Genomic DNA, 118,629 nt, shown 5'->3' with positions numbered 1-118,629 from the left:
GACTGTTACATGTAAAAGATTTGTCAACTTAGAACAACTGGTAAAATTATGTCAATATGGTTTTCCAACAATTTCTAGTTTTTTACGGAATTTGCAAACTTACATTTAAATATGTGCTTATAACTTGTACATATTTAATATTTATTCGGAGAGTTTGAAGAACTATAACTTTAAGGCTACTTTTGATTTTTAAGGTTTTTTACGAGTCAAACAACTTTCAAATAAGACTTTAAACTTTTTAAATTTAAGTAGATGTGGTGTATTTATATATACAACATCTACTGTTTATTTATCTGGATAGAGAAAACATTTAAGTCTGTCGGAAATAAAATATTTAGAATTAACATACGTACATTAACGTACGTTTTTAAAGGCCTAATTGTAAACACAAGATTTCATTAAATATGTAATAATGCCTCCGCCCTTGCGGTCTCATATATTATTGTACATAATTCTACAAATAAAAAGCTTACATATCAAAATAGTCAATGTTAGGTGGTTCTATAGAAAGTAGTTATAATTAATATGTAATTTTTGACAAAGTTGAACCGATATTAATTTGACCACCTGGTGGTTATGTTTATATAGTATCCGGTGAAAAATATTGCACATTGACCTTTGGAAAGAGACAATCGGCTAATTTCGGCTTTTTTAATTTCGCACACTACTTATGTGACCTTTTGTCAGTCACGCGACAGAGATAACGCTCTATGAAGCCGAAATTAGCCGTTTGTCTCTTACCTAAGGCCGACGTGCAATATTTATCGCCAGGTACTGTTCATTCTTGACAACAAGCAATTATCTGGCAATGTCTTGTCTGTTTACTTATTTAGAAGTCCATTAATCTGGGCCGAGCTTATGTGTATTGCTACTAGTAGCTCATATTTTAAAGTAAATGTGTATGACAAAAGTAAACAAAAATAATACAGAAAAGTAATTTAACATTTTGTTTAATAATATCATGAAAAGTTGCAAAGAAAACATATCAACACATCAGTAGTGTGAAATGATAAGACGTATCGTAATTTAAAAAAATATATAGCTAAATCTTTCCTTATCTGCTTTTGCCCCCGTCGCAGAAACAAAAAAATTTTGTTTCTAGTATAATATAGAATATATTCAAAAATAGATTTATTTAATTTATTATAAACGTATGCTCCTAACAAACAAATACAAAATAATATGAATTTCTTTAATATATCGACATACACATATACATCACTCTATGTTGCTGCCCGTCTCTGATTGGTTGGCGTCGATATACTTTCTACAGTATCGCCAACTTAATAAATCAATAAAATTGGCGTCGTCATTTCATACCATATTTATTTTTTTAAGGCAAATTATTTAAAATAACATTGAAATTGTATTTATAAAATAGTATTTCTGTTACCAGTCATAAGATTACTAGAAATAAAAATGTATTAACTACGTAAATTCTTTTGATAAGTCCAGGTGTGGTGAAGCCGTAATGTTGGTAGTGGCAGCCGGCCGGCATTGAGCGTATATGGGTGGGGTAGCAATACGCGCTATGTATAATAAAATACAGAGCCATGATTGGAATTCATGCTTGTATTAATCGAAATTAATTCTTTTCTTCATACTTTTTGTAGCTTAATAATTTTAAAAGGTTTTCTTTCTTTCTTAATTAATTATAACATTAACACGAAACTAGTCATTTTTAATGAAAAATACACATATATATATTTCAATTCATAATAATAAAATGGCTACCAACAATGTAATCAATATTATATGACAGAGTACTTATATTTAGACTAAACGAAACTTCCAGCTATGAACGAAAGATTATCTTCAACCCAAAGTGCAATGTATATTTCGAGGAAATCAAAAACCATTTAAAACTATACACGGCTAGGAAAGTGTATTCCCAAATGGAAACGACACATTCTTCGTAATAAAACGACATTAACTGAAAATATTAAAATTTATTAGGATATGACTTCGACCTAAAGGCAGCCTACTTAGTTTTTAAGAGAACAACTTAACAGTAGAACAAAGATGGAGAGAAAATCTAAATTAATCTAATCTAGTTATAATTGAACAAAACAAACATACATAAACTACTCGATTTCGTTTGAGGAATTTCGTTGAAGGAGTACAGTTGTGAAATAGATTAACTTACCCAATGATTTGAAGTGAAGATTGTCACATAAAAAAAAACATGTGTGCCTGTCTCGGTTATAAAAATATTTAAAATATAGAATATAATTTCTCATTTTAAATAATTATGCATAAGTTTTATGAGATTAAAATTATTTAAGCCCGAATAGAAAAATTAATTGAAGTCATTGCTTCGTCGTAAGGTAAATTGCAAGCTTTTTAATAATACTCTTGTCTTTTTAGTTTAGACAATGACAGATATTGAATATTTACAGTAAAACGACATAATTTTACAAATTGCTACAATTCGCGATTCGACTATTTCGAACGAAATTCCAATGAGAGATTCCATCTTTGATATAACGGTTATTCTGAATTGTTCGGTATAAACATAGCTGTTTTTAACTGTCTTATATCACGTTTACTAATGGTGGGTTTCTAAGTGTCCGTCTGAACACCATTGTATCTTTATTCCTATTGTTAAAGTAATGGTTTATTATTATGAATAGTGTTTATATCTTAAAGTCGCAAAGTCGCGAATGAATGTGTACTGTATTTTGTATTACAAAAAAAAAATGCAATATTGTAAAATGCTCCAAAAATCAGAAAAAAATTTATGAGGCGTTCTCTGTGTTTTTTGTGTCTGCTTTTAGGACGATTGTATAATGAACTAATATGATTATAATTTATTAATGTGTATTTTTTTAAAATGGCTGCCGCGGACATTGTACCCTTAAATATAGAAAAGTTGTAGCAGCACACCATTTGTAGGTAAGCAACTTCTGTTAAGATTATCACATTTAAATGTTATAATAAAATTTTAATTTTCTTATAGAATGTACAACATTCAATCTATATATTTTTTTAGGTTATGAGGATATTTACTAGCTCTTTTGAAGTATAGGAAAGTAGTTTACAACTTGAATTTTTAAATGCTCATCGTGTGTTTTGAAAGGAATTTTTTGTTACAACTATACCATGGAAACATCTGTGGACGGGTGTGCGCGCGAACGAATTTGTACCAGATATTAGGGTCTTGTTTCATAATATGTATATATTGTTTATTGCTGTAGTGATATTACTAAAATGATACATTTAGTTAAAATATTTTTAGTAATGGCAGCTTACTCATCTTGTAACATTTCGTGACTAGCCTGTGCTAGTTAGAGATATTTATAGTTACATTTAACTGTATTTAATCGCATTTGTTCGTTTGCCCTGTGCGTGCGGGCCGAGTACTCGCTGTGGGCCATTTTGTAGCTGTAGTTTCGGAGGCCCTGCCGATCAATACGGGATTCGACAGTGGGTAAGTATGGAGGCGAACTTTTCATTTTGTTTTTCATAACCTTGTTTTTATTTCTAATCTTTGTTTTCATATAAGGAATCGTTCAATGTATGTTAATGATATTACAAGCAATGTTCCACATGGTTACTACCTAGTCTAGACATAAATTCTGTTATTGGCTGTTTACATACATTTTAAAAAAACATTAATTTGAATTTCGAACATTAGCTTCTACGATTTAAAATATACTTCTTTCCCGCCATTATCGTACGTGTTTTGTTTTGAAAATGGAGTTGGGTGCTAAAGATATTAGGATTGCAGTAATTGCTCTGTACAAAGTAGGCAAGGAGCCAGCCGACATTTTTGATACATTGAAAAAGCTATGGATTAGCCGAACGTTTGTGTATCGTGCTATCAAAAGGTACACTGAAACCCGCTGTTGATGACCGTGAGTGATTCTGCCGACCGCGGTCTATTCGAACAAGCAGCCAAGAGGGCCGAACCTTGGACTGCTACTGATTGGCTAACAATATTACTACTTCAGAAAATGTTAGCACTGAGAGAAGAAATTCTGGAAGAAACTCTGGAAACTCTTCAATGTAATATGATTGGAGGTTTTTGAACCCTATAGTTTACGAGCAATATGCAACAATATGCGACCAATGCGTCTTGAGTTATTTAGCCACATCGCCTACAGACAACCAGATAATTTCGACTGCTGGTTATAGAGAAAGTAGACACTAAAAGACCATGTGGAGGATCACCTACCCGCTGGTCGGATCAAATCAATGATTGGACTCTCCATTAGTTCTGCCCTGAGATATGCAGAAAAAAAATATTATAGAAAGAGCTTATCATTGATTCCGTCAAGGCGTTTTAAAATGATCTTCATAAACGAAGAGACTATTGGAAAGAAGAAGGTTCACGAGTTGATCTCGCTGTTCAGGGCGTCATGATTTTGAATGGTTCCAATGTCCAAGTAGTCAGGTATGGGCTATAATGAAATGAAATATTAAATAAATAATTCTTTAAAAAATGTCTTAATTATTTTTTTTTTGCTGCGAGAGACGAAGAGATCCGAATTGATAGGTTGACTTAATGATGATGAATCTTCTTTCATCAAATGAAGTTTCTATTTTTTTAGAGGCGATTAGTGTAAATCCTCTTTTGAGGTAGAAACTCGAGGGCTCCCTGGGAAGCCTTCGCCCGGGCCGCTTCAAGGTACTGTTTTACCAGATTGGAAGACCGCAAAGTTCTAGATCTTTCTGTAACTGTTTTTATCAAAAGCACGTTCACATATGATTATTTATATTCAAGGAATAATGTACAGTGCTGACCGTGTTTGAGCTTATGTCATCCGATGTTCATACGCGTACAAGGTAAATGAATAATTACATATGATTACTTGTGTAAAGTAATAGCAGTTACAATAATGTTCAATTAACAAACTCGTTTGCGATATCGGGTCCATATTGCAGCAATTATTTTAAATTATAAACCATTAATTTAAGGCATTCATCCATACCACCTACATCTCTTTTTTCTATTGATTCAGTACAGCCAGTAGTTATTGTCCTCTATATATATGTATATATATGTCCTATATATATAATAACAGGCAAGAATAAGTTAATGTTACATATTTCAGAGTGACCTCTTATACAGGGTGACTGGTAATATGGGTTATCTGCTGACAATTAATGTTAAAAATTAAGGGTGAGTTAATTGAAGTAAAGAAGTCATTACACTTTACCCATGCTTCCATTGATCAACTAACTTAAACCTAGGAATGGGGAAGTTGAAATTGTAAATTAAGTGTATCAAAGAATGTGGCGAAGGAAGAGAGGCGAAGCGAGTAAGAATTGAGAATGAAAGAAGATAGGAAAAGAAGATGCGATGAATGAAAGAGGATGTAGCAACAGAAATTGTGGAGGATGAGATAAAAGAACAAAAATGAAATAGTAACAATGAAAAAAAGCAGAGATATTGAAGCTGGAACAGAGGATGGGTTGATTTGAGATTGCTTTGCGTGAAAATGAGCAAAGATCTTCACTGAATAATACAAAAATAAACGGTGTGCCTGTTACATCGTCCGAAGACAAATTATATATATTCTTTGTTATTAGCAAAAAAAAGTAATTTGTGAAGTCGCAATAGATCAAATCATTTTTATTGCTAGAGTTCCTGAATGTAACGATGAGGATAACAAGTATATCATTGTGTCTTTCCATAGCAGATATTTACTTAATGACTTCGTATCTGCCGCTAAGGAGGTCAAAACATTGTCGACCTCCGACCAAGGTTTTTGTGGCTGTAGAATATATGTTAATGAATGAATGATAATGAAACGGATGACAAACAGTTGCTGAATAGGACTAAAAATTTTTATCATAGAAAAAGGTTTGTAATTTATCTGGATAAAAAATTTTGTTTTTCTGGAGCGGGCTAACTCTGGTTTTGTTGATTTCTTTATTAGATGCAATGTGTGTTACCAAAGAATACTTACGGCTCCGGAATGTAGTCTTTCACTCTGAACCCTGTGAGGTTCAGAAAGTAAGCTGACAGTCGCTTAACGGCTCACGTAGTGGAGGAATATGTTTGGAATTTCTTTTCGAGATCGCATCAGAAATAAGGACATTCTTAGACATACGAAAGTAACCGACATAGTTAAATTGGCAAGTAGTAGTGGGCAGGGGTTATATTGCGCTCAGAACAGATGATCGCTGAGGTTTTAAGTTTCCATTGATAAGACGTGGGTGACGAACTTAAGGTCGTTGGAAAAACCTGCATGTAGCTTCCAATAGGCCTTATTGAAAATCTATGACTAAGGCCAGTTCTACAAATACAGTAAATAATAGGGTATTCATTTTCGAACTAAAGATACTCAGTTCGTATTGGAAACAATTCCGCTGGTTATCTTATTCTTTAATGAACTAACTATATTCAGTCTGATGGTGATAAGTGTTCTTTTGCATTTGATGTGTTTGAAGTTGTGCTGCTAGCTGATTTAGGCTTTCTACAGCTTTATCGAAATTGAGTCCTTGGAAACAGGAGGTCCACGAACTAAATATTTGCACTGAGTGATCGTATCCCAGTTACAAATAAAAGCACGCAAGAGGGGGGACTATACTCGTGTAGGTGTATAGTGTAGTGAATGAAGTTACCTGTAAGTTATGCGAAACGAGGAATTCGACCTGACCGCCCTCGCTTGAACGCGGGATAATCAATGTTCTAGCAAAACTGCGCCGTCAGATTGGTCATCTACCTACTGTAAGCCATTTTTACAAAAAAACCTCCTATATAGTAGGACAAATAGGCGTTTCAATATCATTAACATTGACGTCATTTCAAGCAATATGTATGTATTATCAATATATGATAATGTCGATACAACGGCCGCTGGATAAGAGATATGAACAATCGTACGTGCACTATTGCACATTATGCTTTACCTGGAAAGGTAGATACTCCACCAACGTCCTCGAGTAGCGACTTCGAGCCAGCAGACGCGGCGTGGGTAGGCCCCCACTAGATGGATCGAGGACTTAGTCAAGGTCGTGGGAGGTCGCTGGATACAGGCAGCGCGTTTGCCTTGTGGGCGTTTACAGGGTGACATGATGATAGCACTGTTTCCTTTATATGCTGCTAATCACTAACATGTCGTCATCATCTTTGTTAGTTTAAATTATGGATTACCATTCGTAAATATTCAAACTACTTAGATGAAATACAGGGAACGTATTAAAAACATTAACAAAATTAATTATTTATTCTTTTTTACAACAGAAAAAATAGGAGAATGGAACTTTTACGAACTATCATTAGGATTATTTAGGATTTGATCAGGTAGGGATAGGAATGTAGTCGGCGAAGGTAGTTCCTATTAGTAATACGTATATCCAACAGTAAATGATCTATGTCCGAATAATAATGATGATGGTGACGCAGTAATAGATACTGCAAGAAAGAGTCTTGATTATCAAGCGTCACGGAAACAGAAGAAGAAAATTTTAAAGATAATTCCGCAGATAGGTAGATTTTGATGAAACAGGAAAAGAAAATGTACCAGGATGACACTAAATAGGTGAAAATACAACAGCATAGACAAGCATCTGTCAAAAGTATAAAAAGACCAAAATAATTATTAGATCTGTGTTATATCATAAATATTGTTAATTTTATACACGCTATATAAGCAGGCGCATCAGAATTTTGAATTGTTACAATGTTAAATTGTACCATTTTAATTCATCTGCTTCTGGTGTGCTTTACTAGATTTTATTTCAAAAACTTTTTTTAAAAAAAGATATAAAATGACAACAAAATTAGGACTAAATAAATGCAATAAAATAATTATGAGATACTTTTTAAGACAAGTGAAGAATGACTCACTAAAAAAGGAAAATCCTAATTTCGCTGATAAAAGATAACCTATATTTAGTTTAAATAAAGAATAACATCTTTAACTTCAGACTGATATGACGTTTGTGTAAATATTACAGAAGAAATAAAAATTAAAAAGAAACAGTGAATCAAAAAATTTATTTATGGTAGAACTGTAACTATATATTTCATTTTATATTACCGTTATTTATATTATGAATAGATTTTATAACATAAACAAGATTCATTCAGTTCAGTCAATAATTATTTCTACAAGGAATTGGCCTCCCCAAAGATCGTCACGATTAGCGGTCTTGCTATGCCCGTAATCAGATACTTTCCGCGGCCTTGACCACGTCTTTCGGCCTCTTCACCTCTTGAGAACCTTTTGGCCCAAACCGCCGTCAGTTGCACATGTGTACCGTCCATGTCACTTCAACTCTCCGAGCCGCGTCGGTAAATTTGGTACTTATGTGAATCTTTTTATTTATGGTTTTATCTCGCAGTGAAGCTCCGAGCATGGTCCTCACACAATAACAAACACACTGGTCAAATACCTGCGTCTTCCGATATTGTGGTATTTTATATATACAATGGTATTTACTATAGAATAAACGCAATTAAATAAATACTCTGTGGACAGTTGTGTAAATATGCTTTAAAGCCTCCTCTATAGTTAGCGATCACGGGTCTGCGGTCCTAAAGTCCGCATTTTCCCGGGCGTGTCTCACACCGCATCGGCGCCTGGGCGATGCTGTATCGCTCGATTTATCCGGGTCACTCGACGTTTTTTATGAAACGTGTAGGTAGATTGAAAGTGGACAGTTGGCCAAAACTGGCGGGTTGTTTACTCTGTCGCAATCAACATATGCGACACGGCAGATGTGAATTGCATTGAATTCGCGACTCATTGTAAATAAATTGGGACAATTTTATTTGTACTTAAACCTTGCATAAAGTCAGACTTCTTATAAATCGGAAACGATATTGATTTCTTAATTTTAAGCCGTTATTACCAATAAATAAAATTAAATCCTCATTACTTCTGCGTCATCAACAACAATTAAATAGTTCATTTCAATCGTAGGGCGTATATTGTGGGAAATAGACAATATATATTATTTATATCTATATTTCCAAAAGAACCGGTTGGAAGCAAGAACATCTTCTTCCACTTTGGTTACGCTACACCTGGCGATCCGTGGTCTCTACTCCAGAACGTTAAGACAATCGGTTCTCTGCGCCATGTGGCCTTCGCACTGTCTCTTCAATTTGCCAACTTGGGTTATTTCGGTTACATTCACAGCCATCTGCATTGTCCGCTAAGAAATTACCAAGCAGTTGGATCACTGACTTTATAATATATAATAAACTTTGACAAATTCTGTTGTAATGTTTTGCCCAATGAGCTAAATCAAAAGCCGAGTACTGTAACATAATAAGCAGGCAAAAAAATGCTTCTGCTATTAATGGGATATTGTGAGGTATTTTGTGGAAGGAAGAAAGTATATTTAGCCATTTCCACACATGCAGTGGTAGTCGTGTGATGGTAGTCAGTGATTTAACGGTGGCAGTTGTGTAATTCGCATTGTTTGCCGCATGCGCATTTATCAGCGGGCTGGCGGGCGGTGCACTTTGTTGCACGACTTCCACTGCATGTGCGGAAGTGGCTAAATGTTAGTCCTTTTTTACTTGGGTTCTAGTGTCTCGAGTTAAATCCAGTCTGGCCAAGCTGATCTAAATTGGCGACATGAGCAATAAAAACAAGATGTACTTAGTTTTAGTTTTGACTTATTACATCACAGTTTTTTTTTTCATTTCAGTGCACTCTTCTTTATTTTGCCTGGATCTTTAACAGCTATACTTAAGTTAACACTGTGGTGCATGGCGACTAAATAGACTATTAAGAAATAAAAAAAACTAAAACACTTGCTCTACTACTAAATAATATACTTATAACAAATCCTTTGAATCTTTTACATCTGTTATCATCTCTTTGTATACTCAATTAGTTTTTAAAGTAATGTATCTCTATATTTTTATAAGTACACACCTTACAAAGGAGAAATAAATTATTAGTTACACAGATAAACACTTTATAAACTCGCAGGAATGTATTATTAACCCAGAAACAGGATATATTACAAATGAGCTGTAAATCTTCTGACACTGTAAATGGGTCGACAGAGTCGTTACCCCAGAGTAAGGAAGTTATAAATGGTTGTTACATCATTGTCTAATCTTATGTCATGCGGACGCCATCTTGATAAGGTGAGATGGAGGGTATATTTAGAAATAACAGGTGCAAATTATTATGTGATCAAGTTTGTACAAATGCTTATAGAAGTAGAGAGAAATTTGGAGATCCGCAGAAGAATCAAGGTGATAAACGTAGCTCGGATAGTTGTTCGTCTGAAATGGCAGTGGTCGGTAGCATATCGCAAAAGATTCTCGAGTAGCGACCACGAATTGGTAGACGCGGCACCGAAGTCAAGGTCGCGGTAATTCGATGGAAGCGGGCAGCGTAAGACTGGTCAACATATTTAATGGGATCAGGCGTTTGTCTCTTTGTTTGTATGTCTCTGTGTTTGGCACTAGTCGGTGTAACATAACTCCTGAAGATGCCCCGTGGAGGGGTGAAACACGTGTTAAGTGATTTGACGGTTGCAGTAGTGAAGTTCGCATTATTTGCCGCATACGCATTTATCAACGGGCTGGCGGGCGGTGCACTTTGTTGCACGACTACCACTGCATGTGCGGAAGTGGCTAAATATTGGTCTTTTTTCTTACTTAGACTGGTCAACATTTCGATCTTTAAACCTATGCCTTGCAGTAGACTTATAGATAAATATAATTATTTCTTTACTATGACATGCATTTAAATTTGATGTAGAAGTGAGAATGTAACACTTAACTCAATGTCAGTAATTTTTCGTGTCTTACACGTTCACAGAGTAGTATTGAATTAATTAAAAGTGGATTATTGTTAATACCTTTCAGAAATGTGCCGCGTGATTGCATGTTACATACTTTTCTAATCTAAGTTATTTAACTATAACTTAGACTAAGTTAAGTTTTCACGCGACGTTTCGCTTTTGCCCTTTGCGAGCAATGTTTTTATTATCCTTAACAATATTATTATCTATAATCTGTTCTTATAACATCATGCAATGTTATAAAATTCATATTGTACAATTTTTAATTAATATTATGATTTAATATTTATTTATTTATATAATTTTCAGCTGTAAAATATGAACAAATGTAACATCAAGTATTTGGCAATTTATGTTTTTCTTTTTTGGCGCCATCTTACTACAAAATTTAATTTCTTATATAACTTTATTTTAATAATAAAGATAGTCACCCATGGAGTACAAAATGTGCAGCGTTCTAGAAATTATAATTACAATTACAAATGAAATTATAATTACAATATTTCTCGATTTACGACCAATGTTCGTTACCAGTGACGACTTAGGCTGTTGAAACTTGGTCTCCGACTCTGTGGTCTTCTGGTTAGCTTTCAATCGCTCCACGACTCAGGAAACTCAAGGAGACCGAATCAGGAAATCAGGAATGGCCAAACCAGTAGAGTGGTAAGTTGTAGTGGGAGTGGGCAGGCCACATAGCGTGCAAAACGGACAGCCGCTAGAGCCTTAAGTTGGGGATTACGGTCCAGAAAATGCAGTATAGTACACCCACAAGGTTCATAGACGATCTTTTTAAGGCCCTCGAAAGAAGCGAAATGTGGGCCGCTTTCAACCGGTCTTGTTAAAATCTAGGATGGAAGACTATGTCCAGCCGTGGACGTCTTATGGATGAATTGATGATGGTAATGAAATATTACGTAATCATATATTCAGATCAAAACACGCATCAAATAAACTCCGAAAGCCGTTGGGTTCAAAAGGTTCTTGAATAGTTACTTTGGGACATTCTTTTTAGTAGTTGACTTTTTATAGCTGAAATGAGGGTGCTTATTACGTATGTTGTTTGTTTAAGATTTTAGTATTAATTTAAATAAATAATAGTATTATGAATTTAAATATTTACTTCATAATGTATAGATATAGATATGTTTTGTACGTAAAAGGCGTTTATTTTTTATGTTTTATACCTGTCGACATTTTATCACTTATCTAAAAATGTCGATCAAAAATATCTCTGCATAATATTTCGCTCTGTTTTCACAACGTTTGTTTAGAGGTGAACGTACTGTATCTAAAATCAACATATTAATGCATTTGACACAAAAAAACTAGTCACGCATGTTGTTATTAATAAATTTGTCAAACCGTACGAATTTTTGTTTTTACAAATCTTTATATTTATTTCATCATATGCCATATGATCACGAATCAGAAAAAAAGAGATCTGAAGATCTAAGGTCACCGTTGTAGCTTGAAGAATTGCTTGTGTAAAGTGGCAGCGGGCGGGGTACGTCACTCGTGCAACCGACAGCCGTTGGTGGTCGTGGCCGACCGGAAGGTGCTCGAGTGGCGATCACGAGAAGGTAGACGCGTCGCGGGTAGGCCTTCCACCAGATGGACCGACGATATAGTTAAGACCAGTCATCGTGGCGACCAGTCAGCAGCCAACATGATGATCATGATAATAATGAAGTGTAGAACTACATTCCAAAGCGATGAAAAAGTTAAACAGCGGCTTAACCGAGGTTCCCAAGAGAGAACTCTAGTTAGGTTACAAAAAGCGAGATGAAATCCAAGTGTCAGCAATGCTAAAAATTGCAAAATTGTAATACACGAAAAAATTTAAGCCTATCGCGTGGAGCGCCAAGTTCAGCTGGACACAATCTTGACACGTTCACGAGGCTCGGGGGGTTCTTCGAATATCTCCACAGATTTAAACTCAAGAGGAGCCTCTCGTGTATCTGTGACCCGGAAGTGGACCAGACCACGGTGCACCTGGTCATCTGCTCACCCATGGTCGAAAAATTGAGATACGATTGCCAGATAGAGATAGCACTAAGAGGGGAGCAATCGCTATAGCCTTTCTAATGGTTGAGGACGAGCGTCGGCCCGTTGTTTTGAGATATGCTAAGAAGATAGTCAAAGACGTTATTGACATACAACGGAAAAGTTTAAGTAAAATAAGATAACATGAGCATTAAATAAACCCAAGAAAATTGACTTAAGATTTGAATTGTTTAACAAAATAATAGTTATTAAAATGAGATTTAAAAGACAAAACATGCAAAAAAATAAGACTAAAAATGTATAACGGAACAAAACTAGTTAAACATTGTAATCTGTCATAACTCATGAGATGTGGTGAAGAACGAGAGGTGATGAAAGAAAGCAATGTATTGAAAGTAAAATAAAGGTATCATTTGTGAAAAATAAGGAAGGAAAGAAATATAAAAAATTAAATAGGTTTTTTTTTTCAAATAAAGTCTCTGTCCAATCTAAAATAGTGAAACAACGGGTCCCAAAAACGGACCTAAAAATATTAGAAAATCGCTTTGGCTTGTAAATAAAACTGGCTGCACCGGACCGATAGATAGTTCTACAAAATAACAAATCTAAATATAATCTAAATAACATTTAGATTGGATGTTTAAAAATAAATCGAAATCAATCAATTTTTTTATTCATTACACAGCAATGTAACCCTATTGTATATGGAAATAAATAATTTAGACGTTTACAAATATCTACACATAAACAAAATATTTTAGAAGATATTGAGAATAAATAAATATTTAATAAATTGTTAATTATAGAAAAATTACCTACTATTTTTTTAAGATAAATTTAAGGACAATAAATACATACATAGGATCAGTGGTAACGGACTGAGATAGCGACGCGGGTTCCATTCCTGTGATACGATACAATCTTATAACCACCTACAAAAATAATGTATACTAAGAATTTATTTTAAGCTGAGGATAAAACTGATGGATAATGATAGCAGAAAAGATGAGCAGTGATAGCCGATCGGTAGAGGACTGAGATTTGCGATAGTAGGTCGCGTGTTCGATTTTCGGTACTGAGTATTATAATTCACATTTTGTAAATTTATTATAAGGATTGCTGCTCTGCTCACAAAAAAAGTTTTTAGACGATATCTAGCAGGACATCAGGTAACATAATACCACATTGTGATCGCCAACCTGCCTGGTAAGCGTGGCGATTATGGTATATCCCCTATAGATATCTTTGGGGGAGGCATAAGTCATGCAGTGGACTTTTATGTGCTGAAACGTCGATGTAGTTAGTCGGGGTTATTGTGCATTTTTTGGTTGTCAGTAATAGAAACAAAGCATTTATAACAATTATTTGTGCTGTATTTTTTAAATTGATTTATAATAGTTAATAATATTAAGAATTATGTTGGCAATCTTTAATAAATAAAATAAAATACGCAATATAATATAAAGTTAAATGACAGTGACTACAGATTAACACGCGTTGATAACTATTGTTGTTAGATGCGTAGGCGAGGCGGTCTTAGGAAAGTGTCGTTCTCAATTTATTGAAGGTTCTTCCTCAATGCCGACCAGATGCTACAATAATTTTGATTGACGTCTATTATATTAAAAGAAATCACTGCTGATTGGTGCTAGCTGCCTTTTTATGCTGCACGTTGTGTGGGCAAAGTTATGATCCAAGATCGAAAATTATTACTTGTTATATCTTTTTTTTAATAGCAGAGATTATTATTTTTAGATTTATATGTATTAATATTATATTTACGCATAAAAAATTATAAAAATTGGAGACATTTTTCTTTGTTCCCCATCTTCACATCAGCCATCGCCAGGATGATCGGTCTTTGTGCTACCCGCATCTAGCAACATCGTGCGACTTTTACCATGTCGGTCCTAGTGATGTACCTTCGCCATGACTGCCGGCTCGTGGTAACCACTCAAGGCTACTGTCGGGGTTTATTTCGTTAGATGCGTCTTTTAATCCGAAGATATGATTATGTAAAAAATCATCGTCATCATCATTTTAGTCGTGAGACGTCCACGGCTGGAAATAAGCTACCCCCAGATATGCCCAGCGTCTTCCGATGACTTTAGCACGGTTACCTGTCCACCTTGTGGGTAGAACAAGTATGCTGGGCCTGTTGCACTCTAAAATTAAAAAAGAAATTGTTTTTTTTTCAATTTAGTTTCATAATTAAGGTCTTTTACTTATAAAATGAAATGAATAGTTTAAATAATATTACAATAATTCTGCCCATAACATCCATGGTTTTTTTTTACTGAAGGACACAACTATGGTCCCTTTGTAATAATCATAAAAGTTTTAAGGATGAGAATAAACAATACCTTTTGTTTAGTTCCACGGCTTACTTTTGACAGTACGGTACTATAAAGAGTACTGTATAATATCCGTTACTTGTATAATTTATTGACTTAATTGTCACATACATAGTTTAAGCTCTTACGGATTTTTTTAATTTTTCATGATTATAATTTTGAGAAAGAAAAGTAAAATTATTCGTTAAAATTTCTTTTTAAATATTCTCCATTTGTATTATCTTTATAAATATTCTTAAAACGAATTTAAGATATGTTTAACAGTTAAATAACAAAGTTAAGCAAACGTTTATTTCAAGTCGACATTTTAAATAGTGTTTTACATTTGTCAAACATGAATTAAATATTACTACTTGACTTTGTAGATTAACATAACCTTGAAAAATTCTTAGCAAAAATAATAACCTGAATCATATTTTTTCACACATTTTTTTTTTAATTTACATCATAATTAACACATTGTGTTATAATATGGGAATATAACGGCATCGAAAATAATATTAAATTAACGTTTTGTTTAGTTTTTATTTTATAAATGCAAAGAGTAAGTATATATTTAAATAGTTACTTTGAAAAACAAATATGTGCTGTTATGTTAGCCGCCAAAAAGAGACCGCCATTTTGAAATTATGCACGAACAAATGACAGCGCTCCTCGTGATCCAAATAGTCGAAACACGCGTATGACATAAGCGTTTGTTTACGAGAATTGAGAACCTGACATCACCCGGTTATCATACAACCAATTTGTTTTGACCCTCTCCGGCCTCTCTTCTATTGGCAATTTACAACTCACAATAGAGTTATTGTGCGTGCACGGAGGTCATTTATAACTGGTTGTTAATAGTAAGTGCATTTCTATATATAGATACAAGGTAAGCAATGTTTCTTGTCCATGGTCGACGTATGGTCAAATGTTAGACTAAATATGTAATTGTAGCATAATATATACCATATATTCGGGCTTCATTGGCATAGTCGCTCAACGATCAATGGAGTGGGCTATGCTCAGGATATCTTTATGACGACAAACGCCAACGACATAGTTTTCTGACCGGCTCTTCTCAGCAGATCAGCATTAAGAGCCGATAACTTACTTTTTATAATGCCAAAATAATTGACTTTTTCGAATAGCCTGTAAAGGCCAGATAAAGATATTTTGAATTTGAATAGCTCAGCGGATTGGTAAGGTGATAAATGTTTGCTGGAGCCTAAAGGTTCTGAAGTAGATACTACAGGCCATAAAACCCAGCGTAGGATGTCTACCAATAAGGTGTACAGACGACTTTGTTAGGATCGTCGGAAGATATATATATATATATATATATATATATATATATATATATATATATATAGAAGAGGCCAATTTCCAGCTGTGTTAGGCTGAAATGATGACATAATATAACTTTGATATATTTCATGAAGACGTTATGTTATATTTAAAACATTGGGAATGCACAATTAGCAATCACAAGTAATAGTATGCAATCACATAGTAACCATTTTTTAAGAAAATTTATAAACGAATTTAGTAAACAAGTCATAATTAAGTAGATATCTTAATACGTAAAAAAACTATATAGCAATGTCAGTTTTACAAATGTTATGAATTAGATAGTTAAATATAATATAACCTCAATATGTTTTAATTGTAAATTTTCAATTTCACACGAACAAGTTTTACCTTAGTTGTTATCTCTCATGATTGCGACGAAAACGAAATGTTTTTTGTTTTAAAACGTTGATAACCAAGGTTGTTTAAATACAATAGTTGCTACCTACGTTTTGAATTAAGTGAAAACACTTTTGATTATTGTCGACAGTTTTGAGGTTATGTTTGTGCATTTATTTGTACATGCTTTTTGTTTCTTGTTAAAAAAATATATCGGAGCTGGTGTATAAATCAAAGACATGTTTGTTTTTAATAAATAAAATTCTTTATTAAATTATTAACGAAAAGAGTGTGACTGGAATCGTATAATTGCATTTAGAGCACCACGATTGGGATCGTATTAAAAGGAATTTTGCCGCGAGGTGACTATTTATGTCCTGGCAACATATTTTTTGGAAATAAAATCCCATTTTCGCTTTGCGACATATAAAATAACACCGTACACACTCTTCCCAAACAACTTTGCTTTCATTAAATTATTGGTCAAAACAATTATAATACATAATAAAACTTCCGTTATTGAAGCCGACATCTACCGTTTGGCGATCTACGTCAAAACGTTATAAATAAAGGTCTAGTTTAGATCAGCCTTTAAAAAATTCAGATCTAGCTCTCAAAGGGGCTGTGGAATCACGAGGAATGTATCATCGAATACAAACGCTATCAATTTAATTTAAAATATAGTAAAACGGTTTTAGTTAAATTGTGCATCTGTTAATAGTTATAAAGCGGATTCCGAACAGAACTTAGCGGCCGGTTGCTCTGTAACGCGCGCGGCGAGGTCTACATGTTCTGTGTTTAGTGCTCATCCACTTCCTGCTCCTGCTCCTCGTCGAACTCGGCGTCCTCGTCGGCGGTGGCCTCCTGGTACTGCTGGTACTCGGACACCAAGTCATTCATGTTGCTCTCGGCTTCGGTGAATTCCATCTCATCCATGCCCTCTCCAGTGTACCAGTGCAAGAAGGCCTTGCGCCTGAACATAGCGGTGAACTGCTCCGAGATGCGCTTGAACAGTTCCTGGATAGCGGTGGAGTTGCCAATGAAGGTGGCCGCCATCTTGAGGCCTCTGGGCGGGATGTCGCACACGGCTGTCTTTACGTTGTTGGGGATCCATTCCACGAAGTAGGACGAGTTCTTGTTCTGGATGTTGAGCATCTGTTCGTCGACCTCCTTCATGGACATGCGGCCACGGAAGATGGCGGCGACGGTGAGGTAGCGGCCGTGGCGCGGGTCGCAGGCAGCCATCATGTTCTTGGCGTCGAACATCTGCTGCGTGAGCTCTGGCACGGTGAGAGCGCGGTACTGTCTGCTGCCTCGTGATGTGAGAGGAGCGAAACCAGGCATGAAGAAGTGGAGACGAGGGAACGGAACCATATTGACAGCCAGTTTACGGAGGTCAGCGTTCAGCTGACCGGGGAACCTGAGGCAAGTAGTGACGCCGGACATGGTGAGAGATACCAAATGGTTTAGGTCACCGTAGGTGGGTGTGGATAATTTCAATGTGCGGAAACAGATGTCGTATAAGGCTTCATTATCGATACAGTAGGTTTCGTCTGTGTTTTCTACGAGCTGGTGGACCGAGAGAGTGGCGTTGTATGGTTCTACTACTGTGTCTGACACTTTGGGTGAGGGTACGACTGAGTATGTGTTCATGATCCTGTCGGGGTATTCTTCTCTGATTTTCGAGATGAGAAGTGTTCCCATTCCAGAGCCAGTGCCGCCGCCGAGTGAGTGTGTGAGTTGGAAGCCTTGAAGACAATCGCAAGATTCGGATTCTTTTCGTACTACATCCAGGACAGAGTCTACGAGTTCGGCGCCTTCGGTGTAGTGTCCCTTGGCCCAGTTATTGCCAGCGCCGGACTGACCGAACACAAAGTTGTCGGGGCGGAAAATCTGTCCGAAGGGTCCGGAGCGCACCGAGTCCATGGTGCCGGGCTCCAGGTCCACTAGGATGGCGCGAGGCACGTACTTGCCGCCGGAGGCCTCGTTGTAGTAAACGTTGATGCGCTCCAACTGCAGGTCCGAGTCGCCATGGTAGGCGCCGGTGGGGTCGATGCCATGCTCGTCCGAGATTATCTCCCAGAACTGCAAAAAAGTTTTATTGTTAATTTTCACTTTCGAAATATTCAAATACAAGAAAGTCAAGAAAGCTCATTACTTTCTCGTTGTATACAAAGGTTGCTTTCAAAGTATTTCAAGGAAATTCATGTCATATTCTGTTTACAAAGCGATTCTTGTTTCGTAGTATTATCCATCACTGTATATATTACGTATACAAAGTGGAAGATCTGAAACGGATACGCAATGAACCGAAGAAAGCCCAATGAACCGTTAAAGACAGATGGGATGTATATTTAACAGCTTGAGAGAAACGCAAGGCGCGCACTGTTGCCTTGGAGACGGGCGACGCCCACGTAAGTACACTCACATACGCCGCAATGTATACCTACTTAGCATAAAAGTTCACGGTTCGTCGCAAACATCAAGACATCGACCATATGGTCAGTTATTCGAATGCCGTTTCGATTTACATGATAAAAATCGATGCTAATTGCGATAATCGATCTCAAAAAAACTCGATACGTGACAACATTGACTGGTTTACGTAATAAATATAAAACACTCGAGCCTTCGAACGTTTGCGAGCTAGCGTTCGGAGCATTAAAATTCATTTGGTACTCATGGAGCGACGGCATGATGTCATCCTTCTGTAGGCGAGTTGCGTGGGTACAGTCGCCTTATACGACTAAATGACTAATATAGTCTTGCGCTTTTAGTTCAGGGTTTCGTTATATAAAATTTTATAATTCGATCGTACAGCTGACATGATTGAGTACTCAAAATGTACAACGTAATGATTTTAATAAAGAAAAGTGAAAGGCGTTGGTGGCGAGAAAGGTGACTTTCTTAGTAACTAGATGAAACTCAGACATGAAAGTCGCGTGAGAAACATCATTGACAATGGATCAGGTGAAACCATAGATTATCTTGTAACCTATGGTTTCACTTGCTTCAATAGGCACGTATGCACTTTGGACTCTATGTTTGTTTATCATTAAAAATAGAAATAACTTATATATTAGAGTCGTTCATGTTTTACTGTAAAATATATCTAGTATGGATATGAAAATATTACGTTTTAAAATGAAATAAGTTCATTATGCGTATGTGGATTGCAGATTCCACGAGTTAGAGAAGGCAGGACACATAGCCTACATACATCTAGTTCCCTGGATTAAGATGCTGCTGAGCTCTTTCATAGCTTACGCGGAGATTCCATGGAGTGACCAGGTTCTAGGGCTCCCACGAAGGGAATGCTATGTAATACTGCGTTGTAAATTCATAATTGATTATTGTAAACGTATCTCGTAAATAGCTGAATATTAAAAAATTATTGCAAAAGTCATAGCAAAAACTGATGGATGCTGGGGCATTATGAATCTGGAGTGGTGACCACGAACCGGCCAAGGCATCGTAGGACTTCCGTGTACAAGGTGTACAGGGTTCTTGTTAATGTCGTTGGATGACCTTTAATACAGACCGCCTCCAACTGGTCCTATTGGATAAAATATAGAGGACAAAGATCATCACGATTATATATAAATGGACCATATGGGCATAATTAGTTATAATTCAGAAGTATACGGGCTAATACTTCAGATCCGGTATGCATTTCTGAACAGTTCTTTAAATAAGACACTCTTGAAAGTTCCACTTAGCTGTGTGGTATGGTTGTTAATTATATCCGACGGACGACGACCGGCAGTTCAATGACCTTTCTAATCTATCCCTTTACTCGGTTTCTATCGGTTCAAAACGATAACAAAAACGTTATGATGTCAAACAAAATATTAGTCAAACATTAAATTCGCGGGTAAAATCAACAGAGTATAACATGGGGTCACCGGTTTTTATTGTTTCGACGGCAATCATACGGTGAAATTGGCCATGTCAACTTTCAGTTCGCTGTCCTCTAAAATTGTATTTTATAGTAAAACGAAGTTGCGTAATCGTCTGAAAAAAGACAACATATCACGGAATTCTCAATAAATGCATTTTGCATCTCTCTCGAACATTCCAATGCTGTTAGACATGTGAGTCACGTTTTGAGGGTCTTTGCAGTGATTTGCATACCTACCTATTATGTTTCCTACATACGAGACGCTTTACTGTTACCATGTTCTTTATTCAAAACATTAACTATTAATACTACATTAAATTATATTAGTCTTTATAACGTGTTAATTGTATTCGTAAAACAATATAACTTTATATGGATCTCATAAACTGGAACGATGAATCGTAAAGATAATAAAAGCGTAATTAAATCTTTTCAGATCTGTATCTCGTCAATAGACCGGACGATAGAAACTGCATGTAATTTCTCCACAAGGTCTGATGGGAAAGTCGATAATTATTCAGCTTCTAGAACTGGGGCGAAGTCGTTTCGGAGAGAAAACTTCAATACTCGACTTGCTTGAAACGTGAATACTTGACAATATAAATTCGCCATTAAAACGTTTTTCAAATAGTTTAGAGTAACTAGTCGGTTATTTTAATAATATTATACATAGATTAAGTAAAAAAATATATCGCATCATTTTTCTATAATTAGAAATGATGTCATATGTAATCGAGTTGGTTTGTTTTTATCAGCAAGGCGTGGAAATCAAGGGACGGCCGGCCCTATGTCACGCGACCGTTGCCTTTCGGCGCGGACGTGAATAAAAAAATATTCGACTTCTATTTTTAAATTTTGGACGACTTTATGCAACAGTGAAGTGGGATTCATATTTAATTTTTTTATAGTAATAATGTACATATATACCGATATGTTACGAATGTATATGTACATATTAGTAAATGTATGTGGAGTATATACTTACTTTAGCTCCAATCTGGTTGCCACATTGGCCGGCTTGTATGTGCACGATTTCCCTCATTTTCGCTTTGTAATATTAAGTTTAATATTCTCTAAATCACTAGACGCGCGTCTCTCTGCGCTCCGTTCGTAGCTCTGTCCGCTCGGCCTCTGCGGTGGGGTGTTTTGATGTCTCCGGCACCTTCGCACGGAGGCAGCTTCGCGATCCCTGATTGGTCGATCTGCTGCCAACTTCGCGGCATTACGAATGCGGCTTATCACACTAAAATGGAGAGATTTCAGTTCCTTTATATGGATATGTGTTACTACTGCATTATTATTTTTATCCCCGCCTTTAATGCGGTTTGCAGATTTTTTTTCTGTACTGTGTTTTTAGCTGCGTTTCATCATTTCAACTCTAGGACATCCACTACTGGATATATGGCTCCAATATACAAGGTTATGGATGTGAATGTATAGGTCATTTGCTGCTAATTAATATGCCAGTCCGCGGTCATCGGAAGACGCTGGTCATAGGTTCTCTTCCGTCTTTTTGAAAATTTACGGGGGAGGACTGTGGATGTCACAAAGTCCACAGTGATCATTCCCCAAAAATATCAAAGTATATGTATTATATCATCCCGATCGTTTCTTAATTACTGAAAATCATGACGGTCTTAAGGATTTCACATAATCGACGATGAACTGTTTTCATGTCATCCTTTTACCATTTCTGACATCTTCAGCGTAGTAGTAATAGGAAGTCCAGTTATTGACTTGAGTTAATGAGACTAGCGGATAGGTGGTCTTCCACATAGTTTTTACCGTCCAATAGTTTTCGAAGTTATCTCTTGTGATGTTGAAAAAATTACTTAAATCTTTTTGGTTATATGTTTATTGTGAAGAATCTAGTTTTGATCTTGAGGTGCATTTTAATTAATATTAAAAATACTAAAATAACAAAGTTATGTGATACAAGCTAACCATAATTAATTATCTATGCATTAATTAACTCATATTTTTTCCACATTAGATCTTGTATGCACTTTGCCTTATTTATTTATTTATTTGATATAGGCACGCAAACAGTAACACCTAATACATGGTTTAGATTAGTTTCATTTATCATAATACAAAATTATACAAGTTTGCCTAATGTAGGCGTGTTCGGCCCTGACCATAATTATGCTAACACATATCTAAACGTTAATAACTAAATAAAAGAGAAAGCAGTTTGTAAATCTCACATAACAACAATAAACAAAACACTAGTAATCTATTATAATAGACATATCTTCTTTTACTTCTTTTCAGACATGCACGCCAACTGCAAGGGTCTTCCCCGAAGGTCATAACAATGCCTGGTCTTGTGCTGCCCGCTTCCAGCGACTTCCTGCGACCTTCACTATGTCATCGGTCCACCTGGTGGGAGGCTTACACACGCCGCTAATAAGCATAGACCATTTTGTTCCAGCGATATTATAGAAAAAAAAAAGAAAAGCAAATGAATTACGAGAATTGTTTAAACAGTCTATCCCTAAAAGCACTTTCAGTTTCCAAAAATGTCCAACTCAGTCAGAGCCGTCAATAATTAGAGAAAAATGCTAGTCTTGGGCATTTAAACGCTACAACTTGCAAAATAAAATAAATTCATATCCCTGCCAAATAAGACCGCTAAAGTTAACCTGACGAGCATAGTTGAACCACATACACCATACACCGGTTTACTCTAAACATAAATAAAAAATTGACGCCTATAGTGGGTGGAGGTGAGTTACCACCTGAGCTGCTGTCAAAAGCAGGATCGAGGTGGCATACATATGTACAAAGACAATTTACAATGTCAAATCAAATGAAATATCATTGACGGCGTTCGAAATAAAATCGACGTTCAAATTTGAAATCGAACGCTCAAGCATGATTTAACACGTGAAGCTACTGGATTGTTTTTCGTTACCTTTTTCACCTTTAGACTTTCCGAATCCAGTAATAGTAGCCTGATGACGGCAACAGATTAATTCTAAATTGGACTCCCTCTGACAAATTTAAGTAGAAATGATACATACTGAGACATTCAAGCTATGGTCCTCCTTGGGGGCCTTTGCGCCAACTCTAAGTGAACTTAGAAGTTCGACTTACCATGTTTTGAAAAATCTATGTAGACGACTCTGGCCTAGGTACTCGAGGAAGCGATCAACTTAGTATCATTGAAAAATCAACCGGCCTCATAGGAATTGAGGTCGTGTCATGGGTAGCCAACTCTCTATCATTCTAGATACGTTGCAGGAGTTTCTTTCGTAACTTCTTTTAGCGGAAAAGCTTTTCGTAGTAATGTTAGCCGGGTTAGAGCCGCTCTAGGTTGCCGAGGTCCCTTTGAATGGGCCCCTGAGACTAGTGGTCCGTCTAAGCTAATTAACAGCTTTGACCTTAAACGACCCGAGCCAATGCTCACCAAGGAACCCTCGAACTTCGATACCTATACAGAGATGTTATGCAAAGTGACCTCTGCGTTTTGACCTCTCGAATCCGCAGTGTATGACGGGTGAAAAATAATTGAGACTAGTTTCTAAAACTCAGGTTTTGATTAGGCACTTATACCTCTGGACAATGGAGCCACAAGCTGCTTCCTGTTCATCCTTGTGACGTAAAAATATTGACAAATCTACCGCATCTAGTTACGTAATCCAGGATGTTAAGGCGCCGTAGATCTAGGGCGAGCTATGCAGTTTCCGCATTGCAGCTGTTCTCTAATAGATTGCGGTTCCAAAAGAGTTGAATTTTTTTATGTTTCTGCTATCAATAAGGATTGTTAGTTTGTTGAGTTGTATATTCATATAATTTTCTCTTGACTCTCGCGAGCGACTTGCGACTCTTTGGATGTGAAGCTGCAGCTCTTTAACTTGGTTAATAAAATTTGTTTATTATTATTTACGCCACCCTCACCGAATAGAGTCTGAAAATGCAACTCTCCAGGAGAAACGAAAAATATTGGTATAGCTCAAAAATTGAAACACTTAAAATTTTCTTTCTTTTTTTGTAAGCTAATTCTTAGCATGCCGTATAGTAGTAAAGTTTTTACTTATACAGTATAATCTTTTGTATACTTCTTTGTACTTAACCTTGTTTACTTAGAGTAAAAAATGGGCTATCTCCGCCTTTCTCAGCCAAAAAATTATGGAAAAAATTGACAAGGTGTATTGTAACTCGTTGATTGATAATATTAAAAACCCCCCATAAAACAGATAATAATAGAGCGGCAACAGAAAATATTATAAAAATGATTAATTTCAGAATAGTTTATACTAAGTTCTATATGTATATAGTAAGTTCTTTAATAATTGATGTGAGTTTTTGTTTACAAAAATTCGCCTTTTATGAATTGTGTCTGGAGTTACAATTGTCGATCGTTTTTTTTTGGCGATGAATAAATTAATATATATAAATATATATAAATTAGGCGTTCTCTTACATGAATACAAGAGTACTCTAATAATAATAAGAAACCCCCCACTATGATCATCATCTGCAAGCTCAACGGGATATAGACAGAGTTCCGCTCGGGATTTACGAGATAGAAATCCGAAGACAAACGAAAGTACATAGTCTAACGGATTCGCAAGTTGAAATAGCAGTATGGTGGCCACATAGTACACAAAACTGATGATCGCTGCGTTCTTAAGATTCTGAAGTTTAGACTACAAATCAGCAAGCGCAGTGTAACACCCAAGAGATGGACAGACCGCCTTGTTAAGGTAGTCGAAATACGCTAAGACGCTTCTAACCAGTTCTAGAGAATTTTTTTTGATGAGTCCTCTGTCTAGATGTAGACATTTTATAGCTGAAATTATGATAATAGTGATTTTGTTAAAACTATTTTCATTCTTTAAAAATATAAAAATTATAAATCACGAAAGCTCTGACAAAGGTACCGTTATAGGCAAGGCGAGTCTCGAGTTTAAGATTAAAAAGATAACCTAGAGATATCTTTTCGTAATAAACGTCAATCATTAATAACAATGCTAATAAAACAAATTATATTTGTCATTAATTTCAACCAAGTTTGATGACAATTAATTGAGTTATTTAAATAAATATTTCCGAGTAATAAAATTGTCTTTTAATTGTCTTTTACCCCTTATTGTACCAGTCACTATAGTTCTAAATGGCCTTCCCCCTGACCCTTCAAAATATTTCTCACAGATGTTGAATCCAACTACAAATTTTCATACAGATAGGTATTCAAAAGAATTTCCTGTAATTAATTCAAAATTGCACCAAATTATTTAAGTAACTATAAGGATCTTTGGTGGCGACCAAAAGCCGGTAGACACATCCTCGGTTAGCCCTAATGGGAAGGTGGGCTCAAATTATCGCAGCAATTGGAATTCAAAATTCTTTTACTCAACATACGTTGCTGTACATCTCATATTGCCATCAAGACCTGAGAAGAAAAGATGATGCTTACACAGCAAGGCTACTAGGTACTATTAATATTTTTTTTTTAAATAAAACAAAATTACATCTATTTTATAACCATTCAATAGCCCAGTGGCACTCCTAGGGCGTATTATATGCTAAGTAGTCTAACTTTTAACACACAAATGTTCTTTCACATTTTTTTTAAATCTGGCAATGAAAGGTTTCTCGGAATATTACCTAGAATTGACTTAGATCAAATTTTCCGTTAGCCAGGCGCACGGAAAAAATCGCCTAATGTAATTCCTCTAAATATCGTATAGTCCGAATCAAAATGTTTGTTTGGGGCAACATGTTCTATTTTCGCAACTGATTTGAACAAAGTAAGTTTTCCTTATTTTTTGAGCGGGTATTATGCGAGCCCTTATCCAGCAATATACCGCCATCTTGACCACGTCGTCGGTTATGGTGGCTTACCCATACCGCATCTTGTCTTTGATTGAAGTTGTCACTCGAGGACCTTCTGGCCCCAATGGCAAGGTTTGCACGGGCGATGTACCTCACCCACTGCCACTTCAGACCATCAATTCTGGTAACTACGTCAGTGACTTTGGTTCTTCTGCCGATCTCCTTATTTTTGACATAATCTCGCAGCGAAACTCCGAGTTTAGTATTCTCCAATAGTCCTTCGTTGACCTTGAGCTTTCTTATAAGGCCCATCATTAACAACCATATGTCATAGCTAGTAACAAACAGTGGTCAAAGACCTTCTTCTTCGGACTTTGCGGTATTTTGGACAAGAACAAGTTTCAGAGCTTCTTGAACGTTGCCCTTCCGAGTTTGATTTGGCGAGTGATCTTCTTGTACTTAGACTTATCTATTTGCACGGTTTGTCCTAGGTATAAATAATAGACTACAACTTCGTGCGTAGCACCTCCGATAACTACTTTAGTATTTGCAATGATAAAATGAAACAGTTTAACCCTAAAAACAATGATCATTAAAACTAACCAAAAAAACAACACGCCTGACTACGAAAAAAATTCTACTGATTATATAGAAATCTCTTTAAAATGCGACTAGTAAATACTAATAATGAAAGTACTTATGTTAAAAAAATGCGTCACCATGTTATATTAAAAATATTATCATCATCACCAGTGCAAGGTCTTCACCAAAGATCGCAACGACTTTAAAAAATATACATTTTTACCACGACAGTAAACAATAACTAAATCATTTTAATCTATACGTCCGTTTTGTTTATCTAAATTTATTCAAATGACGCCATTTTGCGCGCGCTTTTTTGACATTTGTTTTTTTTCTCATATCTCACACGGATATTGATTGCGTACAGATAAAGGTAATCATTACTGGTATGTATTACTCAGGTGTTTACTTAAAACGATATTATAAACATGTTATTTTTAATATCAATTAGTGATAACTGACATATATTTTATTTTACAGATAAAAACCTTTTTATAGAAATAGTTTTAGACAATTTGATTTTTAATAACAATATTTAGGAGAAAAATCATCGTCATCGATTTATGATGTAAATAAACATTTTATTGATGGACTTAATTCTTAAAATGATTATGTTTTAATTCATTCTCATAGTCTCAGTCAATAAAACCTTTGAGTGCTTACCAACCTATTTTCACATTTAAATAATAAAATTAAATAAAAAAAATAGTAAAATAAAATTGATAAATGAATCTTATATCTCCAGAACTACTAATAAAACATATATATCGTATCTCTTGGGCTTTATTTATTGTAAGATTTTTGAGTTATTCCTAATATTATCTCTAGAAACGTGTTATATACAGGGCAGTTGGTTCTAGGCGTAGTTTTGATCATTTGTCAGCAAAAGAGATAGACGTTCAATTAATCAAACCACGTATAAAGTGATCACTCTGAAATATGTCATATTAATTTATTTTTTTTCTTTTGAAATGCGACAGTACAAAGTCCGTAAGAGCAACTTGTAGATAGAAAAAAAGATGTCAAACATAAACAGATAGTAAAAAATTATTAATTATAATACGTAGTTATCGGAATTCTAAAAACGCTTTTGCTATATTATCATAATGTTACTAATTATTTCAGAAACATGATTTTAGGATATGCGTACGAAATAATTAATTAGCAACATGCAGCAATTGAAGCTAATTGTTGTGAATTAATTCGTTTCTTGAGCTTGTCGTTGGAGAACGCAAAGAAAGCCTTGAAAAACGCTAACAGCTTTTATTCCTAATTCCAATCACCTGTTTAAATAGCTTAAAAAATGACATGCCAAGCAAATTTCCGATACTGTGTCAAACATCTTATTATGCCCTTAAAATGCTCTTTACACAAGTGTTGCCTAAAAGCAGCTTGCATTGAAAAACAAAAGATTTCAGCTCGTAAATATTGATGGTGTATGAGTCAGAAGTTCGTCGTGGTCGGCAAGCGTCGGCACAGCTGTAGATCAAAATGATTCAATGGGGTAAATATCTTCAAATGAATTTTAACTTTACACCTTTAAAATACAGTTGTAATTTAATTAACAACACTACAATACTAGCCTATTATGGAAATGTTACTCATCGCAAGTAGATGTGTTGCCAGTTAATGGTCTCCTAATACCAGAACGGATAACCGTAATTATTTTTACGATTAACTTTGTTGTATTACAGATTATATCGCTAAGCATTGTTTTTTTTTCGTTATTATTTATCTGTTTAAGATGATTAAAACAGATTATTTCTCTAGTAGACATTTAGATTTTTAAACAAAATCATTTTTCTGTAAAACATCCATTGCCAAAGGCACATTACGATAGGACTAGTAGGAAAGGGCCTGCATCTAGCGTGTGCCTTTGGTCTTAAGATTGTATGTCCTACTTTCGGATGGATATCCTATTCTGCGCTTGCTGCTCCTTGGTTTTAAAGCAACATTGGCTACATACTATAGCCAAAGTTGTTTTTTTTAAATAAAGATAAAATACGTTTAGTCAACATAGAAACTTTTATCAGACTCTTATTGATCGTTAACTAATTATGTATTCATTTTTTAATTCATTTTATTTTTGACTCTACTCTGCTTCGCAAGGTTATAGTTGTGAAGCAGCAGGAAGAAACTCCACAAGAACAAATCTATTAAATAAGATTAACACAAATTTATATATATATATATATATATATATACATCACTGACAAGGGTTCTTATCATTTAAATATTCGTTTATTGAATAATACGTTTTTCCGTCAGTTTCAATAATGTTCCATTGGCAACTATGTGGGGAGATGAACTTCGAACGAAGTCATTGGAGGATGTTAAATGATAGAAGTTAATATCCAGCTGTGGATATCAGGTGCCTGAAATGATAATGATGTCTATGATTTGAGTTTTAATCTACGAATGTGTGGACCTTTTTTTTGTTTACGTGGATGATATGCCTGCGCGTACTCGCCCTTGCAGATGCGTGAATGGGTTTTGTCGAAAGCCTGATTCTCAGCCACCTATGCTTAATCTCCGGGTTATATGATCTCTCTTTCTCATCCCTAGTAAAGGCGCTCTAACGAGACTAATAGACTCCCATGATTCTACGTCACTCGACGCCAAAAGATGGAGTACCAGTGGCGTACCTAGAACTTTTGCCGCCCGGGGCGATCTACAGTTTGCCGCCCTTTCTATTATATGTCAATCAAATAGTGGTTTTTGATAAAAAAAATATTGATATATCACTTCAAAGTAATCATATAAACTTTTCAAAAGAAATGACATTTATAAACTGACATCAAAAAATTTTAGTTAGGAAAAATTGCCGAACAAAGTCGTAAAGATCCTTTTACGAATTCAACAAATTTTAATGAATACAATAAAATAAAATTATTATCTTGTCCTTGAATTAGAATCCAAAATTTACACTAAAATGCTTTTATATACACCGAGGAATAATATTCGAAATCATAAAGTTAATCATAATTTATATAAATCAAAAATTAAACTTATAATAATCATATATTATTCAAGAAAGAAAATAAATTTGAAATGAAAAAGTTGCTTTTTACAACTATGAGTAAATATAAAAAATGCCGCCCCAAGGGAAGTGCCGCCCGGTGCGGACCGCACCCACCGCCCCCCCCTAGGTACGCCACTGTGGAGTACCCATTATAGACCCGTCCAACTGTCTGCGGCGAGTTTGGTTAGTTAATAAGTAATTTGTTAAATCGTTCTGTAGTTATAGCGTTACTAAAAGGAAATAAAAACACATTTCTAAATATAACCATTCTTTTAACACAACAAGGAAAAGTAAGCTTGTAACACGAAGATTTCGTTGACATAAAGTTTATATATCATTCTTTTTGAGACTATATTAAAATCCATTGAGTTATTTTAAATTTATCCGCGGTAAAATTAAAAGCTTATGTTAAAGCAAGATTGATAAATAAAGCATATTATCGTATTTAATATTATATAGGAGATAAACATACTCGGAATTAGTTTCATGCTGATTTACACGTGTCATAATAAGAAAAATAATTTAAATTCGCATTTGGAGAGTAACTATCGAGTTTTATGCCTGGTTCCTCTCGTTGCAATCAACATTCTTATCGGCAGTAGTCTATGTATAAAGAAAAAAGAAATATTTGTTACATTGTTTCGTTATATATAAATAGACGGATCAGATCCAACCATATTTAATACCACAATAGCAGAAGCAATAATTAGTAACATAGCGCGGCACAAACTTTCCAAAACGGATCACATTCCTCAGTAGTGGGGATTTCGACACAAGGAGGAGAAAATATATAAATTGGTATACCTTGGTTGTGTTAAGAATTATATTTCCCATTATCATGCTTCGTGTTTCGTTACTGGCAACACCAAGGTTTATTTCTGAATAAGAAGATGTTGTGAGAAATGACTGCGACGAGTGTTCCAAGTAGAAGTGTGGGTCAGTCAAGATAAAGTTATTTTTGTTTAACTGAATTCAAATGAACAACGCTTAAGGAGGATAATACTGAAATTTCTTATTAAATTTAGTATGCTTACTATCCACAAACATACCCACATATCAAACATCCACAGTTTGTTTTCGACGATGCCCTAACACCTTAGCCTAATTGCACGAAGGAACTCCAAAAATCTAGAAAAGTTTATAGTTCTCGAGAATGTAGAAGGTAACACGCCTACAGAACCATCACCTAGTGGTGATACCAACTGGACTAACACAGTTACAAAATCGTACGTGTTGCTTGTGTGCTCGCTTCCTCCATAAAACTTTTTGAAAAGAGAAAATCCTGGGGAAAACTGGTAGCAGAGACTGATATAATTGAATAAAGAAGTGGCCTTCAGTTATGAGAAATTGAATAAGAAGAAAAAAATATTCGTCTACGCCTTCGCTGGAATCTTCGGATTCTATCTTTATTATTGGAAACGATGAGATTCACAGAAGAACCAAAGTCACCAACGTATCTCGAAGAATTAGTCATCTGAAATGGCAGTGGAAGATGCACGTCGCTCGTGCAGCCAACTATCGTTGAGGCCGAGAGGTTCTCTAGTGGCGACCACGAGCCGATTAACGCGGCGTTGGTATGCCCCCCACTAAGTGGGATCATCTTTGGGGGAATCCTATGCCTTTCAGTGGTCGCTCAACGGCTGACATAAATAATTGAATACAGGTCTCTCAATTTAGGCCTCATAGCTCATCATAGCACAAGCCAAGACGATGGTTATGCCCAGAATTTCCGTAAGAAATCAAATTAGAAATGAGGAGGTCCGTAGATAAAAAAAAGTAACTGTCATAGCCTCACAGACACCACGTACCAGCAAGCGTAGCGAAGGTCATCCACCCATAAGGTGAATAGATGATTTTGTTAAGGTTGTCAGAAAACGTCGAATGCAGTCTGATGCAGATCGATCCTAAAGGAATTCCATGAAAGAGGCTCTGTGGACCCCTTACGTTTACAATGATGTTCTTTCCTTAACAACCATTTCCGCTTTCTGACACGCCCGTTATGTTCATGATCGTTACAGAATCTTAAATTAGGAATTCTCAAGCATGCAATTAATTTCTTAGAAGTTTCACTACCTATCACTATACTATAGTTCTGTTTATCAACGGATATACGGATAAATTGTATTTTATCTGGGTAGTTTAATGATATAATAGATATTATATATTAGTACGCTGTATTATGGCTATATCACTTTAATATGTATGTACATCGGATTTACAACTCCTTATATAAAAATTAATAAATTGGCAACAATTCTTTAGCTTTATTTTTAACTGTAAGTCGGATAATGGTTACCGCAATGCATGAATAACTTCTCGATTACCTCACAATACCGCCATATTGTTTCGTAATATTTAAATGTAATGGCGGCAAAAAGTCGCCCCCGGTTGGCGCCTTTTTCGGTGTCGCATACAATAGCGGCAATGGTAATGTACACATACAGCCACAGGTTCCGTATAGTTTTAATTGTTTTATTATTAACTACATTGTCTTACAGATTTTGTTCTGACAAAAATTATTGGTCTGTCACAGTTCCATAGGAAAAACTTATTTCATAAAACGTATTTTGTAATATATTTTATGCAATTATTTTAATAATATTAATAGTATTTGATTACTTTACACTATATAGTTTATAAAGTTATTAAGAAAAATAAGTAAGTAAAACTTTAATAATGATGTGATTAACGACGTTGTATGGAAAAAGGATTGTTTTTACCAATTTCCCAACAATTTAGTAATTTTTTGTACACGTAAAATTTAAACACCTGATTATGAAAGATCGTCGTCGTCGTTTCACCTCATAGCCACTGCCAGGTATAGATCTCCCACAAAAATATTTATGGTGGAATATATCATAATCGCCACTTGCAATACATCGCCTTGGCAGTCGGTTTGGCAGTGTGGTATTATGGTACGCAAAGGTCGCTGCTGCCATTCCTCTAAAAACTTATTTGTGAGCAATGGCAATCATATAATTATTGCACAAAGTGTGAATTATATAGGACTGAATCGAACCTGTAACCTATGATCGCAAGTCTCACTCCTCTACCGCTAGGCTACTACTTCTTTTTTCGCTCTACGCAAAATATCGAAACGTAAATATTGAATGTTCATCAACTATTATTTACTAACTTTTTTTTTAAATTTGATACATAATTTTCGATTTTTATTTTTAATAAATTTGTTTTTTAATCTTTTACAGTTACTAACACTTAAAGATCATTTATTTTAGGTGTCTCTTTAGATTTAAGATATAAATTATTTTGTATCGTTTTTACAAAGTTAACTTATATCTCTAGTACCTGTATTTCTTGTGTACATTTTTCTTTCCATGAGAAACATTCTCGACCCTCAACAAAAATTTAAAAAAAAAACGAAATAGGTCGAGCCGTTCTTCGTTTAGCAACAAATTCAACATTTTTTTAAATAGCTCAAATATAGTAATACAGTTTTGATTATTATAACATTCCAAATTTGACTTCTTCAATAATGTACCTACCTCCACGTAGTCGTAATTTTTTAAATCGGTTTGGGGTTACCGAGAGGGTTACACCGGATATGGATTTGTAAACTTTGGGGCTCCGCCACCCACCGCTTGTAACAGGCACTACCAGTTGTCCAGTCAGCTGTTTACCAGGTAATTGTTAATTCAAAAAAAAATGTTACATATATCGTGGTATGAATAAGAATCTTTTTCTTTTTTCGTACATAAAAAGATAAGTAAAGAAAGCTTAGTTGTTTTGCAATTTTCTTGTTGGTGTGCTGTAAAATTAATCACCATTTTCACTTTTTCAGCTAAATGTCGACCGCAGCTGGACCTGGCCTCTTCAATAAATAGATAAACACCAAATTAATTAAATAAAATTATTTTTAGTGTTTATTTTTAAGTTCCATCTTGTATTGCGATATGCGAGCAGTGGAGATCGACCACAAATATACACAAAACTGGGTCCCTCAGTTAAAATCAGGGCTGTAGTACGGGTGAAGCTATACTTCAGTATATATCTGAGTAAGGATTCCCACTGTTGGTAACCTTATAACATCTTGCCAGTATTAAACTTATAAATTATAAGACTGAGATGTAGTGCCTCAGTTCGGGCCTTTCCTTATGGGGATTTTCTTACGAGATCGAATCAGGAATTAGGATATCTGTAGACAATCGAATGTAACCGACATAGCCCAGCGGATTGAAAAGTTGAAAAGGAAATAGGCAGGCTATATAACGTGCAGGATAAATCACCAACAAGTATAGCATAGGAAGTCCACCCATAAGGTAGGCAGAAGGAATTTAAGATCATCGCAAGACGCTGAATTCAGGACGTTTCAAACAGGTCCTATTGAAAATCTATGGTAGAGGTCAAAGTCAATCTGTGGACTTCTTGCGGGTAAAACGATAAACTAAAATGATAAAGAGCAAAGAAGAAAGGAAAGAAGTGCAAAGAACTCGTCATCAAGTTTTAAGACGAAAAAATTTTAATTAATAAACGATTTCTTTTTATTAATTCTGATTTGTATCACAAGGGTGTTTTTTGGGTTAGAAAGTTTGCTGCAATTTTATATGGATCTTTCTTTTTCCAGCCCAGTCTCGACAGCATTTTATTTTACATATTTTTTTCCAATTGGTAAATACGGTTAAAATTTATATGTATAGAAATATAATATATGACTATATACATTAACTTTTATGTATCAATTACACAATTATTTCTATATTTTTATTTGAATTCGCTGCCAAAGCGCTACAGACCGTTAAATGCTTTGAGGTTTAAGACCAGGTCCAGGTGGTGGTCTCATCAAAAAATTCTGTCAGTAGATATTTTGTTGAGAAGGCCCGGTAAAGGAAGAGTAACTCATTTAAACCATACTCAAACCATTTGTATAATTTGTTAGTCGAATCATTGACTAGGTAATAATTTGAAATCAGAGGTTCCCAGACTTTTTTTATATAGACCACTTTCAAAATTTAACTGGTTCCAATGGACCCCTGCAACCACATTTCTGCTATACTTCCAAAACTTACAAGTAATATGAAAGTATTTACAAATAACAGTCGCTGAGCTTCTGAAAACATTGACAGGAGAGGTCAAGACAACATTTTAGTTCTTCACTAACGAAAGCAAATAAATTTTCGTAGACCCGTTAATAGTTGCGATCCCTAATTTTTTGAGACACGCAAACATAGATCCCCTCACGTTTCTCAAGGACTCCTGGGGATACTTTGGGAATTAAGACTTTCATGGTAATGACATATTAAAAACATTTATACTGATAAAACGATTTCAAATATAAGTTATATCTTAAATAAAAATTACACCAACCGACATATCAATTTTATACACATGCATTCGAATAACTCTTGACATAAATTAAACATTTAATAAATTCAATGACGTTTCAAACTTTTTTAATACATTTGTCAAAAACATTCACGTCAATTATATACATAAAAAATATTTCTGTAATAAAATTAATCCGATACATACTTAGTTATCAATTACAATATAATTTTGTCTATGTTACCGTTTTACTTTTTTTAAATTACGCGAATCTCTTTGTAAATGTAATCTTAAAGATAAAAAAAATGTTTGCCCAAAACGGAAAGGCCTTAAGTGCTTTAAGGGTAAACTTTTCGATTCGAAAGAGACAAAGCAAGTTTGCCGCAGCGTACACGAACGTTCATGCGAATATAGTTACTAAAACAGTATAAATAAAGAACATAATTTCATTCAGATAAGCAGTTTTCACTGACAAACCTTGTACGCCGCCTGTCTGTGCAAGCTACCGCATAAGGCGAAGAAATCAGAGGTATTAAGGTTACAGCCGTTCTCAGAAATCTTTAAACGTATAACCTAGTGTGCCTAAATAAGAATGTAAATGTTCGGTTGTTTTCAATCGAATATAAAAAAGTAATACGTTTTGTGTACATATATTTATTTATATTATAATCCAGAGGCCATTTGAGCTGGTAGTTTGTCGTGATTGGTTCTCCCGCTAGGGGGAACACAGAAGTAGCCTAGTCAGGGCCGTGGAAGTCGCTGATCTTTCATGGGAGGCCTAAACCTTGCAGCAGGCGTTTATCAGTAGACAAGACGATAACCATATTGATAGAAATTAGTATCTTGAATTCTCCTTTAATGATAGCTTTCAACTTAGTTATGAGAGTTATGAGAGTTTCGAGCGATCCCTGATCTTAGAAAAGGTCACACCCAAACTCAGACGGGTATTTTTTGTAGTCACTTCCACACACACATTACACATTTTTTCACACATTTTGTCCACATACACATTTTTAGATATACAACTACTACTCAAAACAAAACATACTATATATTACACGGGTTTGTATTGTATTATATTGTATTAGTGGAACCGGAAAGTAATGTCGCTATCTTAATTTAAATTCACACGATCACATTTTTAACAAATTTTTATTTCTTATCAACAATATATTCACCTTTGATATCAAGAACCTTTTCCCATCTAGTATACATCGTCTTCCAAGAGCTGTCAAATGACAAACAAATATCGTTATGCACAGAAACGACTTTACTTTCCCGTCCCCATAATATTTTTCTTTAATATAATGACAGGAGGGTTCTCTGATCGGAGAAGAGACATATTTATTTGTATTTATGGTTACCTACCCGATTGCAATATTATCTAATAACACTCAGGGCGATTGTTTGTAGGTACAAAAGTTTTAACTCCAATCACTTTGTATAAAGTGATCACTTTGATGCTCTATTGGAATACGACAATACAAAGTCTTCAGGAATAGATTGTAAATAATGATTCGAATTATGAAAACGCTTTTTGTTACTATATTATCATTACATCATTTAATTATTTCTGACAATAATGATTTTTGGGTGCGTGTAATATACATTAGAAAGCAAATTGGCTTGGATACACACCTTTAAAACATTTACAAACACCATATATATATACTGTATAGCAGGTATTGTCGATCGATATAAGTAAATGACATTTGCACTTTAGTAACGGATATCAAAATACAAACAATCTTTACATCGATTTCAACGTGCGTTCAACTTAGATTGCTTTTGCTTCAATTGAAGTCGTCACTATCCATTGTACTTATAAGAATTGTAATATAGTATATTAAGTGTATATATGCTATATTAAGTTGAAATGTCTGTGGACATAGCGTGCAGAACAGATGGAGAGAAATCACGGATCGGCAAGCGAAGCCTAGGATGACCACTCAAGGGGGATCTTACTGTGTCGTCGGAAAAAGCTAGATGCTGCTGATTACAATGAATATCATCGAAAATCTTCTTGGAAGCCTTATATCTGGTTATAGATATCCCACGTCTGCAATACGATGATGGAAAGAAACTAGAAGATTAGACTGACTCGGCGTCCTCTTAGTCCGGTGAACTAGCAGTATGTAGCAGCCGAGTCTATCGAAGGAGCCATCAAGCTTCGCTTCGAAACTGCAAAACGTAAGACACACTGTACTTTCGAATCCGACGACTTCACTTCAGAACCTTAGGGCCCCAGCGGCCATCTGTTTTAGTCTGCAGTTGCAGCACTTCAGATACTTCTCACATGTGTGGAATCCCAATTACAAATTTTTATATTGAACCTTTTAAAAGTATTCTAAAGTAGTTCATATGATTTATTCAATATCGCACAATGACATACATTTCAATTTATTTAAGACGCTATATACATTTTTTATGGCCCCCGCTATTGGAGGCCTCTCGTACCCCTAATTTGTTGGGATCAGGGTCTTTGTTTTTCAAATTTTAATTTTTATTCTTCCCTCACTTTCATTCCTCTCAATTTCTTTTATTCTTACCTTTTTTTCTTCTCAATATCTTTCATTTTGTTCTTTCATTCCTTCTTGCTTTCATCGCCTTCCTTCCATCAACTTATTATTCTCAGGTGGCTAGGTACATTTCTTTTATTCTTTATTTTATTACTTATCCTATTTTTTATATCACAGTTTTGTTTTTTTTGGGTATGACTTTTTTAATACAATACTACTTTCTACTACTATACCATACTATCTCGAGTCGGTAGACACAAGGTGGGTTGGCTTCCCACTAGGTGGACTTGCTTAATCTGGTGGGCTACATCGGTTACTTTTGTTCGTCTACTGGATTTCCTCGTTGAAGATTCAACGTCTTAGATCATAATCTTCATTTTAGCCATAGGACATATGCTGATAGACAGGCATTCACCACAGAGCGTCTAGCGTCTCGTGACATTAACAAACACATCCTTCCACATTTGTGTCTATACAAAATAACATAATCTCGTTATTGCTAATAATTATGTTATACGAACGTCGTAATAAGTTCAGTGCGGTTCGTTTACCTACCCCGACAGGGTGCGGCGGTGACGTCACCGTCCTGGGGGGAACCGATCAATTGCCCGACCCCACCTAACGCCCCAGTTTATAAGGATTCCCAAAAGTACCGAAATTTTGGCCGCGTGGTTATAATGTGTAAGATATCTATATCATACTCGTTAACTAGCTTTGTACATAGTCTAGCCATTAATTAGTTCTACTACAAAGAAAATATCCGATAATCACTAAAAAAATTATTATATCTTTTATATGTGATTATATAGAGTGAAAAAGATATATTAACGTACTAAACTAGCTATTCGAAGTGTCCACCCTTAGTTTTAACGCACGCTTTTAAACGGTCGCGTCATTCGGTAGATTTACGAACGGTTTCCATTGGAAACTTGGTCACTGCTGTCTCCGAAGATTTCTCGAGCTAATCTTTGGGTGACGCTTAGAGCAGGCCATGTCTAGCACAGTCCACAATTGTTCAAAGGGTTTAAGTCCGGACGAAAGCCAATCATCAGCCTTTATGAAGTCTAAAACATTTTGCTCAAGCCAAATTTGGGTAGGGCGCGCATTATGACCCGGGCTGAATACTGTTGAAATGTCTACACTTCGTATTTAAATAAGGTGTTGTTGAGAGGTTTAACTACCGCTTAACACGGTATCTTAATACACTTTTTGCTGAAGTTTTCATTCCTTTTTTGCAAAAATGGAGTTTTGAAACTGCTTGGTAGGAGACACCCCACCAAACCATGATGTATGCTGGATAATGGCCTCGCTGAACTTTGGCCACTACTTCAGAAGCTTCTTTAGAGCTCTGTATATACACTCGATCATTTTGTTTGTTGTAGTGTTCCTGTAGTAAAAATTATTTCATCGTTCATCGTTTTCATCTAAATAACAGCTGTTTTGATCTTTCGACTCTCTTTTGTTTCAGTGCCTGATTTAAGATATGTCCTGTATAATTCCGGTAAGCCACTAGACCTAAGTTTTGTTTGATAATACGAGAAAGTACCCTCGGTGGGATTCTCACTTCTATGGAAAGGATTTTCTGCTTCCTTGTGGGATTTCGACGAATTCTGGCGTTGACTGCATTAACGGCCTGGTTTGTTCGAATAGATAGGTCGGCCGGATCTCTCACAGTCATCAACAGACATGGTTTCAATAAACCTTTGGATGGTACGATACACAAACATTCGGCTAATCCCTAGCTATCAAAGTATCAAAATGTCGGGTGGCTCCTTACCTACTTTGTACAGTTCAATTACTGCAATCCTATTTTCTTTATTGCCCCGCTCTATTTTCAAAACAAATTATTTCTAAACAAAAAACGTACAATAATGCCGGGAAACATGTCTATTTTTATCGTGGAAGCTTATGTTCGAAATTCAAATTATTATTTTTTAAAATTTATATAAGCAACCAGTAACAGAATTTATGGCCAGACTAGGTATATTAACTGCTAATCATTAATTTATTATAATGCTTGTATTGCCTTCAGAAATATAACCATTGACTTGAAATCTTATCTGTATAAAGATGATTACTTATAAGCTTTAAAACAGTGAATGTATAGTTCAATTAATGTAAGGTATACCTTATCCGAAAATCAATGGTTCCAGTAATAACGCAATAATGATATAGTAACAAAAAAGCGTTTTAAAATTCGGTTTACTATATATATGTATTAATAATTATTAATATCTGATCCTGAAGACTTTATTTGTCTGAAGTTATTGACTCATTCCAATAGAAAAAAATTAATTAATGTAACGTATTACATTGACACTGTAAACAAGATGTTTGAAAATAAGTTAAAAGGCTTTAAAGATTTTTCGCCTAGATCCAAATAACCTGTATATATAAAAAAATCATTCATGTTTATTTTCATTATGCCATAAATTGATAACGACTTTACAGATTTTGTACCCTTTTTTTTTACGTTTTTTTTAATACGTTATTTAAGATAATAAAATAACCATCAGTTTTTACTTATATACTTTATTTTAGGCTCAAGTGACTAGACTTATCAGTACACCGGACAGTACAGTCTTCGAGGTATCCTAATTCAGTAAAAATATTTGTTTGACGTCCCCATACTGAGGCTCCTTAAGAAATCTCACGTACTAACTCAAAAAGAAATATCATATCAGCATTAAGACCTTCACTGCTGTACATAGGTCACTCTAGAACATTTTAAAAAGGACTACATGCCGACAGCAACACATAGGCCTGATGAATAGTATTACGTTAGTATCCAGCGACTACTCGCGAATTAATTTAAATAATTAAATTATTTTTTTAGTAGGATTTTTGAGAATCTAAAAACCTTTCTAACCTAATTCTAACACTCTTTGTGTCAGCACAAACACGAGTGCTCGTGTTCTCGTGGCAACGGCACTCAGAAATTTGCTCACTTTGTTATTCGTAGCTAGTGTGACCAAGCTTTCATTTTATATCGGATTTCCAACTAATACATAAGTAATTATAAGAAACTGTCAATCGTTGTCATCATCATTTTAGCAATAATAGAACTAGTTTCTTCACATATATTCTCATTCAAAGTGGGACAGGGACTGTAAATTTACAATATATTCTTCTTCTTCTCAGCTGATAGTCGCCCTCTGAAGGCACATACCCCCCCCCCCCCCAAAAAAGATAACCACAACAATAAATAAAAAGTAAACTCTACAATATACATATTTCATTCGTATAATAATCATTTACATACGATCGCCACAATTCTCAAACTATTACAAATACAGTACAACATTGAGTCTTAATTTTTGTTTTATGTCTGTCCATTTTGAATCGATTAATTTTTATACTTTTTGTACCACTTGGGCGGTCTGCTTTCAACGTCTTTCGACGATATAATGTAATTACTATTATTCTAAAAATTTTAATCTGAAGATTCTCTAGTGCAGGGAAATAATAAAATAACAAACATTTTTTAAATGTATTCTTATGAAAAAAACTGGTAATGATGTGTTGATGATTGAAAAATGACCCTACATGGTCATTGTTTGGATCATCGCCAGTTTTTTTGATTATTTAACAGTTTATTTTTTCCTGACCTGTTCTTGGTTACCCTAATAACTCTTTAGTGGTATACGGAGAGGTTCTTTTCATGTTTGCTTAGTTTACAAACTTGGTTGAAGGCTTACATTCAATAGAACGTCGAGACGAAAATGTTTTGGTTGAATAATTAGTATTTACGTCATTACGTCATAACATTAAATCAACATAAGTTTTGTACGTCATTTGTTATTATATTTAATACTCACACAAAGTTTAAGGATAAATTATTTTTCTTACATATTTACTTCATTTAAAATAAACGAAAAAAGTTGATTTATTTAATCATTAATAATAAATAATCATTTGGCAGAGTGAACGAAAGTTCACGAAAAGAACGAAAAGTTCGTTTAATAAGGAATGATATAATTTGTAATAAAAATGTCAAGAAAAATGCAACGAAAATTAGTAAATACTACAAGCAAAACTTTTTCAAACAAATAATGTTTTTATTGTAATTCTTATTTATTATTAGGCAGAATCAACGCATCTGCTTTTGTCAAAAATTGTACTATTAAACATGCAAATGTCATAAAAACGCGGCAAAAATTGAGAACTAAGCATTATAATGTACAAGACGGTTGGTTATTGGTACAAAAGGTTTAAAAGGTTTACAGTTTTTGCTGTCATTTAATGTATTGTCATTTAATGCATTGAACAAATTTTAATAAAGTAAGAAAAAATTTGTTCAAAATTCAAATTACTACACATTAAAATTAATTGTTGTTTATTATCTTTCCCAGCAGACTGTACTGACAGAAGTTATTGGCTTGTCGCATTCTAATAATAAAAAAAAAACAAAATAAGTGACATAGGGAAATAGGCGTAAAAGCTTTAAAGGAGGAATTTAAAAACAATCACCTTGTATTTAAACATAGCGTTATTAATATGAACGAAATTGCATTAAAATGAATGACTTTAATACGACATATTTGGTGTATGTTTGAACCAGTTGGTGTCTGCCAAAGTTAATATTGAGTTTGTAGGCGTGGTGAGTCAGGCGTGTAGGTGCCGATTTGCCCAGCGGAGTCATCTTGGTGGGCTTGAAAGGCGCTCAAGGCGAACTGAGTTATGAATGGAGGCCTATATCGCCTGATTTGGTCATCGCGATTCTGACGTGATGTTAAATAACTTTGTATTAGTGCATATGTTTATACAGCCATTTAATTATTAATTGCATCATGCTATAGAGAAAGAAGATTTCATGTCTCATTAATAAACAAAGATTTATAGTACAAGCTTACTTCCGTAATATATGCAATTAAAAACATCGACAAATGTCATATTTAGAATTTGACATAACACGTTTGGTCTAGGAAATTTATATATTAGTTTTATGTTTTACGAGTTACTAATATGGGAGTAACATTGCTGTTCTCCATACAATTTTTGAAAAGAATTAGAAGACTAAACGAACAGTTCCTTAGTGTAATTAATACAATAACAGCTAGATAATCTGTTAAAGAAAAATTTTGTGAACAAATTATATATCGGTTTATGTACATAAAAATATCAAACTATTCTTTATTGCTCGAACTACAAATGTGCACGTTATGCTATTCCATGTGTTTCATACCTATCTAATTATAATAATACCATAGGTACTACAGTAATAATTATAGTGTTATTTTTCTGGTACAGCCCAGTAGTAAAGAATTTGCGCGTAGGTCGCGGGTTCGATTACCAGAATATATTCTTATACAATTCAAACTTTGTGAATTAGTTTTGTGCATTAATTGCCACTGCTCACATATAAGTTTTCAAAGCATAGGCATCAGCGTCCTTTTCGTACAATAATACCACGCGATCGCCAACCCGCTTACTAAACGTGGCGATTATGGTATATCCATTCCATAGATATCTTTAGGTGAGATCAATGCCTCGCTGAGGCCGTCTATATGCTGAAGCGAGGTGGTATTGTCTAAATAATTTTTTACAAAGTCCTTGTTTCGTTATTTTGATTTCATCCTTTTTTAAAATACTATTTTATTTGCAGTAAACTTGTATATTCTTGTATGAAAAGTTGCAAAAATTTTGTTTTCCCCGTAGCGATATAAATCATGTACGTAATAACCGGCGCTGATAATATGTCGATTCTTATTAGGTGAAATAAAACAAAATTAAATATATCTCTAGATTTATTACAATTTAACGTGGTCGGAAAAGACCTTGTGTCGTTTATTTACCAATTATACAATCACTGGAGTCAACTATCACCATCCATTTTGTTTTGCGGCGTGGGTTGGTGCACAGACTATATACGGCATAGAGCAGGCGGGGTCATAGATAATTAATTATTTACGTTATTTTTGATAGCGGAAAAGCGTACAAAATTATCATTGTGGGAGAGTTTTAATAGAAATCTCTCTGTAATCGGCTGAAGCTTAAGTCTCATTGTTATTTTGTTCACTAGTGGTCACTTTAAATGATCCTTTGCGGATGAAAATAAGAAGAAATAAAGAATTTATTCGTGTCAAGAGCAAAGATCAGCTCATTTCTGGTAAGGATTTTTAGTGAGGTAGAGGGAGTCTAGTTGATGAAGGTGAACATTAATTCAATTGCAAACAAACCTGCAAAACGAGTCATCAGCCCCAAGCATCTTACACAGCCTACTCTTCCTATAATCTTTTGAATCTGGCATACATATAGTAATAAATAAGATAAAAATAAATAATTAAATTATCTAGTACGGGTACTGACCTTTAAAAATAAAATGTAGTCCTGTGCAATTAATAATATTTTAAAAGATAAAGATGAAATCGGTAATGTCCTTCACACGTTGTGGCCAAGGGGATAAAGATTCAATTAGAAAGATCATGTATATATATAAAAATTAAAAATTGAAAAAAAAAAAGTATAACAACCTCTGTACTGTACTAATCTATTATACGTAGGCGTACATCGTCGGCAATTTTGCCTACTGCCGAAAAACGACAATGTTTCCCCCGGGGCAGTTAAAATAAGTCGTATACAGACCGAACGCAAGTTTCCTTTGCCCCGAAAGCCATAAAAGTCACTTATTACTGTCGTATATCTTAATTTACGTCTCTGTATGCTATCTGATCTAATCGGTGATCCACGGTTATATTATCTGTGTTCTGCGAATAGATGTCGCTTCAAAGGCAGAATTAAAATTATGTACTTGAGCCCACTGTATTTTCTGTGATAGAACAAAAAAACATGCATGTCACAGTAGGGAAGATATTTCGTGTAAGTTGTTACAATTTTGGTTTAAGATTCAGACGTTTTTGACACTTCTAAAGTGACAGATAAAATATGACCTTATCCTTTTTTATTTAATCTGTCAAATTGTTTAAGGTACATAGATGTAATAGGAATTAAAACAAATATTACAAAAAATAAAATATGTAAACACTAATTATATTATCGTAAGAAATACAAGAGAACTTCTTTCTTGAAGTTTTAAATATGTTTTGCTTATTAGGAGTGCATTACAGGCTACTATTAATTATAAATTTAAACTTTTCACCGAAATTTATCATCTGTCTATAAGTCCAATCCATTTTAGTCACAGTCTCTGAAAACATGGAGGCTGCTTCGAAAATTGTATTGTCAATCTACCGCAGAAAAAAGATCAGGGGGAATAAGCCACACCGAAATAACACTTAACCCGTACACAGAAGACCGAAGTTATATTTCACCAACAGGCAGAAGACCGAAATAATATTTAGCCGATAGACATAACACCGAAATATCATATGGCCTGCAAACACAAGATTAAATTACCTTTGGTATTTAGAAAAATACATTAGAACACATTTAATTTCACAGTGACTAGTTGCGGGTATGCTTTCGAATAAACGGTTAATTACCAATTACTCTAATAATTCACTGCATTTATACTGCAAAAGAATTGCTGTTGATTTCATTCGTAGCGTATCAAGTAATTTTATTTTTTTAAATTGAAATATTAACCAGGGACAGGCCGAAATGTATCAAATTATCCACTACCATGATATTATGATTAATTCATGAACGATCAGACAGTATATGACAGGATAAAAGAACACTTGAATTATAAATATTATGTCAGAGAATAGCGTAGACGAAATCAATTCCGCTGAGCCAGATTCTGTAGGACACTTCGGGTTTCCATGGCAACCGCCTCACTCGATCCCATGCCATTACTCTAAAAGAAAGAGATGGCGTCAGCCGTCTCCCATAAGTGCGTCTCGTTCAATCGCACTTAACGATCGCACCGGAGCCCGAGAGACTTGGAGCTCCGCCCCCGGACTAGCTCAAAGCCTGGATCTAGGTATGCGGTATCGCTGTTAACAGGTCGGTTCCACTGATCAACGATTTCCTAGTTTAATCTACGGTTTATTTGGCAAAAGTCGTTTGAATGTCATTTAACCTCATTTATTTATAGATTGCTTTTCTCTACGAAACGTTAAATATATACTGTGACCAGTTGCAGTGTGAGATTGTAACATTTAGATAACTGCTTTTTACTAAATATACTATGTATACTACATAAACATGAATATATATACGGTACATATACCAAAATTACATTCTCTCTGTCTGTTTATTCCAGCTAATCTCTGAAATGGCTCGACCGAATTTAACTGAACTTATACTGGAAGGTAGATGATGTAATAAGTAACTTAGGCTACTTTTATTTAAGAAATATTCTTAAACGAAAAAAAAAATGATATTTTTTTGTTACATTCCACGCGAACGACGTCACGGGCACAGCTAGTATATATGTAAAGTGGTGAATTTATAACTCATATATCAGCAAAGTTAAAGCCTTTAGACCTATTTCCAATCTCACTGTACTATATAAAGTGATCACTCTGAAATATGTTGTGTTACATTATTTTATTTTTTCTATTGAATTGTGTCAGGCTAATAATTTACAAACAGGCGGTAAAAAGTCAGCTGATACAGATAGTAAACAACAATTATTTGTTATGTGTAGAATCCCAAATTCGAATTTTTAAAACTCTTTTTCTAACTTATTAACATTACGGTAATTATTCTTTTTAAAACAATTAATTTTTGGATAGGCTGTGCTATAAATTAAATTATAGCAAAAGTTACTTACATTCACATCTTTGAAGCTTTTACAATTCCGTATATGTACTGTGTACAAGACTTCATAGATTGGTAAAGTCAATGACCTTTGCCCTATAGCAACTGATATTAAAATGAAAGTAAACCATATTTATTTCGATATCAACTTTCGTTACATTCTATTTATCGGTACAGTTAAATAAAAAATGTCACATTATTAATAAAATGTTGCGTGGTACGAAATGGAAAACTTATTTACAATATTAGTTTATTAACATTACTTTATATTATATAATACATAAGTGATTTAATTTATTGATTTTGAAGTTATCTGGATCCATACGAAAAACCGGAAATAAACTTTTGGATTGTTGCAAAGCACTAAATGCAGGCCGCTTACCATCGGTCTTATTGGAAAGACCCATGGGTCTTCAGAGATAGGTAGATTTTGAGATTTAGCACCTCCACAGCTGGACTTATCCTGTAGAGGTGCTAAATCTGAAATATTCACAAATTAAATAAATAATTACATGAATATGAGTTAAAACAATTACGATTTAGAGCCTTCCCCTATTTTTAAGGTTTCCTGCTCAAAAATATTATATATATATATATATATATATATATATATATATACGACAAGGCAATTACTTTTGATAATAAAAAGTTACGAGTAGAGACTACGATGCAGTTGACACAGTGTTTATTGGCCCCAACTGACGACATAGTCTAGGTCGCGGGAAGTCGTTGGATGCAGGCAGCGTAAGACCGGTTACCGTGGCGACCTTTGGGAAAGGCCTAGGCCTTGTAAAAACGTCTTTTGATTGACTAGATGGCGATGACAAGTTTTACGTATTATAAATACCAAACACCCAAAAACACAAACGGAATGTTAAACTACGATTAAGACTTTCGTGAGTCAGCCCTCTGGGTATAGTCCGTATCGATCCGGGAACGTTGACCCGACTCACCCATCCTACCTTCTACCTACATCATAAAAGTTGGATTGAATTTCAAAAGAAGCTTTTTCATATTATTTCGTCTGGTAAAATTGAAATGGATTTAAAATGTATGATGTTTTTCGTGATAAATTTTCGTGAAACAACAAATATGAAAATGGGAAAGTCCATATTATATCATCTCAAATCGATGGAAAATGTAATTGATATTATTTATTTATTGTGTTCACACATAGTGACTCAAAACCGGAAGGAGTGGAAGCATTTGGAGAGGACCTTAGCCGACAGGCAAACAGACCTAAAAAAACATGATATTATGGGTTTTAATTTTAGTTATTTAGCTCGAGAAATATTACTTTATGAAAGACCTGAATAAAGGACTTTATTATTATTATTATTTATATTTATTTATGTCTTACGAAAAGCACACCAGAGCCAGATGTTGATGAGAAGCAATTTGTACAATACTCATTATATTTATCATATACAACAGTAAATAAGTTAAAAAGTGGGTCTAAATTAATTGCAATATTTTATTTATTTAAACACTTCTCATATAATGTTTAGGCGAACTTAATACCGAACGTATTTTCTTGGCATTAGACGGTGCAGAGATAAATTAACACTGGTGGAATGATTGAATGGAAATAATATCTCTTTGAATAAACCCAGATTTTGTATATTTATAATAATTATATTGACAAGAACATCTCCACCAAGACAAAAAATGAATAAGTAATCCCCTTCATCACGTCTTAACTTGAGAACAATCTTAACGATTTTATTCAATGCTAAATAATTTTGTAAATTAAAAACGTACTCAAGAAAATATGATGACACTTGAATTTTTACGCATTTGACAGTTCACTTTGAACTTCGCCCTTTGGACAGTTTGCGCGCTGCAAACTTATATCGTTATAGAATAGCTCTATCGGTCAATATTTAGCGATCACTACATTTATTAATTCATTTCTCATTTAATTATTAAATTTAAATTCCATTAGAATACGAAATGCCAATAACTTCTAGCAGTACAAAGTTACACAGATAGAGGGCCAGATGATGTCTTTTATTTTTTTTACTAGTAGTTGTAAAGAAAAAATGTGAAATCAAAAACATGGATTATTATAAAGAAAAATGTAAAAATGATGGTACCAAAAATATCCAATTAATAAATCCAATATTAAATTTAAAAATATAGTAACAACAGATATAGATACAATATATTTTGCTTATAGGTTAAATACTTAAATAAACTTCCGTTTTAGGTTATAAAAAAGACGACAAGATTAGCCTCAGATACATCAGATAAATAAAGGATTGTCCTTAATGTTCAAATAAGCGGAAACAGATCTTTAATATGCTTTAAGATCATTTTTTAATTTAGTTTATAATACCTATCAATTGTGTGGGTACCTTATAACATAAAAATAAACGGCGGCCATATTTCACCCGATTGTCTATGCCCAATCGCCCATGGCGCCGCCCTGAGACAAGCCGCATTTATTTTTTTTAAAACAACGACATAGATTACATCATGCCACTTAAAACCATTCGGTTGTAAAGTATTAAGGTATTGTTGATTCTCTAAAAAAAGGTGCGTATTTATGATCCTGCGATACATCCAGAGCAAGCGATTTTAAACTGTATTTTGAAAAATCGATATAATGTAGCGTACTTTATTTCGGGCAGATCTAACCCGGCCGCATCCGGGGAGTTCGAACAGATATGTCCATAGACAATTGACAGGTTATTAAACGTAAGCTCTGTCAAACTTCGTATTCAACATCATCGTGTCAGACGCCCACTGCAAGGCATATGCCTCCTCCAAAGATCGCCATAATCGCCGGTCTTGCGCTGCCCGCTATCTTGGCTATGTCTTTGGTCAACCTAGTGGAAGGCCTACCCACGCCGCGTCTACCGGCTTCTGATCGCCCCTCGAGAAGTTTTCGCTCCAACGACCGTCGATTGGAAGAGCGATGTGCCCCGGGCACTCCCACTACAGACGAGCAATTTAGCCCTTTAAAATGATCGCAGCATTGTCGATCGCATAGTTCATGCGAGTAGATCATATAATTATAATTGAATAATTGCTTCGCTACAATCAACCAATTACATTGTTTTAGTTGCATTGTTCTTCTACGACAGGTTAAATGAAGGGAAAAACAAACGTGTCCTCAATACGTTAAAACAACTAACACATCTGAATCTATTTTATTACTACAATTTGGACTGTTAAGTGTAATAGTTTTGAAAAGATAAATTTATAGATCATTCGTCATAGAAAAATCTTACATACTTTTTCCACTCTAATCAACATGTGTAAAGTCAAAACTGTGATTTTTTTTATTTGAATGCGATAGACCAATAAATTCTGACAGTAGATTTTAGGTTATCATTACTTTGTTTATTATTTCTGAATCCAATGATTTTTTTATTGATACTACATTAACTGACAGCAAATGCTATAAATTTAACTAATCACTTTATATGGGTTAATATAATGTTAAAAAGATAAAAAACGCGAATGTTTTCATACAAATTTACGTAGATTATAATTTAGATTTTTTTTCTTAATTTTCTAATTCATACAAATAAATTTCCGCTTTTTTTCTACCAGCATATAAATACATGTATTGTACATAAGCCAAACAGCCAGCGGAGGACAGGTGGTATTAGAATATAATGAGTATTAAAACGTCGCGCATTTAATATTTCGCCTGAACTTCGCTTGTTGGTAAGTTTCCTTGGGGATTTGAATTGATTATTCATTGCTAGCAAGACAACCTCTTTCGGGCCAGTTGGAGTAATTTTTTTTATGAAACAATTTTTTTGCGCATGACTTTCATTTAACTCACAGGTATATTTCGTGAAAAAAAAAATTATAAACGTTACATATTTTTTTTTAAATAGCTATATTAAAGTTATTTTCACGTTTATCAATAAAATAGTTAAATAATAGATCTAACTATTAAAATTTTATTGCTCTTTTTGCGTAACGTGTACGAAAAAAATGGTTAGTTGTCTCTTCAGTTACTTGTATAGTACCTAAGGACTGAGGAACAGTTACTGGCCTCAGCAAAGAGAAATAAAAAATCCTTTGCCTTAAGTGGACGCTCCCTAGCAGTCGGTTGACCATGTTCTTTTAAGCTAGACTATTTTTTTTGGGGAGCCACAAGAAAAGCGAGAGGCCGTGTCGCATGGAGACAACGCAACATTCAAAGGATAGTACTAATCACATTTATTATTTACTAGAGTACCTCATCTAGGTAGTAATCACATGAAAAGCTATAATTAATACATAAAGAAACAATAATCACAAAATAAAGTAATAATAAACAATGATTGCACAATTTAAAAATAAATTCGTATACACGCAAGCACGCGACTTCGCGCCAAAACATTCGATACAGATAAAAAATTCAATGACATACGGCAACGTTTCGTATTTGTTATGAAAACTTTTATGCTTTCCTTTCTTTTTAACTTGCTTTCTGTTTATATTTCAAGCTAGTGTTTTTAGTTGCGTGTTTAGATATAATTCAGAAAACATGCAACGTTACAAACGATGGAAAACGGTGTTTTAGGGTCATTAGCGAAGTTTTTTAAATAAAATCGTGCACAAAAAACCTAGTTCTAAAGTTGACACAAAATTTCGTAATAATGTATAATTATAAAAATATTTTAATGACATGCTATAATTTTAAAGCAATTATGATTATTTAAAACACTGGGTGCTGATTCTTAATTAACTGTTGGCGCTGTTTAATTTTTATCTTTCCGGCTTTATTTAGGTTTTTTAAGATTGACTGCGCACTTTTTAAAGGAACGTCTAAAAGACTTTTATATTTTTTCAAAACAGGTTTGAGGGTTAATTAATGCTAAAATCTACAGTACAATCTACCAATTAAGGATAATTGGTCCAACTTAGCTCAAATTGTTTACAATTTGTTATTGTTATTAAATTTAATAACAAAAGGTCTATTACAACATTTTTGCTCTTTATGTTTTTGAGATATTTACTGATAGTAGTCTTCTGCAATAAGAGATGGTTTTGGCATCATTGCGCCAATACCGTGTATTTATATATGTGAAAACATTAATGGAATGCTTTAATATATAACTATTACTCAACTATCAAAAATCAAGTATCAGAAATAAAAAATAGCGTGTCAAAATTCGCATTACTATAAATATAATAATATATTAAAATAATTATTGTTCACTACTTGCTTTACAAACTTTGTACTGCCAGAAGTTATTGGCTTGTCGGATTCTAACTTAATACAGGAAATTGATTTAAAAGCTTTTTGTTAACAAATGACCTATTATTCACACCTGTATAGTTTTTACATGATATGTAACTAATCAACTTGTATATGGTTTAATGAGAAATACTGTCTCATATTGTTAACTGTATTGATAAGGCACTTTTATGTTTTTATTTACATAAAACTAAAAACATTATACCAGTTATATCACAATGATAAATTCTTCTAATATCAGGTTTTAATCTACGATATGACTGACGATCGAGTTTGTAACCCATTTCAGTTGTTTAGTAATAAAACTGCTATTTAGTTAAATCACCTAGATGAAAACACACTGCACAAACAAAGTTACATAAAGTGCCAAAAAAGTTAAAATGTTTGGTTGCAGCTGTGAATGGTCCTCGGCATTGAAACCAGTAATAAAATAAAGATATTGTGATCATTGTTTCATTTTACTGTTGATATTATGATCACAAAACAATTTATAAAGTGAATAGAATTTTTGTAATGTTTTTATGAAAGTATTATAGAAATTTTGAAAAGCCATCTGCTTCTGGACTGACATGCAGACAGACAGTACAGAAATTAAAAAAAAATAAACACCTATGATGAAGCTTTTAATAAAATATCAGTTTAAAAAAAAAACAATTTAGCAGTTCATTTGTGAAGGTATTTTTAGTGATGTAATAATTAATGCTTTAAATATTAAGAAAGGCAAGCCTCTTTGTAAGAAATAAGCTTTTAGTAAAATATTTTAGCAAAGAATACTTTTGGATCTTAATAAAACAGCTTATACTCAAAATAGAGATTTATTTTGGCAGTTGTGCCTACGCGTCGGCGATGGTAACCTCCACCTCGACACCAGGCTCAATGTTGATGGATGTGATCTGCTTCACAATCTCTGAGGGTGAGTGCAGGTCAATCACCCTCTTGTGGATTCTCATCTGGAAACGGTCCCAGGTTTTGGAACCTTCACCGCAAGGAGTCTTACGGGTGGTGATACGGAGGACCTTGGTTGGCATGCGGACTGGGCCCTGCAATCAAGTGACATATAATAAATAAATTGATTAAGTTTTTAATTACTTACTAAAAATTAATAGAAATTTGTGTAATAGATATCACCATTGTATATAATAAGTCATTTGACATCATCAGAACAACATTACTTTAACCTGTTATTATTTTGCAATTAGCTCGATCAAAAGAATTATTATATGAAGTGTGGATAAAGGTGATACTAAAAAGCTAGGAATTTTGTCGCAATCCTATGAGCAGTGTGTGGTATACATTGACACACACACTGCACTTTGAACTGCGATTCTGTTGCGCCTAACAGTGAACACAGCACTACGGACATGCTATGTCTTCATCAAGGCGCAAATTAATTGCATCAGTAAATTTTTAATTATCTCATATCTCTTAAATTAGTAGAATTGTTACTTTTTCTAAGAATTTAACTGTTATCTAAGCCCCCTGAATTTAGTAACTCTTATAGACAACTGTACACAGTTTACCAATGAAATTACATGTTATGTTCATGGGTCATCCGGTCACTAATTAAAGTTTATTGAACAAATACTTATAAAAAGACCTATTAAAAAGCTACTAACTTTTCTCTACATATAAACATTTGTTTTATGATACACCCAACCAGGCATGGGCCTTCTCAATGGATTTCTTAAGACTGGTAGAAAGTGACTTGTTCTTGTTTCTGACAAATTTAACAGACATCTTTTTCTGCACTTACCTGTCACTGCATATATTAACATTTGCATGATTTAATTGAATCCAGTCTATGATGATTATTGAATTTATTTAATCAGTTAACCAGATGTAATAGTCAAAATATGGAAATATTTCAGCTATTACATCTGATATACTAACTTTTGTGTTTTACAAATACCAAGTTTTGCAATAAAAATATATGATTAACATAATTCTTTGTAAATAAATATTCTATTATAAGGATAAACATAAAATTATTTATTTATTTAGCTACAATACCTTGACACGCAGCTTTTGCTTCTTGGCGCCATTGATGAGGTCAGCACAGACCTTCTCCAATGAGCGCACATTGCGGGAAGTTAGTGTGATGCGGATGCGATGAATGGGTGAAATCTCTGCCTGGGGCTTCTCAATGTCCTTGCCTGACACGACAGCGGCTGCCTGAAAGAACATGAAACATACATTCATTTACTCAATTTTGATGCATGTAAAAATTATTACCTACTGAACATACACAAAACACATGTGTAAATGGTTTACCTTTTCATGTACCAGATCAAAAATTTTCGTTGCATTTTTTTAAAATGTTTATAGCCTTGAGGGTTACGGTATAAAGACTACCTAAATATTATCCATAGATTAGAAATTTATGCAATATTCACAAATGAAATACTATTTTTTCAACATACAATATATTAAAATCCATTGACGTCAAGTTCACTCCACCACTTGTTCGAATGATAAATGTTTCAGACTTTAAAAGAACAGGTGTATGATATTATACTGGACTATACTTTGGTTTAAAGTAATCTAAAATTGCATATTTAATAATCTAGAAGTGAACTCATCTTTAGGTGTGTTATATTCAACAAAGTGTAATAATTCTTACTCAGAAAGTTTTCTGAACATAATCTGTTATCCTACTGTAAAAGCGTATACATAGAAAGATATAAGAACTCGCTGAAGTAGTTTTAATCGAAGGAATCATAATAACGATTAGTTGGCTGCATGGTTAAGTTATACAAATATGTTATTTATGTTTTTAAAGCTTATATACACCTACACAAACAAATAACACTATATTTTAAAACAACTGCATGATATTTTGTTTCTAGTAAATGTTAGGCACACGTGCTAACCTAACCTAAAAAAAATTGTTGATTATTGTTAAAAGCACCATTATGGATACTTAAAATAAACAAAAGAATTATAACGCTTACCATTTTGTTGCGGTTTCCCGGTCGAGTTAAACAATTTCAGAGTTAAAAAATTGCTCAGCGCTGAACCGGAGTACTGCTTGACTTCTCACGTCATAGAGAAAGAATTTCCCTCGTTCCAAGTACAAACAGGTTTCTTTGTCTATGAACGAATGTAGATTAAAATAATTGGAAATTCTTACCTTTATATCATCGATTAAATTCGCCAACATATAAACGGATAAATCTAATTTATAATGAAATTTAACTTGACATAATTTTTAAAATTTATCAGTCAAATATATTATTTTAATTACATACATCATTGTTACCTTTTCGATTGACTACATGAATAAAAATATGTTGAAAATCGCTCTATTTAATTTTATATTGACAATATATTATTATGAGGGTATTACATTACAGTACTGTATTAAAGCGAATAGAGATTATGCTAGAATTTTAACTTATGTGAGTGATAACGACTAAGCGTGCGTTTACATGAGAGTACAAGATGTACTTGACTTAAATCAAATTTAATTGATGTTTCATCGCCCAAATAAAAAATAAACTACCTATAACTAAATTAAACTCAACCAAATATTTTAAGAAATAAAGTTTACGATTTTTTTAGAGGACTGATGAAACGTAAGCAGTTAAAGGAACTAGACTTCACCCAATCGATTCCATTGAGCCAATAGAGACAGATGGTTATGTTCTAAAATATAAGCAATAACATTTAAATAAACGTGTTTCATAAATTTTTATTTTCAATTAAATGCCATGAAGCATATCAAATATCATTTTGCCTGTAACTAATAATAAATCAGGTAATCAAAAAAATATATTATGTTAAAAAATTGTTTCTTAAGCAACATTTCACAAAATTTTCATGTGTCTTTCAAAGGCCTTTCAATAATAATATTTTTACTTGCTAACTACAGTGCGCTTGAAAGAGCGTTGTAAAGAGTCCCTCCTGCGGTGTAGTATTTGTTAATTATAGAAAATCTATCTTTCGTTTCGACTTCTATCTATTATTTAAAATAAAAAAACTAAAGAATTGGAATGATTTAATGATAATTAAAATATACTATAGAACCTAATAAGAGAACCTTATTACATAAATCGATAACAATACTTTATTGTTCAAATTATACCATACATTTTTCTATAGAAGAAATTTAAAATCAAAGATAAAGAATCTGCTTCAAAGAATTTTCTAAAGAACCAAAAATCTAGACATTGTTGAGCAAAAGATTTTTCACTTGCTTGTCGAATTTTCTGAAAAGAAAAAAAATGTTTTAAAACGAAATAGTTTAAAAAGGTGTTGAATTTAGACATTTTTTCAATAACAAAAGCTATTAAATTCTTTAGAAAGACATTTCATTGAGTGACCGTGTGAAAAGGCTCTAGTTAGAGCTGTCGCTAGAATTCCGATTAAAAGGTGCCCAAGAGATTCAAACCCAGAACCGATTGGGCTCAATAATCGATTTTTATGAATTAATTTATGAATATATTAAATATAGTATTAAAAACAATGTCTTGTTGCTGTTAGCTTACGATGAAGTAATCTGGTCCCCGGGCAAGTGGAACGGATTGCAGATAGCATCAGCATACAGAGCGTGAAGTCGCCGCAATGCTGTCCTCACTTCAGCGTCCCTGATGTTGCTTCCGCTTGGTGATGTGGAACTTGTCACAAGAACAAGTTTAATCCTTGTATTCGTTACATATCCATAGCTGAAATAAAAATTATTGTTTATGGTCAAATCACAGCTTGCATCGTGTATTTCGCAGGTTTCGTGGGATATTACGAATACCTTACCAACTTATTTTGTTACGTAATAACCGGTATGTAACTTAATATATTGTAGGACACACTGTAGTAGATAAAAACAATTATATGTACATCGAATGTTTTTTAAGATTGTGTATGATTTTTCTATTTAATATCTCAAAGTTATAAACTTTCAATCGATAGCTTGATAAAGTTAATATTTCTAGCTTACTTAAAGCAATGTACATACATAACATTAATTTTATTATATTGATCATTAAAAATATGAGTTTGGAATTTGACGTCAACACCGATTAAACAATACTTACATTTTATGAGTATCAGTTGAATAGAGTAATCCGAGATACAAATCCCTTAAATCAGTACGAGAGGAGTTTGCTGCAGAATTTGCGGTGGAGTTGGTAGTAGTTGCCAAACGCTCCTCCAAGGCGTCTAGGGCTGTATGCACCAACCACTGTCGAGAGAGTTCATTGTCCGTATTGGTATCACTGCCCACTCCTCCGATATACAACGGAGAATTCTGAAACATGGCAACAAATCAATAGTTGTCACTGGTTAATAATAAAAATGACGTGTAAGTATACATATCATGTTAATGTTTGCTGTTTTCTTGTCAATTGTTTAGTAATGGTTACAGCTTATTTATTAATTTCAAAGACGTTTAATAAAGCGACTGTTTGATGGTGAGATATAGTGCCAAAATATGTAGAATAAACTCACATCTTTCCCGATAACAGCGACGCAAACAGCCATCGTGGAAGGGCGGCGGAAGTGTTATGGTTCTGCCAACATGATCAACGTTTGTTTGTGGCGGGATATCTTAAATAATACAGACGTCTGACGTCCAGATGAATTTATCAAATTAAATATAATAACCGAGTGTAACGATCATTAGATAAGTACAGTATTTTAAAGACAATAATGGCGGAGAATGGGGAAGGCGATTTATTATACGAAATCGACGAAACTGGACAAAGGGTGTTGGTCAGATCGAAGGAGTCGATTCAGAGAGCCTATTTACGCTTCACGAATCGAACCACGCGTCCTATAGACGTATGGTGGCGAGACTTTGAAGGGGCAAAGCGCCACTACGTGCGGCTGGAAGCGGGAACATATTTCGATATAAATACATTTATAACTCATCCGTGGGAGTTCACAGATGTTACGACCAAGGAACGGTATGTTATAAACAATAAACCTATTTACCGAGCGCCGGCGAATGTCGGCGGGATGATGTATAGAACAAACTGGAATATAACTATAAGTGTTAGGTCCCTTCGTAGAACTGTGCTCCTATTTCTAGCTCTACAGTTATCAGACGCAATAGAAGTGGAGTCTCTCGGGCTCCCTAGGGTTCTCGCTGACGAGTTGGAGGATTTAATAGAGGTGTTTCACCATGAACCCCCTCTTCGCTTGAGTACTTGACAACAGGTTATCTTTCTATTCCTGACCTTTGTTATGGTTATTTTCTACTTTATACTATTCATAGCATTTTTTTACTTTGCAGATTTCTCTCCTATATACTCCATGTTTAGTTTTTAACATTTTATATTTGTTTATTACTGTGATAGCTGTAATTCGTAATTGAATTTTCCTTATATTTTACCATTTATTAGAATTTTAAGTACATTGTTATAACCATACTTATCTAAAATTGATTTAACAAAAGTTATTTCTGAACTATTTAGTGTTTTACTTTGTAACATCATTTATTCTTTTCATAGTAATTAAAATGTGATAGGTTCAAGTAGTTACATTAATCTTGATTAAGACAGAGAGAGAGCACTGGAATGTTTAAAATTTAACATATCTATCAAGGCCAAATGTATTTTTAATTGTTGACTGTATGAACTTTTTAATCACATTTAATGGGTAATGCTAACGGAACTTGGTTATCAGTTTGACCATTTGCAACATGTATATGTAATTAGGGACACATAGATATCATATGTTGAAATTTTCTGTATAATATATAAATGTAACCAATTTTTGTTAATTTATTTTCAATAAATATTTTGTGCTATACATCATTATTGTACACTGCCAATGTCTTATTTATTTAGAAAATAACATCAGAATCAGATGCATTAAAATGGTACAAGTATGTATTATTACAATTGAAAATTATGAATCACCTTCTTATTGCGTAAGTTGTGTTAGTACTAGGGAATATAATTAAATTTACTGTCAATTCACCCTGTGGGTGCAAAATTCATTGTATTTTAGGGAAAGCGGGCTATGTATGTTGCTAGGGGCTGATGACTTGTGTTGCAAGATTATCAGCAATTGCATTGGCATTCACCTTAAACCAACCAGGCTCCCTTATTAACCAGATATCAATTAATCCACCTAATGCTGCTTTAGAAGCTTATTCCAGAAATAATTTGACTTCTGTTCTTGACTGGCCTAAATTCCTCTGTTATAGAGAGATCTATCTGTAACATATATAAATCACTATGATTTCATTCATAGTTATTTGTTTGATTAGGTTATAATCTACACAACCATGGTGAATGAGTATTACAGTATCTCAATAATTAAAGAAAGATGTGTGTAGTAAGTACACTTGAAAAATTTGGAAAGATGTGCAATTAATATATTTTTTAAAAATACAGTAAATCTTCACCATATTTGTGACATTGAGCATTGTACCCAGGTCTTACCCATTTTGACATGTTATTAGAAAACTAAAGGTGAATGATATACTTTCTATTCATGTATATGTACACCAAAATATTTTTTTTACAAATATTTCTACATATTTTTTAAGATAGTTTATTTTCTATGATATGTTGTTTTTATTTGTTTCATAAAAACATTCAGCAAAAGGTCATAAATTTATTAAATTGTCATGCAGGTTGATCAGTCCATAGAAACATGCCCTGTCATACAAGTGCTCAGAGAAGTACTAGTTTAATGGATCTAATGAGGACTTCTTTTTAGGCTTCGGAACATAAATTATCTCACAATATGTCAGCCTCTACTTTGTGTGCTTGTTATGACTGCTCTTGAATATTTTTTATTGTCATTTTTATTTCATCTTTGTCTGGTGTTATATAAGTTTATGATGTAACTGATTATTTTTTATATACCAAAGGGCATTTGTAGGTATATATTAATTCATTTTATATTCATTTACTTAATAATATTTTAATAATCACATGTTAGTATAGATGTTTAGTTTAGGAATATGTGCCATATTAGATAATTATTAATGATAGACTATATTTATACTTAGTAATAAGTATATCTAGCTGCACAATAAGGCTTATTAAAGTGTTTAGTCATGGGGACATACAGCTGTGATAGTGTATGGCTGAAGGTCACCATGTTTGTCAACGATATATCTTATGGAAAAATATGTTGTCGCTATGATATGTCGTCTTATATATATAGTGTATAAGATATTTCACTAGTTAAGTATTTTATGGTTATAGTTGAATAAAAAATATTTTTTTTGTACAAAATCATGTTTAAGCATACCTATGTTCCTTGCACAGAGTAAATATCTCTTCTTTTAAATACACTAAAGTGTTTTTTAAGTTTTAAATACAATACAAGTAATCTTGGCATAGTGAGACTCAATAATTTAAGAAATATGCGTCTACACGTGATTACTTTTTTAAAAGACGCACAATTAATATTTTTTTATAATCTAAAAATTTGTCATCTGGAAGAACGAGTTTCTGTTTTATTTATTTATTTAATAATAAAAGATAAAGCTAGAACAAATAACATAACGGAATAAAAACATGAGAAATTTTAACTCATAGGGGAGAGGAAACGAAGTTAAGATGTCGGTATAAATAATATGTAGTTTTAATTAATCGGTATATTTAAAAAAACAATTAACGATGATTTGTCAATTTGAACAGGGAATCAAAATTTTCCAATAAATACAAAATAATTAATTTTTCCTTAATAATATAATTTTAACACTTGTTTCCACGGCTTTTATAAATATATTTTAATTACAAGTTAAGTAAAAATCAATCTAAAATACGCAAGTTGTAGGTTAAATAGGAAAAATCGTAGCAGAGGTATCGAACGCATCTTCACTATGCAAAAGACCGATATATACTTACATTTTGCTTCAATGTAAATGTATTCTTAGCTTGTTAACATTTACCAATGTGATGGGTTCTGCATTTTCTGGCACTTACACAGTTTAGCAAATATAGTATACAGGTGATTGGTTATAGATATTATAAACTGTTAAAGGGCATGAATATGAAGTTCATTTGTCAGCAAATACTACAATTTCCAATCACTCAATGTTACAATAATTTATTAAATATTTGGGGACAAGTTATTAAACAACAATTAATTTTAATATGCAGTAAATGGAATTTCTTACTTTAATATCATAACATTATTTTTACTTTAGAAACCATTGAATTTTGGAGAGGGTAGACAATACGTCACATATAATCAGTTGACAGCTATACATTCACCATTTTAAAGCTCTTACACCTATAAATAATCACTCTGTATTAGTATCATTTGCTTTTTGAGAGTTAATCAATGTATTAAATTTATAATAATTTATTTTGTACATAGACACACTTCAATTTCAGATATTTATACCTTAAGTATGTATCTTGACTGTAAAACTAACATTGTAAATTAATAAATTGTAAAGAAATTAGTAACAGATTAATTTTTGTAATATGTTGTGTGCTGTTATTTATTTCATAAATTGGGTATTGTAAGACATAAAACAAGCTATAATTTCTTGACTTATTTTTCTAGACAGTTTTTTTTACATAGATGTTTTAAATACTGAACCAAACACTGAATTTTATGTAAATGTGCACATTAAAGATTCTAGAGTGAAGGAGAACCATGATCCGCCAAACGTTGTGTGTACCGTAGGGTACCTTTTACCAACAGTGGGGGACTTATGTCTTTGTTAAGGTCCAAAATACAATGCCTTAGAGCAGAGTAGGACCGTAACTCAGAAGGTGAAGATAACGAACCAACGATAACATTATCTAGTTCCCAATGGGTCCAGTTGGTTATCTAGGGAGGATGTCTATGTCTAACATTGAAACACCTATGGCTGAAATAATGATCTAATTATTTTATTATTATAGTTAAAACAATGCATAGATCTTTGAAAATATTAGCAGAATTACAGACGAAACTTTGTTTTAATATATTTTAAATGTTTATATATATCCAAAACTGCTTTAGTCGAGGGTAGATATAGTTTAAGTGTACATATAGTCTAGAAATTAGCACAGATCAAGTGATATGTTTGTATTCACATTTTGGCAGTGATAAAATCGCTGGTGATTGCTTGGGATAGTCAGATAGACCTATGTGGTGCTAACATAATGCCTAGAAAGAAACCGTAGGAGGTATTTAAGGCAACTAAATGTACAAATGTCTATAACAATAATGTTTTGCATTGAAATATATAAATCATTTTAGTTTGGAGTTTTATTGTAATTAGTACCTAAACATATCATCACGTGTGGAATGGATTCAACGTAACGTTGATCTCCACAGCGACCTCAACCTATCAACGGTCCAGAAATTCTTCCGGGCCTGCTCAAGGAAATACTTTTATACAGCCTCGATACCTAAAATCGTGATCCGTTCGCTACGGGGGTTTTGGGTACTATACTATAATTCCCCCTTCTTTCTCCAAGACTTAAAAAGGCGTCTTAAGAACGTCCTAACTGATCCCATCTGTTTCAACAACCCACTTATCACACCACATCTTCCTCTGGCACTCGGAACACTACATGCGCAGACCTCATGACAACTCCACCTGTGACATCATTTAAACGAAATAGAATATGATGGACTAAAGTCTAGCATCAGACAGTTCACAAACCACTGTACTTCCTGGAACAGCCGCCTGCCTCCGCGCAGCGAGGGCGAGCCGAGGCAGGACCCGTATATCACCTTTGTTAGCAGAGTACTCCTTGCTTTCATCTTACATGTTACACTTACACTATATATTCACGCGTGTACAGCTTACCTTCGTGTTAAGGTCTACGTTTATTTATCGAAATCGGGATGTTTTCATTTTATTAAGTTCATGGACCCATCTGCTCCGCGAACTCAATTCTGCTGAAGCTACAAAAACCTCTGGGCAAGCAGTATTAACATCAACAGGTGCAATATGATATTATTGGCACCTTATGTTCTCTAAAACGATGAGGTTAAAAAGAATCAACCATGTTAGCTACTGGGACTTTCGAAATAAAATATTGAAGAAAACCTTCCTAGGTCTAGTAGTCATTGATTTACGTAAATTTTTGACATGGATTGCTCTATCCGTCATACGCCTGAAGCATACAGGTAATTTGGAATACTAGCTATGATATGTCCTGAAAAACGAAGGATGCCCTACTTTGGATATTGTTTCTCTAAATATCATGCCAAAATTGATTACGAAGTAAATAAAATTGCAGGGCATGGTAGTATTATAATAAAAATATAACGGTGGGGTATAAAAAAATAATTTATTATAAAAAAATTAAGTATAGAAAAAATCACATGTTTCACTGAGTAAGTTGCTCATTCGGGCGTTGTCTTCATTTGCTTGTGGATGTCGGCCACCAGAGCCAGGGCTCCTCCGGGGATGAACCGTATGAAGTTGTCTCCTGTCAGAGGTCCAAGAGCGTAGATACCTTTGGGCGCGTTGAGTAGCTCGTGGGTGCTTTTGTCGATGGCCACTGGGTTGGATCTGCCGTCTACAGGTTTGTTTGGATCAACTCCGAAGCCCAGCCCACCTGTGTATGGGTTCACTGGCTGGCACTGGCAGACTTTGTCCTCCAACCCTGTATATGGAGTCATTTCGCATTTGCACTCCTCCATACAAGCTTCAGTTTTCCCCCCCATCTCTGTATAGTTGAGATACCTGGACTTGCAGCTCTGTATGCTCTGCCCGAGCACCGACTTGAAGTAATGCCAGTGGTTCTTAAAGAAGCACTTCCTCTCGTTCTCAATCTTTCTCTTCTCGTTACATTTGATGCAGTCTTTTTTAACGTCAATATCGCTCAGGCTAAAGTTAGTCTGGAGGAAGAACAGGTCGGGTCTGGAGCCGATTAAGACCACAATTAGAGAAACCTCGACCTCAATGGTTTCGTTTGTGACTAGATTTAAGAGTTTGACTCTTTTGAGGCAGTATTTGTTGTCTTTGATCTTTTCGTCGCTTTGGAGTGGCGTGACGTCGATGACCACGTGGTCGGGATACGGCGTGTAGTTGGAGTGATTACCCGTTGGGCCGTCGAGCATCATCTTATAGACCTGCGCAAATCAATATATTAAAATGGCGACATCAACTACTGGTTACTTTGTTAAGTTGTCCCGGTTGTTTGTGAATGTGGGTACACTAATAAATAAAGATAGGATAGTTATACATTATACCAGGATTCTTAAAAGTAACTCTGGCGGGCAGCCTGTGAAAAAATCTAAATATAGAATAGGAGTGAATTGCAAATTGTGGGTTCTCCTCGCATTAAGAACATCTTGAAAAAAATTTGTAACCACCTCAATCGCTCAACGGGTTATGGAGTGGGCTATGGTATTTCTCTATGAGATAGAATCAGGAATGAGGGATCCGTAGACGAACGAAAATAACAGACACAGCACAGTGGATTGGTAAGTTTAAGTGACAATGGGTCTCATAACACATAGAACCCATGGCTGCTGGGGCTTTAAGGTCATGGAGTGGAGACCACGAACCGGAAAACGCTGCGTAGGACTTCCGTCCAGGAGGTGGATAGACGACTTTGTGAATATTATCGGAAGACGATGGATACTGGCCGCTTACAACTGGTCCTATTGGAAATCTATGGGGAAAGGCTGAAATGATGATGATGAAAGAAGTTCAGAGTGGATTACGAGGAAAAATAAAATGAAGGTATAGGGTACCTGCCAATAGTCCGGGTAGGCGATTGGAGGCAAGCGAGAGAGAGCTGCAGGAGGCTCTCGATGGACGTGCAGGACGCGGCGACGAGCTCGCAGTGCCCTGACTGCGTCTGCCGCACTTAGACCAGAACCCACCACCAGCGCTGGCGATGACCCATTCGCCACTTCTGTGAGATGACATCAGTAGTCAATCAACTACACTAGTCCTTTAACGACTTCTATATCTCTAGCAAGATGCAATTGGTACGGTGCCATTTATTCTTACTTCTTTACGGTCTAGAGTTATGAACATTACATTACATTTAAAGTCATCATCCATTTAGTATAATTTTAATTTGTATATTTAACTAAGTTTTAAATGGCATGGAGGCAGTTAGTATGTGTGTTAAAGATTACCACACTTTATTTCACGTTATCAACGGATTTCTTCGTAATAACTAATGTTCAAGAGAAAATAAAAATGTATGTGTCGAGTCTTTATATTTGTTTGTATACTGACCAGCAGGTAGGTGGTGTAGCGCGGCCAGGTCCTGCAGTGCGTGGGACGCCAACCGGGCCGGTGGTGCGTTGGGTACATCGGCGGCACCACACGCTACCACCACACGCCCACAAACGTACCGCACGCAGCGTGCCTCGCGTGCATCATACCTACACATAAATTTAAATTTGAACAAAATTTGATAACTGGAAAAGTGAATGAATGGTGACCACAAAGCCGCAGCTCCATGCGCTGGTCGGATTGGATCCGAACCACTCTCGATACCACAGCAGCTGTAGCAAATCAAAAACATTCCAAAAAGGGTCCTGACGATCAGTAACGAGGGATACGACGCATAGAGAAGGTGCACCCGCATCCAGCCTTTTTCGACCTTATGGGTGAAGGTCCTTTAACAGTTGCCAGTCTGTTGTGTCCATGCTAAAACCGTCAGGACCCAACAGCTGTTTTACATACTAAGTGGTCTGCCCACTGCCACTTTAACTTGCCAATTAATGCGCACACACACATATGTATATATATATACCTGGACATGGGTATATATATACATATCCCAGAAATTTCCAAAAGAACTGATTAGAAGAGCCCAGCACCCAGCATTTTGCAATGAACTTAACAAGTTTGTCTGTTCATCAAGTGGACGTCTTTCGCTGAAAAATCTCGAGTATAGCCCTCATATTCATCCCAACAATGGGATCCATTTAAAATCAATCATAACTCTAGCGTATCCTTATATTTTCCTAAATATTGTGATGTATCGTTGTCAGTCTTACCCGGACACACAAAAGGCGGCGGCCCGGGGACAGCTGGGGCTGCTGCAGGGAGGGCCTATAGTCCTGGCGCTTCGGGTTACACTGGTCACAATTACGCCAGATCTGAAGAATCTCTGGAAGTCAGAACTTTTATTACCACATTGAATATATTATTTTTGTTTAATAATGATAGTATAGCAGTAATTTAAAAAAAAAAGGAATTAGCGATGACATATTTACTGACATCACTAGATATTTTCTGGCAAGTATTTAGTTATTATGGATCTACCTTATATTAATCATTTAATAATGGAAAGAAAGAGAGTGTATTTACGCCAAGGACACATAATGGTTTTTTTTCACAGACAGCTGTCCATCTTCCAGTGGTAGTTTGAATATAACCTGATGATGTATCTCACCTGCAAGTTGCAGACCCGCACGTACCGCCTGCAGTACTGTGCGAGTGCTCTAGCCGTGAGGCGCGCGTGAGGGTTTTGTGGTGATTGTGGTGCATGCGCTGACCGGTGCGGTGGCAATGCCAACCACCCCGCTGGTGAAAGCGTCCTCAGGGACGGAGGAAACGTGTTCCACGATCCTCCGGGCGGTCCCCGGCCAAGCACCACGTGTTCTACCTAAAACGTTTGAAATTAAACTTATATACCATTTATCGTTACTTCAGCTATAGAATGTCTTAATACTAAATTAACTACCTTTATACTAGATATTAAGGAAAACTAATTATAATTAAAGATTCGTTGATTTGTTTTACATATTTCGTATTTTGATACAGGAATTCAAGTATGTTGAAACGCTGTTACTTTCGACGGCGCCGATAGATGGCGCTAATAGTCTATTGTATCGCGCTATCGTTTGTCGTCAGGTAGCCGCAAAAATGGCACCGCTTGGCTGAATCGAGGGTTGAACGAGAAAGAATGTATAACTAGTAACTTAAGAACTTCGTATCGATGAAGTTATAATTGAGCCGCTTAGGAACGTCGTTCGAAAAAACATACAATAAGTAAACATAATGAAATATATTTAAAAGTTTATAATATGTCTTCTTTTTGAAGTCCATAATTATTAACGTAAGTAGTACAATTATTTATCAACTTTGGTAATTAGTGACAAAAATGTATACACGAATTTTCTTTTTTTAAAATTTTTATGAATTTTTGAAATTGAGTGTTCTCAAAAATAACAAGTATATATATTGTTTCAGCCACTAGTTTCAATCTGGATAGTAAGTACTAATAATCTTAGTCAACTACCAGCAGAATACTACAACATAAGATTGAGGGCAGAGTGATATTTTTGGTGTCATAAAATAATGAAGGTACCTGTTTCTCGACGTCGTATTTCCATTCCACCAGTGAGTCTGCATGGAGTCCAAGGTCAGCACAAGGCCGCAGCAGGTTATCCATCTGCAAACATATCAATATCATCGTTTCAGCCATAACATGTCCACAGCTGGACGCAGTTCTCCAACAGATTTCCAATAGGACTGATTGGAAGCGGGTTGCAACTAGCGCTTTCTGACAAACATGAAGTTGTCTATCCGTCTTATGAGTGGTCCTGCGCTGTGCTTGCCAGTATATGGTCTCCGCTCCAGAACCTTGAGACGCAAGCGACCATCTGTTCCGCATGGTAAGTATCTTGCCCTCTTCCACCTTAACTTAGCAATCAGTTGGGCCATGTATGTTACTTTCTAGGGTTTAAGGATCTCCTTATCAAGTCACGACTTAACTTGTGTTTTTAAGTCTGATTGTTGCTGACCGGCCACGAGTAAACTCGTGATGGGTTTTATTTTTGCATCACTGTGTTAATCTCTGTTAACAACTATACAGTGCAGTTGTTCGTTAGTATAATACAAGCTGTTTCTCTCGCTCAAAAGAACCGCAAAATTTTTGTTGTAAAAGAATCTTTCAATAAATTATACGCGGAGCTTTATCTGATTGTCCGAATGACTATCAATCAAATTGTGATAACTGTGAAAATGATACTGCATTAGAAGAGAGCGCCTCTGATATTAGGCCACCGAAGTATCAAAAAAGAAATATTATAGCAACTGATAATAACGACGATTTGAAAGAAGAGTGGAACGAACATGATATTACACCAAACTTACAAAATTACTTAAATATTCCTGATGCAACTATTAAACTTGGTAATGCTCCTGCTATAAGTAGGGTAACGGTAGGCTTTAGTTTTTAATTTAGTCGTTATAGAGACCACAATAATAATACGGAAGATCTTTAAAGATTCTGAATAAAGCGGAAAAATTAAAAAACTTGACTGAAACCATGGGTTTAGTAGGGTTTGTGTCCCTGTATATTGGTACTGCTCGGCAACATTCATGACAAAAAGAAGGAACAAAAATACGGAGAAGTATAATTTAAAATGTTAACTCATGTTTATCAATATGTGCAAGAAAGTATATTGTACTTCTATTATAACATTACAGATTTTCCCTGGAAGTGTTCTATAAGTAATGTAAATATCAAAAATAAAAACAACCTTTGTGTTCCATATTTTTCTATAGGCAATGTATACGCTTCAACGATAAGATTACAGATAATGCTAAAAAAGCTTCCATTGCTAGATTAAAAAAAATATATATATGTCAAAAACATTTGTGTGCTAAAGATTGTGCTGTGTGCTGTGTTCTCTCCAGGCTATTTCAATGTATTATTTAATACGTACTTTTATATATTTTAAATATAATATATATATGATCTCGCTGACTTTCTTTCTCTTGTTCTTTTCGAATAAAACAGGAGGTTTATCATAGATCCTGATGTAACAGTTGACAGCAATATAATATGTAATCCATTGCATGTTCAATAAAGAAGTTTTGATTTTGGAATGTACAAAGAATTTTATTTAAAAAGCCGTTGATGCGATCGTTACCCCTTCACTACTCATATTTAATTTCACGTTACGGGTTTCTTCACTGTAAAATAATGCTCAAGGGAAAATGTAATAGTATTAGTGTCGAGCCTTAACAAGATATAGCTGCCATGTCATTTGTGATATACAAGCCGATTTGTTATAGCTATGAAAGATTTAAAAAGTTGAATATATACTTCATTTTCTGTTAATTTAATATATGGTACATTCTATCCAAAAAACAATGATATCTGAAATAATAAATAACGTAATCATATCATAGTAATAAAATAGTTTTTATAATTCGAAAAACACTTGAAATACACTTTCAAACACGAATTGAGAAGCAGCAGTCAATATATTTTATTTATTTAAATGTTTTTCTTAGCTACTTGACAACCGAAAATATAAATAGCACGCATGTATGCGTTATACTTTGATTTTAATTTAATAAGAATGGTGTATACTAAGTTTGTAATACTTCATACAAGATGGCGTTTCGGACGCTGTGATTTCTAACGACGTCAATAGATGGCGTTAAAGTTTTGTTGTTTTCCTACGGTCATAAGCCTTCTGCAGTTGATTTACAAGATGAACAAATGACATCCAGGACTCACCAGTAAAGGCAAAGGGTTTTGACTTCTGCCCTCCAGACCTTCCGCCAGCTGCAACAGGTCCGTCTCCAGGAGGCTTTGCCCCGGTGTAAGATTTGATAATCTGCAAATACAGTGTTTATACATTATAGTTGCTGTCCAGGACTTTGTATTAAAAAAAACTTTATATACCCTTGTTTTGTTTTTGTCTGATGTCTATTCTGGTCGATGTTTTCATGTAAGGTAAGATGAATATCAAATTTAATAGTCTTTCCTATGATATCGATGATAGCTACCGTAGAAGTAATTCCTGTCGTGCATCCTGTTGGATCTCCCCTGCGTAATTGTGTTTCAAAACTCATTCACTAGTAGACCACAGTTCAGAGACAGATCACTTCGAACACGCTAACAACGCTTAACTTAGCAGCTTGCTCTAACTTAGTTTATTCATTAATTCATATTATCACCCACATAAGATCATTTACTCTGACAAGTAGTATACGTAATAACAAGAATATCTCATAAATCCTTAATACAATAGTAGAGCAATTCTCTCCTTAGCTTTATTATTGTCAGCAGTTTGGCCCGAGAAGTTCTCGGCAGCGACAATGAGCCGCAATGTGTGTATGATACCTTTCTCTGGATAAACGACGATATAATCCTGTTTGCAAGAATTTTCTGGATACGATTAGCACAAGACTGATCATTGTGGCGACCGAGCCTGCAGAAGCTGATTATCACGTGCAAAGTAAAAGCTCTAAAAAGTTCATGTAACACTTGATAGCTATAAAGTATTTCGATTTCCAGGTGGCCAATAATAAGGATCCATGACGTAATATTGTAGTAACTGACGAGAAGAAAGTACAACCCTTAGAATTGAGAAGAAAGTAAAGACATAGAAAATAATGAAAGCGTAATCTACCTGGCCCTCAGCATTTCGTCGATGGGCAAATCTTCTGGTATCTCCTTCTTCAAGTAAGGCACATTTCCGGCGAGCATGTAAGATGTGACCAGACCGCTTGGTCCATTTCCTGGTTAAAATAAAAACTATGTTATTGATTTGATGTCAGACCTGCCGACCAATGCTGAGTCAGAAATATTTGCGTTGTTATAGTAGCTTTGATGTTCCGTATGAATGTACAGCTCACAGCTCAAACCCGATAAAAAATTCAAGAAGTTCAGAAATGATATAGTTAGAAAAAGCGTTTAAAAACTCAGTTTACTGTATGGTTATATTAATAATTGTTGACTATCTTTACTTTCTGACTTGTATTTCCAGAAGTTATTGGCCTTCCGAACCGCTATAGAAAAAAATTGAAACATTGGAAATAGATGCATAAGCTTTAAAATTAGTTTTTTTGATTGATAAATGAGCCATATATTCACCCCTTTAAACCTTTTACGTTTATAACCAATAACTTTGTTTAGCGGTAATGTGAAAGTTGAATATGATGACGTAATACACAATAAATCCACATCAGAACAACTGATGTCAAAGCCACGTTACCATGCTCCGAGTGTCATGTCGACCCTCGTGTCTAGAGTCAATTGAATGATCAGTATCTACTTGAACTAACATGTATGCGTTACGAGACAGCCAGACGATCCTAATTGTCGGAATTAAACTAAATTAGCATTCATTGTAGTTCCTTAACGTCGTATAATGCTTTTAAAGTGTAATATACCTTATTGCTATATATTTACTGCCATGTAGTGTAGCACCGACAGTCGTTAGGGTCAAAAAGTTTTTTTAGTGGCCAGACTCCATACTAGGGGGACCGTTAACATAGTCAAAGTCGCGAGGAGTTGCTGAATGCGGGAAGCGCAAGACCGGCAAAAGTCCGGACCGGACGATCTTTGGGAGAGACTATATCTGCCATTGTATATATCGGCTGATACGATGGTGATATGGAAATTGTAAAAAGAATTTAATTGAATATACATTTATGGGCCGATGATTCTCATATCTCATACATAGAAGCTTCTAGAACAGCGTTCTCCAACCTTTTTTGTATTATACCCTACCCTTCTCTTATGGCCCCTATGTAACACATATCATTTTATACTAAATGGAAAGGATTAAATTCATGTCGAGTCCATTTTTGATTTGACACTTGACGCTGTGCGGCGTTGGCCCCACGTTGGGGAATACTGTTATATGACAACTTCTATCATCATCACCATTTTAGTCGAGGGTAGTGGATTTCCAATAAGCGGCCTGCAACCAGCGTCTCCCAATGGTCTTAGTTTTAATCTTGTGGGTGACCGTCTTACCGCGCTTGCTGATCCGTCTCCACTCCAGAACCATAAGGCCAAAATTGCCATCTGTTTTGCACCTTGACATGCGTATTGTCTGTTTAACTTGCCAATTCGCGGGATATCAGATACTTTTGCTTGTCCACGGATCTCCTATCTCGTGTTTCGAGCACGTAGAGAAATACCGAGCATAGCTTTCTCCATGGTTTGATGTGCAACTGTGAGCTTGCTAATATGGCCCGAAGGGAGTCATCAATAATATTACATTTTAGTCGTATACTTTTATTTTTAGTCAGTGGGTGCTATCGGACGACACGTTTTGTAGTTTCCCGAACGGTGCCCAACGGAATTGGATTCGACGATTGAACTCTTTCACGAATTTACCTACTTTGACTCTTACCGGGGTATTCGTACGAGTCAATAGCTTCAAGAACCGATTGCAACTAACATTCTAGTGGCCACGACATTGATGTCTGTCGTACTCTTGAACTTATCAATGTCTCGTTTTAAAACCACCTGTAATCTTCTACCGCCAATTATTAGATACCTTCTATATTGGTCACATTTATTATCATTTCTATTTTTCACATTTCTTACTTAAAGTAAATTAATTTTTTCATATATACGACCGGTACCTATTTATTACTTCCTTATTATTTTCCTGTTTGCTTATTGCTAAATATTTTCTACTTACTGACTTGTTCGTGATATTCATTTCCTGTTCCATGTTTGCCTTAAATTATCTACTTTGTTAATACATGATAATTTTAAGGCACACACGTTACGAAATTCGATTGAGATGTTTATTCGTTCGAGTTGATATCGTAATGCCTTAGTAGACGATTTATAAATCCATAAATACATAGGCATATAAAAACACAGGAAACGAAAAGTACACTCACCGATCACGACGACCTCCTTGTAAATCACGTCATCTGATAGCGTATGCTGGCAAGGTTGCATGTTGTCTCTCATTTTCAAATTATATGTTATCTACACAGCGTTCTTTGGGAATCCCCGTTTTGTTGTCGACTTTCAATGTACACGTTGATTTTCGACGCTATCGAATTTACAATTCACCACGTTCGAATTTCGAGTTTAATAAATTAAAAAAAAAGAATAAATTATATCACAGGCAGTTTAGAGTCGTGCGGACTTGTCTACTCGTTATTAATTTTTTTTCGTCGTCGCCTCAGTCGTAAGTAATACAGGTCAATGGCGGCCGTTTTCTTTGGAGTATACAGGATGGCTTCTTTTGTTATCTGTAACAAAATATTTATATATTTTAATGACACTTATTGCAAAAATTAATAATAGAACATGATTAGTAGGTGGAGGTAAATTACGACCTGTGCCATTTAATTTTCAAATTCAACCCAAATGACTAGTGACATAACTGGCGGCTTCTGAATTCAAATCGGCATTCGAATTTGAATTCGAACGCAAAATAATGATTTAAAACAAAAGCTGTCAAAATGGCTATTAATACCAGGCTTTCTGCGACCGATAAATATATTTAAACATAGTATTTGATACTAGTAAGATCACATTTTATAGATAACTAGCTGTCAAGATAGACCACTGCCAGGTGATATCGGACTGTGGCGTTCCAATTGAAAAAAATAAATTAATGTAACAAATTTCAGAATGATTATTTTATTTATTGTTAAATGTGAAGAATATAAATTAATTTCTTGATTCATAAATACCGACAATGCTTTTAAATGAAAATATAAAGTTGCAACGCTTGAAGTTCAAAAGCAACTGTCAAACGCACGACAGATAAAATAAACTGTCAAACGCACGGAGTTCGAAACGAATTGGCAATCACAGGAAATTCCGGATAATGTTTTATAAGAACTTTATACAGAGTATTGGGAAAATTGTTAAGAAAAATGAACGAATTGATAAAGTTGTTCTTCACTTATATCCTGTTACATAGAGTGAGAGATAGAGAAAGAGATAGGGAAAGAGAGAAAAAACAAATTAAGGGAGAGGTAAATTTACGAGTAATAAAAATGTATATCTGAAACAAACAGGTCTTTACATATTTTGAAATCAGATATACCGCTCTAAAGGTTCAAGAGTGACCACCACGACCCGGCTGTAGCGGCATGGGTAGACACCCTCACTAGGTGGACTGAAGACATAGTCCAAAGTGGCGGGAAGTCGCTGGAAGCGGGCGATGCAAGATCGGTCATTGTGTCTATTGGTTGACATGATGATGTAATACATTGTATATCCACAGAAAGAGAAAGGTATAACAAGCTTATCTGTACTTCTAGTGCTATTGTAATATGTTCTTATAGCACGATTATGCGTTTTGTCATGGTGACGCGGTACTTATTACCAGATTGTACGCGTAAAACTTTTAACCTACAGATGTATGTACCCAACTGACATCAGCTATCTAATCAGAACAATTTCCCATTCATCATATCTCTAGTGTTTAAGACGGACATGAGTTTGAATAATTTTTATCGATGCAATTGAAGGTGCAACACTTGTATTATTTAATCGATATCGATGTTTTGCAACCGGTGTAAAGATCGTATCAGGGAATACTAAACTGCGGCTCGCGTGTCTCATGAAGCCTTTGAAAGATTACTTGTGGTTTTCGATAAATTCACATGAGTCGCCTTTTCATTTTTGTATTATTTTATTTAATATAATAATTATTCGTTGAATATGTTGAAAAATATCTTTATAATTCACGCTGCAATGTGCTCTTGTTACATTGCAAGAATTTTTTTTGAATATATAATCATTGTATATCACTAAGATATTAAATCGATTAATAAAGTGATCACTCTAAAGTCATCATCAACATGTCAGCAGCCAAAGATTGGCTAGATAGTGTCCAACGACTTCTTGCGCCCTTCTCTTTGTCGTTGGTCCACCTAGTGGGGGGTAGGCCAAGCGGCGCCTACGATCTATTCTGTCCACTACCACTACATACGAGCAATTCTTCGAGAACGTCGATGACGTAGATGACTTTGGTTGTTCTGCGGATATCCTCATTTATGATTTGATCTCAGAGCGAACTTTTCACTTAGTGGGCCTTCCAAAACAAATTAGTGCCTAAACACGATAGTCTACGACCAAAGAGAGTTACCAATAAAGACTCCTGAATAAAGTGGTCTCTCGCTTTGTGTTTCATTAGCCTTTCCATAGTCTCTCAGCGGACCATGGAGGGGGCTATGTTCCCTAAGAGTTTGGCAATGGATCGATAATTATACTAGTCGATTTTTAGACCTCATTGATTATGAAAGCATTGTTTTTTTTTGTACATCAAAATACAATAGCGTATTTACAAAGGCAATTGTGTTGAAATACCCATACAATTGTATATAAATTAAAAAACGTCACCAAATTGTCGTTAACCCCCCTTAAACTCGTGAACGTCACGGCAATCGATTAATAAATTTGTTATTTCATATTTTCATTAACACCCAATAAAAATAAGAATATCAATACTTCTTTCCTCATACAAATCTTGCTTATTCTTGATTGAAGTTGATGCTGTTAGCCCTAGGGTTTTTAAAGCTTCGAAATCGAAATTGAGTTCACGGTGCGGGAGGTTCCGTGAACTTAAAAATAAAACAAAAGCTGGACAGACGCGTTCCAGTTGCACGAAGTCGTTCGCGTGTAGTAAACCGCTCTATCCGAATAGAGGTGTGTAGTGTTGGTGTTGTGTATGGGGCTTAGGGCGACAGCATAGACTATATGCAAGCCAAGGGGGGATCCGGATCCAACCTTGGTTCGCCCACGCTGTTCACGTTTTTCGAGCGGGCGGCAACCTCCTAAAAACGGGTGTTATGGATCATAGATTAAATCTGGAAATGGGCTTCCCCAACATATTTCCAATAAGACCGGTTGAGAGCAACCTGTATCCAGCGTTCACGATCTTAACAAGGTCGCCTGTCACTGATTTATAAAATAAAAAAAGCTTTTTTTTAAAGTAATCAGACTACAACACCGTAACAACAGCCTATTAATATCCTTACCGACTGTACAACATGCACACGAGTGTGTGTGTCACTTTACAATGTAATAAAAAAAAAAACAATTCTTAAATAAATTCATAGTGCTAATTTGAATTGCAAAGTTATAAATTTTACAGTAACATCGAATTCATTTAAATGTATCTACGAACTGGTTTGATAGTCGACGAATGTACTTTCAATATTTCAATCGATACGATTTTTTTTTGTACACATACATTACTAATACATCACTGTTATTGTGCCATCAGTAACTACGTATCTAAATTTATCCATATAATTTGTAACTAGATTGAATAAAAACATGAAAAAACTTGTCACCAGAAAAGTGGATGGATGGCGACCACAAGACCGCAGCCCCGTTCACTGGTCCAATCAGGTCCGTACTCGATACCACAGAAACCGAAGCAATGCACGAGTAAGAACGGCACAAATGGCGTAGTATTGTGGGAGACAAAAATTTCAAAACGGGTCGAACCTCAAAAGGGACAAGGGACATTACGCAAGGTGGAGAAGGATCTGTTTAGGTTATTCCTAGAGTTTGTCTATGAATATTTATTTTACAACTAATACAAATATCATTACAACATGGTTCCTAAAGAATTGTTGCAAATCAAATTTCCTAACGTATATTTCATTTACTTTTTAAGCCTAGTGTCTCCCTCATTTCTCTCTACTTCTTCCTGTTTTATCAATGAGTGTCTAATTGCTGCCTCTCTTACTGATGTGATCCATCACAATTTCCTTCCTAGTGATTTCTGATTACATGGTCTCCATTCTAGCAGGCTTTGGACCATTATTTCTGTTATTAATGGGACCGACCCAATTGTGACTTGCTAGTAAAACCTGTAGCTCTGACTGCTCTAATTTCTGACCCACTTGTTTGTCTGTCTGCCCTATATTTATATAAATATCCACATAGAACCATTTGTGTAGGTAGTGAAAAGAATGCCATAAGAGCCCAATTTAATACGCTAGTATCAGATTAATCTTTTCCTTAAAACCGAACCATAAACTTAAAGTTATACAGTACCGCAGTGCCGTTTGGCTGCAGAAACCAGCCCGCAAAGACAAGACAGTAGTAGAGATTCCAAGCTTTATTATCGCAAAAAATAATTCACACTATGATAGAATATTTTTAGGTATTTCTTTAATGAACTTCCTAAATGTATTACTCGATAAGTACACTCTTGTAATATTGTGTAATGTTGTCGCTATTTTAATTTTAAATTGTTCGTATGCTTCTTTGATAACACGTTCCAAAGATGAAATTTCGCTCTTTCACCTACCTCCATATTAAGTCATCTGTCGCCGAATTAAGTTTATAGTCATTACGTAAATGAATTTCGATTTATATTTTAGCGATTCTATTTTATTTGTATTTTACATATAGCAGTATTCTGTGCTCATAGCGATTGTGACTCTACGGGATTCCCCGAGGACAAACATGTTACTACCTTCGAATACATTTAAGACGATTAGATTTCACGCGAGTATGTGTTTTCCCAATACCATACTATGGTCAATTACACTTTCACTTTACCTTGTTTGATTCGTGATAGTATATATATAATTCTATCTTACAGATATATTACCAGTATCAGGAAACATCTACCTAGTGAACACCACTGCAAAGTATAGGCCTCTTCCAATTAGTTACTGTCACAATGATTAGTTTTACGCTACCCGCATTTATCAACTTCTCTTGATATTGAGTATGTCGATGATCCCCCTAGAGCACGGTCTACTTACGTCACGTCTATCACTCGAGAACCTTTAGGCCTATCGATCGAAGGTCACCTTCAGACGAGCTATTCTTCGAGCTACCCAGGTCTTGGTTTTTCTGCAGATCTCATTTCTAATTCGATCTAACAGCGAAGCACCTCTCTATTACTATCTGGTTGGAGAACGAGATATGGAGTAATAAGGCCCTTCATAAACGTTTCATTAGATCCATAGGTTATAGTCGGCAACACGCATTAGTCAAAGCACTACGTGTTCAGAGACATTGTGGTATTTAATTATACGAATAGATAGATCTATTTACGGAAGATAAAATAAAACAGACATACGGACAAGGCACTGGAATTTCAAAAGTTTCAAATATTATTTTTGATTGTATATATATAATTTCCCTATCAGACTTTATAATGCTATGGATTGCCGTTAGTTGAAATCGTGTCACCAACTATAATTAGTATTAATTTTATTGACCTTGTCACGTTTCTTTGAATAATTTATTTATTTATTAATAATCGTTTTGAATTGTTTAGACTTGTAACATTATTGAGAAAGGTCAGAGCGTCCAACCGTGATTTTAAACCATTTGATGGCTTTTTATTCATAATCCAATAAATTCATCCATGATCGACAGAGGTAAAAAAAAACCGACATAGCCCACGGATTGGCAACTTCAAGTGGCAGAGGCAGGTTACATAGCGCATAGAACTGATGGTCGTTGAGACCTAAAGGTTCTAGAGGGACCTGCAAGCGCAAGCGCAGATAGAGAAACCTTTTTAAGGTCGTCGGAAAACATTGGATACAAACCACTTCCCACTGATCTTGTTAAAAATCTAGGAAAGAGGTGTTTACATTTTTTAAGAAATCGTGAACTCGCCGAACTTTCAGGTTACTTGGGATGACACTTCTTGAAGTTATTATTACAAAAGTTTTTTAGCGATATTGTAATGTTGCTGTGTATATATATATTTAATTCTTCTCCTTCTTTTCAGCCGATAGAGGCCCACTGCAAGGAATAGGCTTCCAGCAATGATCGCCACGATTACTGGTTTTGCGCTGCCCGCTTCCAGCGATTTACCGCGACCATTAACTATGTCATCGGTCACCAAGTGGGGGGCTCACTCACGCCGCGTCTACTGGCTCCTGGTTACCATTCGAGAACCGTGAATTTTGATTTTATTAGACGTATAAAATATAAATAAGCGTTTAATTTTCCCAAGAGTTTTATTGTATAAATATAGTTTTACCGGGAAAAAAATATTCACGTTTGTTGAGTATAGTATGTTCTTGGTAAGCCGATGTTTATTATAACTGGTTGACTCATTCAACGTTCAATACATTGTTTCTCGTAGATAATTGATTATTTCATATACTAATTTAAATATACTAAAATAACTTCCATGAATGGCACGAAACTATAGGAAGTTGAACGTAAAACCAGAGCTTGTAAATATAGATAGACATTAGTGTATCTAAATCATCATTAAAGTAAGAAAAGGACCACTATTTAGCCACTTCCACTTTGCATGTGCGAAAGTGGCTAAATATTGGTCCTTTTCTTACTTAGGATGGACTTTCGCAAGGTAACGCCTAATTCCATTATATAATCATCATTAAGCTGCATTACGTCCACTACTGGACATAGGCCTAGGTCTATGGTCTCCACCCCGGAGCCTTATGGCCCCAACGCCCATTTGTACTATGTCGCTAACAATAATTATTTTTTGTATGTAGTTATCCTATTTTTTGGATAAGGTATCTTCTTCTTCTTTTCAGCCGATGGTAGCCCCCTGCAAGGCTTAGGCCTCCATAAAGGGTCGCTACGATGACTGGTCCTGCGCTGCACACATTCAGTGGCTTCTTGCGACTTTAATTATGTCGTCGGTCAACCTATTGGGTTGACCTACCCACGCCGCGTCTACCGACTAGTGGTCGCCACTCGAGGACCTGTCACTTCAGACGAACAATTCTCGCTACGTCGGTGTTCTTGATTCTTCTGCGGATATTTTCATTTCTCATTCGATCTCGCAGTGATAGGAATACTTTACATTATTTGACAGTAACTTAAATATAAATTTAGCCCTTTAAAGCTTTTATACTTATAACCAATCATCTTGCACACAATAAAATTATAGATAAGCCTGTAAACTCTCTTCTATGTTTCATAAAATTAGTAACATTTTTTTCGCGCTTTGTGCGGTGTTACAATACATTTAATGTATATTAATTATCGCGTTATAAATTTAAAACGTATAATAAACGATTAAAAATATATTCTATTACAGTGTGGACGACTTTTTAGACAATAATACAATTTAGAATTAATTGTCCTTTCGTATTAAAAATATTTGTGAATGATATTTAAATAAAATAAGTTCGAATTTGTTGTTGGCTTTTATTAATGATGCCTTTGGGTCCTTTGTAGCTTTATTTTAAGTTGAATGATACAATTATAGGGGAGCGCGATTTGATTCTAGTTTCTATCAAATTAAACTCTTTTAGGATTCTTCTCTTGACGTTCACGAGTAATATAGAATCTCTTTCTATGGATATAGATTAATGTATAGACTTTTATAACTGGATCCCATAATTTCACAACCCCTAATTTTTAATATTAAAAAATTAAAGAATATTCATGTACTAAGCTGGTTATGTGTTACATTGTAAATCAATTTAAAAATATTCTTTAATCGAACAGGCTGTTTCAAGCACTTACGAATCCTCAATCAACATATGATGTTGGTATTGTTAGCTATAGGAAGCTACTAGCAGCTCGGAAGGCAGTTCTGCTGTGCAGAGCCGATGACAAACTCAACACTTGCCCTTTACAAATATAGTTTTACAAGTCCATAACAATAATTAGTTTCCTGAGTGAGTATCAACAAAATTTATTACCACGCATTAATATCAGTATAGTATTTTTGTATAGAATAATATAGTTTTTTCATTTAGAATTTTATTGTACATACGTATACTTTTATGCCTTAAATTATTTATTTAAATTTTGAATACGAAAGCATATATTAAACATATACTAGGAGCAAAATACAAATACTATATACATACAAATACTAGGAGCATACGGATTTTATACTAACACTGATTTTTTTTTAAATAATTTTGGACGTTTTTGCGGACAAACAAAACATTTTCATACATATATTGTGACGCAACTGTAAGAGTGCCAGCTTTATTAAGAACTTCTCGGAAAGAATCAATGACTTCATAGAAGATAATACATCTTTGGAATGTTAAATCGCTTCCAGGCTATTTCAATGTTTACTAAATATTTAATTTTATACTATTTATACAAACCTATAGTTCCAATCAGTTTATTTCGTAAGTTCTTTTCCGTTCTGAGGCAAATATCCGAACAGGTGCTAGACCCAACTTGAAATCGAAAGACATATAATAATTATGTTGAATTAAGGATTTTTACTTTTGATTGCCCGTATAAAACTTGTTAGAGGTTCACTAATTTAATCAAAAAGAAGCGCCTCGAGACGGAGGTACGGAGAATGGTGATCTACCACTAACAGTGTCTTCAGAGGAGGAGCGTTCAGGTCAAGACCGTTTCTTACTGGCTTCAACAATTCTGATGCGGACGGTGGATCGACGTGTCCATCAACAGAAAACGACCACTCAGCTGATTTTACTAATCCAACATAAACCTGTTCATCCACATGCATATCTTGTACGTAACCAAAGATTTTTGTCAAGAAAAAAATCACTCCACTCTTTATTCATAACTTTACCAACTTACAGTACAATTATGTACGTCATAGAACTAAACCAGAAGAGTCCAATTTGATAGAAGCTAGAAGTCCTCTTACATGGCATCTTGCAACTTAAAGCTAGGGAGTTACAAATGCGCCCCGATCAGAGTAGTAAAGCAATTTATTCCCAGGATTTTTCACTTAAAAACTTCGTGTTAATTTTGAGACATTAAATATCTCCTAAGAGTTACTAATCATAAAGCTATAAAAGACGTATAAGCTTATCTTTATTTCTATTGCTAACCTTATATTAACCTTTTATTCTAATGCGCACAGACAAAATTGTCATTTATATATAGACTATGTATACCATATTTTCTTCAATAAACTTTTCTCTAAAAGTGTTTCTATATCTCATATTTTACGAAGAAAGGAACAAAATGAATCCACGAAAAGCTTTTTTTTGTAACACAATAGTTGTTTTGTTTCGTTTAATAGTTGTTCGGCAGCGGTATATACAAGTAACCTGAAGGACAAGATGCTGTGAAACTGAACGAAATCAAACACATTGTTCTGTATCTAACAAGTACGTTACAGTCATAAGCTACAATAATTAACCACGAAATCTCAATTGATATTGTCTATACGAATATACTAAGCTTCCTGTACAACCGGGATCACAACAGAATTTCCTGTATACATCATTAAATAACAAAATACATCCGAGAATATTCTATAAGTCATTATAAAACACATATAATATACATGAGATGAAACCTCTATTTAACACAGCACGAGACCCATGTCTGGTTTGAGCATCATTAACCATAAAAAATAAACAGTTAGAAAAAAAACTATGATACAAAACCGCGAGTACAGGCCCAAAATAACCATCATGCACCATGAAAAAACCGGTATCACAATAAAAAAAAGAAAATCTAAAACCCACCACGATTAGAACGCATGGCCAGAAAGCTGAATCAAAGCATGATTCAGATTTCTTTCAGCTGATAAACGTAACACTAAATTAATATCAATAAATTTTTAAATTACAGTTTAAAACATAACTAACATACTAACGATTTTATAATAAACATCACAAAAATCCGGCTATGATTTAAAATTAATAAAACTTACATTTAACACTGCAACGCGAAACTGTTAGAGCTATAAAAATATTTCGCTTCACAAGCGTCTCACAACACAACCGTTCAGTGCGGCGTCCGCGACGCGACTGAAGACGGGTCCGTTCGGAAATTAAAACACAATAGGCATTCGACACACGTGTTTATAAAACATTCAACGTTATCTGATAAAAATATATTACGGTTACACGTAATTATTTAATCGTCATCACAGGATTACGGTCGAGCCCGTAATATTGTCTGCGATTTAAATCGCATGATATTACTTCTTTGCAAAGATATTGGTGAGGCTTAACAAAATGGTATCTCTCTTTGGGAATTTTCTTTTTTGGTTTGGGGGAAATCTGTGAACATATCAGATTATATTGGAATGGTCACCAGATCTCCCACGAAACTGTGCCAAGGCACATCCAGGGAGGAGGGTGTATCTTTCACGGCATCGGAACCTATCACAAGTGAATGGGAAAATACAACGATGAAAATGAAATATACTCAACGCCGCGAACGATTTAAGTATAGTCTTCTATGGGGTGTCGAGCACCATGATTGCCATACTATTGAAAAGTTGTAAATTTCTTAGATAAATGTGATTTACACCTGAAAGTTTCAATATGTAATATGTACACACGTCCCTCACATAAGAATCTTCGATGGCTTGTCGTGTACAATCAGTGGTACACAATTGAAATTTTTTAAAGGCGATGTGACCCCTGGTGGCCTATCTTTGAAAGTTACAATAAGTAATTTGTACTATTTATTCGTAATGATCTATGTATTCACATCGATTTGGAATCAAACTGTAATCTTACAATTGTACTCGAACACGACAGCCTTGATTTGTACTTTCTTCGGTATAGTATCCTAGGCTAGTGACGAAATGTATATGATTTTTTTTATATAGCCAAGGGCGTTTAAATATGGTGTAAAACAAAACATACGTTGATAATTTATCTGTTGCTATATCACTTGCAAAACCGTAACGTATTGCTACACACAAAAAATTAAGTTTTTTTTATTTATGATTTATCTAAATCAAAACCTCGGATTTCTTATGACATGGTTAGAATGCAAGATAAGATTAATAGGAGCTAGAATAAAATTGAGCCGCTAGAAAATCACATTCACAGTGAAATCATCATTTATAAACGAGATTTTCTAACTCTAGGGCTAATTAGGAACAGTTTGTTGTGGTTGGTCTGGTCACATAGCCAGGCATTATGGCGACAATTTAAAAAAATCTCTTAATAACTAGAAAGGTAGATAGAAGGACGGCGATCAAGAAGTCGCAGCCCCATGAGGTGCTTCGATAAGGTCCGAACCGCATTAGGGGAAGCCATACACGCTGACGACTGGCACAGATGGCGTAAATCTGTAGTAAGAGATATGAAGCAAGGAGATTACATGTTAGTTGTGAGGCGATGCTTGTACCAACACAGTGCTCGGATCTTTGAAGATGTTTTTATGATGTTTTGATAAAGTGTGTTGTAACCAACGAAATCATGTTAGTAACGTCGGCAAAACTTACACCGCACATTATCTTTAAAAATCACTATGTCTGCTATTTTCCTCCGACTTATAAATAATGTACAACTTAAATGTTTCCACCGAGCGAATTACGTTCGAACGATTGTGTAATTATGCTTCGTGGCCACAGTCGCCGACATCTGAATTCAACCGTGGAGATCAAGGTCTATGGTACCAAGATAAATTATTTTTAAACTTGTTTTTTACCGCGGCTTTGTATAGGATTATGTTACTGTGAATATATATTACGACATACTTATATACGAGTATATAGCAAATAGGCAAGTTGAAGGCAGAAAGCAAGCCATATTGTCCACAGAACTATGCCACTGTCTTAATGTTCTATAAGTGTCTGAATTTCTGAAGGACCTACACTTGGTGGTGGTGAAGGACAGTCGAAGGATCTACCTAGAATACTGCGGAATGGTTATAGAAATAAGTATAAAGATAAACAACTATGTTAAGTATAACAAAAATAATATATATGAACGAAACGTGTACCTGTTCGTCGAGGGAAGGCGACGTGAGTAAGGCGAGGTATGAAAGAACAAACGAAATCGAATGCAAGAATTTGTAACGAGCAAAAGAATAATTAATGGATGTCATCAAAACGTAAGATAGAAGAATACGAAAAAGAAAACAATCGAAGAATGTCTACTGCTCGTCATGGGCCTTCTATATTGATTTACAATAAAACCAGTTGAGGCATCCAACGTCTTCTGATGAACTTAACAAGGCCGTTGGATTAAGGTCTTTCGGATGTCACACGTAACGTTTATATATTCATAGACACCATTCAAAGCCTTAAGCTACCTGTTGAGCGCTATGTGGCGTATCCATTCATTTCAACTTATAAATTCAGTGAGGTATGTTGCGATACGGTCTTGTTCGGAAATCCCGAATATAGTCCTTCAATATGGCTGAAAGACTGTTAGTTTGCCATTAAGGTCCGAAAAGTTACCATGTTTTCCATGCTGTGTAAACGACTGTAACCAGTCAATTTCTTTTACTATTTCTATTTCTTTCTATCTTTAACGGAAAAATTATTTAGTTTATCACAGTACGCAAAGGTTAAGAGTTGTCAAATGTGATTGGAATTTTGTTTCGATGCGAGATAACTCAAGCGCCAGGCGTGCTTAGCGTGCCAAGTGTTACTATAGTATCAATACGAGGTGCATGTTTTCATTGACACAATGAATCGATATGAAAGTTATGTAACTTTTAATTGTTACTTGCAACCTTGAGTTTCACTGATGATATCAGAGTCCATTTTTACAATTTGGTTATAGGTGTGAAAGCTGAATATGATGAAAACATAGCTTTATTTATATAACGTAATAAATAGTACAAATAGGTCTTCATATTAGGATAAATAAATATTCAAATTAATAACTGTCTTTCTGATCACTTAATACTGACAGAAATTATTGGTCTGTAGCATTTCTTTAGAAAAAATAAATTAATGTATCATATTTCAGAGTGATCATTTTATACATGGTGGTTGGAAATAGGTTAGATATATATAAAACGCATTCCGATTGAATAAATAAATAAACTAAATGAAAATCATAGTGCACACTTCATTTGTATAATTAATACGTTAATAATAAAAACACGATTGCTTACAATATTAAGTTCGTTTTTTATTTTTAAACACTGAAAATTTAATAATGTGATTATATTATGCGTTCACGATATTTTTTGTTTTAATTGACGTCAAAAATTCGACAGCTAGGGATGGTTGTTATATTTTCTCTGTGGTATGTATAGGAAAAGAAGTGCTGATTTTATATTGCATTTTTCTCTTTATAAGAACCTGCCTGTTTTTTGCATTTTATAGCCTGCACAGTAATACAGCCCTGCTTAGTAATAGTAATCAATAGTCGTGTCTTCGTTGTCTTATTTGTTACTTATTCTCGACACAAACGAGTCCTTTTATGCGACTACCCGACGTGAAACCAAGCGCGAGGCAATTGCCTACTAGCGCCAAGCACTAAAACCGTCAGAAGTAACAGCGTATTTAATGGAATCAAGCGTTACCTCGCGGAAGTCCATCCTAAGTAAGAAAAGGACCAATATTTAGCCACTTCCTCACATGCAGTGGTAGTCGTGCAACAAAGTACACCGCCCGCCAGCCCGCTGATAAATGCGTATGCGGCAAACAATGCGAATCACACAACCGCCACCGCCAAATTACTCAACACGTGTTTCACCCCTCCACGGGGCATCTTCAGGAGTTATGTTACACCGATTAGTGCCAAACACAGAGACTCTGTGTGGAAGTGGCTAAATATTGGTCCTTTTCTTACTTTTATCCTAAAAATTGTGTATATTAGATAATATGTAGCCCGTAAGAACTCACCGCAACATTTGCAGCCCGCACATATAAAAAGGTTGCCGACCCTTGCTCTTTAAAAACAAATTGATTTTTACATAAATATCTACATTCATTTCCACAGTTGAACTTTATATCCGCTTTCGTATTTAAATTATCTCACCGAGATACCAGAAATAGTGCCCGTTCTTGTTAAGGCCAATAGACAGTTGTACAGAATTGATAAACCTGACTTAAGGTTAATTACAAAATAGTTCGAAGCACAATGTCACTTTATATTGATAAACGAAAATAACGTGTGATTGTGCGACAATCGATTACATTGTGCTGGGTGCTTAGTTAAAATATTTACATCTACCCGCGGTTTCACTTGTCCCAAAATCTTATATTTCTCAATGTACCCCCATATTTTAATTCGTCATGTTTTCATTAAACTTAAGGTCAATGAACTTATGCATTATATTGCTATTATCTACAATGACGTTTTATTCATTCAAGTCAGCTGATAGTCACTCATTTTAAATCACAAGTCTTCCCTAAATATTGCCTCAATGACCCGGCTTCCGCTGCTCGTATCCTATGACTTCCCGGGTCCTTGATCATGTCCTAGGCTCTAATGGCTTACTTACATCTCACCCCTGTTGACGCTTAGTTATAAAGAAATATATTTTAACCCTTATCGGTCGCAAGTCACCTCTGATGTAAGAGCAGTAGTTTTCTGCAGCGGTAGTATAGCTCGGGTGAGGTGACAAGTTGGATCATGTTGAAACATGCTGCCCGATAAATGTTCATACGACTGTCTTTTCAGTTTATTATTACCAAGAGCATTTACTTTATGCAGTGAAATTTAAGTCATTTTTTATTGTTCGAATTAATTTTTTATTTAAAAAATGATAATTAAATATTAGATAGTGAGGAGAGATCGGATGGGAAACTTCCAAAACTATTGCAAACTGTTTTAATGGTAAGTTACCTGAAGGAAGCAAAATAACACTATAATATTGTGAAACGTGCAAAAATACCAAGCATACAAACATAAATTAATGTAGTACTTTATCAGAAAATAAATATTTTTTTAGGAATATTATTAAATCGAAATTATTTTTTTAGTATTTCGTACGTATTCCAAATACCGTTGATGACTCCAGATCCAGCCATGCTCTGCATATTAGGTGTTATGACTTCATCCACCGTAAACATGAAGCAATCGACGTCGATGAAGACATTGTCTCTTACATAACCACGGTAAACAATAACGTTATGGAATTCCCGAACAATCCCTAATAGTAGTTTCGTAACGTGCAGACAATTGAAAATTGTGTTGATGCAATAGATTATGAACAACTTCCGTAATCATTTTTTTATACAAAAGACTATTACGTCATTTATTCTATTGATGTTAAATGCCGGATATATTCTTCTTTTCAGCCGATAGATGACTACTGCGAAGCATAGGTTCGTCCTGAAGATTGCTACAAAGACCGGTCCAATTTTTGTGCATTTAGTAGGTGATGACGGTGATCCATCGCAATTTTTTTTATTATGGCACCTATTTTGATTTGGTATTTAAAATACATAGAACTATTAATTTTTATCTTTTAACAACTCAGCTGCCGGTCTCGAGCCGGTGCGAGATGTCTACCAACCAACTTTTATGAGCCAGTATAGCGCCGGCATCACACGAAGTAACAAACTAACGTGTCTGCACTGCGCTTGAACATTCTAACTTTCTTAGCAAACTGTTGGTTTTTGGTTATTTTTTATAAAAAAAAAATTATTGCTTCTGCAAATATTACTACGAGAAAGGGTTCGATACGCGGGACCAGGCAGTGATATAGAGAATTTCATTCGCAATGCCGGTTTCGCTCCAGTACGTGTTTTTATATATATCTTTTTGTTTTAATTACCATATATATGCAGATAGTACTTATTTAATAATATTTATATCCTTTTTAAATAAATAAGCGTCAAAAAAGAAAGTTGGCTTCTGTCTGACTTCCATGTTCAAGACACAGTGAAGCTGTTAATTATAAATCTACATTTTTACAAAGTAGTAGGCGGGGTACATCGCTCGTGTAAGTGACTGCTGTTGGGGCTAAAAGGTTCTGGATTCCGGTAGACGTGGCGTGGGGGTAGGCTCTACCGATTACGATATAGTCAAGGTAGACGAAAGTCGCTGGATCAGCGTAATAGACGTATATATTTATAACTTAGGTCGTAAAGTAGTAGCTTATAACTTATGTAATCCAATAGGCAATATGTATATGGGATAAACCCGGCGGACAGACGACTTAGTTAAGGTCGTCCTGGATCCGGGCAGTGAAAATCCGTTCATCGTGACGATCTTCGGTAGAGGCGTATGCTTGGCTTGTGTCTATCGACAGAAGTGATATCGTCGACGATGTCTATACATTGCACGAACAGTACAAAACAAAAATTGTATTTTATTTCAGCAACATTACCTCATCAGTTTCTATTATTTAACTATTAATTTATATCTCAGTAGTACAACGATCTTTTCACATATAAAAGTTCATAATGATATATATTTAAACTCAAGTATCATGTATACTGTTAAAGTTATCTGTCAGGTCACACGCCGTCGGTGTTTGGCCGCGGTGTACGCACCCCTGTGATAGCGTTATCACTTGCGTGATAATGATGTTATCACAAAATTGAAACAAGTGAAATTATGATACGTGTGATATGCGGTTTAGTAGGTGAGCTGTAACAGTTGACAGTCAATGCTAGTTTTTAACGAGGTACCTTACACAAGTGGTCTAAACTTGGGTCGGCGACCGGTCCTATATACAGGATGATTGATACAGGTGTAAAATCTAAAGGGTGGAATATATATCTCTTTTAACGTCTGGTTATATTCTGTGCAAATGCGTTTTCAAAATTCATATTCAAATTAATAAATTTTTACTATAAGTCCCTGCAGACACTATGGACAGAAGTGATTGGTCTGTTGTATTTAGAGAGTAACGTATTTTAAGGTCACTGATGAGCTTTTTGCTGACAATAAAGCATGACACATTAAAATTTTTAAAGCTTATAAACCTATAATCACAATGCATAGAAAATTATTATTCAAGGTTTGTATGTAGTGTCTGTAACCATGGCGATGTGATATAAAATACCCCAAGGACGTATTGGTAATTCTATCAATCGTTTCATATATCTGATAACACAATGTTAGACTGCTACATGAATATTTATAATTAAAAATGTGTCAGCTGAATTGGCAAAGGTTAAATTAATGAATAGGTGATTTTAAAAGTTCTTTAATTTACCTGATTTTTTTTTAATTAGAGAATAAAATATATTAGTAGATCGTAGACTTATGAATATATTTTTAATATGTTGTTGCTATCTGTTGTGCAATCGATAACCGTTGTGACAGTAAGGTTTTTGAGTGGCAGCCACGTGCCGGTTGACGCGGCATGGCGCCCCCTTGGAAAGGAAGTAAGACCATCGTTGTTTCACCTGATGGTGAACCCACGAGATTGGCGTTGTCAGGAAGTCTAATGTAAATTGTACAATGTTACTAAGATTATTTGTCCAGTAAACACGCGCACATATATAATGTATATACTTAGTCTAGCCATTAATTCTGTTATAGTTTAAAATATTCAAAATATTACTTTTGAATTTGGAATCTGTCATTTTTCTATAACCGTTCATTGTATTTGTTATTTACGCGCCAATACATTGTAAAATATTTTGTGATATTAAAATGGAGTGGGGCGATAAAGAGAATCGAATCGCTGCGATTTCATTACATAAAGTATGTACGGTGTCAAATACAAGTTTCAAAATCCGCTATACGCTTAGTATTAGCACGCGATCTGGTCGTCAATGTAGTGTTCGCATAAAAAGACGATCAAAGCAGTTAGTGCAAAAATTCGGAAACAGCATCTAGCACCATGTTGCGTATTATAAAAGATGACTTAGGACTTGCAGACTATAAGAGACGCGCTGGTCATTTTTTAATTGGAACTTAAAAAAGAATAGGGTTGTTCGCTCAAACCAACTACTTAAGCGGAAAGCAAAGGGAGGTCAGAGAAAAGTTTTGTTTACAAATGATTTTTTTTACAATTGAGTAAAAATGAAACAAATTAAAGGAACGTATTTATGCTGAAAGTTTAAAAGAAGCTTCTCAATTATTTAACAAAGTACAACATTGACATATCCTATGAAGAAGTGACTGTGCCATATTTTTCTGAAACAGTGTGAAAACACCGGCACAATTGTATCAAGGTACGATTCTTGAGAAAGTAGTTAAGTCCCTTAACAACACCATGTTCAATAATCAAGAACGATCCTTTCAGCAAGACAGCTCCAAGTCATAAAGTTTAATCCACCCAATCTCGGTTAGAAACAAACGTTCGGATTTCATCAGAGCTGAAGACTGGTCATCAAGTTCTTATCTTTATCATAATGATTTATGGTTAATTTTAGAGAGCAAGGCTTGCTCTAAACGCCCTGATAATGTAGTCTAAAACAATCCATACAATTGACAGTGAAGAATTTTTCTATACAAAGAGTGTGTACTACTATTGGTAATTGGCCACAACATTTAAAGGTCTGACACTTAGAATAAGTTTTGTATATTTTTAATGTTTTCATATTAATTCATTAAAATAACACACAGTAATAATAGATGTTACGTACAATAAAATGTTATTTTTTGTTACAATATTTATGGCAAAGATTATATATATATATAAATAAAAATATTATAATGAATGTGCTGATTTTAGGCGATGCTAGTGAAGGATAAACCTGTCAGGATATTAACAAGTTTAAGTATCTCCCTCTCTTTCTCAAACAGGTTAGACTAACGGGTAAAAGTATATTTATTCTATTACGTAATATTTAACATCTGGTCCATTCCCAAGGTCTACACAGGTCAATGACGTATATTCACCCATATGTTTACACGTAATTTATTCCGATCGTATTAAGTATCGCAGGCTATCGATCCGGTTTGCGATAAGTTATCAGCTTATCATGATTTGTTGGATATCCGTTGTTAGAAAGAAGTTCGTTCGATTAAACTCAACAATAATAGAACAAAAATAGAAAATAGTAGAAATTTAAGCTTGTTATACCGATGGCCTTTGCAGCCGAAAGGTTCTCGAGTGGCAACCATGACATTGTAGAGGCCTCCCACTAAGTAAGAAAAGGATCAATATATAGCCCACTAAGTGAACGTTGGTTCCCACAAGGTGAACCGACGATATAGTTAAAATCGCTAGATGCGGGCAGCGCAAGACCGGTCATCGTGACGATCTTTGGAGGAAGTCTAAGCCTTGCAGTGGACGTCCATCGGCTGAAAAGAAGAAGATACCTTTTTCGCCTACCCCCTATCCCCCCATCCCCTTCGTCTTTAAATTCTGCAGACGGATCATGCAGGTTTCAAATAAAAGAAATAAAATAGTAAGAGTCGGGTAAGACTGAAAATTTGTAATATGTAAATATAAGTATTAGTAGAATATTAAAAGACATTTAAATAGATTATATAGACAAGGAGGTAAATAACCAAAAGCCTAAAAATAAAATTTTATTGTGATATAAAGAAAACCTACTGTGATATTTTAGGAGAAAAAGGGAAGAAAAGAGGGTGTGTAGAAGAAGACTAGTAAGCCAGACGAAATATATACAGAAAAAAATAAAGGAACGAATGATTGAAATTGTGACAAAAGAAAAGGTAGAATGTGAAAAAAACGAAAATGAAAAAAATATTCAACTATAAAAGTCCCTGCCCTTTTCACGATAGGGATGAACGGGAGGTCCCCAAATACGGGAGCTATAAAAAAAATTAGTGAAGATAGTGACTCTTTTTGGAAAGTAATGACAACTAAGAAAGGGACTAATATATAGCTACTTCTGCTATGCAGCAGTAGTCGTGCAATAAAGTGCACCGCCTGCCAGCCCGCCGATAAATGCGCATGCGGCAAACAATGCGAATTACACAACTACCACCGTTAAATCGCTAAACAAGTGTTTCACCCCTCCACAGGGCATCCTCATGTTACACCGATTAGTGCCAAACACAGAGTTTATCCAGCATTATGTTACGCGATTTGTGCCTTTCTTTGGTGTGTATTGTTTAAGTTACTTTGCTACCGACCGTGATTCGGAGCAGCGGATTGGGTTTCGGCCTCATGCCGTTCTACCTTTCTAGTGATGACAAATATCTTTTCTCTAAGCCTCATAAAATCAGTAACTCCTTTGCAGGCAACTGTGTACGGTAATAAAACATCCTCGCATGCAACTTATTAAACAAACCTAATATAGAGTGAAGAACTCTACCGATGTATTAAGTAAGCATAAAAAAAGACGTGAGTTTGTTCTGGACTCTTTTCAAATCAGGACGCGTTTGGAACTACACAGGCCCTACAAGCACAGCGTCCGATCAAGGACAATCTAGTCAACGTGAAAAACGCTGGATGCATGCCGCTTCCAACCACTTTTATTGGAATTCTACGGTAAAAGCACACGATGATGATAGTAATTTATATGCGCCGGATTCGAACCCTATACAATGTAACTCATACTCGGAACGCGCATTTGGCACAGATCCATCGCAGTCACTACACGCTATACTGTGACAAATATTATTATAAATGTAATGGTACCAATGTTAGATTTAGAATAACCTTTTCCTTTCTTCGGGCCTTTTTTTTGGAGCATCGCATTTCCCCTACGTGTGGTAAAGAGATTTTTTTGCTTCAAATTTCATACTTCTTAATCTCTTATATTATTCTACTGTCTTCTCTCAGAATATCTTTCATTCTAATGCTCTTGGCATACCTTCCAAGTACTTTCTTTCATACGCCGGATACAGTGCTTCTTATACGTTCGACGACCTCTTACTCAACGACCACTATAGGGGAGCTCTATTTCATTCTAGTTTCTACCAAAATTGGGCTCTTCGGGCGTTTTCATGGCGTAGAAAAGTCACTATGAAGAATCCCAGTGGATAAATGTTAGGATAAATAAGTATCAAGAACATTCCTCCCCTGCACCAGATTTTCAATGTTGAAAACGCACCAATGTGCATTTTAAGTCTTGATCAAACCTTTTAAGCGCCAACGTCATAGTGTGGTAGCGACCTAATTAGATTTATTTTTTTATCGTTCTACAATATGCGGTCGATATCAACTGATGTCCTTGTATGGTGTTTATGCGGTTACAAGTCATTTGTTTGCTGTCAGAAACAGTAAAGTCATGTAGTTACTAGTAATAATAATTACATGAATCGATTTTAGTATGTGAGATATGGAGAGGAACACGATTACCAAAACACAAATGAGGCATTTGTTTACAGACGGATTAACTTCTGTCTGCATCAATCATATTAGCGCTTACATACCTCAAATGACTATAGTTTGTGTAGAAGTGATTTACAAGACGCAAATGAGATATTTAAGAACAGACAGTTTGATGTATATCTTACCCGCCCTGGCGATGATATAACTCAGGTGAGTATAATGTGCTAGTTATCGCTTTAGATATGTCAGATAACAAAGGTGCGATTAACGCACACGAGATATACACAAACCGCTTGTCGTCTGTCTACCTCAATTGTCCTGACGTTCACACACCACAGGCAGCTATTGTGTGCCTGGAAGTGGTAGGGAGCGATGGCGGACATCTACATGACATACATGTGTGTCTACCTCAATCCTCCCGCCCCTAACATACCTGAGATGACTAGATTGTGTGGGATTGCAAGTCGCCACTTGAGCTATATGCGCGATGGTGGAAACTGACAAGATGCATAAGAGATAACTAAGAACAGATAGCTTGACGTTTGTTGTAGGCGGAGACTGATAAGACAAACAACAGATATTTGAAAACAGTCGGCTTGAAGATTGTCTACCTTCCAGTCCCGCTCACGGACTCGATAAGATTATTGTGCGCCAGAAAGCGCTACTTTTACCTGAGATATGTGAGCGATGAGTAAGGGCACAATTTATAAAACACACACGAGATATTTGAGAACAGTCGGCTTGAAATTTGTCTAGCTTACTGTCACACACACGAATTTGAGGAAAATATTGTGCGCGAGAAAGAGCTACTTTTACCTAAGGTAGGTAAGCGTAAATCGCCCCTTCCTCATGAAGGGCGCGATTTACAAGGTGCACACGAGATATTTGAGAACAGGCGACTTGACGTGACTTTCTCGTGCCTAGTAGACACATGGTAGATAGTGCGTAAAAATGAATATGAACATGCCCTTAGAGACGCACGTACGAACACGTGTTTCTATTTGCGGAATCTATTCTCGTGTAGTAGTGTAGCTCTCGTGTCGGAGTCGCGCTAGTCTGCGACACGTTTTTGATCGACTTATATCTAGACTAGTCACTTTTTAAAGCCTTAGACATGAGATTATCCAGAACCTTGATTGAGGACCACTCCTAGTTATAGGCGTAAAAACTTTATAGGTAAAGCGCATTTGTAAGCAAATAGCTTTGAAGTTTTCAGATATTCCCAATTACCCTACATAAAGTGACCACTCTGAAATTCTATTGGAATGTAACTATACCTTCGGGAGTATAGTCTGTAGGAACAGATAGTAAACAATCTATAATTTTAATATGAAGTAATTAGAATTTTGGAAACACTTTTTCTTACTTTATTATTATTAAGATGTTTAAAATTTCTGTAGCCATTTGTTTTAGGATAGGATGTACCATACATTGACTGACAGTAAATAAGTTACACATTTCCTCACTTTAAACTTTTATACCTATTTCAAATCATCATCGTCCTTTCAGCTCAAACATGTCTACTGCAAGGCATAGGCCTTGTCCAAAAAGGGGATAGTCACCATGCTTGGCAGGCTGATTGGCGATGGTTGGTATTATGGTATGCAGATCACGCTACTGTCAATTTTCTGGAAACTTGTTTGTGAGCAATGGCAATCCTATATAATTAATGTACAGAGTGTGAAATATTGTATGACAGTGTATCTAGGGAATCGAACCCGCGACTTACGAATGCAAATCTCAGTTCTCTACCACAAGGCTACTTCTAATTTTAAATAACCCTGTACAATATTTGACGAGAAACTTTTATGTTAAAAAATGTTTTAGAGCAGTTGAACTAGTTGTTTTACCAAAACTATTATAGTGAATCAAATTTTGATTACCTGTTCATTATTGTTTCTTTATGTACAATATGTTTTTTTTTAATAAGTTAACGGTTTCTTATTGAAATTATTTAACAGGCTCAATTTAATTTAAAGGGGTTTTATTAAAGAAAGAAAAACAATGTTAAAATTCTTTTACTAAGTGGAGGATTCTTTATTCTATTAAATTATTCTTATATCGCTTGGGATGTAATAGCATTAAATACTGGATTATGATCATTTTGCAAAGTGATTACAAAAAGAAACACCCTTTGATTGTGTTATAGTCCCAGGATGCATTAGGCATAAAGCATCCACAACCGTCGTCGAAGCCACACATTTTAAATTGAAAGACTCCACTATACGGAAGCTAAATATGATTCTTGTCTTTATCAAATTGGACGGATATGATGACTACAAAATATCATCATCAAGAACCGGCTGGAAGCAACCAACGTCTTCCGGGGACATTAATCTAAGGAATATCCACCAAGTAGACCAAAGTACTCAGTGTCCTAATTCGGTAAAAAGATTTATTTAACGTTTCCAGCCAAGGCTCGTAAAGAAACCTCTCATACCTACTTACAAAATATCATATCAGTCGTAGGAAGTCCTAGACAACCTAGTGCTAGACAAACCTCTCTAAAGATTTCCAATAGAAACCTTAGGAAGCGGTCTGAATCTAGCGTCTTTCTAATACTCTAAGGCATGGTTGCACAGACTTATTAATACTAGGGGCCACTCGGGCAAATCATGAAATGATGGCGGGCCGGCCGCCAGAAGTATAGGTAATTAAATTTTTTTGGTTATATTCTGGAATAGAATTTAATATTTTTCGAATGTACGAGAGTATTATTTTTGCTGTCAGCGTGCCACCAGTATTCGACCGACGGGCTGCATGCGGCCCGCAGGCCGCGGTCTATGCATCCATGCTATAAGGAATATTCGACCAAGAGACGTAAGCATACAGCGGCATCCTAATTCGGTAAAAATATTTATTTTCACACCTCACCCCTTGCGGAGTCTCTTAAAGAAACCTCCCATAACTATTCAAAAAATATTGTCATATTATCCTTAGGACGTCAACTGCTTAACATAAGCTCTAGACTTGTTAGCCTATGGGATGTCTTACACTGCTTTTACCGATCAGTGGTGTTTTGCGCGTTGTGGTCGGCAAAGTAATATGACGTTTTTAAACCATGCCTTTATGGTACACCTTATGGATCCCACGGTCATATGTTCTTCATGCTATATCGACTACTCCAGTGGATAGTGAATAAATAAATTTTCTCTATCCCCTCGCAATGTTTTATAAAACATTTCTGTTGATGTATTATGTCATTAGCGTTTCCATGTCTCGATCAAACTTGATGGAAAAACTACAACGCTGAGCTCTACTCAATGATAATAACTGTTATCTATTATTTGCACGTAATATTGCTGTGTCACTATTAACCCTAGCATTGAGCGAGGTCGCCACGCCCAAGTCATTTTATTTTGACGTCATTACTATTGCATAATGTTTTGTAATAGTACTTCCATAGTTTACTTGAGGGCGCGCATTCTTTCAATCTTTTATCTTATTGAAAATTATCAAATGTCAATTTACCTAAGATTTTTAAGTACACTAATACCTCGCTTTGCGTCGGTTCGATTTGCGTTTTTTTCGAAGTTGCGTCGCTGCTTAATTAGTACTTATTTCCACTGTGCGTCGTTAGATTTTCGAGATTACGTTGTATTGGGTTCGAGTCTTTAATTTTTTTTTAAATTTTCTCTTTTTTCTAAAAGGCAACACTTTTGTTTCTAATTGCGCCATGCCATCGAAACTCGGAGATTCCCTTTCTAACTAAAAATTCAGTTTCATTTTCACTTTGTTTTGCTAATTTTGGAGTTCAGTTTCAATTACGTAGTGTGTCGTGCTTTTTTTAAAAGAGAATAATAAATTTATGTAATTTTTAACGTGTTGTTACAAAAAAGATATATGTTTTTCCAATTTATTTATTGGCAGAGTTATATTATTTTTGTTTTTAAATTGTTTACTTTGTTTAATTTTCTTTTTAAAAAGTAGTATTTTCGTGACCCTGGAACCTATCTTGGATCTTTAAATGGTTTGCTAAAGATAATCTTAATTCAATTTACGGCGTTTCAATTTGCGTCGTGTTTTTTTTGAACGTTACCACGACGCAAAGTGAGGTATTGGTGTACTGTACACTATTGATTTTAAGACCGATCATTGTGGCGATCTTTGGAGGAAGTCTTTTGCTTGCAGCGGACATCTATCGGCTGAAATTATGACGATTTATTTTAACCCTTTTCTTACCGCAGTACGTTCCGCCGAAGTGACGCTACAGAACCGGGCATAAGCGCCGCGAAGTGTGCACATTGCATGGCGGTAACCTGATGTTTGAATTCTCTCATTTGTGTTACATATTTAAAGGTATTACCAGTTCATATACATATTCATTTATTTTCGCATTAGAATTGTGAGCTATTTACTTTTTTTTTTACCTGGATTACATTGCTGTCCAGTGGCATTTGTGGATTTAGGAGATTTGAGGGGGTAGGGCTCTTAGCCTCTTTTAAGGTAAAGAAGCTGAAGGTCTACATGAGGAACCTTGGCCCGTGCCGCTACATACTACAGTTTCATCGGATTTAAAGTTTTAATTCAATAATAACTACTAACTTAGGCTTCACTTATTTTAACATGGTTTAGAATATACAATTCTCCTCTAGATACCTTGGTATCCTCTATTATTATTAGCCCACCAATAAACGAATTGACGAAATACTCCGATACTCTCCCCGCCTCGTCGCGCGTATACCCAACGCGCGGTACTGAGGTTACGGTAGCTCTAAATTTCCATATAAAATTATTGGCTATAATTCATTTAACATTGACTGCATGTGTCCGGTTTTATTATTATTTAGAGAGTCGTTTAACATTGTTTATTTTTTAATTCATTTATTAACGTTTTGATATAAGTTAACCATCTGACTGTTTACTTCTGCAATAAGCAAACGTATTTAATTTTGTATTTTTTTAAATATATTAAATTATGACATCTAAAAGAGTAAACGACTTGAGCTTTAAACGAAACTAGTTTCTTTTTTAATAGATGAGTAAGATCAGTCGTTCGAAGTTGACAGACACAAGTCTTCATTTAAATTTTATGGCACGAATCCAAGAAGTATTTAGTGCAACAACCGATGTAGCTGTTGATATGAAATATACTCTTGCATATATATACACAGTAGACAGACTACAGACTGAAATATTGAATTTTCGCCGCATACACTAATCGTACAACAACCTCGACACAGACAGATACTAAACGAATAAAATAACAACTAGGGTACGTGCAGTTTCGAGAAAGATCTATGACTTAAGTCAAAAGCTTACGACCAATATGTGTTAATAGTGGAGAATTACGGTTTACGACACGTGATTCTTCACTTTTTTATTAGCTCTGCTGTTAGGGACCTTTCGTACAACCAGTTAGGTGTTCACAGGTTCAGTTTTTACTTAATCATTGATTCACGTTCGCTTTTTATAATGTCATTCTTCTTATATCCTTCTTAGTATCTTTCACTCATTCTTCTCTTATCCGTCATAATCTCTTTCATTCTTATCTATACCTTTAGTTCTTTACTTCTGGTTTCATGGGTAAGTATACGGACGTTCAACGAGCCACGGAGATGGTTATGCACGGGATTTCAAATCAAGAATGACGATATCTGTAGATTAAAGAAAGTAACCGACATAGCCTAGAAGACTGATGTGGATGTGGCAGCTTTTCTTTTTTTTATTGCTCCCGTTTTTGGGAGTCCACACGTCGCCCTATCTCTTATAAGATGACGGGTATTTGTATTTCTAATAACATATAATAAATATTTTTTTCAGTTTTTTCCTTATTTTGCATTCTCCTTTTCTTATCTATCCATTTGAGCCATTTTTCTCAATTTCACTCCATCTCAAACTCAACTGCGCTCATTTTGCGGCAGGGTTAGCTTCTCCAGAAATCTCAGCAGATCCTTGATGTCGCCTGTGATCTCGGGGAAGATCCTCGGTGAACCTAGGGTACTCCCCAAGTTTACCGAGGTATACCTAAGTGGTACGTTCCAGCAGCCTCGTCCTCTATCAAGCATCCTACAGAAGACTGCCCGTAACACCTAAAGTAAACAGATGTTTATTAAAAAGACCATAATCAGTTAAGATTCTTGCATAAAAGACGTAGGTTGCCGGATATAAAAGAGCCGGCAGTATATGGTAGGCATTGCCTATATTGTCTATTGCTCACTATGTGACTTCTAGTACGCTCCGATACGTGAGATCTGACTGTCGCCTTTTTCATGAGTCGTTGAGCGGCTGAGAGTTTGCCAATGAGGTCAGAAGTAACAGCATACGTTCAATGACATAAGTTATCATATTCTTACAACCGTTTGGAACTGCTTACAGTAATCACAGAGGTTCTCGTCTGTTATAATTACATAATAATGTTATCATAACAAGCATTGTCTCATTATACTCCGAGATATGAGAGAAACGGTTCTGTAAAGAAAAACATTCACCAGATATGTATACTCTAAAATACTTGCAGCATTCTGTTAATGATATAACAGTATCTTTTAAATAATATTCATTATAAGATTTCATCAAATTTGAAGAAATCTTCACGTAAAAATCTCGGAAACCTTTGCTTGGGCTCTCATTTAAACCGCGTATAGCAAAAAGGCGCCAGAGAGAGCTGAACCTTGATTAGGTCGGTTGCTATTATCTGGATGACCCTTTTACCACTTAGAAAGCTTTAACGCTTGGAGATGTGGCGTAAGAAACTAGCAAAGCTTCTATAAATACCAGAATCACTACATATTACGATTTATTTTAATAATGTGCCAGAGAGACGCAACCTTTTAGTCAAAGTATTGGCCTCGTTATTTAAGCTGTATATCGTCAACTGTTGAACATAAGTATCCCCCATATTATTCCAATAAGATCGGTCGGAAAAGGCTTGTATCTCCTCTTCCGATGACATTAACAAGATCGTCTTTCCACTTTGTGGATGGACTTTTCGCGCTTGCGGTACCAAAGTATTCACTCGAGAACCTAGCAGTCATTTATTTCGCGCGTTATATAGCCTGCCCATTGCGTATGCGAAGTAATATTCTTTATTTCTTTGACCCTGCCCATTCATTCACGGTACATTAACATTTGTATAGTACATTATAATTAATTTAATGCGTACATAAAAAGTTGTTTTATTTATTATAACGTGTACATATAAAAACATTCATTTATTATAACACCTGATTACATAAAAAATGACATTAAATAAATTGAAACCTTGAATTTATTTAAATTAATAATCAAGACAACAACGTAATACATTTCGATATGAATGTAACTATTTTATCGTTAGAATAATGAACTTTCACAGTACGTGGGGTGAAATCAGACTGACAATCGAATACAGGAACAAGGCTGGCTTTCCTTACACCTCCAACAACACATATGCGCCCTTAAATAATAGTCTCACATCTGCAAAGTTTCTTAAACACCAGGTGTTATAAATGCCTCTTTTGTTCAAAACTAGTGTTCTCACATGTGGACATAACACAAAGATACTTCACACCTACTACGCCAACACCCGCCTCATTCGCAGCCTTCCGTGACAACTCTTAGGAAGAAAAGGCTGAATAACCTCAAAGCCTTCACCTTCTCAACCATCGTATTGCTGCACATGTGGAAAAATTCCTGAGATGAGAAGTCAACTTGTGTACGCATCCTTCCGTGACAACACTTAGGAAGAAAAGGCTAAATAACCTCAAAGCCTTCACCTTCTCAACCATCGTATTGCTTCACATGTGGAAAAATTCCTCTCTGCTGAGATGAGAAGTCAACTAGTGTACGCGATGGGTTTTTTTTGATGCGGTATTACCCCTGGAGTCAAGCTGGGCCCAATGATCAAGATCATTGGTTACCGAAAGTGGGTACGGATTGCTCTTCATGACAGAGTACGACTTTCACTGGTCCGTAAAATACATTAAATCTACCAGATTGATTTATGTTGATGATTATAACATTAAGAAAAGGACCAATATGTAGCTACTTCTGCCAATGCAGTAGTAGTCGTGCAATAAAGTGCACCGCCCGCCAGCTTGCTGATAAATGCGCATACGACAAACAACTGTGTTTGGCACTAATCGGTGTAAAATTACTCCTCAGGATGCCCAGTGGGGGGATGAAACACGTGTTGAGTGAATTAGCGGTGGTAGTTGTGTAATTCGCATTGTTTGCCACATGCACATTTATCTCTATCTATTGCACGACTACTGCTGCAATGCGAAAGTAGCTATAAATTGGTCCTTTTCTTACTTAAGACGGACTTCCGCAAAATAACGCCTGAATCCATTAGAGGTTTATTTAAGTCAACATCTTTACCATATCTGTGTACCTAAAGACCAGAAGTTTCTAGATTCTTTTAACTTACACAAAATTTGACAACCAACAGCTACACTTCTACCATATTTCCAAAACATGATAAAAAAATGTGAAGGTTTCGCTGATTTGTTGCGGACGAGTCTGAACAACAAATTAATAGTTTAAGAAAAAAAGTGTGGATTGGTTAATTATTTCATTTATTAACGTCTGAACAAACGTTGATGGCGGAACTTAACAACAGTTGACACGTTTTTTTATTCTCCTTCCTCCTGCTTTGTTTAGGGCAATGACGATACAATGCGTGTGTAAATATTTTTTAATTTTTAATTTTTGTTACACTTTCTCCTCACAAATTCTTTAACTCTTTTCCTCACGTCCTTCCCAAAATCTTTCATTTCTTCACGTCCTGATTTTTCACACGTCGCCTGTCTTTTCTCATCTACGTTACTAATTACATTGGTTCTTATTTCGCAGCATATATTTATTTGTTTTCTTCATTTACAATTCTTACTGTCGACGTGTTGTACTGAATATGGAATATGCAAATTTTTACAACAGTCGTCGAGCTACTTAAAATATTATTAGCCTAAATTGATAGGTGAAGTAATACCAACATTTAGTTCTTCATCGAAAGCTGAAATATTTTGGTGGTCTCCAGTTTTTTTTAAGACCCTCCGTCAAATTTATTTTGGACCCCCAGGGATGCTCCTGAACCACTTTGGGAAACGTTTTTCTTCGTTTCAGCACATAGACGCCCAATTCGAGGCATAGGCTTCCCCCAAAAATATCTATGGGGGATATACCATAATCATTTCGCCTGGTAGGCGGTCGTCCGAATAGTCCAATTATGATTGGTACGCAGAGGACGCTGTTGCCCATGCACTGGAAACTTGATTGTGAGCAATGGCAATCCTATATAATTAATGAATAAAGTGAGAATCATTTATAAGACTATCCCGTATCGAAATCACGACCTACGATCGCATGTCAGTTACCGCTGCTCGAAAAATTGGGATAATTGAGAATCATTGCAATAGACATGTCATAGTTAGATGACTTGCAGCAGTGAAATGTGGTCTCGCACTACGAGCCGCGTTGATAAACTCGACAAGACAAGCTTAATAAGAGCGTTTGTTCGGGATCTGTTTACAAGAACTTGGAATGAGGAAGCCCGTAGTTGAACGAAAGTAGGATAACCCAGCGACTTGACTTTGCAGTACAGTTCACGAACCGACATGGGCGAGGGACGTCCTCTCATAAGGAGTCGATGCAGGCCTCCTCTAACTGATTCTTTTAGTATTTAGGACGCACGGTTGCAATGATGATGATGAGGTTTGGTTAGGAAGGGAGTTGTCAATCCTGAGTACCGTTCCTGGCCCCTTTCTATACAATGCATTGCACCCAGCACTCAGAATCCATGAAGTAATTAGAAGTTACTTTTAAGTACAGTCAAAGTTAAAGTAGCTATAAAATCATTACAATTATCTGTAATCTTCCGATTAAAATTATTTTTACTTTAGTTCATAATGTACCAGTAACTGAGAAGAACTAACAAGAAACTCAGTGAGGTTTGTAATTTTTTGTAGGCTGAAGCAGCTCGAGAGCAGGGAGCGCCGTTAGTTTAGATTCTACCTCATTGACCGTAGGTTATTTTTAGTATGAAACTCGCATACCTTTGGGATGCGAGGCAATATAAAGGTTGTGGCGTGAATTTAAAGATGCTCCGAGAATCAAAAGAAGCAAGACGAGAATTTACAACGTAAATTTGTAACGTGAATTCGAATTGGCTCGGCGCATGAGACGTCACGTAGCTGGTGAACGCAAACGACACAAAGAGAGTGAGTCGGTGCGTGAGACGTCACCTAGCTAGTGAAAACGACCGAGGCCATGGTCCTTCTCCCGGGCAATGGATGTAAACTGCTGTGGCTGGTGCACGGGTTCATTGGAATATTTGCTATAAAAACAAAGGTCCGCTGAACCAATAGCACGCTTCCACTATCCCACGCCACTTGAGATGTACCGTTCCCCGCTAAGGGTTCAACAATTTTTTGCCGTATTGCGATTTATGTGACGTTCATCGTGCTTATATTTTTTGATTGAAATTTTAACTAAGCTGTATGGGACATTAACATGCAACGTTACAGTATAACAAAAAAGTATTTCCATTTAAATTAGAACAATTAAAAGTACAAAGTAACTATTCAGTTAAATAAGTGAAGATAATCCATTTATTTGTCCACCTAGGATCATTTATGGTGACATGGTGAGAAGAATGCCAGAAGAAACCCATTTGACAGACACTAGAATCAGATATTTGCAATTGATTGCCAAGATTTTTTGTAACTAAAAGGATTTTTAATTTAGATTTGGGTCTTGCTGATAAATTGTTCACTTAATACGAAGGACCAAAGAATATAAGTGTAAATGTAAATATAGCTTCTGTTCCTATAACAATATTTTCTATTGTGAACTTCATATAACGATTTACCTTTGTCTAGGATCCAGAAGTTATTCACTCTATGGTAGGCAACTGTGTTATGGTATTACAATATATAATATTGTAATCTCCCTGAACTATCATGTAATACATTTTATAAATTTATTAAATAAAAACTTGTAAGAAAAATTTATTATAGCGTGAAAGAAGAAGGAAAGAAGTTCTTTTAAGGACATTTGTGAAAAAGAAAATGTTGTCAATTTCTGAGTTCATGGCTCTTCTTAAATCAGGGTGTGTTTGAACTGCTTGTGCATTAAGTTGAAAGAAGCCAATACCAGGGAGTTCAAACTGATTCAAATTTCTATCAAATAGAGTTCTACTGGAATGTCATTAGAGTTGTAATATTATATGCATTATTAATAGATTCATAGGTTGTCAAGCTCTAATCACAGGTATTCTATAGTGTGACCTAACACAAAGTGCCTTGAGATGGGACCTCTTCTTTGAATGTCACTCCATACTCATTTAGCATTTCACCTCAGGGGTTCCTGCAATTGCTGACCATATACTTAGTTGGTTTCTATTGCCTATCTGACATTGATTGTAATATTCAGTAATACTATCTCTTATTAGATTTTGTGTATCCCCTAAGATTTCTTGTTAGTTTTTGTGCATATAGAATAAAAATGTCTTATTAGATTTTGGGTGTCAATAGTAGATACCTACTGTTGACATAAACAATCTGACAAGATATAATACATATTTGTTTGCCAATTGTATATATTGGCCATAATTATACATTATTGTAAGAATAAAACAGAAAAACATTTTTAATAAGGTACTCTAAACAATAATAAAATATCACACTAATAACACGTGTTAAATAAAATGCAGAGAAATTATTATATTTTCATTAGTGATTTTATGGAAAAAAAAATTATGAAGCCTTTGGGTATCCCATCTTTGAAAGATTTATATGTTCATTAATGAAATATTGCTCATTTTAAGGTCAACTGAAAATGATATTTTGGAATGACCATCCATAAATTTACTGGCTACTAAACATAATTACTTAGGTTTATATTTATTCCCTTATAAGTTTACCAGTTCATGAATAGTTAATTAAAGGCATTAATTATAATATTAATGTTTGTTATAGTATAAAATAAATGTTCAGTCTCTGATTAGATTATATATATCTATAATATATTAGAGGGATATTAGTTGTTATGTAAAATATTTAGAATATGCTTTTTTATAGGTTTATAATCTGTCTACCTATACTATAACACAAACATTTACTTTAATACAGTAAAAAAACGTGCCTTAACACATTAGATATGTTATGTATGACATAAACATGTGTCAACCTTGTTTCTTTTACATGATCTTACTTGAGCTACACATTTCATTGTTGGACGCTTATTTCCAAGTATAATCGTGTTGAAGAAACAATCGGATTTCGTAGAATTCATGACAATCGTAGTTGTTGCAGCTAAATACAATCTATAGCAAAAGATAGGTAACCGTTTAAAATAAAATATTTTTTAATGATATTAAATGAAAGAAATATAATTCAAATAAGGGTAAACTAATTCTAATTCAGACAAAAAATATGTAATTCACTTCGCAAATCCAAACATCGATTTAAATGAATCGTTAACATTATATCTAGAAAATTCCCTCGTAATAAATTGCGCAATGATCCTGCAATGACAATTAATTTTAATTCAAGCTATGGTAAAAGGTGTGAACTTTAAAATAAAATCCAAAACTCACCTAAAAATTCGATGAAAATATACCGTAACGAAACAGGCACTCAATATTTTAAGCACAATATACTTGTCACTAAATTACGGATTAATTATTTATATAGCCAGAAAACAAAGCAATCATGTGAAAAGTTCATATAGAAAACACGAGAAATATGCTATCAAGTCATAACCTTCTCAATAATTTTTTTCAACTCTCCGCACCTAAGTACTTGTGTTTCGAATATTTAAGTTTCTTGTATATGTCAAATCTCTGGCGCTACTATCGTTTTATGACTTATAAGTAAACACGTTTATTTTCAAGCAATAATAATTAAAAAACATACTCTACTTTTTGTAAATCAATTTATCAATTCCATTTAATTTATAACATGTGCTATTTTTAAGAACATAAGATTAAATATAAAGAATATTATATCATAGAATATTTACTTGCAGGAAATTTTAGAGAGAAAGTTTTATAAACAGTTGGCTGCACGTAAGAATATTTCATACACTGTTGAAAAATTAAAAGCTTAATAATCATATTTTTAACGTGATTTAGGCGGTAACGTTGAAAGTTATAAATTTAATTATAATTTGTTTTATTAAATATACCTCGTTGATATTTGAGTGTATTGTATTATTAAAAATGTCGGGTGCGCGCACTGTGAGGCTCGATCGCGAGATCAAAAATTTCGAAACAAAGTCGCCTTGGGGGATAAAGTGTATGCCTGAGAAAGAAGATATATATGACGTCCTTATTGTACATATGCAGGGTCCAAAAGGTTCCCCGTATGAGAAAGGCACCTTTAAATTGTCTATAACGATCCCTAAACGATACCCATTCGAACCTCCATTAGTAAAGTTTGAAACACCAGTTTACCATCCAAATATTGACAAAGGTAATTGCATTTATACGTTTATGTGTTTATAGCTGTTAATATGTAATAATGCTCTATTTTGTCAGTATTCATTAATATTATTAACATTTACATAGGATATTTTTACGGGATCGAATTGGAAATGAAAAGATTTTGACAAATAAACATAATCAACATTAACAGATTGGCAATCTTAAGTGGTAACGAACGGGACACGGGGGCACTAAAGTTTTGGAGTAAAAACCACAGACCGGGAAGCGTAGCATACGATATTCACCCATTAGGTAGATATACAACCATGTAGATGTGTGAATAAATGGCTGAAATTGTTTCATTTCCAGGAAAGATATTTATAACCCATACTTATGCCTTCAGCGACTTTGTTGTGTAATACTTGGTTCTAATTTAATGAAGTAATTTTATTATATTTGCAGAAGGTCGTATTTGCATGGACATGTTAAAAATGCCACCAAAAGGCGCCTGGCTCCCGACTATTACATTGGAGACATTGCTAGTGTCTCTACAAACCTTGCTTGCAAACCCAAATCCCCATGATCCACTTATGATGGACATAGCGAGTGAATACAAGTTTGACATTGAAAGGTTTAAACAGAATGCAAAGGAATATACAGAGAAGTATGCAAGTGGGGTTCAAGTGTGAGAAAGGTAAAATGATATAAACATGTTTGAACATTGACTGTCCAATAACATCACCTTTTCTACAAAAAGCTGTCTCTATATTGTCATGATCTCAGCTTGTTCAAAGGATTTGTTATATTAATAAATTGTAATACAGTATTTGTTAAAATAAAGTTGTTCACAGAGATCAGGCGATGATGCCAATTTTCCTATAATTTTTATGTTAATTACTTATAATTAACAACAGGAAATGTTTTCTGGAATTTTTGCTCACAAGCAGGTGTCATTTTTTTATCACTTGAACAAAAAAACCTATCATCACTCATTGCAGAATACTGTTTAGAAAACAAGCTTTTATGGCTTGTTTTAGTTCTGCTCTTAAATATCTAGTTACTATGGAAGAGGTTGAGTTCATTATTAAAAAAAAAAACAAATTCTTTTACTTTTGTTGTATAAAAACAATTTTTTTTAGTTTAATGGCCATATACTACTGTGATCAAAAACTAAGGTGAAAATGTCATTTAACCACTTTGGTCTTAAAATCGATGGCCACAGGTGAATGTGCATAGCCAGTTCTTACCTGCTGAGTGTTGCTTTGCACTGCAAATAGCCCATCTTGCTTTTTACACACTTGTGATTTCAGTGTTTTACATTACAAGAGAATATTACTTGTAATATAATTATGATTATGCCTATGATTTTAATTTAGTATTTCAATATTTTAAATTTTATTTTTAAAATCCAAAATTTGAAGATTTAACTCAAAGTAATTTGTTATTTTTTGATATCATACCAAACATTTGGTCTGAGGCATGACGTTCACCTAATGTTATTATAATAAGGTATTTTGAGAGGTTAAAATTTTTTAGTTAATGACCTAAGTTGACGCTCGTCTGTGCGCATCCATATTAAGGCCGTCGACAACTCGACGCTCCGCTGTGAGTACGGTTTCGTGAACACAGTACCGAAGCCGATAAAACTTTAGGATATTAGAAAGACAGGTAAAAAAGAAAAAGATTATTTTAACAGTTTTGGCGACTGGAAAAACAGTTGAAAAAATAACTTTTAGTGGACAGGATTACTTTAAAGGAGATGAAATTGATTTGGAAAAATAAGCAACTTTCGTTTTATAAACAAATTCACCTAACTTTTTGATCACAGTATTAGCACACCCAGTTTTTTAAATAAAAAATATAAATATTAACAATTGAGTTATTTATTACACTACTACAGACCTCTTAAACCAAAAAAAAAAATTTCTACCTACAAACAGTTTGAATTATTTTAGGCTTTACAAAAAACTTGACCAGTGGAGATGATTAATATTGAATGTTTTGATAATGGTAAACCATTCTGTATCTTTAAGATCTTTTAAGATTCCTAAGTGTTCCAGAATCCGCTAATTATCTTTAGAGGGCTTAAGAAACAAATTCAGTCACTAAATGTGTCATGGAGAGGTTGTTGACTGTATGGGATTTCTTTATGAGATCAAATTAGTAATGAAGAGATTCATGAACAAACAACGACCTTGCTAAGGTTGTCTTTCCAGTAGAAGACACTGGATGCAGGCTTCTTCAACAGGTTTTATTGGATATCTATTGGTTAGGCCCATGTCAAGCAATGGAACTCTGAAATGATTAGCAAATGAAGCAGAAAGAAAAAAAATGTGAATTTACTATTTCGAAGCACTTGAAACTAACTTCCTACCATTCAATGTAAATCTTTGGGAGACCCCATGTCCACGACGGCTAAAATGATGAGAATGTTCAAGGAACTATAATAAAACAAAAAAAAGTTGAAATCAATTATTTTATTTTTTCATATTATTTCTATTGATTATAACTTGAATTGACTACTATGTATACATATTGGTCTTTGTTGTGTCCCCCAATTACTTTCCGAATCAAGCCTGGCTGTTACGATTATTCTCGTCAAGTAATAGCGCAGTACAATCTACAACCAACGCCATCTATCAATGCTTTTCAAAGTTATAGCATTCCGAAACATTATTTTAATTTAGCTTAAGATGTAAAATTATTTAGGCATTTTTTACACAATTGACTAATTCAAAAAGTCAAAATTAATAAATATTTATTACAATTGTTATATTCTAAAATTTATCACATTTAAATAACTTAGTAAATTTATTGGACAAAGTTAATATAAACTCTTTCAATCGTACTGGTAAATGAGTGAAAGGAGATAGCAGAACAGATGTTAGCAGTAGGCATCAATAATTATAAAGAAATGTAAAGATCATTTTACACATGACTAGTTTTTCAAGTGTACCAGTAACTATTTCACTAAACCCAAAAATTCGTATTATCAGATTCCCTAATAATATCAGAGTAATAAATTTTAATAAAGTTTTCTCTTTTTCTTTAACAAAAATCAATAGTTTCGAAAGTAATACATAATGTAATAAAAATAAAACAAAAAAGGCATTCTTAAAATTTGGATTACTACATACAAAAGTTAATTATTGTTGATTATCTGCCTTTGTAGACTTTGTAGTCAGAAATTATCGGCTTATTGCTTTACTATAGAAAAACTAAACTATTGTTATATATTTCAGAGTTATCATTAATTTGGTGATTGGACATTGATGTAAAAGCTTATTTCTGACTAACACATTACAAATTGTATGTGTAATATATTCACCCCTTAAAATCTTTATACTAATCATTCAATATGTATAGGCTATTTTTCCACATGTAAACACATCCTTACATAGTTACCTCCATTAACTTTAAATGAACATTGTTTGCTATTAACTCTGTCCAGCGAATACTGTATTCGTTGTTTTAACCAAATGCAAAAACACAAAAAATTGTTGCCTCGTGTTAATAGACAACTGAATTATTATCGAACAAGTATTCCGTTAGAAGGAATAACATAATTTTTTATTGTTGATTATAACTCCTATGTATACTTGATATTCCAAGCTAGGTAAGTTAAACTATCCATCCACACATGAGATATATATTGGGTTTCAATTTAACCAATGCTCAAATGAAATTGTCAACCAGTGTCTGTACTAGTGTCATCACCAGAGCTCGCACTTTCCGTCTCCGAAGAGCTACTGGTTCTTTTGACTTTTTTCTCTACCCTCAAGAATATTCCTGATGTATCAAAACCTTCATGACTGCTTGGTGTCTCTGTGTTATTATTTGTCTGATTCTGTTTAGTTTCTTTCTTAGATCTCTTTCCATCTTTGCTTGTTGTGGGTTTCAAAGTTTCTGTTGATACAGTGGCAACCATTTTCGATTGTACTCTGGTTTCAGAGGGTCCGAAATCCTCGTCTTCATCCTCATCCATGGGTTTCTTGCTCGTTATAGATGCGGCAACTGCTAATTTGTAGGCATCAGGATATTGCTGACTGAAAGAGTAGAAAGATTGTTACATGAACACTACTTCTTTGTTTCTAAACACTAACTTTGTTTTAATGGAAACTAAGTATGGGGTAAGTAAGGTTTATACTAAGTAGGATCCTGACTACTTACAGGTAGTAAGCAATGGTTCATAACTAATAGATGATTACTGAACAAGCTGGGGCTTTACGATTCCGGAAGCAGAGCTGTGGACTGGCAAGTGCAGCATAGGACATGCATCTATATGATGAATAGACTACTACTAGTGGCTGAGAATTTAGAGTAATGGTTACATTATCATTATTGAAGCAGAATTACACACATATAAATTATTATTAGTTATAAACAACATTTTAAATTTTCCAATAGTTTTTCCTATTTGAATCTATAAGCTAACTAACAGGAAAGAAAACAAACAATGGTATAAGCATAAGTAATCAAAGGGTAATTGGTAATTAGGTTAAATGAGTCCTTAACCTGTAGAACCACAAGCAATATCATCTGTTATTTTAATTCCAGGTTAGGGATACCTAAACCATTTTGGACACTAGCGATTCTTGTATTATGGTAAACAATGATCTATTAGTAAAGTGATCTATAAACAGCTATGATGTGAAATGTAAAATGGCCATATCAAGGGCAATACCTTCTACTGATGTAATCTATCTAAATCAAACCAATTCCCTAACAAATTATTCAACTACACACAGTGACTTACAAAAGTAGCCAATATAGCCACAAAAGAAACTAACATAGCCCAGCAAGTTATTGAAGCAGTCAGCAGGCCACATTTGGAAGAACAGATGGCTGCTGGTATGTTCTGTAAGGTACTTGTGTAGAGATCACGTTCCAGGTCACGGTAATATAAGATGTATAAATGACTTTGTTAAGGTGGTCGAAAGGCGCTCGATGTAGACCGCTTCAAACCGGTCATACAGGAAATCTATGTGAGAGGCCTAGGTCTAGCAGTGGATATTCTACAGCTAAAATGATGATGATAGTACCTTAACTTTGTCTTCATTGCACGAATCTTCTTAAAAATGAACTCTAGGTCTTTCCGCATGTCCAGTAAGAGTTGTGTGTGTTTTTTAAATTCTGTTGATGCAGCTCGAAGACGGCTAGCGGATAATTGATTGCAATTTGTCAACATTTCTGTTGTCTTCTCGAAACGCTGCAACCTGTAGTACACAGGGTGATTGGTCATAAGTGTAAAAGATTACACATTAGCTCGAGAATTAGTTTAATTTGACTTACATTACTTTTTGAGCTCGAATAATAGTTTCGACGTCTGTCTGGTCGACCATTCCTGCGAGGCCTTGAACAAATACTTCCGGTGCCGTGTAGTTTTGAAAACATTCTATTGAGAAGTCACTTTCCGGGGTATCGTTGGCCATTTTAATTGAATAGTTTTTGGAAGTTCGTCGAGAGTAAATCAAAAGTGACTTCAAATTTGCAAATGACAGTAACTAGGGAAGAGCAAAAATTATCGATATATAAAAACAATGACAGTATTTTTATCGACGATAATTTTACCCTCGAATTAAGGTTGTTCGATATTTATTTTTGAATATCACATTCGATTAATTTTAAGCGGCTTACTTAATTTTATTTAGATAAATTATTTACTATTGTAAAATAATACATGCCTAAACGCAGAATATCTTTGTATTTTGTATCGTAACCAAATAATTTAATATATATGAATGGATTTTTGGGGTCTGTGACAGCGGTAGTACTGACATGATCATATCTGGAAAGAAAGAACGTGAAGTTTTGATGCGATTCTCGGAAACCTTTATGATATCATTCCAGCTGGTGTATGAATAGACAAGTTTACTTCACACACAGTGTTTTATTTCAGTTCAGATAGAGAACCTTCTTTTTCTTTTAAAGTTCTCTAATTATTTATCAATAAATAAAGAAATAGTACAAAATCTCAACGAACTCAAGCCCATCTCTAACTTAAATGTCACATATGAACATTGTTGCTACCCTTAGGATAAATATCGTCATGGAGAGAAAGAGTATTTTTTTTTCTAATTTTCTACTTTATTTTATGAGAATATTGTATTTAAGCAATATATTATCCGTTTAAGTTTGTAATCCGATTCCTACCAGTCATATTGGAAATCTATAGGGAAAGCTCACAACGACCAACGGACGTTCTAATAAAAGTTTTCACCGACAAATTTTCATTATTACACCTCTATATACCTGTTAACATATAAAAATAATAAAAATAAAATTCGGACAGGCATATGTCTATATATTTGCTCGTTATACTGGTAGCGTTAGCTAAATATTAGTAACAATAATTTAATGTCAGATAAATAAAATTGAATTAGATTGTTTATTTTTATTACATCTTTTCTTATGTCCAAAATCGATAGAATGTTTATAAAATATTTTAGTGCAACATTATTGTAAATAGATATATAGTTTAAGTGACATCTTTATTTGACTAATTGAATTATAAGAGTATTATCGTTAGAAAGCATATGGTTTATCCCCTTTTGCATATAGATGTCAGTAGCAGTACTTTCACATATATATTTTCTGCACTTTACTTTTACAATTGTTATTTTTGTATTTACTACAATCAAAAATCTTCTGTTTTAAATAAATTATTAAAAGTATCGACTATCAAATATTGATATTACTAGTAATAGTTAACCGAAATAGATGTTTTAATAATAACTTTGAAAGTAAATATTAATGAATCTGTTGCGTAATTTCATTAAATAATATTAATAAATTGTGATTTGTTAATATTATATGATTAACATAACTTGGACGATTTATTTGGTAAATTAAGAAGTTATATTTTGATAAGTTACTATATTTACTATGTCTATATGGTTAATTTTTAACATTAAATTAAAAATAAATAAACCCTTTAAATTATAACCGTTTATTATATCACCATTTAATGTTTGAATGTAACACTGTATGAGGCTTATTAGTCTTTATACTGTGCCAAACCCTGGATTGCAACTTTAAAATTCCATCCGGAATCATCAGTGTTTCGTCTCAAATTCTGTCGCCACATTCTGCTAACAAGTGGTCCATGAGTGTTTATATTCTTGTTAAGTATACGTTCTTTTTGCTTTATGGTAAGAGGTAGTATTCTCTTCGATGACCTTAGAATATTTGGTTTGTTGTTTACGACCTGTTTATATATCCATTTAGGTACTACAATGTTGTTAGTGCTGACTTTCGAAGGTACAAATTTGATTTTACTATTCTTTCCGAACAGTATATTATTTATTTCTCTTGTTACATCACTTTTGGTCAGTCTCTCTTTGTTGGCTCGCATTTTACCTTTCAGAACTCTTATTTTTTGTTTCTGTGTGTTCGTGAGTGCTGATAGGTTTGGTTTTCTAACGTTTTTATGTGTAACGAAATCGACGAGGTTGTTTATAAGTTTTTCTTTAAGCGTGTGGAAATTTTGAAAAAAGTCTACTGGATATGAATACTCTTTGCTTTCTGAGCGATGTGGTAGCTCAATGTTTTTAGCGCTTAATACAGAATCGTTGTAGAACTTGCTTAGATCTACTATCACTGCTTTTACATTTTTGTTATTGTTTTTATGTCGCACACCTCGGTTGTACTGTTCTGCAGAGTCCAGATTGATTAGATCATTGGTATTGTCCCTAATCAATAAGTTATGTGTTAGCAAATCCACTATATCTGACAAATCGTTTACTATTACTAAATCTAAGTTGTCTGGTCGTGAAAGTTTTTTATCATCTAGATCATCATGATATTCTATTTCTTTACCAATATCAACTCTGGTTTTATCCAAATGATCATTAACAGTGCTATAATCGTATCTGTAGTTTTCATCGTATGCGTCTTTGTCATTATCATCTCTATCTAACCTGATTTCTAGGTCTTTAATTAGGTTTTGCACATCGTCTACTGTTTGCTGATTGGTTACTGTAGACTTACCACACCTGCCTCCTCCACAGCCACATCTGCCAGTTTTACGACATAAGTTATCCTTTGCGTTTCTAAGAAATCTATTATAGTCATCATCATTAAACTGGTCTTTGTTGTCATCATCAATAACGCTTGTAATGAACGACCTTAGAGCATCCACGTTCATACGATCGTCACCTCTATAGGCATCTTGATTGTCCGTTCCTCTGAGATGTGGTGTGTTATCCCGGTCGTCCATTTTTTCCACGGATTTTATAATCTTTTCAATATCCTTCAGAGTTCTTAAATCGAGATTTGTTTCCCATGTACCTTTAAGTAGGCCGATAAGTATTGCAATTTGAATAATACTCGCAGACATTTTAATTATTTTTTAGGTTATGAAGAGGCACAAATCATGCTCGATTCGAACAAAAAAAGAGTTATTTGACTCTGTCGTCTTTAAACCTGGCTAAATGTTTGTTGCAAATTGTGCATGTAATTAAAATTGATGTAATCAAAAATACACATTGGATTTTAATTATATCTTGTTTTATTACTGGCCAGCTGTCCCACTCACGCTTGACGTTGCTTTGCTTTTTTCTAGTGTAATCAAGTTTTATAACTATGAGAGTTATAGCTTAAAAATACATTTTTAACGAACCTCTAAAACTGGTTGAATTTAGAGGGAAAAAGAAAAAAAATATTATTAAAAAAAATATTTCTACCAAATTTTATATCTCTAAGCCATATGATTCCAGAAATATCGCGATTAATCAGTATATGTCATAAAAGGTCACAGGAAAGAGTTTCTTCGCATTTTATATGGAACACATATTTTCTCAAGTTGATGTACATTTATTTATCGTATATAGGTAAGAAAAGGACCAATATTTAGCCACTTCCGCACATGCAGTGGTAGTCGTACAATAAATTGCACCGCCCGCCAGCCCGCTGATAAATAGTAGTGCCAAACACAGAGTTGACTCTGTGTTTGGCACTAATCGGTGTAACATAACTCCTGAAGATGCCCCGTGGAAGGGTGAAACACGTGTTGAGTAATTTGGCGGTGGCGATTGTGTGATTCGCATTGTTTGCCGCATACGCATTTATCAGCGGGCTGGCGGGCGGTGCATTTTATTGCACGACTAACACTGCATGTGCGGAAGTGGCTAAATATTGGTCCTTTTCTTACTTAGGATGGACTTCCGCGAGGTAACGCCTGATTCCATTAAATATCGTATATAGGTGTCATTTTATTAAGGATTAAATGCCGTTGGTGTTAGAAAAAAAAACGCGCACACATCTTGGCACATCCTTTACGTCTACTTTTTTATTTCGCTGTTAGATGGTCAATGCGCAAAGGTTGGATGAATTTGTATTACATTTAATTTGTCGGATGTTGTATTATAATGAAAAAATATCATTATAATACAACATCGTAATAGGTAGTTTCTCGTCAAGAGAATTCTAATATTATAAATAATGCCTTGTGATATAAACCATATTGTTTTTTCTACTTAAAGGGTACTTGCTAGCTTTGAAATAAATGTTACTCTATTAAAAAAAAAAAACTAGTTTATATGATCGTATTTATTAAGACAACTTATGGTGGCAATAAATAACCTTCAAATTCAACTTGGATCGGAAACGCATAATTAAAAATGGCGTCTCTATTATCTTCAACGTTGTTTCCGTTCTTTCTTCTATAAGATCCTCGTTTGCCAAGGTTTATGAAAATATTGTCCATTGATTTTTTAGTTAAGAATTCATCTTCGTCGATTTCATTTTGAATATTATCATTTACATCGTTTGTGCGTCTAAAGGCATTAATTATTTTAGATATTTTATCTAGCTCGTGTTTTACGTTCTTTTTAATTTCTTTCAACATTTCTTTTGTGTTTGAATCTTTAGCTTTTAATGTCTTCCATTTTCGCCTATAGTCTTCGTTGTGTCTTCTTCTAATCTCGTATTGTTGGTTTGAATGTTTATTTTGTAAGTTAATCAACGATTTGATATCGAATCTGTCATTATTCTCATCAAATGTTATATCTGGTTTGAATAATGGTAAAGAAAGATATTGACACTCAGCAGCGGCGAAAAGTAGAAGGAAAAAGATTCCGATCTGAAATAAAGAATAACTTTAATATCTGATGACTCCTCAATCCTTATCGTTTCAGCCATAGAACAGCAGCCGAGCATAAGTCTTCCCTATATGTTTCCAATAGGACCTGTCGGAAGCTGCCTCCTTCCAGCGTCTTCCAACCAACCTGGACTAGGTCGTTAGTTCACATTGAGGCGGACATCCTTTACTGTGACAATATATAGTCATTATATTTATGAAAAGATTGTTTGTGTAATAAAGATAAAATATATGGATGCACATAAGTTTAGCAAGTACCAATTAGTAGTTTTTTAAAAACTAAAACTTGTTGCAACACCACTATGTATATTGCAATTTATTAGTAACTTCTATGTAGATAATTGTAAACGTTTATAATAAACTCAATTGCAATGCCTCAGAGTTATACGTAAGGATTGGAAATAGGTGAATAAGTTTTTAAAAGTTGAAAGATTACCTAATTTGTCAGTAAGAAAAGGACCAATATTTAGCCACTTTCGCAGATGCAGTGGTAGTCGTGCAATAAAGTGCACCGTCGCCAGCCCGCTGATAAATGCGTATGCGGCAAACAATGCGAATCACACAACCGCCACCGCCAAATTACTCAACACGTGTTTCACCCCTTCACGGGGCATCTTCAGGAGTTACGTTACACCGATTAGTGTCAAACACAGAACTAAATAACTAATTTGTCAGCAAAAAGTTTTACGAGCTTTTACACTTATTTCGAATTATCCTAAACTGATCACTCTAAAATATGTTACAATACCCGGCGATAAATATTGCACATCGACCTTTGGAAAGAGACAATCTGTTAATTTCGGCTTCGTAGAGCTTTATCTCTGTCGCACGTCTGACTAAACGTCACATAGGTAGTGTGGGATATTTGTCGCCGGGTACTGTACATTATTTTTTTATTAGAATGTGATAGGACATTAATTTCTGGTAGTTCAACGTCTGCAAGGATAAATTAATTGGTAATAATCAGAATTCTTATAACGACTATAATTCATCATCAAGTGTATAATTTTATTATCATCACCATCAACATTTTAGAACGTTCTCTGCTGGAGTCCAGCCTCTTAATAAGTTCAACAACAATGGCTGGAAGGATTGCATTAAGTAAATACTTACCATTATGTAATTGCTTGGAAAAAAGTATCACTTTTAATATATTCGCAACATAATTTAATTTTTCAATTTGATTCTGAATAAATTTACTTTATAGTCTTTCATATAAATACACGAATCATAAATAGCTTTTTAATTATAATTTTTTCATTAGAACAAAGATTACTTGGAGTTAATTAATTTTAAGGTTAATCGAATTTGATTATTTTAATAGATTTTAGTTTTTGTAAAAGTTATTCTGTTTTTAGAGTCAAATGGATAAACATTTAATGGAATTAGGCGTTACCTTGCGGAAGTCCATCCTAAGTAAGAAAAGGACCAATATTTAGACCACAGAGTACTCTGTGTTTGGCACTAATCGGTGTAACATAATTCCTGAAGATGCCCCGTGGACGGGTGAAACACGTGTTGAGTGATTTGACGGTGGCAGTTGTGTAGTTCGCATTATTTGCCGCATGCGCATTTGTCAGCGGATTGGCGGGCGGTGCACTTTGTTGCACGACTACCACTGCATGTGCGGAAGTGGCTAAATATTGGTCCTTTTCTTAAATGGATTAACGGAATTGGAATAAGTAGGGGGATCTTTGGTGAGCGACTGTGTACGGTACTACAATGCAGTTCCAAGTAATGCCTCCAAATTATCCCTGAAATAAAGGACTGAGACTTGCGATCGCAGGTGTGGTTTCGATTCCCGAAATACAATCTTGTAATTCAAACTTTGTGCATTAATTATATGTGATGCCACTGCTTAGAAACGAGTTTGTAAAGGTTGGGCAGCAGCGTCCTCTGCGTACCATAATACTACACTGCGGACGCCAACCCGCCTGCCAAGCGAGGCGATTATATGATATATCCCTCCATAGATATTTTTAGAGGCTGCTAGTGTCTTGCATTCGGGATCTATGGGCAAAACGACGAAATTAGAGCAAGGAGAAAGGTATACAAAGCTATTCTTTATTTCTGTATATATCGAATATACGTCACAATATTTTATCCTCAAATCTTTTATAACTAT

General features: G+C 34.8%; 7 protein-coding genes across 10 annotated transcripts; 1 reads left to right on the top strand and 6 right to left on the bottom strand.

Annotated features, from left to right (window-relative positions):
* Positions 1 to 16,999: 16,999 nt before the first annotated feature.
* Positions 17,000 to 21,796, bottom strand: LOC137925589 (tubulin beta-1 chain-like). The gene is made up of 2 exons (XM_068769050.1): positions 21,644 to 21,796; positions 17,000 to 18,842 (listed from the first exon to the last, which is right to left on the bottom strand). Exons 1-2 carry the CDS (start codon positions 21,698 to 21,700, stop codon positions 17,556 to 17,558), a joined length of 1,344 nt encoding a protein of 447 aa, XP_068625151.1. The 5' UTR covers positions 21,701 to 21,796; the 3' UTR covers positions 17,000 to 17,555.
* Positions 21,797 to 52,514: 30,718 nt separating this feature from the next.
* RpS20 (ribosomal protein S20) lies at positions 52,515 to 54,779 on the bottom strand. Its single transcript, XM_068768807.1, has 3 exons — positions 54,670 to 54,779; positions 53,729 to 53,890; positions 52,515 to 52,758 (listed from the first exon to the last, which is right to left on the bottom strand). The coding sequence occupies exons 1-3, from the start codon at positions 54,670 to 54,672 to the stop codon at positions 52,552 to 52,554; spliced, it is 372 nt and encodes a 123-aa protein (XP_068624908.1). The 5' UTR covers positions 54,673 to 54,779; the 3' UTR covers positions 52,515 to 52,551.
* A 947-nt stretch (positions 54,780 to 55,726) lies between these two features.
* On the bottom strand, positions 55,727 to 57,224 carry LOC137925485 (trafficking protein particle complex subunit 2-like protein). Its single transcript, XM_068768932.1, has 4 exons — positions 57,161 to 57,224; positions 56,749 to 56,960; positions 56,206 to 56,382; positions 55,727 to 55,926 (listed from the first exon to the last, which is right to left on the bottom strand). The coding sequence occupies exons 1-4, from the start codon at positions 57,191 to 57,193 to the stop codon at positions 55,881 to 55,883; spliced, it is 468 nt and encodes a 155-aa protein (XP_068625033.1). The 5' UTR covers positions 57,194 to 57,224; the 3' UTR covers positions 55,727 to 55,880.
* Positions 57,225 to 62,907: 5,683 nt separating this feature from the next.
* On the bottom strand, positions 62,908 to 105,788 carry LOC137925488 (oxidative stress-induced growth inhibitor 1-like). 2 transcript variants are annotated; one of them, XM_068768936.1, is made up of 10 exons: positions 105,578 to 105,788; positions 72,216 to 72,575; positions 69,980 to 70,088; positions 69,082 to 69,181; positions 66,916 to 66,999; positions 65,998 to 66,210; positions 65,600 to 65,712; positions 64,830 to 64,978; positions 64,334 to 64,497; positions 62,908 to 63,706 (listed from the first exon to the last, which is right to left on the bottom strand). In XM_068768936.1, exons 2-10 carry the CDS (start codon positions 72,286 to 72,288, stop codon positions 62,975 to 62,977), a joined length of 1,737 nt encoding a protein of 578 aa, XP_068625037.1. In that variant the 5' UTR covers positions 72,289 to 72,575; positions 105,578 to 105,788; the 3' UTR covers positions 62,908 to 62,974. The 2 variants fall into 2 exon arrangements, with proteins under 2 accessions (XP_068625037.1, XP_068625036.1); XM_068768935.1 differs by lacking the exon at positions 105,578 to 105,788 and adding an exon at positions 81,911 to 81,994.
* A 298-nt stretch (positions 105,789 to 106,086) lies between these two features.
* Positions 106,087 to 108,810, top strand: LOC137925519 (ubiquitin-conjugating enzyme E2 T-like). 3 transcript variants are annotated; one of them, XM_068768976.1, is made up of 3 exons: positions 106,087 to 106,454; positions 106,868 to 107,099; positions 108,439 to 108,810. In XM_068768976.1, exons 1-2 carry the CDS (start codon positions 106,202 to 106,204, stop codon positions 107,092 to 107,094), a joined length of 480 nt encoding a protein of 159 aa, XP_068625077.1. In that variant the 5' UTR covers positions 106,087 to 106,201; the 3' UTR covers positions 107,095 to 107,099; positions 108,439 to 108,810. The 3 variants fall into 3 exon arrangements, with proteins under 3 accessions (XP_068625077.1, XP_068625076.1, XP_068625075.1); XM_068768975.1 differs by lacking the exon at positions 108,439 to 108,810 and adding an exon at positions 107,942 to 108,240; XM_068768974.1 differs by lacking the exon at positions 108,439 to 108,810 and having other exon boundaries at positions 106,868 to 107,880.
* A 101-nt stretch (positions 108,811 to 108,911) lies between these two features.
* Positions 108,912 to 111,886, bottom strand: LOC137925492 (kxDL motif-containing protein CG10681). The gene is made up of 3 exons (XM_068768941.1): positions 111,698 to 111,886; positions 111,448 to 111,621; positions 108,912 to 110,451 (listed from the first exon to the last, which is right to left on the bottom strand). Exons 1-3 carry the CDS (start codon positions 111,835 to 111,837, stop codon positions 110,094 to 110,096), a joined length of 672 nt encoding a protein of 223 aa, XP_068625042.1. The 5' UTR covers positions 111,838 to 111,886; the 3' UTR covers positions 108,912 to 110,093.
* Positions 111,887 to 113,358: 1,472 nt separating this feature from the next.
* Positions 113,359 to 114,763, bottom strand: LOC137925580 (uncharacterized). The gene has a single exon (XM_068769042.1). It carries the CDS (start codon positions 114,741 to 114,743, stop codon positions 113,403 to 113,405), a length of 1,341 nt encoding a protein of 446 aa, XP_068625143.1. The 5' UTR covers positions 114,744 to 114,763; the 3' UTR covers positions 113,359 to 113,402.
* Between the last annotated feature and the right edge of the window lie 3,866 nt (positions 114,764 to 118,629).

Source organism: Battus philenor, unplaced genomic scaffold (genome assembly GCF_028537555.1).
Source record: "Battus philenor isolate CCGP_79_NKW_IND1 unplaced genomic scaffold, ilBatPhil1.0.hap1 SCAF_27, whole genome shotgun sequence".
In the NCBI taxonomy this organism is placed as follows: domain Eukaryota; kingdom Metazoa; phylum Arthropoda; class Insecta; order Lepidoptera; family Papilionidae; genus Battus; species Battus philenor.
This window is presented reverse-complemented; position numbering and strand designations above follow the sequence as displayed.

Bases quoted from the DNA above. Each gene is read 5' to 3' on its own strand.
- LOC137925589 (XM_068769050.1), bottom strand. From the start codon at position 21,700: ATGAGGGAAATCGTGCACATACAAGCCGGCCAATGTGGCAACCAGATT. The intron at 18,843-21,643 runs GTAAGTATATAC...ACTTTTTTGCAG, and splicing joins GCAACCAGATTGGAGCTAAA to TTCTGGGAGATAATCTCGGA.
- RpS20 (XM_068768807.1), bottom strand. The intron at 52,759-53,728 runs GTATTGTAGCTA...ACTTGATTGCAG, and splicing joins AGCAAAAGCTGCGTGTCAAG to GGCCCAGTCCGCATGCCAAC.
- LOC137925485 (XM_068768932.1), bottom strand. From the start codon at position 57,193: ATGGCTGTTTGCGTCGCTGTTATCGGGAAAGAT. The intron at 56,383-56,748 runs GTAAGTATTGTT...TTTTTATTTCAG, and splicing joins TCAACTGATACTCATAAAAT to CTATGGATATGTAACGAATA. The intron at 55,927-56,205 runs GTAAGCTAACAG...TTTTCTTTTCAG, and splicing joins GGGGACCAGATTACTTCATC to AAAATTCGACAAGCAAGTGA.
- LOC137925488 (XM_068768936.1), bottom strand. From the start codon at position 72,288: ATGAGAGACAACATGCAACCTTGCCAGCATACGCTATCAGATGACGTG. The intron at 65,713-65,997 runs GTGAGATACATC...TCTGACTTCCAG, and splicing joins TGCGGGTCTGCAACTTGCAG to AGATTCTTCAGATCTGGCGT. The intron at 64,979-65,599 runs GTAAGACTGACA...ATTTATGTGTAG, and splicing joins GCCGCCTTTTGTGTGTCCGG to GTATGATGCACGCGAGGCAC.
- LOC137925519 (XM_068768976.1), top strand. From the start codon at position 106,202: ATGTCGGGTGCGCGCACTGTGAGGCTCGATCGCGAGATCAAAAATTTC. The intron at 106,455-106,867 runs GTAATTGCATTT...TTATATTTGCAG, and splicing joins CCATCCAAATATTGACAAAG to AAGGTCGTATTTGCATGGAC.
- LOC137925492 (XM_068768941.1), bottom strand. From the start codon at position 111,837: ATGGCCAACGATACCCCGGAAAGTGACTTCTCAATAGAATGTTTTCAA. The intron at 111,622-111,697 runs GTAAGTCAAATT...TGTGTACTACAG, and splicing joins ATTCGAGCTCAAAAAGTAAT to GTTGCAGCGTTTCGAGAAGA. The intron at 110,452-111,447 runs GTACTATCATCA...CTACTCTTTCAG, and splicing joins GCAATGAAGACAAAGTTAAG to TCAGCAATATCCTGATGCCT.
- LOC137925580 (XM_068769042.1), bottom strand. From the start codon at position 114,743: ATGTCTGCGAGTATTATTCAAATTGCAATACTTATCGGCCTACTTAAA.